The 144,179-nt window shown below is 44.9% G+C and overlaps 7 protein-coding genes, 1 long non-coding RNA gene and 2 pseudogenes across 9 annotated transcripts; 5 read left to right on the forward strand and 5 right to left on the reverse strand.

Moving 5' to 3' along the window:
- Positions 1 to 22,129: 22,129 nt before the first annotated feature.
- LOC136468479 (uncharacterized) lies at positions 22,130 to 23,875 on the reverse strand. Its single transcript, XM_066467041.1, has one exon. It carries the CDS (start codon positions 23,873 to 23,875, stop codon positions 22,130 to 22,132), a length of 1,746 nt encoding a protein of 581 aa, XP_066323138.1.
- Positions 23,876 to 31,415: 7,540 nt separating this feature from the next.
- Positions 31,416 to 33,836, reverse strand: LOC136470984 (uncharacterized). Of its 2 annotated transcripts, none has more exons than XR_010761890.1 (7): positions 33,462 to 33,836; positions 33,181 to 33,373; positions 32,891 to 33,091; positions 32,624 to 32,797; positions 32,149 to 32,541; positions 31,813 to 32,061; positions 31,416 to 31,731 (listed from the first exon to the last, which is right to left on the reverse strand). It is a non-coding gene; the product is annotated as an uncharacterized lncRNA (long non-coding RNA). The 2 variants fall into 2 exon arrangements; XR_010761889.1 differs by having other exon boundaries at positions 31,416 to 31,737.
- Positions 33,837 to 35,836: 2,000 nt separating this feature from the next.
- Positions 35,837 to 37,678, reverse strand: LOC136468480 (secreted RxLR effector protein 161-like). Its single transcript, XM_066467042.1, has 2 exons — positions 37,341 to 37,678; positions 35,837 to 35,861 (listed from the first exon to the last, which is right to left on the reverse strand). The coding sequence occupies exons 1-2, from the start codon at positions 37,676 to 37,678 to the stop codon at positions 35,837 to 35,839; spliced, it is 363 nt and encodes a 120-aa protein (XP_066323139.1).
- Positions 37,679 to 60,688: 23,010 nt separating this feature from the next.
- On the forward strand, positions 60,689 to 61,392 carry LOC136468482 (receptor like protein 26-like). Its single transcript, XM_066467043.1, has 2 exons — positions 60,689 to 60,692; positions 60,761 to 61,392. Exons 1-2 carry the CDS (start codon positions 60,689 to 60,691, stop codon positions 61,390 to 61,392), a joined length of 636 nt encoding a protein of 211 aa, XP_066323140.1.
- A 262-nt stretch (positions 61,393 to 61,654) lies between these two features.
- On the forward strand, positions 61,655 to 66,946 carry LOC136475574 (receptor like protein 22-like; annotated as a pseudogene).
- A 177-nt stretch (positions 66,947 to 67,123) lies between these two features.
- On the reverse strand, positions 67,124 to 92,415 carry LOC136475576 (3-isopropylmalate dehydratase large subunit, chloroplastic-like; annotated as a pseudogene).
- Positions 92,416 to 92,663: 248 nt separating this feature from the next.
- Positions 92,664 to 93,342, forward strand: LOC136470985 (probable calcium-binding protein CML11). The gene has a single exon (XM_066468714.1). The coding sequence runs from the start codon at positions 92,664 to 92,666 to the stop codon at positions 93,081 to 93,083; it is 420 nt and encodes a 139-aa protein (XP_066324811.1). The 3' UTR covers positions 93,084 to 93,342.
- Positions 93,343 to 103,010: 9,668 nt separating this feature from the next.
- On the reverse strand, positions 103,011 to 107,210 carry LOC136470986 (uncharacterized). The gene is made up of 12 exons (XM_066468715.1): positions 107,189 to 107,210; positions 106,286 to 106,707; positions 106,111 to 106,191; positions 105,899 to 106,021; positions 105,547 to 105,791; positions 105,252 to 105,458; positions 105,048 to 105,140; positions 104,569 to 104,670; positions 104,070 to 104,471; positions 103,886 to 103,993; positions 103,605 to 103,790; positions 103,011 to 103,267 (listed from the first exon to the last, which is right to left on the reverse strand). Exons 2-12 carry the CDS (start codon positions 106,593 to 106,595, stop codon positions 103,256 to 103,258), a joined length of 1,869 nt encoding a protein of 622 aa, XP_066324812.1. The 5' UTR covers positions 106,596 to 106,707; positions 107,189 to 107,210; the 3' UTR covers positions 103,011 to 103,255.
- Positions 107,211 to 110,823: 3,613 nt separating this feature from the next.
- Positions 110,824 to 113,202, forward strand: LOC136470987 (uncharacterized). The gene is made up of 3 exons (XM_066468716.1): positions 110,824 to 112,061; positions 112,146 to 112,233; positions 112,330 to 113,202. The coding sequence occupies exons 1-3, from the start codon at positions 110,881 to 110,883 to the stop codon at positions 113,089 to 113,091; spliced, it is 2,031 nt and encodes a 676-aa protein (XP_066324813.1). The 5' UTR covers positions 110,824 to 110,880; the 3' UTR covers positions 113,092 to 113,202.
- Positions 113,203 to 138,181: 24,979 nt separating this feature from the next.
- LOC136468483 (uncharacterized) lies at positions 138,182 to 138,667 on the forward strand. Its single transcript, XM_066467044.1, has one exon. The coding sequence runs from the start codon at positions 138,182 to 138,184 to the stop codon at positions 138,665 to 138,667; it is 486 nt and encodes a 161-aa protein (XP_066323141.1).
- Positions 138,668 to 144,179: the final 5,512 nt, after the last annotated feature.

Genomic DNA, 144,179 nt, shown 5'->3' on the forward strand with positions numbered 1-144,179 from the left:
TAAATATCCTTCTTCCTCCTCGCGACAGTGCTGTTGAGCACCATTGTTGAGCTCACTTGGAGGCGAGAAATAGCAAAAATAGAGGGGGGAGGTTTTGCCCTTTGAACCTTTGAAGGAGTTGGGTTTGAGAGGTGAGCTTGTGGCATCCCTAATCTCTTTTCAAACTTTACCTATACATTTCTTTCACTAATTTTTTATTCTCATGTAGATCTAGAGATACATGCATGATGTTTGATTTTTTTTAATTTTTCCTAGCAATTTAGACTCATTTTTGCCCAACTTACTTGGCTCGCATGAACTCTAGTTAATTTGTATATTTACTTTGTCATTTTTGGTACATAGCTTTTTTATATCATTTTTTAAGCTCTAGGTCTAGAATAATATAACATTTGTAAAAAAAATAGACAATTCCTTCAACATTTATATGCGAATAATATCTTGATGCAAATATACCTTTTTCTTTTCAAAGACCAGATATGGGCAGGTCATGGATGTACACAAAACAAATACATGAAGCTTCCTACATACAAGATGTGAATGGTTTTATTGAAGACGCTAAAAGGCACGCCTTGATTAAGCAGACAAAGGATATATATTGTCCATGTTGTGACTATCGGAACCGTACAGTATGCCATGATCCAAATACGATAAAATCACACTTAGTAGAAGGGGTTTCATAGAGAACTACACAATTTGGGACCATCATGGTGAGAGATGTACAAAAGCAAGCAACCGGGAAGCTACAAATGCACCAGAATTAAGGGAAAATGACGATGCCATCTTGTCATGATGCATGATGGTACGAGGAGATGACGTTGTAGAAGGTGGTGGTGGCGAAGGCTGTGGTGGGGAAGATGATTGTGAAGATGACGAAGAGGAAGAAGACTTCATGGAGATGATGTTTGAAAATGCGATTTCAAATATGGTGGGAAATTTCAAATTCCAAAAGTTTGAAACTGATTTTTAGAGCCAGAATACCATTTTCAGGGGCGGATATCCTAACAGAACCACCCCTAGAATTGCTTTTCCAGGGACGGTTAAATGCCTGATGCTGCAAACGTTCTATCTTTATAATCGGTGGCATTGTAGCGATTTTTCAAACCGCCCATGAAAACCCATTTTAACCGCCTCTAGAAATCTTTTCTGTAGTAGTGGTCTAATCATCTCTATTTTAAAATTTGAATTGAACTGGATTATTTATTCTGCAATTTGTAGACTTCTTCTAGAATTACATATATAATGAAAAGGGCCAAGACATTGAAATCCATTTATTCAGCATGTTCGCTGGTTGGTTTCTGGGCTGATAAGCCCGGCTGGTGCTGGTTTGTTATGAGAGGAAAATATTGTACCATGGCTGATAAGCCATGGCTGAAACCAACACGCGAATAGGCTGATTATCCATTTATCCAGTATGTTGTGGTCCCTATTATCGAATTATTTTGTTCATTGGTTAATTGTATTTTTATGTTGCACTCTCTATTAATTCAAAATGTTCAAACATTCATGTATAGATTCCAGTTCACTTGCTAATGTAGATGATATATATGATAGGTAGGGATGAACCAAATAGTCATCTATAATTAGCTACTTATTTTGTATCACATCATGTTTTTATCATGTTTGTTGTACAATTAATACGTGTGGAATTAAAATATGTTTTAAATTGTACACTGTGTCCGTTGTTTGTTGGTCCCATATAAATTGCTTAGGCACTTGGACAGTAGCCCTAGGCGTGGAGTTTCGCCAGCTCCGCCACTGCAGGCAGTGATGGGTCAGTCAGCAAAGGATCATGTGCTCTGTAGTAGTGTTTATCTCTCTTACTTCTAATTAAATCAGTCGGTCCTTCAGCCGAAACCTAAAGATCATAGTAATGTTGATTTGCTTACAATGCCCTCGTGCAGTGCTACTTCATAAGTGTAGCAACTAGCAATACCTTTATCTATCATCACTGGGAGGTCTGTCATCTGTGTATTGGCGGGAATTAATATCTGCTTTTTTGGCGACGTCGATCGTCTGTACGTAAGTCCTTACGTAAGCCACCGATCAACTGTGGACTTGCAGCTAGTGGCCGCCGGAATTATTCATTTTTCTAAAAAGAAAAAAAAACTAGTGACCGACGGGTAGCTATCGAAAAAACAATGGAGCGTCGAGGTCGCAATGACCTACAGCCCACGGCACACGAAAATAAATACTGGGAATGTTCAATTTGCAGCGTTCCTTGCCAACTGACCAAACTTTTACTTGCAGCCAAGGTACCGCAAGTCCGCAACCTGAAAGGTTACAGTTCGATAAACGCCGTCTCAAATGGAAATCAGTAGTGCATAAGATCCAAGTAGACAAGGTTTGTGAGGTTGCTAATGCCAATATAGGTACGTCACCGCTGATTCCTGAACTGGAGAGGTTGAGGTATGTAAGCAAATTGAGTCTCTCGAAACCAAGTGAGGAGATGTCATAGTTCCTAAAGTTGTTCATGTTCAGATCTAGGACCCTAAGGGAGGTGAGATTAAACAGCCCTGGGTGAATCCCATTACTGTTCAATCCAAACCCACCGAGGTCGAGGGCAGTGACGACATGGCCCGAGCAGGAGTTGCGGCAGCTGATGCCCTCCCAGAGACAACAGTCCGTGCCTGCTTGCCAAGACGGAAGAGTGGTGGTGGATTCCAGGTCGTCTGGGAACCTGGCGTTTGGGTGGAAGCTGAAAGACTGCTTGAGTTTAAGCTGATCGTTAGCCTGATCTGGATGGCATAGGGAAGGAGCAGAGTGGTGGATTGGTGGGTGAGGTTGCCATCATCAGGATGGACGCCGTAGGCGGCGAGTGGGTGGAGCTGTACTATAGCTAGTAGAGAGAGCACCAATAGTGCCCAACCAATGGAAGCCATATGCTACTATGCTGGTAACAGTAGGATATAGAAGAAAGATGATCTTTGTTCGGGGCTCCAATGACGTGCATGCACTTATATATTCGCAGTGCATGCATGCCGTGATGATGGATCTTCATTGAGAGTTCATGTCAATTATATATATTTCCAAAGTCTCCCTGGAAGTCAATCAGAGATTCGGAGATGAAGTTGATAGTCTTTTCCAAGTTGTCGTCGTCGGTTGTCGTCACACATATAATAGTATCTGACTGCACACGGCATGTTGCAGTTGCACGCATTCATGTGTGATGGAGGTTTATTTGGACAATGCTATACATTTAGCTTTGAAAGCGCGTGAAATGGTCAGCACAAACGCCGTCTAAATTATTTCAGTAGCGAAAGTGTTCTGTATATGGAACTAGGTTAACTGTCCTCGGAAGGCATAAAAAACCTGAGAAGCTTGAGCATCGAAGACTCTGACCTCTCCATGACAATACCTTCTTCCATTGGAAATCTCAAAAACTTGACAAAGCTAGCAATTTCCAATAGCAACCTCACAACGCAAGCATTAAAAGCAGTTGCCAGTATTAGCAATTTGAAGTTTTTCACTATTGAAGGTTGTGACTTACTTGGGAAACTACCATCCGCAATTGGGAATATGAGCAACCTGGAAATATTATCCATTGTGGATTGTCAACTTTCTGGGCCAATACCACATGAAGTTGGTGCAATGAAGAAGCTGAAATCACTGGTACTACCTCTTATTGGTCTTTTCGGCAGAATGCCAAGTACAATTGCTAATTTGACTCAGTTGACTGAGCTGCGACTTGAAGGAAATTATCTTAGTGGTACGGTTCACTTGCTCGCTCATAAATTTACACCTAGTTTCTGTAGAAGCTCCTACAAAAGCTCACTCCATACTATTTGTAACTCCTAAAATTTCACTGTTTTTTTTTTGTATTTTATGTTTTCTATACTAATTCTTGTAATCTTGTCTTGTAATGAACAACAGTAATGGAGCCAGCGCATTGATTTAGAAATTCGGTTCTTTAAAACCTTATGAAAATATGTATTGAATAAGTTTGAGCGTGAAAGGATAAACTAGGACTAAATTTCCATTTGCATCATTCATTGTTTTGTGAAGAATGTAATTGCTGATGCAAGCATAGTATCTCCTGGTAGGGGCAGTGCACTATGTGCTGTGGCGGTTGCAAATTCGGTTCTTTATCACTTGCTAATGTTTGTTGTACATTGTGTCCGTTGTTTGTTGGTCCCATATAAATTGCTTAGGCACTTGGACAGTAGCCCTAGGCGTGGAGTTTCGCCAGCCCCGCCACTGCAGGCAGTGATGGGTCAGTCAGCAAAGGATCGTGTGCTCTGTAGTAGTGTTTATCTCTCTTACTTCTAATTAAATCAGTCGGTCCTTCAGCCGAAACCTAAAGATCATAGTAATGTTGATTTGCTTACAATGCCCTCGTGCAGTGCTACTTCATAAGTGTAGCAACTAGCAATACCTTTATCTATCAGCGCCGGGAGGTCTGTCATCTGTGTATTGGCGGGAATTAATATCTGCTTTTTTGGCGACGTCGATCGTCTGTACGTAAGTCCTTACGTAAGCCACCGATCAACTGTGGACTTGCAGCTAGTGGCCGCCGGAATTATTCATTTTTCTAAAAAGAAAAAAAAGCTAGTGACCGACGGGTAGCTATCGAAAAAACAATGGAGCGTCGAGGTCGCAATGACCTACAGCCCACGGCACACGAAAATAAATACTGGGAATGTTCAATTTGCAGCGTTCCTTGCCAACTGACCAAACTTTTACTTGCAACCAAGGTACCGCCGCTACGGGAGAGGTAAAATTCCCCGAGTGTCGCAGGCTTTCCCGAGTGCCAAAAATCGGGTACTTGACAAAGCCAATCTTCCCCGAGTGTTGCACTCGGGGAAGAATAGCACTCGGAAAAGAGAGGCTTTGCCGAGTGCCGCAGAGTGCCTAGCACTCGGTAAAGAGCGACACTCGGCAAAGGCCCTGGGGAAGAGCGGCACTCGGCAAAGAAAAATGTTACTTGACGGCTTAGCCCGCCCACGCCGTTAAAACTTAAAAATTGCTTTGCCGAGTGTCGCGCCCTGGCACTCGGCAAAGAGGCTGGCTTCCCCGAGTGCCCTGTCATGGCACTCGGCAAAGGGCCTCTTTGCCGAATGCCAGGGAAGGCACTCGGGGAAGAATTTTTTTTGTTTTTTTTGCCCCATTTTTTTTTGTGAGGCCTTCTCACATTATTTAAAACTCTTTGTTCAAATTTGGGACAATTTTGACTTTTTTGGTATATTTCGTTAATTTTTTTTATTTCGTTGAATTTTTTTGCATACTTCAAATTTGAACTGCAGGTGCATGAAATAATGGAATTTGGTGATTCAAAAAATGATATTCATGATATTTGGTGTATGTTGAGGCCGTATCCAGGAACTCACATGAAATGTCGAGCATCTTGTTGACGTAACATGATGAGGTACTTGCGGGAAAAGTGTATTTAAATCATATAAAATCCGAACAAAGTCCGAAAATCACGAAACTTGTCGGGGCGTCATGTTATCGCATGTAGATGCTATGATAAAAAATTGAGAAGGTTTCGAGCAAGTTGTGACGTCGGATGCCTAAAACCCAGACATGTACCTGACCTTTTCTTGCTTTTGATAATAACCTGACCGGCCATATCTATATTATTTGGCCCTTTCAGAAACTGAAGCTCAGCTCAAAAAAAACTCACTCTGTTTCCCTCTCATTGATCTTGAAAGTGGCGAGAAATGGATCGTGATGATGTGGCTGGCTTTTATTAGTGGAGGTTAATTGCAAACATATATTCCTGACCTCGATCTGAGACTTCTAATTAACCCAGTACAGTACGCAGCGGGATCTGTTCTTTTCATCTTTGGTATTAATATGTTTCTTGATTCGAATGGGCAGGGCCTACCTAAACCTTCACTAGTAGAGAACAGACCTTTGATCCTCGGCCAAAATGAGCTCTAGTCCCAGAATTTTTTGCGCCCGGGACTAGAGATACCTTTAGTCTCGGTTGGTGGCTCCAACCGGGACTAAAGGTCCCTGCCCAACGGCTACTGCGCCAGACAGAGGTGGCAGGGACCTTAAGTCCCGGTTGGAGCCACCAACCGGGACTAAAGGTATACTTTTACTCCCAGTTGGTGGCTCCAACCGGGAGTAAAGGTCTACTCCCGGGCCGTGGTTGCGCCCGGGGTTGGAAAGTTACCTTTAGTCCCGGTTGGAGCCACCAACCGGGACTAAAGGTCCCTCCTTTATATATCGGCCGTCTCCTTCTTCCTCCCCGAGCCCGAGCTCAGCACATTTTGAAGCTCACTGCACTAGTGTTCTTACTTCCTCCCTCCCTCCATTGTTCCTCCATCCATTCTTCGATTCCTCCGTCGATTTCTTCGATTCCTCCGTCGATTCTTCAGTGGTAAAGGTTACCAATCTCATACTCTCATTTTTCACCATTGTCTTATGTCATTTTGTTCACTATATATATATGGTTCTTTATTGTGGTTTTTTTCATTTGTAAGCAATTTGAGCTCAAAATCACTTCAAACTTGCATATTTACATGAAAGAAGGTTAAAGTATATATAAATATAAACTTAGAAAATAGTTAGAAAATTATAGAAAATCCGTACTAGTTGAACTTGCGGACCGTGTTCATCTCGGCGAGCATGTTCTCTGCCGAGCGGTAACGGACGTCAAGGAGGAGCTTTGATTCTACGAGGGAGAACGGCAACGGTCATGGAAGACCGTGTTCCCTTCCTCGTAGAATCGGAGCTCTTTCGTGGCCAAGTACGGTGCCGTCCGGTGGAGAAATGCTCGCCGAGATGATCACGTAAGCAAGTTCAACTAGTACGGATGGTTATTTATTCACATTTCTCGATATCGTCGCAGTAGTCTGTCAATCACCGTACCCAAACGTAGTATATATATAAATATAAACTTAGAAAATAGTTAGAAAATTATAGAAAATCCGTACTAGTTGAACTTGCGGACCGTGTTCATCTCGGCGAGCATGTTCTCTGCCGAGCAGTAATGGACGTCAAGGAGGAGCTTTGATTCTATGAGGGAGAGCGGCAACGGTCATGGAAGACCGTGTTCCCTTCCTCGTAGAATCGGAGCTCTTCCGTGGCCAAGTACGGTGCCGTCCGGTGGAGAAATGCTCGCCGAGATGATCACGTAAGCAAGTTCAACTAGTACGGATGGTTATTTATTCACATGTCCCGATATCGTCGCAGTAGTCTGTCAATCACCGTACCCAAACATAGTATATATATAAATATAAACTTAGAAAATAGTTAGAAAATTATAGAAAATCCGTACTAGTTGAACTTGCGGACCGTATTCATTTCGGCGAGCATGTTCTCTGCCGAGCGGTAACGGACGTCAAGGAGGAGCTTTGATTCTACGAGGGAGAGCGGCAACAGTCGTGGAAGACCGTGTTCCCTTCCTCGTAGAATCGGAGCTCTTCCTTGACCAAGTACGGTGCCGTCCGGTGGAGAAATGCTCGCCGAGATGATCACGTAAGCAAGTTCAACTAGTACGGATGGTTATTTATTCACATGTCCCGATATCGTCGCAGTAGTCTGTCAATCACCGTACCCAAACGTAGTATATATAAATATAAACTTAGAAAATAGTTAGAAAATTATAGAAAATTCGTACTAGTTGAACTTGCGGACCGTGTTCAGCTCGGCGAGCATGTTCTCTGCCGAGCAGTAACGGACGTCAAGGAGGAGCTTTGATTCTACGAGGGAGAGCGACAACGGTCGTGGAAGACCGTGTTCCCTTCCTCGTAGAATCGGAGCTCTTCCTTGACCAAGTACGGTGCCGTCCGGTGGAGAAATGCTTGTCGAGATGATCACGTAAGCAAGTTCAACTAGTACGGATGGTTATTTATTCACATGTCCCGATATCGTCGCAGTAGTCTGTCAATCACCGTACCCAAACGTAGTATATATAAATATAAACTTAGAAAATAGTTAGAAATTATAGAAAATCCGTACTAGTTGAACTTGCGGACCGTGTTCAGCTCGGCGAGCATGTTCTCTGCCGAGCAGTAACGGATATCAAAGAGGAGCTTTGATTCTACGAGGGAGAGCGACAACGGTCGTGGAAGACCATGTTCCCTTCCTCGTAGAATCGGAGCTCTTCCTTGACCAAGTACGGTGCCGTCCGGTGGAGAAATGCTCGCCGAGATGATCACGTAAGCAAGGTCAACTAGTACGGATGGTTATTTATTAAAACATGTTTTTGAGCTATAATGTATTAAAAATGAGTATGGAGATATAGATAATTTTATAGTTTCTTAATTTTATTTGTTTATAAAATGAGAAATTTATAGTGTATTAAAAAATGAGTATAGAAAGTAGATGGCAACTGCTTCATTGTTTAGAGATATAGATAATTTTATAGTTTCTTAATTTTATTTGTTTATAAAATGAGAAATTTATAGTGTATTAAAAAATGAGTATAGAGAGTAGATGGCAACTGCTTTCGGGTCCTCGGCCTCTCATGGGTTTCCAAAGCGACTTAGGCCGGGCATCCCTCTCATTCCATGCGGCAAGTGTCGTGATGAGACGAAGATTGTGATGGAGTACCGAGTGAAGAAGGAGGGTCCCAACAAGGATCGTATCTTCTACAAGTGTCCGGATCACAATGTGAGTTATTTTATCGTATTTAATGATTATGGTTAGTTTATACCTATTTTCATGATGGTTGTGATTAAAGTTCTAATTTTTTGTTTTAATTTCAGTGGGATGGCAGTGGACGATGTTCAGGCTTCTACTGGGAGGAAGAGTATGTTGAACTCGTGTAAAAATATCTTGCACAACAGGCAGATACGGCGGCTAATGAGGCAGTGATCCAGCCGAAGAAGCCCAAAGATGTTGCACAATCGGGGGATCTGTCTGTTTTAGTTGAGATTGGTCGCGAAATCCTTGTGCTCCTGAAATGTATTTTAGCTTTAGTTCTTTTAGTGGTAGTTGGGATTGTCTACATTGTAGCGATGCTTTCATAAATTTATATCTTTTGTGGTGGCACGCATGTTGTATAAATAATTAATTATGATCTAGGTTTTAATATGGTATTTATGTCATGTAATGCAGATGAGCCGGCATTGGATGTACAATGCTGATCGCCGCTCCCAAGAGTTTATTGATGGCGTGCATTCTTTGTTACGTGCGGCCGAGGTAAACAAACGCGATGGTTTCATGTGCTGTCCATGTGCCATATGTAAGAATACGGTGGAATATCCTTGCTCAAGGACTCTTCATTCACACTTGTTCAAGTTGGGTTTCATGCCAAACTATATTTGTTGGACGAAGCACGGAGAAACCGGTGTTGTAATGGAAGAAGGTGAAGAAGAACAATGGGACGACAATGATATTATTCCCGATGGTGCGTGCTTCAATGATACTGCAATGGGAGAAGCTGAAGAAGAGGTAGCCGCAGAAGATGAGCCGGCTGATGATCTTTCTCAGGTCATTCGTGACGCACAAAGAGAATGTGAAAGTGAAAAGGAGAAGATCAAGTTCGAGCGGATGCTAGAAGATCACAAGAAATTGTTGTACCCAACTTGTGATGCAGGGCAGAAAAAGTTGGGAACCACACTAGAATTGCTGCAATGGAAGGCAAAGAATGGTGTATCTGACAAGGGATTTGGAGAGTTACTAAAAATCCAAAAGAAGATGCTTCCGAAGGACAATGAATTGCCCGCCACTACCTACGAAGCAAAACAAGTTGTCTGTCCTATGGGGCTAGAAATCGAGAAGATACATGCATGTCCTAATGACTGCATCCTGTACCGTGGCAAAGAGTACGAGAAATTAGATGCATGCCCAGTATGCCATGCATCGTGGTATAAGATCAGGCGAGATGACCCTGGTGATGTTGAGGGTGAGCGTCCGCGGAAGAAAATCCCTGCCAAGGTTATGTGGTATGCTCCTATAATACCACGCTTGAAACGTCTGTTTAGAAATAAAGAACATGCAAAATTGTTGCGATGGCACAAAGAAGACCGTAAGGTAGACAATATGTTGAGACACCCTGCTGATGGGTCCCAGTGGAGAGCAATCGACAGAGAATTCCCGGAGTTTACAAATGACGCAAGAAACTTAAGGTTTGCTTTAAGTACAGATGGTATCAATCCTTTTGGAGAGCAGAACAGTAGTCATAGCACTTGGCCTGTTACTCTAAGTATCTACAACATTCCTCCTTGGTTATGCATGAAGCGGAAGTTCATTATGATGCCTGTGCTCATCCAAGGCCTGAAGCAACCTAGCAATGACATCGATGTGTACCTGAGACCACTTATTGACGAACTTCTCATTTTGTGGAATAAAGAAGGTGTACATGTGTGGGATGAGTACAAACAGGAACACTTTGATCTGCGAGCATTGTTGTTCGTAACAATCAATGATTGGCCTGCTCTAAGTAATCTTTCAGGACAGTCAAACAAGGGATATAATGCATGCACACACTGCTTCGGTGATATTAGAGGTGTATTCTTGAAAAAATGTCAAAAGGTCGTGTACCTTGGCCATCGTCGATTTCTTCCTGCAAATCACCCCTTAAGAAAGAAAGGCAAGCATTTTAAAGAGAAGGCAGACCACCTGACCAAGCCTCGCAACCGAACCGGTGAGGATGTACTCGATATGGTCAATGATGTGAAAGTCGTCTTTGGAAAAGGACATGGAAGTCAACCTGTTCCGAACGACGCTAACGGTCATGCACCCATGTGGAAGAAGAAGTCCATATTTTGGGACCTACCCTATTGGCAAGTCCTAGAGGTCCGCAGCTCGATCGACGTGATGCACCTGATGAAGAATCTTTGTGTGAACCTGCTGGGCTTCATGGGTGTGTATGGAAAGCCTAAGGACACATTTGAAGCACGACAGGACCTGCGTTGTTTGAGAGAAAGAGACAACCTACATCTAGAGAAGACAGATGATGGACGCCATTACTTACGTCCTGCCAGCTACACTCTAAGCAAAGAGGAGAAGGAAATCATGTTTGAATGCTTAAACAACATCAATGTACCATCTGGATTCTCCTCGAATATAAAGGGTATTATAAATGTGCCAGAGAAGAAATTCTGTAACTTAAAGTCCCATGACTGTCACGTTCTCATGACGTAATTACTTCCAGTTGTATTAAGAGAAATTCTACCTCCAAATGTACGTCTAGCCACCGTGAAGCTATGTGCATTCCTCAATGCAATTTCTCAGAAGGCAATTGATCCAACTGATCTAGCTAAACTACAGAATGATGTGGTTCAATGTCTCGTCAGCTTTGAGTTGGTGTTCCCTCCTTCCTTCTTTGATATCATGACACACCTCCTAGTTCACCTAGTCAAGGAGATTTTCATTCTCGGTCCTGTGTTCCTACACAACATATTCCCCTTAGAGAGATTCATGGGAGTCCTGAAGAAATATGTTCACAACCATGCTCTCCCAGAAGGAAGCATCGCCAAGGGCTATGGAACAGAAGAGGTCATTGAGTTCTGTGTTGACTTTATTCCTGACCTTGACTCGATTGGTGTTCCTAAATCGAGACATGAGGGGAGACTAAGCGGAAAGGGGACACTAGGGAGGAAAACATATATTGGTACGGATGATGATTATTTCAATAAAGCGCACTACACAGTTCTACAGAACTCCTCTTTGGTAGATCCGTATATTGAGACACAAGGATCTCTTACGATCCGAGTTTCCAGGGAAGACTGAAGCTTGGATTACGCGTAAGCACATGGAAACTTTCGGCGGTTGGTTGTGAAAAAATGTCAAGGTGATGAGAGCATCCATGAGCAACTGTATTTATTGGCTATGCAACCATCATGGCATATCGTCACATACAAAGGGTACGAGATAAATGGGAACATATTCTACACAGTAGCCCAAGATAAAAGGAGTACCAACCAAAACAGTGGTGTCCGCATAGATGCCACAGACCCAAATGGGAATAAGCAGACATATTATGGATGCATAGATGAAATATGGGAACTAGAATATACACCTACTTTGAAGATCCCATTGTTCAAGTGCCAATGGGTCAAGGTGACCGGAGGCAGGGTAACAGTAGACAATGAGTATGGAATGACAACAGTAGACCTTAGTAATATTAGGTACAAAGACGAACCATTCATCCTTGCCAAGGATGTGAATCAGGTGTTCTATGTCAATGATATGTCTACCAAACCAAAAAGAGGGAAAAACGATAATGACTCAACCAAAGAGCCAAAGCGCCACATAGTTCTTTCAGGGAAAAGAGTCATCGTGGGAATTGAGGACAAGTCGGACATGTCAGAAGATTATGAAAAAGATGACCGAATTCCGCCCTTCAAAGTGAACAAAGACCCTAGCATCTTGGTAAATGATGAGGACACTCCATGGTTACGACGTGATCATAACCAAGGGACATACGTAAAGAAGAAGTTCACTGCTGTGCCCACTTGATGATATAGTGATTTAATGTAGTGTGTGTTTGAGATATTATGTAATAATTGTGAATTCAGATGTTTATTATGTCATGTTTCAAATTAAATCAATGTTTGATTTGGTGGGATTTCTCTCTCAAAAAGGTAAATTAGGATATTGAGTGATGAAAAATTAAAATATTAACGTTAAATTGATATGAAAACAAATTTCCTGTCCAAAACCAATAGCTTTAAAAATTTTAATTAAACACTACATTTTTGCATTAACGAAATAATAAATATTAGTTACATTATGTTTTATAATTGTAACAAAAAATAAAAAAAAAGTTAGGTTATAGATTTTTCCTATGTGCAATAAAGAAAAAGAAAATGCATATTTTTAACAAAATAATTTTATGCCTTTTATTTAATTTACTATGTATTTAACAAGACTATTGCATTTAAAAAGAAAAATTTGCTTAAAACTCGCGGGAAACGAAACTGCAGCCCACCTTTACTCCCGGGTTGGAAGCCCACCCGGGAGTAAAGGTGGGCTGCAGTTTCGTGGCACGCCAAAAAAACCTTACTCCCGGTGCGTGTTACCAACCGGGCCTTTACTCCTGGTGCGTGTTACCAACCGGGAGTAAGGGTATACCTTTACTCCCACCTTTACTCCCGGTTGGTAACACACACCGGGAGTAAAGGACCTTTACTCCCAGTGGGGGGATGGCACCGGGAGTAAAGGGGCGTGGCATATATATACCACTGCCATCTTCTTCCTTGCGTTCTTCGCCGATTCCTCTCCCCTTGCGCCCACGCCACTCGACCTGCCACACCGAGGACGTCGCCGCCACCCTGCCCGACGTCGGTCGTCGCCACCACCTCGCGCGCGTCCGCGGTCCCCACGCCACCCCGCGCGCCGACGACCTCGCGGCGCCAGCTGCTGCCCGGCCGCCCCGGCCAGATGCGCGGCCACACCGGGTACCGTACCCTCGCGGCTTCCTCTCCTCCATCTCCCAAGGTACGCTGCTTGCTCCATTCCATCTCCAGGCTACACCGTGACCAACAGATCAATGATGAGGAGCACGCTGTGCTTGCTCCGATCCTATTCTATCTCCATGCATGAAACACATGTTTTAGGCAAGTTCACTCATGGTAACCGTACGTACTATTGTTCACGTTTTCTTTTCCTACGTGCATGCTCCTCTATTGATACAGTAGCTACTGAAACTTTGGTTGTCACTTTGGTTTGCATACGTACGTACGTCAACAAATGTGCGTATCGGTCACAAACCGCAAACGTATACTTAACTAATTTTCATGGCACGTCGCACACGGCGTTCAGACAGGCATTATTCTCTGTCGCGCTAACTATTATAAGAAAGAAAGCACCAAAGGAACAGAAAAAAATTCCAGTGTATACGCGCCATCTATAAGCGCCATGCGTTTCTATGTATATGGCGGAGCACCGCCGCCCTCGTTCGCCCTAGGGTTTATATGGCGGAGCACCACCGCCCTCGTTTGCCCTAGGGTTTAGGGTTTATACGGCGGAGCACCGCCGCCCTCGTTCGCCCTAGGATTTAGGGTTCTGCCGCCCTCGTTCGATCATTTTTGGTGGGTGAAGGTTGGTTTGCAGGTGGTTGTGGATGATATAGCTGAGTCTATGAAGGGTGTAGCAGATGAAGTGGTTGAGAGTGTGCTTGAAAATACAGTTATGGAGATGGCGAGGGATATGGCATGCGAGGTGTGTTTTGAAGAGGATGCTCCCGATGTTTGGGAGTTCCAACACCAAGGGTCGACTTGATGTCTATTTTTTATCGATGTAACATGTGTTGTTGTATTTGTTGTAAATTTGGTGTGTTGTGGTGAACCTCTTTGAGGGTTCCAATCATTGTAAACATTATTTGGAGCTGTTTACTCGACGAGTCAGGATGCAGTGCGATTTTGTTGTCACTTTGGTTTGCAGCAACGCCCCCCTTTTCTTTTAGGCGAGGCTCATCGTTTATTGTTCTCAGAAACTTGACGCGCAATGATGCCCCCTTTCTTTCAGGCGAGGCTCGCTATTTTCCGTTTAATAAAACCTAATGCGTAGCGATGCCCCCCTTTTGTTTCAGGCGGGACCGCCGCCAAAACCTACTCGCTTCCTGATTCTTCTTATCATACAAACCAACCTTCACCCGTTAAAACCTACTCGTTTAGGGTTTAGGGTTTATACGGCGGAGCACCGCCGCCCTAGAATTGCGTCCGTGACCGAGGGGCAAGATTTAATAATGCATATTGTTCATAGATTTTACGCATGTAAGCAAAGATTTGACATACTATATATTGGTTTTGTTTTTTGAAGCTAGATGGCCGACCCGAGAAACATGGATGAGGAAGAGTTGATGATGAATTTGATCAACACTGGCACTCAAGTTGCCGGCGATGATGGTGCTAAAAATAACGTGCAAGAGGATGCAGATGATGGGAGTCAGTACTTAGCTCTTGAACAAAATGAGCAACAACATATTGGCCAAGTATATATTTTTTATTATTAGCTATATATATTATCATATGTCTTATGTGTGCTCATGACATTAAAAATAATATTTATGTTTTGTAGCCCTCTGGATCGACATCAACAACTACAACGAAGAGTAAAAATGTTCGAGGTCCCAAAAAGCCATTGGAGGGCCGCTTCATCATCTCGGAGTTCAATGTGGATACAGGCGAACCGGGGGGGGGGGGGGGGGCAAATAAAATGAAATTCGTGCACCACTGTGGTTACCTTGTACGAGATTGGCTCCCGATCAGTACCCGTGAATGGAAGAAGAAGACCAATGCTCCTCATATCAGTTTTGTCTCCGATCATGAGAAGACGTTAATTTGGAAAGATGTCTTGGTACATTTCACGCTCCAAACAGATGGTTATGATGATATAATAGATGGTGATGAATTGAAGGAGCGAGTTAGGGATTGGGCAATGAAGAAGATGGCCACCCAGTTTTAGACTTGGAAGAAACACCTATACACGACGTATGTCAAGAAGAACATAGCAGATGGTTATGATGATATAATAGATGGTGATGAATTGAAGGAGCGAGTTAGGGATTGGGCAATGAAGAAGATGGCCACCCAGTTTTAGACTTGGAAGAAACACCTATACACGACGTATGTCAAGAAGAACATAGCACCATATTTTACTGTCCCAGGCCCGATCTCAAAGCAGAGGCCCTATTGGGATGAGTTTGTACAATACAAGACATCGAAAGAGGGTGTGAGTCGGGTGATAAAGAACCAACGTAATGCCCAACAGAAGACATACCACCATAACTTGGGATCAGGTGGCTACCCGACTGCCATTAAGAAGTGGAACAAAATGGAAGCAGACCTTCTTGCCAAGGGTATCACACTAGAATCACTCGAGTGGGGAGAGCGTGCAAAGAATTGGTTTTTCGCTCATGGGGGAACACTGGACCAGGAGACAGGGAAGTGCGTTTATGGTGCAAGACTACAAGAAATAGCAGAAAGATTGTTTTATGCTCAGAGAGCTACTGCTAGTGGCGCGTTCAGGCCCAACAGAGAGAAGGATGAGCTGACATACGCCATCGAGACTATTGAACATGGTGGCCGAACTAGAGGCAAAGGAAGTGTCTCGTGGGAGCATGGATTCCCTCAGGACAGACCTTCCTACAGAAGCCGCCAGAGAAAGAAGGAAGAAGAGGCACAGCGGCTCCAGAGGTTGGAGGAAGCGGTGCGTGAAGCACAGGAGCGGAAAAAAAACCTTGAAGCGAGAATGCAGGAGGAAATCAGAAGGCAAGTGAAAATAGCAGTGAGTGCAAGCAAGTAGGCATCAGAGCCAGGAATCAACATTAGCCAATCTGTTCAGTTGAAAAGCAGCTGCGCTTCCACAGAGATACCAAATCAAGGGGACACAGGACTGCACTTCCCTGTGGATGACGTCACTGAACCTTGTACATCGTATGAGCTACACATTTCGAAGGGGAATTCCACAATCAAGGTGGCTATCGGTCTTGTTAATCTTATCGACCGAACCAAGACACCAAGGATTCATGGGAATATAATCCAAGAAGGATATGCTACCATCTCGGTAGATAAAGCTGAAAAAAGTTTTAGTGATTTGCCTCTTGACATTCCTGGAGGTGATGGCGAGAAGACTCTAGGAGAAGCTGAGAAGACATTCATTCTATGGTGCAAGCGCTACATCATCATTCCCAGGATGTCTGCTCCACCTCCTCCTGAACTACCTCACCATAGGTGCGGATGAAAACACTACATCATTAATTTATATTGGCTTAAATAATTAACAATCTGCTCATAATAATATGTCATTTCTTTTTTTTGTAGAAGATCCTCCCCCAACCTAAATCCAATTGTTCAATCGCCAGATCATCATAGTGCTCTGTACGATGACATTGTGTTGGAATGCGAGGCTACACCCACACCATCTCCAAGGAGGTCTCCAACGCCGCAGCCGCCACCTCCAAGGAGGTCTCCAACGCCGCTGCCACCACCTCCAAGGAGGTCTCCAACACCTCCCCTGCCCCCGCCTACCAAGAAGCCAAGTGCTAGCAAGAGGCCAGCCCCACAAACGAAGAACCAGTCCCCGCCGGCAAAGAAAGCCACCGTGAAACCAAGGGCTATTCCTAAAATAATATCTAAAGAGAAGGAAGAAGGAACTGATGCATATAAAAAAGATATGTCCAGATTCTATGACAAACTTAAAAAGAATCAAGAAGCAAGGAGAAACCCGGAGAAACCGTACTTCTTCGTAGCTCCAGATATTCTAGGAAAAAGGTGGCTTCTTACCAGCAACAACAGCGGAAATCTCGTAAGCCGTCCAAATCAACGTTAACGGACTATGACCGCACTCTCACCAAGTCAATTGAGGCGACACAGAAAAAGAAGTGGGCAGGGAAAGGAGTTGCCCAACTCGGACAACAATTGCACCAATCAGTCCCCCCGCTAGTTCTTGGTAATGAATATGGTTCGAATTTAGGATTAATGCATCAGGCAAACATACCTCCGGATGTCGATTTGGATCACCTTGGTGAATTTATTGATGAGACTGGTCTCGACCTTTACCAGATGTTTGGTGATGGAAACATTGAGAGTGCGGCGGAGGTTGATATTTGGAAGAAAAAATTTGTACTAGGCCAGAGTCTATACAACCCTCAAGCCTTATCTGATCTAGGGACGCAAATGTACCTGCTAAACAAGTGGTACATGCAGGCGTCTACCGGTGGAGACTTCTGCGTTGGTGTCAGAATTAGAGACGGATATTGGTTCCGCGGCGATGCTGTTATGTATGTTGACTTTGCAGAATTTCATCAACTATGCCACCTGACCTCTCTGGACAAAGTTATCATTAGCTGCTATTGCCTGTAAGTAATAATTCTTTCGATCTATTATTAAACTCATCATATGTGTGTATATGCATATAAATTATCCTAACAAGTACTATATATATGCAGATTTACAATGACAGAGCTCAGAAAGGAAGGCTGCAATGAAATTGGTTTTGTTGATCCCCATATAGTATTCAAAGACCCAGTTACTCCAAAGACTAATTGGAAGTCTGAGTCAGAGAGTAACCTCATGAACTTCTTAGTGAACCAACGCCACAAGAAGGATATACTCTTTCCCTACAACTTCAAGTGAGTGTTAATAATGTCGATCATCCTTAATGGCTCATATGTTGATTCTAGTTAATTAATGAGTGTTATGCGTTATATCCTATAAACACATGCAGCAATCACTGGATATTGATGGACATCGATCTGGTGAAAAGTCACTTGATAATCTATGACTCGATGAGAAAACCACAACAAGACTACCAAGATATGATAGATATTATCCAGAGGTAATTTTGGTATCTCTAGCAACTATATATACACACAAATATGATGATTAACTATATCTGATGACGTGGCAAATTTTTTATTGGCCAGTGTTTGGAAAACCTTTATTGAGAAGCAACACATAGGAAAATGCAAAGCGCCACTGAATGTAATCCCTTTGAAAGTAAGTCCCCTAAATCGCATCATCTTTATTAATTAAACATATAGCTTTCACCGGATCACCAGATTGGATGACAAATCTTTTTCTCGTAAAGTGGTGTCTGAGGCAGGAACAGGGGAACAACTACTATGGTTACTATGTTTGCAAGTTTATCAAGGTGGTCTCCCAAAGAACTCCTACAGAGAGACTCAAAGTACGTTAAAAATACACTATATATTCATTTAATTATTATTATTGATTGTGTTACTATGTCTTTATATATATATATGTACATATATTAATTTATTTTCCTTTAATTCAAACCGGTAGGCTCGATGGTTGGAGGAAAATGTCATACGGCAAGACCAAATCAAAGCAATTCAAGAGTCTATAGCTGGATTTTTTAATGAGCAGGTCATCGATTCCAAGGGCGAGTTCTACTTCGACCCAACACTGCCATGGAAGCCAAGCTAGAGGATGAGAGGAAACTTGTTATATCACAACAACTGTAATGCAATCTTTTGTAATATATGCACATGAAATACTATAATGTAAAATACACATATGCATGCATGCATGTATATATATATATATATATATATATATATATATATATATATATATATATATATATATATATATATATATATATATATATATATATATATATATATATATTTCTATGCTTGAATTATGTGATTTAATACGTTCATTGTGCTTGAACCGAAACATACTATACGCGCGTATAAATGTATAATTAGCAGCGTACAATACAACTTCGAAAACCTATTTTGAAAAGAAAACAAAAAAATGAAAAGAAAAGAAAAAAGAAAAAAAAACCTTTAGTCCCGGTTCGTATTACCAACCGGGACTAAAGGTGCCGACCATCGTGGCATGTCAGGAGGCACCTTTAGTCTCGGTTGGTGTTACCCACCGGGACTAAAGGTCCTCCTTTAGTTCCGGTTCCTGACCCGGGACTAAAGGACCCCCCTTTAGTCTCGGATGCTTGCTCCCGGGTGGGGAACCGGGACCAGAGGGGGTTCCCCACCGGGAGTAAAGCTCTATTCTCTACCAGTGCTTGGATCTGGTGGTATTAATATTAACTCATTGAACGATCCTTGACATTGGAGCATGTACAGATCAGCGAGCAGTAGAGTATAAAGGTACTTTCATTGGCACACTACTACCACATGTCATGCATGTTGTGCATGCTCTCTATTAATTTATCAAGTTAGCACGACATATAGCTTGTATAGACAGCGAATCGATCGATGTTTACTTGCAGGTGTCCGAACTCCTGAGCTGACCCGGCCCGGTTGATGAATGGCAGGTGATTCAGCTAATTAATTCATTATGATATGTGAAGAAAATAAAGCCAAATCAACTCTTTCGCTGAGGGTGGAGCTGAGGCCACCGAGTGGCCAAATCTGGTCCGCTTCAGCTCAGCTCTACTCTCGATCCCGGGGCTTCCTTTCTTGGCATACGGTCCGTCCACCGACAACAACCACATAGGCGTCGGTCCTGCCTGGGGCGTGTGCTCAGCTCAGCTCGATAGATAAGGTAGCAGCGACCAAATTTGCTAATAATAGCATTGTAATTAATTTTTGGGATTGTGTGACCATGATCAAATTACAACTGCGTGATGGAATCCGTGTGCTTAATTCTATCTCGGTCTATGCAACAAGGTGTGTGCTCATGCTTAATTACTCGATCTAGCTTCTATTTGTACTCGCAAGTCAGGTTTTCCAAGTCTTCTATGTGCGTGACACTAGAAACAAGAGACGACGAGTGGTTCTCCCTGGGAAGAAGCGGGTTGTCGGAGTTGAAAATCAAGTGGAGGAGGAAGAGTTCAATTATCAATCTAATGAAATCCCTCCTTTCGATACTTCCATCCTCCCTAAGATTTCGGCGAGCGAACTAACACCACACCTAAGAGATGGTCATAAGGAGGATGGCCCCATGGCAAAAAGACGCCGAAAACGGCAAGTACACACAAAATAATGCTAATGTGAGTTTTGAATATGCCATGTGATTTTTTAGAATAAGGTGATTTAGCAAACTGCTTAACTTGTTGTTTATTTGTGCAGGTGAGCTCCTCAACTGCTTAATTTGCTGGTGCTGAAATTCGAGCAAATGGAATCTGATATATATGATATATATACTTGGTAGAGATAGGAGCTAGCATGTTGATGTATATGTTTAACTCTTGCAGTTGGTTGCTTTCTGGTGTAAAATTCTAGAACTGAGTAATTAATAACTATATATATGTGGAATAAATTATTGGTGTTGGAGTTGGCATAAACATACTGTATGTTCATTAGCTATATATTCTGTAACTGAGTAGATATACTCGCAGAGATAATGCCACGAACTCTATTAAAATGCCGTTGAACTAGTTCGGTCGTTACCACGCAACAGTGTTTTTCATCATAAATAAACACAGAGAGGATAAAATTAAGCAGGAGCAGCTAGCTAGCAACAGAGGCTCTGTAGCAGCACGGCAATGGTAAAGGAGGCCGTAGCATGACGCTTGTCAAGTGAGAAGGCTGGGAAGAAGGGCATTGCCAAAATGAATATAAGACAGCGAACCAGGAAGACTACCTAACTGGAATTTTCTGCTTGGAGGGATAAAATTCCAATTAATTTGCGGTCTTCAACAGAGAGGGGTTCTCTAGAAATTTAAGTAGGCTCAGCAAGAAATTTCAAAGAAGTAGGCTTTCAAAAATTCTTGTTGAATTTCTTGCTTGGGAGGGATAAAATTCCAGTTAATTTACGGTCTTCAACAGAGAGGGGTGCTCTGGAAATTTAAGGAGGCTAAGCAAGAAATTTCAAAGGAGTAGGCTTTCGAAAATTCTTGTTGAAGGAAAAGGAATTTTCGGCTGAGAAGAATTTTTAAGCTAGCTTGGACCAGAAAATATAAGTCAAGGATGATTTTAGGAAGGTGTCTAGAGAAAATAGAATTGATCTTTTGAGCACTTAGGACACCTGCAAGTGATATAATTTCGATCCCGGCCTCTGTATAGTACGACATCCTATCACTGATCAAGAGAAGTTAAAATAAAATAAAATAATCTCAAGTTGAAGCATGACTTACTAGCTTTGAAGTAATAATTGAGGGTTCCCATTTCTCATTTGGACTTTTCACATCGATGATTAAATGAAAATCTCACGAAACATTCTTAGCTCTTTATTGCTTTGTCATTATATTCACCAAAACTCACAAATAGGATTTTTTGCACTTACAAACTCCCTCTTTTTGGTGATTGATAACAACACATATAAAGCTCACAATTTGGCACTTTGGATATGACAAGCTCCCCCTAAATATATGCATATATGTTTTGAATCTACAATTTGGCATAAAAGGCCACATATATATGCACAATTTTAGTGAAAGTGCTAGGAAACAAATCATATACATGCATGCTTTCCTAGGTGTGCAAAGGTGTCACAAAAATAATCGTGATGCATATGACATGAATATCACACAACAAATAAATGAAGGCATACACCATCACAAGTGATATGATATTAGATAAGCAAACTAACATTAACATGACCTTACAACCATTAAGTACCAACTAAAAATCACACATAGTTCATCACAATATATAGTCATACAAGCCCAAAATATAGATAGAAGTCAACAAGAGATATAGATCATGATACAAGTCCAAGGTCCATACATAAATAGCATATAGATAAATGAGGCAAACATATATTTTCTCCCCCTCTGGCGTCAAGCACCAAAAAGAAAGATGTCATTGAAGAACACGTGCGCCTCACTCATCGTGGTTGACACCGTCATCCTCCTAGGTCTCAGCGGGTTGCTGTCCACCGGAAGTAGAAGGGTTGACACCGTCATCCACCTGGGTCTCACCGGGCTGCTCTCCACCGGAAGTAGAAGGGTTGACACCGTCATCCTCCTGGGTCTCACCTGGCTGCTGTCCACCGGAAGTAGAAGGATAGGAGGCGGAGTAGAGAACGTCGAAGGCAGGGCCGAAGAAGTGACCAGCTATACCATAGGTGGCGGAAGCCCATCTAGAGGACGAGATGCCACCAACACCCTGCTGAACATGGGACAAGGCCTGTGGCTGCTCATTGGTGTCAAACTGTGTCTGCTGTGGCTGCACAAAAGACTGCTGAAACAACGAATTCCACCATTCGGGCTGCTGAGGTGCTGGAGGTAGAGGACGAACTGGGGACAAAGTCACACCTTCGTGCTCAGCAATCATCTTGCGCTGGACCTCAGCGCGGTGAAGCTCCTCCTGGACAAACCTGTGGTGCTCTCTGTTGGCCTCATAGATGGCCATGGACATCCCAAACACAGAGCGCATACCCTGCAAGAGAAGACCTTGGACGTCTTCAGGATAAGCTGCAGCTGTGGCACAGGAGGAAGGCAAAGGCACAGACTGAGGCCGAGGTTGACTGGGCTTGTGGCCTCTCCTCTTTGCTGTCTCACTAATTCTCACAGGTCGATAAGGCTCATGGCTTACTTCTTTGATGAACTCCTTCTGAGTGACTACCTCAATCATCTTCATGATATAGGGAGCATGAGTACAAGACTTCTTAGGATCCCAAGATGTCAACTGAATCTGCCTATAAATGAAGCCAAAAGCACTGAAATCCTCCTCATTACCCTCCTGAAAAGCTTTCAAGAAGGGACCCATAGAAGATAAAATCACTGAAGCACCACCAATCTTGGGAACCAAAGTTTGCCGGACCAACAAATTAAAATAGCGATAAACCTTTCTCATGTTGTTGACAGTGTAGAAGTCATCGGCAGTAGCATCCTCATTGTAAGCAAAAGAGAGATCAATGTCACGGTGAGGGTTGCAATTAAGCCGATGTTTGTCTATGTCATCAAACTCAAATCCAAGAATTTTGCCAAAGCGAGCATAAGAGACATAATAGGGCTGACCTTCAATGGAGAAATGCATATAACCATAATGATCAGCTGTGGCCTTCTCATACCAAACAGTAGCAAAGAACTGTGCAATGACCTCATTGCTCCATGGATACTGCATGGTCATGAGATTCTTGAAATTACGCCTTTCCAACATTTCAAGAGCTCTAGTCATCTCAGGATCACCCAATTTGACACAATGATCCCAATCAATGTACTTCTGTAAAACCACTGGCCAACTCTTGGAAAGGATCACTGAATCATAGTAGTCCAGCTGAAAGATAGTCCCAAAGCGAGGATCACGAAAATCAGCATCTCGAGATTTAGATGGACATTCAAACCTTTTGCCAAAGACCTCTCCTTGGTTGCTAAAATAGTCCTTAGGGCGAGGCAGATGAACGTCATCCATAAAACGCCGATCGCCCGGATGGGTGAACAATTGCTCAGTCACAGGAACCAACTCGACATCCACATTGGGCAAGTACAAGTCATCCGCTGCTTTGCGGAAGGAGTTCTTGCCACGTCCTGCTGACACCTTGCGCTTGTTGCGTGGAGGCTTAGTAGTGGGCTGCTTCGCTCTCTTGGGGCGAGGCAGAGAAGCATCTCCATTACCCGACTCATCTTCAGGGCGAACCACCTTCTTGCGACTCATCCTGCAGTAGATAAAGCAAGAACAAGTATGAGATATGGCGCAAGATAAAGCTATTAATGGAGGACATGGACCAGTGGCGGAGGAAGGAAAAAAATTTAGGTGTGGCGAAATTGATAACATTGATATCAAAGATTATTTCTCAGTATATTGGTTTATACACATATCAGAAATCATGATCGTCATCTACTATATAAGTAAAAATATTTCGAATAATTAGAAAGATACAAGTAAAGTCAATATACTAATCAAGCATCCCAAGTAATGAAATATTGTGCAAATCCGAGTAACTGAACTCTGAATTCTAAAACTCACCAAGACACTGATGCTAAACTTTCAGATGCATGTTCCTGATTAATATCTGTCGTTCCTAATAATTTTCCTTCTTTTATTTGTATGTAAAAAGAAGGGCTCCCTATGTGTGGGATGTGAGATACTACTGAGTCAATCGAATGGACTATGACCAGTCCTAGGTTCATTCAAGGAGTTAGCAGTTTACTTAGGAGCCCAAATATTACTGATCTGCTAGGACATAAAGTCAAAATTAAAGCAAATAAATCCTCCAAAGCTAGACCTCGTCAGGCACCAAAACCAAATGCTGGCAAGTAATCATTTATATCTTCATTTTGACTTGAGGATTTTCGGATAACACCAATTACCTCATGAAATAGTGCCAGTCAGTTACAATCGGTGCTCACAGATTCTTTGATTCCAAACCAAATCACACAGGAATGCACTATAGATCAGCCAAGCCAGCAAGACATAGATCATATACATACAGATCAGATAATACTGACATGGAATCAGTGGCGGACCCAGAAATTGAGAGCAGGGTATGCCCATGGCAAGAAAATATTTGGATGAACAATACAAAACATTCAGATGAGCTTAGATAGCAACCGATGATGTCATGATCTTTGACTTGCAAAATTACAAAGGGAGGGATTTGATTTCTAATCACCTCTGCTCTGAGTTGAAGCAAAGAACTCCAATCAGCCAATTGGGTGGGGCACTGGGGCGGCGTGGCCGCGCGGGGAATGGGGCGCGGCTTGGCCTGGCCGCGACGCCACGTGGGGCACGCCGGCGACGCGAGTGTCCGCGCGGGCGGCAGGGGAGGCCTGGGCGGGGTGGCGGGCGGCCTGGCGCCGCGCGTGGGCGGCGGACGAGGGAAGCCCCGGCGGCGCGCGGCGAACCCTAGCGGCGCGCAGGTGGGCGGGAGGGAGCGAGCGAGCGAAAAGAACCCCCCGCGCGGAGGAAATTATAAGGGAAAAGAACCCTAACTGCGATTGGAGAATTTTTGCAAAGAGACTTCATGGTGGTGACACATTCATGGTTATTATTCTTTCTTTATAGCTTATAATCAAATATTCATTGTACAATGATACATTTTTTGCAAGTTGTAGCTTATAATCAAATATTCGTTGTACAATGATACTTTTTTTGCAAGCTGTAGCTTATAATCAAATTTATTTGCAGGTGGTCAAACTCTCAAAATTGGATGATCACACTTGTCCTAGTTCAGAAACGGTGAAAGGCCATCAAGCTTCTACAGCCTGGATATCTCAAAGAGCAAAACAAATTATTGAAGAAGATCCCACTCTTAGCGCAAAGAAGTTATAGAGAAGATTGGAAAAGCATTACAATATTGAGTTGCCATATTTTAAAGTGTGGTCTGGGAAAAATCAGCAATGGATGATATTCATGGCACTTGGGAGGAGAGTTTCATAATGTTATGGAGATTCAAAGCAGCTCTAGAAGAAACATGCCCGGGTAGCATTGTTGAGATTGATTGCAAGAAAATCAAAGGCAAAATACATTTCTCAAGGATGTTTGTGTGCATTAGAGCATGTGTTGATGGTTTTTTGTCAGGGTGTCGGCCATATCTTGGTGTCGATTCTACTCACTTGACTGGAAAATATAATGGACAATTGGCTGCAGCAACTGCAATTGATGGACACAACTGGATGTATCTAGTTGCGTATGGGATTTTTGATAAGGAAACAAATGCCAACTGGGCATCGTTCATGGCAAACCTGAAGAAAGCAATTGGTACTCCACCTGGGTTGATAATCCATATTGATGCGTGCAAAGCCATTTTCCCCTTTCCATTTATTTTTGTAAGAATAAATCCATGCAGAGATGCGGTGAATCCATCTGGTTCTTGCTAGTTAGTGCTTCCTTTCTTTAGTATACATGGACAAATCATTGCAGGTGCTTCGTTTCTTTAATCTAGGCAAGATTGCTATCGAATAGACAATTTTTTGTTAACTAATATATAGGAAATCTTTAGATTTGGCATGTGGTGTTAGAATTTTTTTGTTGTTGACAAAATTAGCTCATACGGTATATTTGTATTCCAAGCTATTTTAGTTTATTATATTACTAATTTCATCTTTCTTTTGAACATTTGCATGTGTTATTTTGACTATCTGATCACGAAGAATGGAAGGCAAGGACTGTCTCGTCATAAAGAATGGAAGGTCGGCTGTTGATTTTGTAGTGGCTGGCTGTTCATTTTGTAAAAACTAGAAGCTGATAGTATATTGCTCTAGTACTACTATTTTAGTAAACATTATTAAGCTTCTCGTGTGCTTGTGATGATTATTCAAACATTTCCTAGTGAGAATGTATACGGGGCACTTTGACTAACATGCGGCTGCAATCCAAACAGCTACCGTAACTTTTTATCTAACATTTATAACAATAAACCAAACAACAGCCATATTATAACAAAAAAAATCAAACAACAGCTACCATATTATAACATTTATAACAAAAAAGAAAACCTTTAGTCCCGGTTGGTAATACCAACCGGGGCTAAAGAGGCCTCCCGGCCTGGCCACATGGGCCGGCCCTTTAGTCCCGGGCGAGAAACCGGGACTAAAGGAGGGGCCCTTTAGTCCCGGATTCGTGCTCCCGGTTGGGAAACCGAGACTAAAGGGGTTTCCCAACCGGGAGTACAACTTGTTTCTGTACTAGTGTTTGAGAGGTGAGCTTGTGGCATCCCTAATCTCTTTTCAAACTTTACCTATACATTTCTTTCACTAATTTTTTGTTCTCATGTAGATCCAGAGATACATGCATGATGTTTGATTTTTTTTATTTTTTCCTAGCAATTTAGACTCATTTTTGCCCAACTTACTTGGCTCACATGAGCTCTAGTTAATTTGTATATTTACTTTGTCATTATTGGTACATAGCTTTTTTATATCATTTTTAAGCTCTAGGTCTAGAATAATATAACATTTGTAAAAAAAAGAGACAATTCCTTCAACATTTATATGCGAATAATATCTTGATGCAAATATACCTTTTTCTTTTCAAAGACCAGATATGGGCAGGTCATGGATGTACACAAAACGAATACATGAAGCTTCCTACATACAAGATGTGAATGGTTTTATTGAAGATGCTAAAAGGCACGCCTTGATTAAGCAGACAAAGGATATATATTGTCCATGTTGTGACTATCGGAACCGTACAGTATGCCATGATCCAAATACGATAAAATCACACTTAGTAGAAGGGGTTTCATAGAGAACTACACAATTTGGGATCATCATGGTGAGAGATGTACAGAAGCAAGCAACCGGGAAGCTACAAATGCACCAGAATTAAGGGAAAATGACGATGCCATCTTGTCATGATGCATGATGGTACGGGGAGATGACGTTGCAGAAGGTGGTGGTGGCGAAGGCTGTGGTGGGGAAGATGATTGTGAAGATGACGAAGAGGAAGAAGACTTCATGGAGATGATGTTTGAAAATGCGATTTCAAATATGGTGGGAAATTTCAAATTCCAAAAGTTTGAAACTGATTTTTAGAGCCGGAATATCATTTTCAGGGGCGGATATCCTAACAGAACCACCCCTAGAATTGCTTTTCCAGGGATGGTTAAATGCCTGATGCTGTAAACGTTCTATCTTTATAATCGATGGCATTGTAGCGATTTTTCAAACCACCCATGAAAACCCATTTTAACCGCCTCTAGAAATCTTTTCTGTACTAGTGGTCTAATCATCTCTATTTTAAAATTTGAATTGAACTGGATTATTTATTCTGCAATTTGTAGACTTCTTCTAGAATTACATAATGAAAAGGGCCAAGACATTGAAATCCATTTATTATCCATTTATCCAGTATGTTGTGTTCCCTATTATCAAATTATTTTGTTCATTGGTTAATTGTATTTTTATGTTGCACTCTCTATTAATTCAAAATGATCAATCATTCATGTATAGATTCCAGTTCACTTGCTAATGTAGATGATATATATGATAGGTAGGGATGAACCAAATAGTCATCTATAATTAGCTACTTATTTTGTATCACATCATGTTTTTATCATGTTTGTTGTGTACAATTAATACGTGTGGAATTAAAATATGTTTTAAATTGTACATTGTGTCCGTTGTTTGTTGGTCCCATATAAATTGCTTAGGCACTTGGACAGTAGCCCTAGGCGTGGAGTTTCGCCAGCTCCGCCACTGCAGGCAGTGATGGGTCAGTCAGCAAAGGATCGTGTGCTCTGTAGTAGTGTTTATCTCAATTACTTCTAATTAAATCAGTCGGTCCTTCAACCGAAACCTAAAGATCATAGTAATGTTGATTTGCTTACAATGCCCTCGTGCAGTGCTACTTCATAAGTGTAGCAACTAGCAATACCTTTATCTATCAGCGCTGGGAGGTCTGTCATCTGTGTATTGGCGGGAATTAATATCTGCTTTTTTGGCGACGTCGATCGTCTGTACGTAAGTCCTTACGTAAGCCACCGATCAACTGTGGACTTGCAGCTAGTGGCCGCCGGAATTATTCATTTTTCTAAAAAGAAAAAAAAGCTAGTGACCGACGGGTAGCTATCGAAAAAACAATGGAGCGTCGAGGTCGCAATGACCTACAGCCCACGGCACACGAAAATAAATACTGGGAATGTTCAATTTGCAGCGTTCCTTGCCAACTGACCAAACTTTTACTTGCAGCCAAGGTACCGCAAGTCCGCAACCTGAAAGGTTACAGTTCGATAAACGCCGTCTCAAATGGAAATCAGTAGTGCATAAGATCCAAGTAGACAAGGTTTGTGAGGTTGCTAATGCCAATAGGTACGTCACCGCTGATTCCTGAACTGGAGAGGTTGAGGTATGTAAGCAAATTGAGTCTCTCGAAACCAAGTGAGGAGATGTCATAGTTCCTAAGGTTGTTCATGTTCAGATCTAGGACCCTAAGGGAGGTGAGATTAAACAGCCCTGGGTGAATCCCATTACTGTTCAATCCAAACCCACCGAGGTCGAGGGCAGTGACGACATGTCCCGAGCAGGAGTTGCGGCAGCTGATGCCCTCCCAGAGACAACAGTCCGTGCCTGCTTGCCAAGACGGAAGAGTGGTGGTGGATTCCAGGTCGTCTGGGAACCTGGCGTTTGGGTGGAAGCTGAAAGACTGCTTGAGTTTAAGCTGATCGTTAGCCTGATCTGGATGGCATAGGGAAGGAGCAGAGTGGTGGACTGGTGGGTGAGGTTGCCATCATCAGGATGGACGCCGTAGGCGGCGAGTGGGTGGAGCTGTACTATAGCTAGTAGAGAGAGCACCAATAGTGCCCAACCAATGGAAGCCATATGCTACTATGCTGGTAACAGTAGGATATAGAAGAAAGATGATCTTTGTTCGGGGCTCCAATGACGTGCATGCACTTATATATTCGCAGTGCATGCATGCCGTGACGATGGATCTTCATTGAGAGTTCATGTCAATTATATATATTTCCAAGTCTCCCTGGAAGTCAATCAGAGATTCGGAGATGAAGTTGATAGTCTTTTCCAAGTCGTCGTCACACATATAATAGTATCTGACTGCACACGGCATGTTGCAGTTGCACGCATTCATGTGTGATGGAGGTTTATTTGGACAATGCTATACATTTAGCTTTGAAAGCGCGTGAAATGGTCAGCACAAACGCCGTCTAAATTATTTCAGTAGCGAAAGTGTTCTGTATATGGAACTAGGTTAACTGTCCTCGGAAGGCATAAAAAACCTGAGAAGCTTGAGCATCGAAGACTCTGACCTCTCCATGACAATACCTTCTTCCATTGGAAATCTCAAAAACTTGACAAAGCTAGCAATTTCCAATAGCGACCTCACAACGCAAGCATTAAAAGCAGTTGCCAGTATTAGCAATTTGAAGTTTTTCACTATTGAAGGTTGTGACTTACTTGGGAAACTACCATCCGCAATTGGGAATATGAGCAACCTGGAAATATTATCCATTGTGGATTGTCAACTTTCTGGGCCAATACCACATGAAGTTGGTGCAATGAAGAAGCTGAAATCACTGGTACTACCTCTTATTGGTCTTTTCGGCAGAATGCCAAGTACAATTGCTAATTTGACTCAGTTGACTGAGCTGCGACTTGAAGGAAATTATCTTAGTGGTACGGTTCACTTGCTCGCTCATAAATTTACACCTAGTTTCTGTAGAAGCTCCTACAAAAGCTCACTCCATACTATTTGTAACTCCTAAAATTTCACTGTTTTTTTTTGTATTTTATGTTTTCTATACTAATTCTTGTGATCTTGTCTTGTAATGAACAACAGTAATGGAGCCAGCGCATTGATTTAGAAATTCGGTTCTTTAAAACCTTATGAAAATATGTATTGAATAAGTTTGAGCGTGAAAGGATAAACTAGGACTAAATTTCCATTTGCATCATTCATTGTTTTGTGAAGAATGTAATTGCTGATGCAAGCATAGTATCTCCTGGTAGGGGCAGTGCACTATGTGCTGTGGCGGTTGCAAATTCGGTTCTTTATCACTTGCTAATGTTTGTTGTACATTGTGTCCGTTGTTTGTTGGTCCCATATAAATTGCTTAGGCACTTGGACAGTAGCCCTAGGCGTGGAGTTTCGCCAGCCCCGCCACTGCAGGCAGTGATGCACCACTGCAGACGCCCTCTTTGCCGAGTGTTGGGGGCACTCGGCAAAGCCAGCCAAGCACTCGGCAAAGGCTTTGCCGAGTGCCGCACTCGGCAAAGGTCTATCGGCAAAGATTTTATCGGCAAAAATTTCTTTGCGGAGTGCCAAAAATCGACACTCGGCAAAGTCTTTGCCGAGTGCCAAGCCCGCACTCGGCAAAAAAATAACTGCCGTCAACATTTGACGCCGGCTTTGCCGAGTGCCTAGGGACTGGCACTCGGCAAAATTTGAATTTTTGCCGAGAGCCAGGGCTCAGCACTCGGCAAAGAAACCATTTTTTTTTAAAAAAAATCTTTTTAAAAATAGTCTTTGCCGAGTGGTACCACCTGGCACTCGGCAAAATTGACCTCTTTGCCGAGTGCCAGGCTGTGGCACTCGGCAAAACTGGGGAAGTGGCTGTTTTTACAGCATTTTTTTCCAGCTTTGCCGAGTGCCACACCCCTGGCACTCGGCAAAGACTTCTTTGCCCAGTGTTGACACTCGGCAAAGCTGGGAAATTTGCTATTTTTTTGTTTGTTGCTTTCCTTCGAAAGCAAACACGCAAAACTCATATATAATACATGAGACAGCACACAGGCATTTAGCATCACACAAAACGCATACATAATCCATCACATACATCCATAATACATCACAAGCACATCCAACATCCATCACAAGCACATCCTCCTGCATAATCCATCACACGCACATCCAATGTGCAAATCCATGACAACATCTAAGAAGTCTTCATCCAACACAAGTCCTAGATCAAGAAAAGTCAATAAAACATGAAGGGGCACCACCTACTGCCACTGATCCCAATGGGAGCCTGAAGGGGCACCTCCGTGCGGTGGTGGACCTGTCCAGCCGAGGTGTGTGTGCTGAGGCGAAGGAGTCGGGTTCGAACCCGACGACTGTTGCTGCACAAAGGAGAATTGAATTCATTAGTATCTACACAAGCTAAAGGACTTGATCAACCACATATATATACTCACCGGAGTGCCTAGAGCCAGAGGAGTAGGAGGCACAACTGGAGCGAGCAGCGACTGGGGCACCACCACACCCGGGAGAGTGGTGCCGAGGCTCGACATGAATGAGAACATGTCCTGCATCCTCTGCGCCTCGGCCGCCCTCTGGGCCCTCAGGACCTCCCACTCGGCCCTCTCGGCCTCCCTCTGGGCCCTCTCCCTCTCCCTCTCGACCCTCTCGGCCTCCCTCTCGGCCTCCATCCTCTCCACAGTGGCCTGCAATATTCAATCACCAACGTTTAAACAATGCAAATGCAAGGTACATGTGTAAAAGTAATGAACGGCGAATGAAATAGAACTAACCTAGAGTGCCGCCATCTGCTGCAGTGTGCTCGCCTGCTGAGGTCGAATGGGGACGGAGGAGCTCGTGCTCTGTGCTCGGATCTGGGCGAGGTTGGGCACAGAGGTCGAGTCGACCATGTTGGAGGCCATCCAGTACCGGCCATGCTGCTTCCCTCCTCCGAGCCTCATCACGAGGTCGGTATCAAGGGGCTGGGTGGCGGGGTCGAAGTCCTCCCCATGCCGCTCGCGGGCCGCCGAGGCATAGTCGTTGAGCTTGCTGTGGACGCTCGTGTTGATGTACGCCTCGGGCCCGTCCTCCGGGTTGTAGACGGTGTCCGAGGCTGTCGCCTTGCCCTTGTGTGCCATGGCGTACGCCATGAACTCGTTGCATTCCTGGCCATCATGCGACTGGGACTGCGAGGAAAACACAAAGACGATTAGAAGTAATGAGAATTGAGCGTTAGAACAAATAAATAAATAAGTGCATAGCGTGTACCTAGGCCTGGGCGTACGAACTGAGGGGCCGGTTGCCTTGGTGGTGCGTCGGCCCACCCATCTGCAGGCGGCACTCCCGACGGAGGGCGTGCCTCTCCCTCCACTCATCGGAGACCCACTTGTCCATGATGGCCGCCCAACAGTCTCTGTGGGTGGCGCACCAAGAAGGACACATCTGCATGCCATCAAGTATTAGAAATGTTAGAATATAAAATGAAGGCTACCTATTCTTCATGGAATGAGTCAGTAACAATGTTTTATAACTTACTGCGAGGTACTGCTCCCTGGTGAGTGTCATGGTCCTGGCCTCGCTCTTCCCCGGGTACCGACCAAGGACGTCGCACGAGTGGTTGATGTGGCACTGCAGCCTCGCCTCGTAGTACAGGTCCGTGACTCAGCCCCTGCATGCCCTGTCCTGCACCTTCGTCACCCAGGCGGGGTCATGCCCCTCCTCCAACGTGAAGAAGTCCTGCATACAGACATCATGTGTCCTTTCATTATTTCAAGAACGTCTAATGAATTCATAGTATTGAGCAATGTAGTGTGATGTAGACTCACCCAGAACTCACGCCTGATCCGCTCCTGTACGGTGCCGTACACGGCGTCCACGGCGGAGTTGAAGTGGTTCCACGTCCAGGGAGGCAACTCAACCTGGGCGTGGGTGACCAAACCAGGGTAGTGCAGGCGGATCAGGCCGCCGAGGATCCCATTGCACTGCCGATGATCGCCCCCGGACATAAGTTCCCAGTTCCTACAGGAGTCAGTAAGAAGAATTGTTAGTCCGCAGTTCGGTTTTCAGCATATGAACAAGAAGAGATGCAAAATGAACGGATACTTACTTGTCGCCCTTGGGACGAATCACCGGCCTCCTCTGAAACGGGATCGGCCGCGCCGGGAGCTGCGATGACCCGCGCAAGTACGGTACCGATGAGGTGCTCGAAGTGGAACCCCCCGCCACCCCCCAGAGGAAGTGTCACCCCCTCCTGTCTGGGGGGCCAGCTGCTGGTCCTCGTCGTCAGTGGTCGTCGTCCGGTCCTCCTCGGGCGGGGGGACGGCAGACGACTGCACCGCCCTCCTCGGATGGCCGCGGGGGCGGCGGGCCGGACGGCTCCTCGCCTCCGCCTCCGCCTCCGCCTCCTGAGTCATCCTCGCGTAGAGCGAGTTGCAGGTCCGGGTCCGCCTTCCGCCCGGCATTTTGTCGAGTGCCTGCAAATACAAAGAGTAAACCAGTTAGCACAATATAGACAAATATAGAGATGCAAAATGAACGAAACATAACTAGAAAATAATAATAATATAGTATTACATGAATTAGAAATAATCTTCAGGATCGGCAGCGGCCGGATCATAAGTGTCGTCATCACTATCAATATTGTCTAACATTTCCGCCTCATCTCCATCGCTGTCATCAATGGCAACGCCAAACCGTAATCGCTCAAGCAGTGCTAAGTGTTTGGCAGTTTGCACCTCTTCTCCATCGTCCTCATCTCCATCGTCCTCATCAATGTCATTGTCTACTTCCATGCCCATTAGCGAAAACATGTCTATGTCAAACGTGCCATCTAGCCCCTCGGGTTGATAGAACTCCCCTGTATATGTGTTTGGGTCAAAGTTGTAATCCTCATCGTTTGGGACAGGCACTTTGCCATGCGGTGATACCAACTGCGCAAGGTACCAACCCTCAAGAGTGGGATCTTTTTGGCACGCCCATGGAAGATAATAAACTTGCGTGGCCTGTTGAGCCACAATATAGACATCGTCTCCTTGATAGAGGGAATCTTGTCGAATTTCAACTTGTCCAATCTCAGGGGCTCTTCTCGTGACATTGGGATCGAACCAATGGCATTTGAATACGACTGGCTTATGACCTCCGCGAAGCTCAAAGTTGAGCTCGTATATCAGATATCACATGTGATGATGTCCTGGTTTGTGAACACCATACGTGATGACGTCCTCCAAACGTTTTCAAATTTTTACCACCGCATATGCATGTGATATCACGACATCTCGCCAAGTTTCATGATTTTCGGGATTCGTTTGAATTTTATAGAATTAAATAACCACTCGCACGCAAGTTCGCGACGTTGCCCCGTGAGCACGTTGATCGAAATTTGGAGACAGTTCCTAGATTTAGCATAAAGTGACACTAACAAACAAGAATAACATTTTTGGAATGGATCAAAACTATTATTCGATGCACCTGCAGTTCAAACCTACATTTTCCGGAAAAATTGCAAGAAAACAAAATAAAGTGAAGAAATATAGCAAACAGTAATGAAATTGTGCCAAATTTGAACATGTTGTTCATGGTACAAATACAAATCTAAGAAAAAAAGTTGGTGGCAAAAAACCAAAAAAAAAAATTATTTTGCCGAGTGCTAATCCTAGGCACTCGGCAAATCCAATATTTTGCCGAATGCCAAACAGAAGGCACTCGGCAAAGAGGACGGCGTTGGGTACCGTTATCCTCGGGCGCCTCTTTGCCGAGTGCCCAACTTTGCCGAGTGTCTGGCACTGGGCAAAGTTTGGCTTTGCCGAGTGCCTTATTTTGCCGAGTGCTAGACACTCGGCAAAGCCCTATTTGCCAAGTGCCAAGTTTCGCCGAGTGCCCGATATTTGGCACTCGGCAAAGATTTGAGCACTGGGCAAAGTCCCGGTTTCCTGTAGTGATGGGTCAGTCAGCAAAGGATCGTGTGCTCTGTAGTAGTGTTTATCTCTCTTACTTCTAATTAAATCAGTCGGTCCTTCAGCCGAAACCTAAAGATCATAGTAATGTTGATTTGCTTACAATGCCCTCGTGCAGTGCTACTTCATAAGTGTAGCAACTAGCAATACCTTTATCTATCAGCGCTGGGAGGTCTGTCATCTGTGTATTGGCGGGAATTAATATCTGCTTTTTTGGCGACGTCGATCGTCTGTACGTAAGTCCTTACGTAAGCCACCGATCAACTGTGGACTTGCAGCTAGTGGCCGCCGGAATTATTCATTTTTCTAAAAAGAAAAAAAAGCTAGTGACCGACGGGTAGCTATCGAAAAAACAATGGAGCGTCGAGGTCGCAATGACCTACAGCCCACGGCACACGAAAATAAATACTGGGAATGTTCAATTTGCAGCGTTCCTTTCCAACTGACCAAACTTTTACTTGCAGCCAAGGTACCGCAAGTCCGCAACCCTGAAAGGTTACAGTTCGATAAACGCCGTCTCAAATGGAAATCAGTAGTGCATCAGGACAGTTAACCTAGTTCCATATACAGAACACTTTCGCTACTGAAATAATTTAGACGGCGTTTGTGCTGACCATTTCACGCGCTTTCAAAGCTAAATATATAGCATTGTCCAAATAAACCTCCATCACACATGAATGCGTGCAACTGCAACATGCCGTGTGCAGTCAGATACTATTATATGTGTGACGACGACTTGGAAAAGACTATCAACTTCATCTCCGAATCTCTGATTAACTTCCAGGGAGACTTGGAAATATATATAATTGACATGAACTCTCAATGAAGATCCATCATCACGGCATGCATGCACTGCAAATTATATATAAGTGCATGCACGTCTTTGGAGCCCTCCAAGCATCACATCTTTCTCCTATCCTTCTGTTACCAGGCACTAGCTTAGTAGCGTACATATGGCTTCGATTGGTTGGGCATTATTAGTGCTCTCTGTAGTACAGCTCCACCCACTCGCCGCTTACGGCGTCCATCCTAATGGCAACCTCACTCACCACTCTGGTCCTTCGCTATGCCGTCCAGATCAGGCTAACACTCTTCTTAAGCTCAAGCAGTCTTTCAGCTTCCACCAATACGCTTACAAGGACATAGAACCCACCACAAGTCTCCCGTCTTGGCAAGCTGGCACGGACTGTTGTCTCTGGGAGGGCATCAGCTCCCATAGGATCACCGACACGGGTGAGTCGACCACTCACCAGCGTTGCCGACCATGACTACCGTTGTCCGACCACACACTATGGCTACAGGTAGAAGAAGGGAGGAAGAACAGAGCACACACACAACACAAGCACCAGCGTTGGCCGGAGCTCTGCAGAGGAGATGAGAAAACTGAACTCGCTCTCTTTACTGAGTTGCAGTGGCAAACTATATATACAACTCTATCCATCTAGTCCTAGTACAGCTGCCATGCTGCTACAGTGACTAGATGTGACAGCAGGGCTAACTTCGGCGCCTGTCCCTGCTATGGCTACGGTGCGGCAGGAGAGCCATTCGACGCCTGCCCCTGCTGTGGCTACAGTACCACAGCAGGGAGCCTTTTCGGCGTCGCCTTCCCCTGCCGTGTGTTCATATAGGGATGCAACAGATTATCTAACAATTCTTTCCCTAATCCTGCTGCTAACCCAAGAACCTCCTCCATGCTGATCATCTTCTTCAGCTCCGTGAGTCGAAGACGGCCGAGCGGCTTGGTGAGGACGTCCGCGAGTTGCCGACCAGTTTCGACGAACTCGATGATGATCTGCCCTCCATCGACACAGTCCCTGAGGAAGTGGAACTTGACTTTGATGTGCTTGCTCCGGTCGTGGAGAACCGAATTCTTCGCGAGGGCGATGGCGGGCTGGTTGTCTACCATCAGTACTGGTGGATGACCTTCCACACCGGTCAGCTCGCCCAGCAGCCGGCGTAGCCACACAGCTTGGCACGCCACTGTGGCCGCCGCCACCTTCTGTTTCAGCGTCTTCCATGAGATTGGAGCCGACCTGAGGAAAACGAGCACGCCAGAGGTGCTCCGCCGTCCGTCGATGTCCTCCGTCATGTCTGCATCGTTGAACACAGTCAGCTGCAGCCTACTTCCACCGGTCTTGGGGAAGACGATCCCCTGATCCACCGTCCCCTTGATGTAGCGCAGTAGCCGCTTCACTGCAGCCCAGTGATCCTCTCTAGGATCCTCCATGAAGCGGCTGACATAGTCCACGGCAAACGCAATGTCTGGCCTCGTGTGGACTAGGTAGCACAGACCGCCGATGATGCTCCGGTAGAGTGTTGCATCTACCTTCACTGCGGTACTGGCCTTTGTCAGCTTCAGTCGCTCCTCCATCAGAGTCACGCACGACTTGCACTCAGCTATGCCGCTCCGCTCCAATAGCTTCGAGGCGTACGCACTCTGACCGAGCGTGAGCGCCTCCTTCCCCTGTCTCACCTTGATGCCGAGGTAGTAGGAGAGTGCGCCGAGATCGCTCATTCGAAAACGAGCCACCATCTCGCACTTGAAGCTGTCGATGTCCTCTGCACGCGCACCGGTGATGATCAAGTCATCCACATACACGCCGACGACGAGCTCCTCCTTCCCCCGTCGCCGCGTGTAGAGCGCGTGCTCGGTTCCTCACCTCATGAACCCAAGCTCGCCCAGCGTGGCATCAAGCTTGGCGTTCCACGCTCGTGGGGCCTGCCGCAGCCCGTAGAGCGCCTTGCGTAGTCGGAGCAACCTATGCTCTGCTCCATTGACGACGAAACTCGGAGGTTGTCTAACGAAGACTGTCTCCACCAGCTCACCATTGAGGAAGGCCGATTTTACGTCCAAGTGATGGACGCGCCAGTCATTCGCCGCTACCAAGGCCAATAGCAGTCGGACGGACTCCATGCGCGCTACCGGCGCAAAGACTTCCTCGAAGTCGATGCCCTCACGCTGGACAAAGCCTCAGGCGACGAGTTACGCCTTGTGCTTGACAATGGCGCCATGCTCGTCCCGCTTGACCTTGTACACCCATTTTAGGCCGATCGGACGGCATCCTGGAGGTGGATCGATGAGCTCCCAAGTCTCATTTTCCTCGATCGCCTTCATCTCCTCCAGCATCGCCCATCGCCAGTGTGTATTGCGCTCAGCCAGTGCAAACGTGGGTGGTTCCTCTGCACTGACGAGAAGCAGCTCTGGGTCATTGAGCAGCATACCCGCCAGGCTTGAGGGCCCTGTGCCACCGATGATGTTGTCCAGCCTGCGGAACCGCACCTCCTCACCTTCGTAGAAGGCATCCACGAACTCAATGATGTCACTTGGAGGTGAGGCGAACTCGATCGGTGTCGATGGAGTTCCCTATTCCGCCGGAGTGATCGACACAACACCTGGAGTGCTCGCCATCCCTCCCAGAGTGCTCGGCATCCTTCCCGGAGTGTTCGGCATCCCTCCTGGAGTACTCGGCATCCCTCCCGGAGTGCTCGTCTCTGTCACTGGAGTGTTCGGCACCTCCTCTCTAGCATCTCCACTCCTGTGGATGACCAAATGCTCGACGTTGAAGGTGCTGGTGAAGCCGTCAGCTATCCCTGTGCTCGGACTGTTCCAGTCCTAGGCCACCTTCTCGTCGAACACGATGTCGTGCGAGACAACCACCTTGCCTCCGCGTGGGTCGTAGAGCCGGTATGCCTTGGTACCCTCCGCGTAGCCCAGGAACACCATCAGTGTGCTCCTGTCCTCTAGCTTGGTGAGGACCGGTTTCGTCTTCCCGATGCAGCCGAATGTCCGGAGGAAAGACACGCTCGGCTTGCGCCCAAACCAAGCTTCGAATGGTGTCTTGCCCTTCAGGGCCTTGGTGGGTGCGCGGTTGAGGATGAACACTACCGTGGTCACCGCCTCACCCTAGAACCTTGCCGGTATGCTCTTGGCCTTCATCATGGATCGAGCCATGCCAACCACCGTCTGGTTCCACCGCTCCACCACGCCATTCTGTTGTGGCGAATACGGCGCGGTGTGGTGTCGCACCACACCTTGATCCGCGCAGTACGCAGCGAACTCCACCAAAGTGAATTCGCCGCCGCGATCAGTCCTCAGCACGTGTAGCTTCTTGCCACTTTCCGCCTCCGCGCGCGTCTTGAACTTCTTGATCGCCACCGCCGCTTCGTCCTTGCTCGTTAGGAGTTGTAGCCACATGTAGCGACTATAATCATCCACGAGCAGGAGGAAGTACCGCCGACCACCATTTGTGGCTGCCATGATTGGCCTGTAGAGATCATCGTGGACGAGCTCAAGGGCGTCCACCGCACGATACTTGGCCGCCTTTGGGAACGGCAGCCTCCTCTGCTTCCTGGTCAGGCAGCTGCCACACAGCTCGCCTCCATGCTCGATGTGAGGCAGCCCTCGGACCATCTTCTCCAGCCAACCGAGCGCGTCGAAGCTGACATGGCCGAACCAGGCATGCCACAACCATGACTCCTCAGTGTGCCTCGCCGCCAGGCACACCGGCTGCTCTACCTTTAAGTCAAGCAGGTACAACCGGTTCCAGAACCTCTTCACCTTGGCAAGAAGTCACTACTCCCAGTCCCTGATCCTAAGGACTCCGCACTACTAGAAATCCTTTCATCTATGACGTTTTGGGTATGACGATCCCAAATTTGGTCACTGAACAAGGTTCATCAATGACGAAATTTTGTTATTCGTCATGGATGACCGGTTTGGGCGTCAACCCCTTTGTTCAACTGTGACAAAGTAGAAGAAATTGTCATAGAAATATTGTGAACTTCGTCATAGAAGTGAAGCTCGGTAGTTTCACCGTTGAGGTCCCACCTATCAGCCGGAATTTTCGTCATAAAAGTGAAATTAAAAAAATGTGCGATGCCTAGGAATCGAACCCAGGACCTGCACTTCCCAAGCAAGATGGCTTACCATCACAATACGAATTCAGACGTGTTACAGAGTGGGAACATTAATTTATTATCTGTTTGAATAATTCATATATTAAAAAAATGTGCGGTGTTTGGGAATCGAACCCAGCACCCTTCACTCAGAGTCAAGCTGCCTTACCATCAGAACACGACTTTGGTCATGCTCAGAGATGAATTTTTTTCTTATTCGTTTATTGAATCAGTTCTATGACTCAAACCCAATCCAATCGTGCTGCCCCCAGATCCAAACCCAACCCAAATCCGGCAGAGGGCGGGAGTAGGTTCTCCGCTGGCGACGAGCCTCTCCGACGGCCAGTTCCGACGAACCGCTCTAGCAGCCTAGCTGGTACGGGATGCGCTGGTGGGCAACTGCTCTGGCGGTGTAGCGGGCTGCCACTACGTAGAAAAAGGTTTTTAGGGGCGGCTGGTATTGATTTGTAGGGGCGGTTTTGCCAGCCGCCCCTATGAAAGGGTGGCTAAAAATCACTGATTTGTAGGGGCGGTTCCCAGGCCGCCCCTACAAATCGATTTGTAGGGGCGGCTGGTGTTATCAGCCGCTCCTACAAATCGATTTGTAGGGGCGGCTGGTGTTATCAGCCGCCCCTACAAATCCGATTTGTAGGGGCGGCTGGATATTGAGCCGCCCCTACAAATCAATTTCCAGAAACGAAAAAAGGGGCAAAAAAATAGCAAAAAATTTTTTTAACCGAGGAGGGCCCCACCAGCAGCCACACACACCCTCACTCTATGGTTGCAGCATTTTTTCACGATTTTTGCAAACTTTGCATCGGCCGGGATTCGAACCGGCGACCTCTCTCTCGCACACCATCTCCTCTACCACTACACCTCACATCAACTTGTGTCCACAATCCATTTTGATTCCCCATGTATTATACAAAACTAAGCATAAATTGATTGTTTGCGGCCCTAAACTAATTCAAATGAAAAAGTTGTCAACTACAAAGTTTTATAACTTTTTGAGATCTACAACTTTCATTTTGGTAGTTTCTCCATCCGAGGTCACTTATAAAATTTGAATTTCAAATAATAGAAATTCGAACGTAGTTTTGCATGACAAGATGGTTTCAAATGAGAAAGTTATCAACTACAAAGTTTCATAACTTATCGAGATCTACAACTTTCATTTTTACTGTTTGTCCATCCGAGGTCGTTTAAAAAATTCAAATTTTAAATTTTTAGAAATTCAAACGTAGTTTTTCTTGACAAGATGATTTCAAATTAAAAAGTTGTCAACTACAAAGTTTCATAACTTTTCGAGATCTACAACTTTTATTTTGGTTGTTTCTCCATCCGAGGTCGTTTACAAAATTTAAATTTTAAATTTTAGAAATTCAAATGTAATTTTCCTTACAAGATGATTTCAAATTAAAAAGTTATCAACTATAGAGTTTCATAACTTTCCGAGATCTACAACTTCTATTTTGATCATTTATTCATCCGATATAGTGGTAGTAACATTGTTCATAAATGTTACATATCCCTCTTATTGTTTATGAAACTATAAGAGAGATATGTAAATTTTGTGAAAAAAAATTACCACTTTATCGGATGAAGAAATGACCAAAATAAAACTTGTAGATCTTGATAAGTTCTGCAACTTCTATGTTCATGATTTTTTCATCTGAAATCAATTAGTGTTCGAAAATAACGTTTGGCCTTCTCTATGTGCTCCTCTAGATATTGTTCCTCTTTTGCCCCTCTCTCTTTTTCTATTTTTTTTTGCTGTCGTTGTTTTTTTGGGAAATTTTGACCTTTTCTTTTTTATTATTTTGATATTTTTCCTTCACTTAGGAGCACAAAAGAAGTAACCACAGAAAATATGAGCTCAAACAAGTGAAAGACGTGGCCTGTGGAAATTTCAGAAGACATGCTCAAAATCGACAAAAAGCTTGTGACCACGAAAAGATGATCTTGTGATCACTTTTTGACCAATCTAAAATTTTCGAACCCCGATAAATGGGGGATGGACGGATCCGAAATTTTTTTCTGATCAATTTGCATATATGGAACGTCGAAAACGGAGTTCGTATGCGAAAACTAGACCAGTTTTAAGAATTGGCTCCGAATTAGAGGACAAAATAGGAACAATAATTTCAAATAGTATTTTCAAGTAGTAAATGATCTCACCTGAAAAAGTTGTCAACTACAAAGTTTTATAACTTTTCGAGATCTACAACTTTCATTTTGATTGTTTCTTCATCCAAGGTCGTTTAAAAAATTTGAATTTTAGTGCTTACTTTTTAATATTCGGCGTCCATTTGTAGAGGCACTTCATTTTTTAGCCGCCCCTATAAATCGATTTGTAGGGGCGGCTGGATATTGAGCCGCCCCTACAAATCAATTTATAGGGGCGGCTGGATATTGAGCCGCCCCTACAAATCGGGTCATTTGTAGGGGCGGCTGATAACACCGTCCGCCCCTACAAATTGATTTGTAAGGGCGGCTCATTTGGGAACCATTTGTAGGGGCGGCTCTATCACCAGCCGCCCCTACAAAAAAATCGTCCCGTTGCTAAAAAACGTTTTTTACGTAGTGTGCTCCGACGGGCACCTGCTGTAGAGTAGGTTCTCCGCCGGCGGCGTGCCTCTCGGGCATCTACGGCGAGCCTCTCCGACGGACAGCTCCGGCGAACAGCTCTAGCAGCCTAGCTGGTACGGAATGCGCTGGCGGGCAGCTCCTCTGGTGGCGTAGCGGGCTGCTCCGGCGGGCACCTGCTACAGCGTAGCCGCTTCGGTGTGCACTGGCGGCGTGCTAGGGTGGCTACTTCAGCTACTTAGAGGTATTGTCCCCTCCCATTGCTTGCAATTTGTAGAGCAGTAGATGTTTAGACAAGGATTGGTAGAGCAGTTCATGGCTTTTGTTCAGCTACTTAGGCCTAATTTTTTTTGCATTCAGAAGATGGACAGAACATGGATTCGTGCTACTCGGTTCAGCGATGAGTTCACTGCAGGTGTTGATCAGTTTATGTCTTTTGTTCGAGATAGATTTAGTCCGAATGATGCTATACGTTGCCCATGTCACAATTGTCTGAATCAGTCTTCACGGAGTCTGAAAGATGTGCATGACCATGTTTATCTCCATGGATGGTCAGCTACATATACTCGGTGGGTACACCATGGAGAAGATTTTGATGTTGACATTGTGGAATTTGGAGAGGATGAGAATGTACCTGCCTATCTAGGTGATGTGGTAGATGTGGAGGAGCCCAACAATGAAGATGATCATGATTCGGTAGAGATGATTGCAGACTTGTACACAGCTGTACAACAAGATGGAGAACAACCTATGTTTGTGAAAGTTCTTGAAGATGCAAAACATGCTCTTTGCCCGGGTTCAGTTCAGTCTAGGTTCTCTTTTCTAGTAAGATTGCTACATATCAAGTCATACTACAGGGTCAGTTTAACCTTCGTGCTGCAGTACTATGGTGCATCCATGATTATCCAGCTTTGGGTGTATTGTCAGGGCGAATCACTAAAGGTTACTATGCATGTATCTATTGCAACAAAGATCCATTATCAAGGAGTCTTAGGAAGAAGATATGTTACATTGGACACCGTCGCTATCTTGATAAAACCCACAAGTGGAGAAGAAGCTTGGCCTTTGATGGACACCGAAAGAACCGGGGTGAGCCAGGAAAGTTGAGTATGCATGAGACATCGGAGTGTCTAGAGAAATTAAAAGATGTTACTCCTGGTAAGGCTGATGGTACCAAGAAAAGGAAGCGAGGACAGAAGGACAAGGAGCCAAAATTGTTTAGCCGAAGGTCCGCTCTATGGGACCTTCCTTATTGGAAATACTTGAAGCTGCCACATAATCTTGATGTGATGCATATAGAGAGGAATATATGTGATGCCCTTCTAGGCATAATACTCTGTCTTGAGAAGAATAAGGATACAGTTAATGCGAGACTTGATTTGCAGGATATGGGCATACGTCCTGATTTGCATTTAGAAGAAGATGAAGACAATTCAGTTTCCATGCCAGCAGCATGGTATTCCATGGAAAAAGAAGAAAGGGTTGCATTTTATGTATTTCTAAAAAGTATTCGGTTTCCATATGGATATGCTTCCAACCTGACAAGATGCATTAGTTCAGATGGTTCCAAGGTCCAGGGCCTCAAAACCCATGATTGCCACATCCTTCTTCAAAGAATTTTAGCTATTGGTCTCCGGGGACTAGTGCACAAGGACATATATGTAGCAGTTGTAGAGTTGGGTAAATTTTTCTAGGAGCTTTGCAGTAGGAAACTAAAGGTTGATAGATTGAAACGTCTAAAAGCAGAAATCCCTGTGATACTTTGCAAGTTAGAGAAAATATTTCCTCCTGCTTTTTTTGATGTGATGGTCCACTTAGCTGTCCACCTTCCTGATGAAGCACTCCTAAGAGGTCCTGTCCAATATGGATGGATGTACCCAATCGAACGACAAATGGGCACTTTGAAGGGGTATGTGAGGAACAGGGCTAGACCTGAAGGGTCCATCGCTGAGGCGTACATAGCTAAGGAGGCCTTGACCTTTTGTTCAAGTTACATGGAAGATGTTGTCACTAGATTTAATCGAGATGATGAAAAATGGCATCATGGAGCAACTGATGGTGACCTCCCTATATTCCAGCATGGTGTTAAACTCTTAGGGGCCAACAGGCAGACATATCTTGATGATAAAGAATTTCACAAGATTTGTTGGTATGTGCTAAACAATAGTGAGGAGGTAGAGCCATATTTGAGGTGAGTTTTGTTTCTAAATTATGTAAGTGTGCAGCAAACTGTGTGTGCACCTGACAAAGAAAGTTTAGGAGTGCAACAAACTGTTTCTCAAGACATATTGTAAACTGTGTGTGCAGCAAGTTTAGAGGAGAGTTAGACAAAGAAGGTGGCCATGATGTTGAGAAGAGGTTGGAAAAGGAATTCCCTGCTTGGTTTAGGAGTTATGTAAGTGGTTCCAGATTTATTTTTGACTTGCTTGGTTTAAGATTCATACTTGATTTGACTTATTTTGCAGCAAGATTCATATTGCAGCAAGATGCATATTAGATTCATACTTGATTTGACTTATTTTGCAGCAAGTTTCACTCAATTATGTGTGCTGGTAATCATAGTTGCTTTGACTTATTTTGTACCAAATGCTAAGAGCTAACTCCGCTGGGTGATTGACTTTTGCAGGTTAGGTTGGTAGTTGATGACAAGGATGAGCCAACAGTTCAAGCCTACAGCAATATACTCTAAGGTGCTGTACGCCAGAGGAGATATTTATTGAAGAACAAGTACTTCAATGGTATACCGGCTAATGAAGTCCCCACTACTTCCCTTGTTCCTAGTATTTCTGACGATGAGTGGAAGGCACTCGTGGCGATGTGGTCTACTCCAAAAGCAAAGGTATCATGATGTTGTAAAGAAAGTTTTATGTTCTCTCCATGTTGTCTTCCATTTACATATATGTCTTATAGGAAACTGCTCGGAAGAACAAGATAAACCGTGAGAAGGTTAGACACCATCAAGCGATGAGATCTCGAAGCTACATCTCACACTTGTACGCATTTGTAAGTGCTAAAACACTGGGACAATACATTGTATCTGATTTAAACATACATATCTATTTCCTATAAAGTTGTCTACAAACAAAAGCTAATTTTGCTGCATTTCCCGCTATAATTATGTAAAGAAGGAGAAAAACAAGGACAGAGAGGTGGATGCAGTTGAGATCTTCAAGGAATTGCATACCAGCAAGAAGAAGGGTATGACTGATGTGGTCAAAGAAACAGTTGTAAGTGCCTACATATCATTGCTTGTTGGGATTGAGTATATGTATGAATTTATGCTAATTACAGTTGCTGGATGGGATTAGTACATGGAAAGTATGTTCATATGCTGAGATGTTGTGTGTCAATGGTTCTATCAGTTCTTTATGAAATGGAAGGTTGTTCTACATGCTTGCTGGAGGGGATGAGTACATAGAAAGTTGTTCACGTGTTTATGCCTATATATGGAATCATATGTTGTGTGCATTGTTCTGAAATGTTAAGTTGTGTTCCTATATGCTTGTGAGATGCTAAGTTGGGTTCCTACACCCTTGCTGGAAGGTTGTGCATGGTTGAGAAATGCTAAGTTGGGTTCCTACATGCTTTCTAGAAGGTAGTGCATGGTTTGTCTGTACATGACTGTGAAATGCTATGTTGATGTTCCTATATGCTTGCTGGGTGAGATTAGTACATAGAAAAGATGTTCCTATATGATTGCTGGTTGTTACTTTTCCTATATGCTAGCAGGATGGTCCTATCTATGCTTAGGAAATAAATAGTTGTCCCTATATGCTTGCTGGATGGCATTATTACATGGATAGGATATTCATATCTTTGATGTTCATGTACTTTAAAATGTATGCAGCAATATGTTTTGTGATGGTTTTCATAACTTGGCTTGTGAAATAGATTCTGCATAATGAACTTACTAATGTTGCACCTGTTTGCTGTAGAGTACCATGGAAGATATGTTGGCCTAGCCTGCTCAAGACTTGGAGACACCAAGATCTAGTACTAAGATAGTTTCGAAGGTTCTCTCACAAACCAGTGCAGCTTGTACATTCCTCAAGAATGCTGGTATTGAAACACCAGTAAGCAAGTCTACTGCATCAGCTGCAAGAGAGGCACAACTTCAGGAACAGCTACCGACGGAGAAGGAACAGGCTGATAATCTTGAAGAACAACTGATCCATCTAAAGAAGAAAGCTGCAGAAACAGAAGAATCCATGGCCAGGACCCAATAAGTTGTGCTCAAGAACCAGCAAGAGCTGGAGGAGTTCAAGAAGAAACAAGAAGCTAATGATATGATCCTTCAGCGCATCTTGGGCCTCAACTCAGGTAATCGAGCTACTTAGCTTGTTCCTGTCCTGCCTAGGTTCCTCTGCAGTCCATGGTTGTGCTGGGCTATGTCGCTACTGCTGGTACTCATAATAAGTTGTTGAACTTGGTCTGTCAGTTGTCGCTTATGAACTTATTCTATGATTGCCTGGTCTGTGGAACTTGTTTGTGAACTTGTGGTTCAAGTGATGTGAACCTATGGAACTTGTGGTTCCCCTGTGTTTGTGGTTCCCCTGTGTTTGGGAACTTTGGTTGTGAGAACATTTAAACATGTGATGTATAAACTGTGTATGATGTATGAATTGTTGTATGTGGTAAATTATGTTCTATTTCTGGAATGAGTGATCAGGCACGGCTGCAGCCTGTATTTTATCCAATCAAAGAATTTATGATGAAAAAACATCATCGTTCACGCACTGCCACATCATCGCCAGCGTTAAGATAATGCCACGTGTCAACCTCTCAGAAATACACGTGTCAACCTCTCAGAAATACACGTGTCGACCTCACAAAACATACACGTGTCGACCTCATATTGAAACACGTGTCATCCTTATTTTAGGACACGTGCCGTACTCATAGTCACACACGTGTAAACCTTAGCTTAAGACACGTGTCGTCCTGAGCGAATGAAACGCGTCAACATTACCGTCATACACGTGTCCACTACAACGCCTGCTGAAATAGTTCAGTGACGGTGCTCAAATCGTCACGGATGTAAACTTATCTGTGATGAAACACGACAAATCATCACAGTGCAACATTTGTGACGCTACAAAGATGACGAACAAAATTTTGTCATAACTTCATCACAGATATCTTTCCATGACGCTTTTAGCGTTTACTATGACATTATTAGATCGTCTCAGATGTGCACTTTTTTAGTAGTGGTCCTTGATCAGTACCGCACTACCGCGCTCATCTAGCTGGCTAATGCTGATGATGCTTGAATGCAGCTGCGGGATATAATATACATCCATTAGCACGTGGTGCTTGCCGTTCTAGCACCTGAAGATGATGGTGCCACGCCCTCGGATAGCCACCCTTGAGCCGTCACCGAACTTCACCGTGCCGGTCATGTTGGCATCGAGCTCGGAGAAGGCTGCCTTGGAGCCCATCATGTCGTTGCTGGCACCGGAGTCCAGATACCACCACTGCTCCTGCTCGCCGCCCACATGTCCGAGGTGGACTTGGGCACGCGGTTCATCGAGGTTGACAGCCTTCAGGGCCTTCCTAGGTCCTTCCACCACCGTCACCTCTCCCTTCTCCTCGCTCCTCGGCCTCAATGTCGTGCAATGCACAGAACGTCGCCATCAGGATAGTGGCATCATCCTCATCATCAGCCTGCGCCAGATGAGCCTTAGCCTTCTTCTCCTGCTTACGATTTGGGCACTCCCTTGCCCAATGGCCCATCTTCCCATAGCGTCGACAGGCGTTGGGGTCGACCTTCTTCTTCTTCTCCAAAGAAGCCTTGCCGCGGCGCTTGCCATCGCCACCGCGACTGGAGGAGGCTACCCTGGAGTTCCTCCGGGCAGCCCACTCCTCCTCTGTCAGCAGCAGCTTGTCGCTGTCCTTCGACGATGTAGCCTGCTCTATGCGCTCGTTCACCGCCCGCAGATGGCCTGTCACATCCTCAATGGTGAGGGTGGACAAGTCCAACATCGTCTCTATGGAGAGAGCGATCTGGATGTACTTCGTCGGCACGGAGTGGAGGTACTTGGAGACCGCCTCCTCTTCGTCGATGGTGACGCCGTGGCTCCTCAGCTTGCTGATGAGCATCTGCAGATGGAGGGAGAAGTCCTCCACTGATTCACCATACTTGAACTTGATGTTGGCGTACTCCTGCTTCAGAAGCTGGGCTGTCGCCTTCTTTGCGCTGTTGGAACCGACGCGCATCGCCGCAATGGCCTCCCATGCCTCCTTAGCAGAGCTCTTCGCCCCCAACGGCTCCCTGTACTCTGCCGGTACAGCAGCGAGGATAACCTCCAACGCTGACATGTCGTCTTCTTCGTTGTCGGTGCCCTTGTCAACAGTATTCTAGAGCCGTCGGGCTCTGAGCTTGACCTTCATGGTCACCGTCCACTCTCCATAGTTGGTGCGAGTCAACATCGGCCAACTGGTGCCACTGATCTCCCACACCGTGCGCACAACGACCTCCTGTCGTGGCTGGGCAGCCCCATCTCCAAACCGTCCGTTATCGCCAGTGGTTAGTCCGACGACGGCGCTTGTACGGCTCCGATACCACTTGTTGGCCCACATGATCACCGGCACAGGTGAGTCGACCACTCACCAGCGTTGCCGACTACGACTATCGTTGTCCGACCACACACTATGGCTAGAGGTAGAAGAAGGGAGGGAGAACATAGCACACACACAGCACAAGCACCAGTGTTGGCCGGAGCTCTGCAGAGGAGATGGCAAAACTAAACTCGCTCTCTTTACTGAGTTGCAGTGGCAAACTATATATACAACTCTATCCATCTAATCCTAGTACAGCTGCCATGCTGCTACAGTAACTAGATGTGACAGCAGGGCTGACTTCGACGCCTGCCCCTGCTGTGGCTACAGTGCGGCAGGAGAGCTGTTCGGCGTCTGCCCCTGTTATGGCTACAGTACCACAGCAGGAGCCTTTTCGACGCTGCCTTCCCCTACGTGTGTTCACACAGGGATGCAGCAGATTATCTAACATCAGCTGCAGCAACTCCACGGGCCATGCCACCGCCCTCGACCTCAGTTGAATTGGATTGAACAGTAATGGAATTCATCCAGTGCTGTTTAATCTCACCTCCCTCGGGCTGCTTGACCTCAGCATGAACAATTTTCGGCAATATGACATCTCTTCACTTGGTTTCGAGAGACTCAGTTTGCTTAGCGACCTCAACCTCTCCTATTCAGGAATCAGCGGTCAGGTACCTATTGGCATTAGCAAACTCACAAACCTTGTCTCCTTGGATCTTTCCGGTCGTTCTTTTTTTATTGATAACTCAGACTCCATCAGTGACACACCTGAGTCTAATGTCTCGTTGCCCTATTTCGACAACCTAGTGGCGAATCTCAGCAATTTGAGACAGCTTTACCTTGATGTTTCTGTGAATATATCTTCGTCTGCAGAAGATTGCTTCAAAGCTCTAGCTAAATCTGTGCCACATCTGCGGGTTCTTAGCTTAGACTTCTGTAGCCTCCAAGGTCATATTGACATCTCTCTCTCAAGGTTGAAGTCTCTGGCCGTGATCAACCTCAGCGACAATGATATCACCCCCGGTCCATTTCCTGAGTTTCTCATGAATTTTCCAAATTTAAGAGTGCTCCAACTTTCTGGTATTAATCTTCAAGGGTGGTTTCCTAGAGGAATGTTTGTATCAAAGCATCTAAGGGTGCTTGACTTGTCTGAGAATCCAAATCTCTCAGGCCACTTGCCAAGCTTTTCTAATGCTGCCTCTTTAGAAACACTATGGATATATACGACAAACTTTACCTATGTCAGTAAATCAAGCTATTTTAGTGATTTCAAGGCATTGACAGAATTCGGTATTGATGGACAAATTATTTCCATGGATTTCCACCCTTTGTTTGGTATGCTTGCATCCTTGCACGAATTGTTTGTGATGCAACTAGATTCACCAAGACAATTGGAGTCACTTTTTTCTTGGTTGGAAGGCATCAAGAACCTGAGAACTTTGTATTTCATCGATTGCGACTTATCCATGGCAACACCTTCCTCCATTGGAAATCTCAAAAACTTGACAACGCTAAAAATTTATTTTGGCAAGTTCACAACGCAAACATTAAAAGCAGTTGCCAATATTAGCAATTTGAAAATTTTCACTATTGTGGCAAGTGATGGCTGCTTATCTGGGCAACTGCCATCTGCAATTGGGAATATGAGCAATTTGGAAAGATTGTTCATTGCGGGTTGTCAATTTTCTGGGCCAATACCACATGAAGTTGGCGCACTGAAGAAGCTGAAATCACTGGTATTACCTTCTATCGGTCTTTCCGGCAGAATACCAAGTACAATTACTAATTTGACTCAGTTGACTGAGCTGGGGCTTGAAAGAAATTATCTCAGCGGTACGGTTAGCTCACTCACTCATAAATTTAAGCTCCTACAAAAGCTCACTCCATACTATTTGTAACTCCTAAAATTGCACTATTTCTTTGTATTTTGTGTTTTCTGTACTGATTCTTGTGATCTTGTCTTGTAATGAACTATAGTAATGGAGCCAGTGCATTGATGTAGAAATTTGGTTCTTTAAAACCTTAAAATTTATATTGAATAAGTTTGAGTGTGAAAGGATAAGCTGGGATAACTAAATTTCCATTTGCATCATTCATTGTTATGTGAAGAATGTAATTGCTTATGCAAGCATAGTATCTCCTGGTAGGGCCAGTGCAGTATGCGCTGTGGTGGTTGTAAAGTAGGAGGGATTCAAGGGGTTAGGGTATAGCTCTATATTGCATTAACTTTTATTGGGTTGGTCCAAAATGATTCCTTCTGTGATGCATAAAGCAATGCATAATTTATTAGGCTAAGTTCAGTTTTTCATCCTGAAAACCAAATTACAAACGTATTTCAGTACCGTTTTAGAAATCAAATAAAAAACTGAATAAACGACAATAATAGATTAGTATTGTTTAGTTTCTATTTTTGTTTATTTCGGTTTAATTTCCCACCACTCTTTACTGCAGTAGGAAGTGAGGCTAGCTAATGTTGTGTTTGGATAGATGAGTCAGTTTCTCGTTTCTCACCTAAATCGGTTCTAAACAGTGCATGGACATGGGATTCGGAGCCAAAAGATTCTCTTTTCCTTTGTTGATCCTCCAAAGTCCAAACTGCAACATCGTGGTTTCCACTGATTCCGTTTCTATCTATCCTCATCGGTCATTGTTTTTTTTTTCATTTAATCCTTTTTAAGTGCAACAAATTAAAATAAATTGTATTTAAGTTGTTATTTGTCCACAGAAAGTTTGGAATTTTTATGAAGCATATTTTCATTAATATGATTTTTTTGAAAAAAAGATTTTGTAGGAATTAATTCTGTGCTAGTTTTTCTAAAAAAAATATATGAATACTCCTAGTTTGCTTAAAATCTTGGATAGCATATTATATAAAGAAAAAGAAAGGGGTCAGAGCGTAACGATTGCCGTGAAGTAGTCATTCACCTGTTACCATTTAAAGAAGAAAAAATATATTATCTTTTGTATAAAAGTAATAAACCAGGAGCACGGCTACTTGTCGTCCAAAAAACTCATCGAAACTAACTGGCTCTGGGTTTAATTACCACACACTGCCCTAATATAAGGTCAATTCTTCCTTGATTATTAACCCAAAAAAAAACCTGCTCTGCAATGAAAGCAGACTTTTACCGTTACAGCTCTTGTGTCGTGTGTGGGACGTCGACGCTTCATAGTTCACAGACAACTCTTGTGTCGTGTCTGGGACATCGACGCTTCATAGTTCAGAGACAACGGAGCTTTCATCGGTTACATTTGGGTTTGGATTTGAGTTGCTTGTGGCATGGAGACAACGGAGCTTTCATCAGTTACATTTGGGTTTGAATTTGAGTTGCTTGTTGCGATGCCATTGGGTAAATTCTGGGCACGCCCATGCTTTCCCCAATCCGTACCCTCTTCACGAACAGGTACACCCATCCCATACCCGCTTCAAATGGGTACACCCATACCCTATCTATTGGTGTAAGAGGCGTGCTGGGGGGAGGGGCTGGCGGCACTGTGGAGGTGGCGACTAGGGTTGGGAGGCAGCGCAGGGAGAGGGGAAGCGGCAGGCGCAGGAAGAGGAGAGGAGGAGATAGGAAGGAGCAATCGCTCTTCTATTGCTTAGTTTGATTGATTACATCCCTAAGTATTTATAGTTCCTATAGGACTTGGACTCCAAGCAACCTACGGGAGATCCTTATAGGATTGGATTCTCCCTTCCATACTAACAAACTCTAATTCCATAACTAATCAAACTCTATCCAAACTCTAATAGACTCGATATGTTAACTTAGGTAACGACGGCGGGAGTGACAGGAGCGACGGCGCCCTCCCTCCTGGGCGCGATGGTGGGAGCGCCTGGCGCCCCCACCTTGGGCCCTTCTCGGCCCGTTTGCTCCAGGTTGGGGGGCCTCCATTGGGCGTATGACACCACCACCACCCCTTCTCCACTCGGCGCGTCCTCGTGCCGAAGTAGGGTAAAGTCATCGACGCCAGCTGGTGGAAAAGCTTCACCGGGAAGAATGGCCTGGATGCGGCCAAGCATGCGGCCGTAGACAGGGTTGACGAGAATGATGTTCTCCCGCGTGCGTGTTGGCGAAAACTCGAAGCAGTAGAGGAGATTGCCGATGTAGCCGTAGAAGAAGTAGAGGTGCGCGCCAGTGTTTGCGCCATCTCCCGTCGTCTGGCGAGCTGCGACAAGTAGAGGTCACGGTATGGCTGCCCCGAATATGAAGTGCACCATCTCTCTTGGTGGAGCAACCAAGTCGTTGATGCGGTTGTCAGCGTCGGGCGTGAGGTAGGCAGGGACAAGGCACCAAATCGTGGTGCTTGATCGCGTTGATGGCGACGTCATCAAATCAAGCATGGTGCCGAACATGAAAGAGCCCAAGTCGAACTCGCCTGGCGAGAGACGGTGTGCGATGGAGTCAGGTCGAAGAGCGATGTGGAAGCTGTTGACGCGAACAAGTAGACGGCTTAGGTTGTCGAGGAAGACCACCGTTGCCGACGTGATGGGGTGCCCTAGCTGCCATGGGCGTCCAAGTAGGATGCTTGTCGGCACCCCATTGTGTTGGCCCCTCGTCGGTGGGGGGTGGGCGCCGAGGGCCAGGAGCTTCATGTTGGCTGAGCCGCCTCGGCGCAGAACCTACAAAAGATCAGGGAGGAGCGATGATGCCGCTGGGAGGTAGAGCCGACCATCGAAGAAGATGAGGCCTTGATCAAGTGACCAAGCCTGGGCGGCCACGCCGTCGAATATGGCCATGGCGATGGTGCGGAGCTCGCGTTGCCAAAGTGTAGCTTGACGCATATGCTCGAAGATGACATCAGTCGTGTCGATGTAGTCGAGGGCGTTCGGGTGGCGTGCTTGGCTTGCCCTGCTCAGGATGTTGCGGGGTGGAGGTAGCTTCGCTGCCCGTGTCACCCGCTCGATCAGTGGAGGTGCCGATAAGGTGAGAACAGTAGCTGGAGTATGTGGTCGCTGCGTGGTGGTGAAGGTGAATAGGCGCCCATTGCGGACGTATTGGAGCTGCATGGTGGTGAAGTCCCAAGTCAGTCGGCCAAGGCTAGCCAACCAAGGTGTGCCGAGGATGATGTCGACGTCATTGCCAATGTCTAGGAGATAGGAGTCGATGCAAAGGGGTACACTGAAGGCTGCAGCATGATAGGGAACCTCGTTCCCGCTCCCGACGAGTATGGTGGTGTTGATGCGCTGTTCCTGTAGACCGATGAGGCGGGCTACGTTGATGTCGATGATGTTGTGCGTAACGCCCGTGTCGACGAGGATGTGGACGTCGGTGCCTGTAACACCCCGGTGTTATGCTAGCATTTAGGCACTGCAGATCATATATATCATGCATCATCAAGCATCCAAATCATACATGCCTAATTATGTAAATAACAACTGAAACACTGCTTCGAAACATATGAAACATGTTGTGAAACCTGAATGTTGCATACATTTGTTAGAGTTGTTTTGCCATGATTTTGTTTGCTAGGCTAGTAAAACATGTTTGGCTACTATTGTAAATCATCTAGGATTATTTAGTTCAATTTTTGGAGCAAGGTTTGTATTCAAATTAATTCAAAATTTTGCTTCAAAAATAATTCCCCAAAAATTAGGGTTTTGAGTTAAACATTGACTTTGATTTTATAATTCAAAATCTAGATAGAATTGGACTTTGGTCATAAAAGCAAAGTTGTAGAGAATTAAATTCTAATCAACTTTCATTTTTGGTACATTTTCAAAAGATGCCATTTTCTTGCTCAAAATGATATTTGAATGCTGGCATTTAAAATTTTCTTGAAAATATAAATGGAAAAAGGGCTTTTCTCATTCGCGGGCCGCCGCCTCGTTTCCGGCCCACGGCCGAAGCCGGCCTGGCCTGCAGCCGCGAGCCTCCCGCGCCAGCGCCGCGCGCCTCGCCAGCCCAGCCCAGCCCAGCGCCACGCCTGGCCTGTCTCCGTGCTCGCCCGCCCGCTGACGCGCCGCATCGCGTCCCGACCGCGGCAGAGCTCGCCAGCCGCGTGGCGGCCATACGCCATCGCCGTCGACGCCGCCGCGCGTCGCAGCCAGCCTACGCCCGTGCCCACACGCCCGCCTACTTCTGCTGAAGCCGGTGCGCTCGCTTGCTCTCTCCCGCGCTGCCTCTCCTCTCCGCAAGCGCCGAGCTCCCCCACTCTCCCCCTCGCCGCGCCACCGCACCCGCCGGCCAAATTCACCGCGCCTTCTCCACCTCGGCCCGCAATCGCGCGCCAGCAGTTCCGCCTCGCTCTTCGGCACGTGGTGCTCGCGCTTGTGCCGATCGATCGAGCTCAGGTAGTGCTTTCTAGCGCCTCGCCACCGTCGGCCATGGCGCCGCCGTGCTCGGCCGCCGTGGAAGTCGCCCTTCCTGCTCTTCTCCACCCTGCCTAGCTACCTTCCTACCTTCGCCAGCCTCTCACGAACCGCATGCTCCCTCTAGCTTGCCCTGGCACGGCCGGCAATGGCCGCCGGCCTCGTTGGCCGAGCCGTGCCGCTGCGGCGTCACAGCGCCGGCGTGGCCTTCGCCTCGGCCGAGCCAGGCCGAGAGGCCATGGGCCGATGCCCTGCCGGGCCGCCTCCCCCTTCCCTTCGCTCGGGCCGCGCAGGCCAAATGTGGCAGTGGGCCGATTGATTCCCGCGGGCTGGCCCAGTAGCAATAGGATGATTTGTTTTCAATTTTTCTTTATTATTTGAAAATAGAAATGGTTTGGAAAATGTTTGGGTACTCAAATTTGCTCCAAAACTGTTGAAATAAATTTTTCTAGGTTCCTTATCATCAGATCTACTTGGGAAAATTATTGCATGTCATTTTTGATATATTTTTCTGTAGAATTTTATTTAATCATGTATATTGCTGATAACTTGAAAAATATGTAGAAAAATCTATAGGCTTCAGAAAAATATGATTCCAAGTTTGTTAATCTTCTTATGTAATGTACTTCCTAGGAAAAATATGTTTCATGCATGTGCTGTGGGAAAATTTTGAGGTGTAGTTCAAGTACCTTTAATGGCTGATTTTTGTTATTTTAGCTAGGGAGCAAACTTTGTATAAAACATGCATGTGATAATTTTTGTACAGTCATTGTATGCTATGAAGAACATAGGAAAAATACTAACTCTGTTGTTTAACACTTTTCACAGTACAAAGTATTTTTATGTTCATAATTATACCATAGCTTGTTATTTTTGTGTAGGCTAATCTACTCATTCAAATACCATGAAAATCTGATAGTAGACTACTTAGGGTAGTATTGTGCTAGGGTAATTTTCTCAGATTTTTCTAAGCAAGAAAAATAGAGGTTGCTATTCAAACCTATTATTAATTAAGGTTTAATTAAGTGTTGCTTTTTGTGTGATTAAGAAATTAGTAAAGCTTTGGTGTATCTTTGAAGCAATTAATAAGATGTGTTGATTTAGCATATTAGGAGTAGAAGAGAATGCAGTAGATGACATGTGCTTGTAGTATATGTTCTTGGATGATGTTGACTACCTTGCATTCAAACATATCCATTGTATTCATCTCATTCGATGCACCGTTTGCATACGTGCTTACGCACATTGCATCATATAGGATCGCAAATCGAGAACCCAGTCGTCATACCCGAGGAGGCCGAGGAGCAGCTTGAGGTGCAGCCGCAAGAAGTGCCCGAAGCCGACGAGGAGGACGTTGAGGAACTTCCGGAGTGCCCCGATCACTGCCCGAGCTCCTTCGAGAGAGGCAAGCCCCAGAGCATTTTCTCCTGGTTTGCAATTATTAATTCAATGTTTTACTTTAATTGATGCATTACGTTCAGGAGTTGCTTGCAACCGTTGCTGCATTATACCTTGTTTACCTTTGTTATACTATATCCTTGTTACCCTGGTATCCGTAGTCGAGTCAATGCTTAGCTGGCTTAGACCGGTAGAAGTCGGGTGATTTCCTGTCACCTGCGAGCTATAGGTGGTTACCTGGATCTGCTTGGATGACTATGAAGTCATGGTATAACTAAGTGTTAAATGAAATTGAGACCGGACGGAGACTTGCAGAGTTTTGGACTGTAGTGCTTTCCGTCTGTGTCGATTAAGGACCGACCGTTGTTGGGCCTCGAGTCATGTTGAACGCATGCCTTACATTTAGCTGGCCGGATAAAGTACCTTCCGACCATGAAGCTGGGAGATTATTTGGGCCAAGTAGATTGCCCGCAACGCACTGTGCCGGAGCAGGTGTGGTAGGACACGGGGGGCGAGATGATAAGACCAAAGTGCAGTCGGTTGGCCATCGGGTACATGTGGTTCCTGGCAAACTCGAGATTCCTGGATAGTTGACTCGGTGATCAATATCTCACTTTAGCGGGTGAGTGAGGTTTGTGTAAGGAATAAATCACCAGCTGGTTAGTAATCAATTCAAATCGCCATCGCTCCTGGACAGTGAGCACTTGACTTGAGTTACTTCATCGTAGTAAATGTTTATGGAACACTTGGACAGTTATAGTGAATATGACAGTATGGAAGTTGTTTAATGATCATTGGTTATCATTATCTGCTTAATCACATGTTTGCTCTAGTATAGGTACAAATCTAGTCGACAGGTTAATAACAATTAACTTGACAATAATGCTTTTGAAAAGGGTCTTGAAATGCTAAAAATGCTTCTTTTCGCAAATGAGTCAGCTACCCTACTATAAAGCCCTTCATAATCCTTGGTGTCACTTATTTTTGGTTATGTCGGGTAAGTCTAGCTGAGTACCTTCTCGTACTCAGGGTTTTATTCCCACTTGTTGCAGATGGGCAGATGTATTACGGCTACTGTATCAACTGCCTTTATCCTGCGATGGGTGATGCTTAGGACCATGGGCATGGTCATTCCTTACGTCTCGTCTGATGCTTTTGTTGGAAATGATCATTTGCTGGCACTATATTTGAACTTCGCGTGAGTGTGTGTGTGGTTTGACAAATGACTTCCGCTACTTTTATTCGAACTTGTTTTGTAATAACTATGTTGAAACTCTGATGTATCTGAGATTGCGAACTTTTATGTAATCTATGATGGTGACCGCTAAACTTATTACGATCTTGGCTGGAATGGAAGTTGGTTTGAAATCCTTCGTGATTTCACGGACTACCGGGTTATACGGGCTTAAGTTTGCTAAATCGTCTGCTCTGGCGGATGATTTTCTTACTTAATTTCGTATAATTGGTCGGTTCTGTTACAGTGCCCAACATGACCCCATCAGGTACATGGGCGGGCGTCCCTGGACCGGGGACTAGCCAGTCCCGATCATCATGAGGAGGCTGTTGTCGACGTTAGCGTCATCGTTGTTGTTGTCGTAGTCGTTGACGGTCATGATGTCGAACAGGTGCTTGCACTTGTGGCCGCGTGTGAATGGCTCGTCGCAGTTGAAGCAGATCCTGAAGCGTCGTTGTTCCGCCATCTCCTCAGCGGTGAGGCGCTTGAACAAACGCTGAGGAGCGGGTGGTGTAGACAATGTCGTGGTCGTCGAGGTTGGAGTTGACGGAGGCGCCTTTAGGGGCAGCACCCGTGGCGCTGCCTTGGTCGATGGCGCCTTGTTGGAGTCGGCGAGCACTATGAGCCGGCGTTCATATGCCCGAGCCAAGGACATGGCCATCTCCATGTCGGGGGGTTCTGGAGCTCGATGTTGGTCTTCAGGGGTTCGAGGAGGCCGGCAGTGTAGATGTTCACTTGTTGTTGTTCGTCGAGGGGTCCGGCATGAGTCACGTGTGCCAGGAAGTGTTCGGTGTAGTCGTCGACCGTTCCCGTCTTGCGAAGGGAGGCGAGCTCGCCGAGGGGGGTTGCGCCGTGTAGGGGGGCCAAAGTGCTCGTTCACACACCGAGCGAAATACGCCCAGTCCATCACCATCTTGTCTTGCGTCAGGCGCATGTACCACTGCTGCACGCCACCTGTCAGGTGGTAAGATGCATACCAGACTTGCTCTGTTTCAGGAGTCTTCAGACCTCTGAACAACTGCTCGCAGCGGTTAATCCACAGCAATGGATCTTCCTTGCTGTCGTACGTGGGGAAGTTGAGCTTGTGGAGGCATGGCGTGAGGACGGGAAAGGAGCCTGGTAGTGTCCCCTGGTACGGGAACAGCGGAGGTAGATTGGTCTTGGGACCCTCCTTCATGTCGTTAAAGAGCATGGACTCTAGATCATCCGCAATCTTAGGGATTGTAGATGATGGCGATGCCTCCTTTTGCTGCTTGAGGAAGGTGTGTCCTGCGTCCTCCATGGCTTTCTTGGTGTCGACCTCGAGCTTGGTGGCGATCGCCTTGCGCTCATGTTCGGCGCGAGCAGCAACCGCGGCAGTCTCCGCTGGGCCTTCATGTTGCTCGATCTTGTCAGACGATTGTTGATGGAGGTAAACTCGCCCTTGATGTCGTTGAACTGCTGGTGAAGGTCGACGACGAGCTTGTCGAAGGCAGACTTGAAGTCACCATTGTTGGCACCCATGGCAGCGGCGTGGGATCGAACCGGTCTCCGATACCAGGTGTAAGAGGCGTGCTAGGGGGAGGGGCTGGCGGCGCTATGGAGGTGGCAGCTAGGGTTGGGAGGCGGCGTGGGAGAGAAGGCGGCGCAGGGAGCGGGGAAGCGGCAGGCGCAGGGAGAGGAGAGGAGGAGATAGGAAGGAGCAATCGCTCTTCTATTGCTTAGTTTGATTGATTACATCCCCTAGTATTTATAGTCTGTATAGAACTTGGACTCCAAGCAACCTACGGAAGATCCTTATAGGATTGCATTCTCCCTTCCATACTAACAAACTCCAATTGCATAACTAACCAAATTCTATCCAAACTCTAATAGACTCGATATGGTAACTTAGGTAACGATGGCGGGAGCGACGGCGCCCTCCCTCCTGGGCGCGCTGGTGGGAGCACCTGGCGCCCCACCTTGGGCGCTTCTCGGCCCATTTGCTCCAGGTTTGGGGCCTCCATTGGGCGTATGACAGTTGGGTTGGATTGCGAACTAAATGGTTGTGTGAAAACAACATCATACTAGTGCATAACACTATTAATTTATCTTATCACCCTCACTCTAGTTTTTATAAATAAAAAAACTAAGATATGCAGCATCAGAGTTTTATTAGTTTGGTAGCATCTACAACAGCTCTAATATTTTCTCTTATTTTTGCAGGGAAAATCCCAACATCTATATTCACTCTTCCAGCGCTACAGCAATTGGATCTTTCAGAAAACCAACTTTGTGGTACTATACATGAATTCAATGGGGCATCTTCACACTTGAAGTGGGTATACTTACGAAGTAATGAATTAATCGGGCAGATTCCCCAGTCATTGCTGGTACTCCCAAATTTGACAGATCTCGATATTTCTAGGAACAATTTGATGGGCTTAGTGGATCTTGACTTATTATGGAGGTTAGAGAACCTCACTTCTTTATTTCTTTCACACAATAAGCTGCTGTCTATCCCTCTTGGCTTGTGGAGCTAGGACTTGCTAGCTGCGGTATAACAAAAATACCAAACTTATTGATACGTCTTAACCACGTGGAGTATCTGGACCTTTCATGTAATAAAATAAGTGGAGATATACCAAAATGGATATGGGAGAGATGGACCAATGACCTCGGAGTATTAAACATTTCAGGTAATATGTTCACTGGCATGGAACTCAACTCATCTGTTATCCCAATCAGTACCTTGTCTCTTTTGGATGTTAGCTCCAACAGACTTCAGGGACAGGTTCCTATGCCAGAGTCATCAGCTGAAATCTTGGACTACTCAAATAATGCATTCTCTTCACTTCTTCCAAACTTCACATTATACCTTAGGCAAACTACTTACCTTAGGTTGTCAAACAATAATATAAGTGGTCATTTACCGCATTCAATTTGTAATTCACCCTTGGAAATCCTTGATCTGTCATATAACAATTTTACTGGATTGGTACCACCGTGCCTGATGGACAATGGAGGTTTTCAAGTAATAAATTTGAGGGAGAATCAATTCATAGGGATGCTACCTTCCAATATTTCAAGTGCATGTTCTGTCCAGACAATAGATTTGCAGGCTGAAGCTGTTTTGTTGTGAGAGAAAAATATTGTAGATTCTGGCTAATAAGCCGGCTGATAAGTTCAAGCGAACAGGCCCTTTGCCTCGGTGCCCGAAACTAAACCTTGTCGATTGAAGTGATTTCTTTTAAAAATTGTAATACTCACAGCCAAAAACATAACAATTGAAAATCACATTCAAATTCGGATATAGTGATTCTATTTTCTATCACCAAATAAAATGTACCTAAATATTGAGTGAATAGCCGCCGATTAGGACCTTATGAAGAAAAGGAAAGGGGCCGTGCATGGAGTGATGATTAATGTTAATGTGGTCATTCAACTGTTTCCACTGAGTGAAATTAAACAAAGAGAAAGTAATACACTAGTGGAGTGCTTTCAGTTCACGATCCACCACGCACATGAATGTGCAGCATGCCATTGTGGGTGTAATGCGCGTGCGATGACCGACGATGACTTGGAAACTTGAACAAGACTATCAACTTCAATTACAAATGCAAATATGCCATCCTTGTGTTACCAGCCAGACAGTAGCCTAGCATGCAAAAATGGCTTCCAGTTGCATTGGTTGGACGCCATTGCTGCTCTGTCTCGTACAGCTCCTCCACTTCCACACACATGCCGCCTCCGCCTCTGGTGTCCATCCTCACGGGCATGCCAACCTCACTCGCCACCACTCTGCTCCTTGGCTATGCCGTCCAGATCAGGCAAACACTCTGCTTACACTCAAGCAGTCTTTCAGCTTCCACCCAAACGGAAGGTTCCCACGCGACTTGGAGTCCACCACCACTCTTCCGTCGTGGAAACCTGGCACGGACTGCTGTCTCTGGGAGGGCGTCGGCTGCAGCAACTCCTCCTCAGGCCATCATGTCGTCACAGCTCTCGACCTCAGTGGGTTTCGATTGAACAGTGATGGAATTCACCCCGTGCTGTTTAATCTCACCTCCCTCAGGATGCTCGACCTGAGCATGAACAATTTTAGGGGCTACGACGACATCCCATCAGTTGGTTTCGAGAGACTCAGTTCGCTTACCCACCTCAACCTCTCCACTTCAGCAATCAGCGGTCAGGTACATATTGGCATTAGCAAACTCACAAACCTTGTCTCCTTGGATATTTCCGATCATTCTGTTGATATTATTGAAGACGCGGAAGATGATGACTACGATATCGATGCCATCTCCGTCGCACATGATGGGTGGTATGGCCTCTCAGTACCCTATTTCCACAACATAGCGGCGAATCTAAGCAATTTGAGAGAGCTTTACCTTGATCGTGTGAGTATATCTTCATCTGTACAAGATTGCTTCAAAGCTCTAGCTAAATCTGTGCCACATCTGCGGGTTCTTAGCTTGGGGTACTGTGACCTCCAAGGTGATATCAGCTCTCTCTCAAGGTTGAACTCTCTAGCCGTGATCAACCTCAGAGGCAATTCTCATATCACCCCCGGTCCATTTCCTGAGTTTCTCATGAATTTTCCCAATTTAAGAGTGCTCCAACTATCTGGTATTAATCTTCAAGGGTGGTTTCCTCGAGGAACGTTTCTATCAAAAAATCTAAGGGTACTCGACTTGTCCCAGAATCCAGATCTCTCAGGCCACCTACCAAACTTTTCTAATGCAGCTTCTTTAGAAACACTATGGATAGACTGGACCAACTTTACCTATGTTAAATCAAGCTATTGTGGTTTCAAGGCATTAACAGAATTGTCTATTGATGGAAAAATTATTTCCACGGATTTCCTCTTTTCATTTGGTATGCTTGCATCCTTGCGCAGATTGTTCGTGACACAACTAGATTCACCAAGACAATTGGAGTCACTCTTTTCTTGGTTTGGAGGCATCAAGAACCTGAGAAGCTTGGAGTTCGACTGCTGCGACTTGTCCATGACAATACCTTCATCCATTGGAAATCTCAAAAACTTAACAAGTTTAGTCATTTCTGCGAGCAAGCTCACAACACAAACATTATCATCAATTACCAATATTATAAACCTGAAATTTCTCAAAATCGAGTGCTTTGATGAGTCCGATGGCAACTTATTTGCTATTCCATCTGCTATTGGGAATATGACTAACTTGGAAAGATTGCACATCCTGAATCTTTGGAGGTATCGGCCAATAGGCCCAATACCACATGAAGTTGGCGCACTGAAGAAGCTGAAATCACTAGTACTACCTTATATGGGTCTTTCTGGCAGAATACCAAGTACAATTGCTAATTTGACTCAGCTGATTGGGCTGCATCTTAACGGAAATTATCTCAGTGGTATGGTTACCTCACTCGCTCATTAATTTACACCTAATTTCTTTAAAAACTCACTCCATACTATTTGGAACTCCTAAAATTGCACTGTTTTTTTTTGTATTTTTTGTGTTTTCTAAACTGATCCTTGTGATCTTGTCTTGTAATGAACTACAGTAGTGGAACCAATGCATTAATGTTGAAATTTGGTTGTTTAAAACCTTATGGAATTTATATTGAGTAAGTTTGAGTGTGAAAGGATAAAGTAGGACTAAATTTCAATGTGCATCATTCATTGTTTTCCGAAGAATGTAATTCCTTATGCAAGCATAGTATCTCCTTGGAGGGGCAGTGCATATGTGCTACGGTGGTTGCAAAGTGGAAGGGATTCAAGGGGTTATGGTATACCTATTGCATTATTTTTATTGGGTTGGATCAAATTGATTCCTTATGTGATGCATATAACAATGCAGTTAGGCCAGTCTAGTTTTTCAACCTAAAAACTGAATTAGAAACAATGGTCGAGAACCGTTTTAGAAATCAAATAAAAAATTAAACTGAAAAAACCACAAAAATATATTATGGTTTTGTTTCTAGTTTTGTCTATTTCAGTTTAGTTCTCCACCACTCTTTACTTTAGTAGGATAGGAAGTGAGGCTAGCTAAGTTTCCACACAGTTTCAACATGTGTACATAAAACTAAGTTCTGTAGCATTGAAATTCTATTAGTCTAGTAGCATCCACAACTGAACTAAATTTATTTTCTTTGTGCAGGAGAAATCCCAGCATCTCTTTTCATTCTTCCAAAGCTTGGCTACTTAGATCTTTCACAAAACCAACTTTCTGGTCCCATACATGAATTCGATGGAGCATGTTCATGCTTGAGGATTGTATACTTGGAAATGAATAATTTGACAGGGCAGATTCCCCAATCATTGTTGGTACTCCCAAATTTGACGGAACTCGATATTGAGGGCAACAACTTAATGGGCTCAGTGGATCTTGCATCACTATGGGGAGAGAAGCTCACTTCTTTATCTCTTTCATACAATAAGCTGACTGTAATAGAAGGGGAGGATACTAACAATTCTTCATCTACCTATCCCCATCAGCTTATGGAGATAGGACTTGCTAGTTGCAATATGACAAAAATACCAAAGTTATTAATGCATGCCAAATATGTGACTTATCTAGACCTTTCAAGTAATAAAATCAGCGGGGATATACCAAGTTGGATATGGGGTAGATGGAATTATAGCCTCGAGTGGATAAGTCTTTCAGACAACATGTTCACTGGTATGGAACTCAATTCATATGTTATCCCATTCAGCAATACCTTGTATAGTTTCAATCTTAGCTTCAACAGGCTTCAAGGATCAATTCCTATGCCATACCCAACGGCTGAAATATTGGATTATTCAAATAACAGTTTCTCTTCCCTTCTTCCAAACTTCACGTTATACCTTAGCTCCACTGCGTATCTTATGTTGTCACACAATAATATAAGTGGTTATTTGCCACGTTCAATTTGCCATTCACCTTTGGAAGTCCTTGACTTATCGTATAACAACTTTAGTGGACTATTACCACGATGCTTGATGGAAAATAGTCTGAGAATAATAAATTTGAGGGAGAATCAATTCAAAGGGATGCTACCTTCCAATATTTCTATTGGATGTCATGTCCGAAACAATAAATTTGAATGGAAATAAGATTGAAGGCTCAGCTTCCAAGGACACTCTATAATTGCACTAAGTTAGAGGTTCTTGACCTCGGAAGGAATCAAATTGCAGACACTTTTCCATCCTGGCTAGGGGGGCTTTTGAATCTTCGTGTACTTGTCTTGAGATCCAACAAGTTCCATGGTTCAATAGGTCATCTTGAAGATGAAAAATACAGAGGACACTTCTCAAGCTTGCAAATCATTGATCTGGCCTCAAACAATTTCTCTGGAAAATTGCATCCACAATGGTTTGAAAATTTGAAATCAATGAAGCAATATGACAATAGAGGACAGATAATACATCATCCAGACATACCGAGACTTTACCAAGACTCTATCACAATATCATTCAAAGGGCTTTCCATGACCTTTGAAAGGATCTTAACTACCTTAACTGCAATAGACATATCAGAGAATGCACTGGAAGGAAGCATTCCTACTTCGATTGGAAATCTGCATTCACTACGTCTACTAAACATGTCTCATAATGTCTTCACTGGACAAATTCCACCCCAACTTGGTAGCATAACTGCTCTGGAGTCCCTGGACCTGTCTTCCAACATGCTATCAGGTGAGATTCCGCAAGAGTTAACTGATCTCACCTTCCTTAGCACCTTGAATTTGAGCGATAACCAATTGGATGGAAGAATACCACAATCACATCAATTCGACACGTTCCAGGAGAGCTCATTTGATGGCAATGCAGGACTCTGTGGACCCCCTCTATCCAAAAAATGTGGCCCTTCGGATATTCCAAGTGAAACACATCTGAAAAACTCCTCTCATGGTGTCGATGTTGTTTTGTTTCTCTTTGCTGGTGTGGGCTTTGGAGTGGGATTTGCAGCAGCTATTGTATTGAAACTGGATTATTGGATCAGCAGGTGGTTCCATATTTTCAGGATTCTATGTTGACTTGAAGGTGCCTGATTGCTATATAGGAGGTGTAATATGTCATGCACAAACAACTTGGTGGTACTGCATATTCTACGGTAGCTAATTATACAGTATGGTTTATGCTATCCTTAGCACATCAAAATAAGTGTTAGCTGTTTTGTGTATGTAATCGTGTGGAACCTAGGTTTGTTTAATTTGTCACCTTGGCTTACTAGTATTTGTTGGTCTTGTTACTATATGTCATCAGTGATCATTGTTCATCAAAGTGGTGTCACAGATGATAAGTACACATTTTCTCAATGTCCAAGAAACTGCTACTTCATCTGTGACTTATGCTCTAAATCAAACCTATTATGAACTAAGTGCATGTGTTTCCTTTCCCATATTCCTTTACAATGATGGCAGATTGGGTCTGCATATACCACTCACCAGATACTGTAACATGAGGTATATATAATTTGGATTGGTGACGGAAAAAGTATCCCGGGTGTGTCATTATGCTTGTGGCTACACCCAGAAGAGAGTACGCTGTATCATCTGTGAATGCCCGTCAAGACTATGCATTTATGCTACTAGTTATTTTAGAGTATGCTACTAGTAGAATTGCAACGGCTAGCAAGATAAAAGTGGGTACCGTGGAAGACATAACATACTGCAAAACCACAGCAGGATGTAATATGAAGTGTATATTAACCTTTCCGACAAGGCTATAGATTTTGTCATTTACATGGGTTGATTGTTTAATAGTCACAAAATGCCATAAACTCCTAGTACAGAGCATTGGCGTGCAGTAGAGTATTCAGAATAAGAAAGATCAGCTGAGTTTCTTTCTCATATTCATTGTAAGAAAAAGCGTTCAGTGTATGAACCACAAGATCTCTCAACAGGCCTTTTGTAAGAACACCGAAGAATGTATTTCCCTTGTAACACTCAAGTATGTTCTTGGTAGTACACTGTAATAATGCAAAACCATACATGCCAAGCTCCCGACATGCAGTTTATTCCTCAACGAAAGACACGCCTAAACTAAGGTTCAACACGAAAAACAGCAATCTGTTACATCATGAACTCTGTTGTTTCAAGATCGTTACATGAGGAAGTCTCTGGGGTCCGTAACGTACCCCGTCAGGGCTGAGGCAGCTGCAGTGTAGGGAGACGCCAGGTAGATCTGCCCTTCCTTGTGTCCCATCCTGCCCGGGAAGTTCCTGTTCGTAGTGGACACGCAGACCTGCATCCAGGTTACCAGATCCATATGTTAAATTCATCACTCATCAAAGCCGCCCATGTCAACAAACTAGAATTTCAGAGCACTTGCTGTTTTCCTTCACAGACTCAAGGACTTCAATCAATGGCAAAAAGCTCTACAATACATGTAGTTTCAACTGCCACTGATAGCATCTATACATAGAGAGAAAAAAAAGAAAGGAAAAAGAATATGCATCCCCCAACAGGAGGGGCGAGGGGTCTAGTAGTAATGTCTTATAAGAAGGTGCTAGTGCTAAAATCTGCACAGGGCGCATTTTTGTTTAGTGATTCCAGCCATAGCTATTCAGTAACAACATTAAAACAGCCACCTAGCACATAACTGAGACAGAGGTACAATTATGTACCCAAGTAAGCATAATTTGCGCATCAGCTAGCCCGTCAGAGTGTGAAATTTGTATGTGCACAACATATATTTTATCATTCGATAGTTCTTGGCTTTATCATTCAATAGTTAAGATAACATAGTAACATACTAATTTGTGCACTAGAACCATAGTTACCCACCCTTAGGTATATACTAAGTACCATTCCTATAGAAATGCTTCTAGATTTGCATGTGATACTCACCATAGGTTCATTCATCCGTGCATATGTATCACGAGGGCCACCCAAACAAGCACCACAGCTAGGACTTGCTGGTGTATCACAACCAGCCTCCTCAAATATCTGGGAGCAAGTTTTGACACCAGAGCCTGGTACAGGGAGGCTATATATGTCCATCCACACCTGCAAAGATTTCACAATATTTCCAAATTATGAACAAGTCTACAGTCTGCACGGTGATCACATTGGAATATTTTTATTCTAAATATCACCTTTTGTGTAGCAGGGACAAGAAATGTGGGAACTTTAACCTTCTTTCCCTGGATTAAGAAAAAAAAAGTTTCCAGTAACACTACCCCAGATCTGGACATCACTGCCGGTTCAAAAACCCACTTCACTGCCGGATTTTGAACCGATAGTGGCATACCGGCAGTGATGTTGGGTTGACATCACTGTCGGTCCTTAAAAACCGACACTGATCTACAGGAAACAGTGTCGGTTGCTGGATCCACCCGGCAGTGTCTTGTTGAACAACACTGCCGGTTTGTAGTTCCAACCGACAGTGACGGTTGCTTCAAGAGTGTCGGTTCTTGGCTCAAGCCAGCAATGTTGAGCAAGCCTACACTGTCGGTTCATGGATCAAACCGGCAGTGTTGTCGTAAATATCAGTGTCGGTTGGTGGATTGAACCGGCACTGTCGTTGTAAATATCAGTGTCGGTTCATGGATCAAACCGGCAGTTGTAACACCTCGGGTGTTAGCCTTGCATAACTTGACTTGCATAACATGAGCATGAGCATCAAGCATTCATAAACCATCATTTACAATTGAAACATTTGACCGAAACATATGAAACATTGCTTGTTATCTCGTGTTTCTTAAAACATATGCATATGATCATGTGCAAATGAAGGCAAGTGGGTAATGTTGGTCACTAAAACACTTTAGCTACACTTAGGTTAACAAAAGAAACCTTGTTCATGAAGGTCACCTTTCATGTTCAAGCACTTAAGTAATATCACATGTGTTGACCTGGATAGCTACATGAGTGACTACTACATGAAATGCTTAAATGACCTTGCAAATTGTTTAAACATGCTTAGGATATCATTAGGAACAACTTTGGTATTTAGTGCTAAGGCTAGTTTGGTCATTTAGCCATGGTTTGAATGGGTATCATGATTTCAAAGTGACATGTTTGACTAAAGTTGAACTAGGTGTTAGAGACCTTGCATGGAGGAGTTCACTAAAGCAAAGTTGGAGTGTTTGACATAAGGAACAACTTTTATTTTTGGGTCATGGACTGATTCAGCTTCTAACATGCTTGAATGGGTCCCACAAAAACCAGCAAAATCCAGCTTTCAACACTTAACAAATTTTCTAAGTGGTTGATCGACTAACCGACTGACAGCCGATGTTGAGCACGATATTACTCAGTCTCTGTTGCGAATTAGAACGAGGTGCTTGAACCAAAGTTGTAGCTGGTACTTCAGGCTACAAAAACCATGTAGATCGTTTTCGCTTAGGAGCTACGGATTAGCAGATATGTCGACTTGAAAACTCGCTGTCAGGCTCGACTTCGGGTTAACTGACGAACTGAATCGGCTGATTCAGTGGCCGACCACCGTCAGGCCGTGGCCGCCGCGTGGCGCGGGAAACGGCCGCGCGTCGCCGCCGGTCTGTCTGCACAGGCCACGACGCGCCTAGGCGCGGCCTTAACCCCGCCAGCGTTCGCCCGACCCCTTCCGCGCTCCCATTTCGCTTCTGGCTCCCTTTCTTCCTCGCTGCAGCAGCCGCCGAGCGCCCACAGCTCCGCCGTCACCATAGCCGTGCACAGCTCGCGACGAGCCGTCCATTCTTCACCACAGTAGCACCACTAGCTCCCCAGCAACCTACTACCTCCTCCCGTGTCCGCTGTTCCAGCTTGGTAAGCCATCGCCGCGCGTTTAAGCTCGCCGGAGTTCCGCCGTGAGCTCCGTCTCCGTGGCCACGTTGCCACCGTCCATCCCAGGCCGCGTTAGGGCACTAGATAGCTCCGCCGCAGCTCGGTGATGCTCGGCGCAGCGTCCGTTCGAGCCACCGTAGCCCACACCGGCGTACCGCCGTGGTCCAGCTCCGCCGTTCCGCCATGGCCGCCGCCGTCGTCGTGGGTGTCGACGATAGGGCCGGCCAAGTATACCAATCAACGCGCTAGGTCATGTAGGTCGTATGGTGATGATGTCACCGCCGGCGAACTCACCGCCATCGAGTTCTCGCCGCGTCAGCCGAGCAGCGCCGCCAGCTCTGTTTTGGTCTCGCTGACCGGTGGGTCCATCTGACGAGTGGGTCCCTGCTGTCAGCGACAGTAAGAGATAGGATAGGTCATTTGATTCCAGTTTTTGATTTGTTTTGTGAATTTTGTATCTTCAGTTTGGTAGCTCCTAAAATGTTGAAATAAATATGATTGTGTTGCTTAGGAAGTGTAGTATTTAAGAAAAATATGTTCTTGGGTTCAACAGTAGAAATTTCTGGAGATTTAAATAGAGATTTGAAATGTGCTTTTGAATGCATTCAAATTTGTTTATTTTATATCTAGAGTTCCTGTGCTCCAAAAATTATGAAATTTTTGTGGTGAGCTAGTCTTAGCATATATGAGCTTGGATAAAAATTTGAAGACCAGTGCGTGTGTAGATCTATAGTTATAGATTTTTCTTTTATAAATAGTTAATCCTTGCATGAATTTTTATAAATTAATTATAAGTCCAAAATTCATGAAATTTATTGGAGGTGATACTAGTACCATATGGATGTTAGGAAAAATAAGAAATATGTTGCTTGACACTTTTCAATAGGATTTTCCATTTATGCTATTTCAAGCCTTGCTTCCTTATCATTTTTGTATAGAATGTTCTACTTAGTAAAATGACATGAAATTTTTATAGTAGTCCTTTGATAGCATTAGTAAGACTCTGTAAATTTTTGAGAATTTATTAAGCACATCTGATATATATTTATTATTTAACCTAGATATCTAAATAAAATAATAAAGGCAATTTAATAAATAGTTTGGGCTTCACCATTATGTCATCTTAACTGTATTTGGTATGCTTAAACTGTTGGTAGGTTCTAGTTTGTCAAATTTTGAATGATTACATAAAGTAGAAGTATTCTTACTTTATATTGCATGTTAAATCATTTCCGGACTAATTCTAGAGTGTGAGTAGTTACATGTTGAAACTGATGTGTACTGTAAAAATGGTTAATAACAAAGTCGTAGAGAATTTGATAAGCTTTCCAGAAAGTCTAGGATCACTGCTTTTGGATTTGTAGAACTCCTGTTATGAGTGAAACAAGTAGCTACTATTTGTGGCCTAGTCGATGCATTGTAGAAGTAGTTAAGTAGTAATCGAGAAGAGATATGCACCTACTCAAACAACATGATGCACTTGTTAACATATATGCATTCATAATACTTATACCATACTCATGCATCTAGGATCGGAGGAAGAGATCACGTTGCTGGAATTCGAAGAAGCAGAGGAAGGGAACCCGCAGGAGGATCCGCAAGCCGCAGCTCCCGAAGGCGTGGAGCAGAACCCTGAAGAGCTTCCGGAGTGTCCTGACCATCGCCCTACTTCTTTTCTACGAGGCAAGCCCCGGAGCATTATAAGTCTCCCAGTAATTTACAAATGTTTACTTACGTATTTATGATTGATGCATTAGGTTATAAGAGTTGAATGAAACCACTTGATGCATGTACATTCCTTGTCCAGATATTACACCTTTAACCGGTATAGGTCCAGGATCGAATATATATGCTTAGCCATGCTTAGACCGGTAGAAGTCGGGTGATGTCCTGTCACCTGCGAGATATAGGTGGATACCGGAGCACGGTTGGCTATATCTGCTATCGTGGAACAGAACCATGAGGTAAAAGTAAATTGAGACCGGACGGGAGGTCGATAGGGAAGCAACAAGGCATGGAGGTCTTGGGTGTGGACTTATCCCCGTCTGTGTCGATTAAGGACCGTACCGTTGTTGGCGCTTCTGACAAGATTGAACGCATGCCTCTCACTTAGCTGGCCGGATAACTCGTTCCGACCGCGAAGCCGAGTAATTCAACTCAGGCCGGGAATCGTTCTGTTGTGCGCTCCTTCCGGGGAACGATCAGACTGAGCCCAAGGGCAGGTTTGGCCTGAGCATCCTAGCATCTGGTGTTCCAGATTGTGCGGCGTAGTACGAACCCGCGAAATGTGTACCGGAGTTGTACCAAAGGTGACCTAAGACTATCATGGCTGGTAGATCTGGGTTTGTGTTAGGAATAAATTCCCAGCTAGTGAAAATCGATTCGAATCGCCGTCTCTCCCGGATAGTGAGAAACTTGGCTAGTCCCAACATCGTAGCAGCTATATTATGAAACATGATGGTTCAGATGAATATGGAATTACAATACCTGCTATGGTTACTATTGTATGCATCTAAATGATATACCACATGTTTGGCACAGGATAGTTGCTAATCTAGAAATGGATAGTTATAATTAACTTGATAAAGGATTCATAATTGTACAACGGGTAATTGCCTTTTTCGCAAAATGTTGTCAAGTTACGTCCACTTATACAGCCTTGCATGATCCTTGGAGTCATTTTATTTCTGGTTCATGACGGGTAAGTCTAGCTGAGTACCTTCTCGTACTCAGGGTTTATTTTCCCATTGTTGCAGATGGCACTGTGTATCATGGTTATTGCAAGAGTTGCTTCTATCCCGCTGTGGATGAGGAGTAAGCCTTGGGTAGGCTTCTTTAGTAATTCCTATCTTTGCTTTTGTGGACCGTGATCTGGTTTGGCACTGTATCAAACTATGTTGGAAACTTTATCTTCAAACTTATTTGCTTCCGCTTTAATTATCAAACTCGGTTTGTAATAACTTTATATTCGTACTCTGATGATGAAAAGTATCTGTGAACTTTATGTAATATGTGGCATGTATGTTGAATCATGTACGATCTTGGTTGTTGTAAATCGTTTATCGAGACCCGTCGTGATACTCGACGGACTACCGGGTTTATATGGGTTCAAGTATGACAGTGCGACCGCTTACGGATTGCCATTATACTTGTATTCTTATAAATTGGTCGGTTCTACGACAGCAGTGTTGTAGTAAATATCAGTGTCGGTTCTTGGCGCAAGCCAGCAGTGTTAAGGAAGCCTACACTGTCGGTTGATCGATCAAACCGGCAGTGTTGTCCTAATCATCAGTGTCGGTTCATGGTTCAATCCGGTAGTGTTGGGCAAGCCAACACTGTTGGTTTGTTTCTAACCGGCAGTGATGGTTACGACAACACTGCCGGTTTGTCGCTAACCGGCGGTGATGGCCCGTTCGTATATTATTGTTTTCTAATTTATTTTAATTTATATTTTTTTCGTGGGATCGGGTTTCACTTTATATACGCTACGTAGACGACAGGTCCATCAATATTAAACATTACAAATGTTACGGTTATAATTCAAATGTTCTTATCCAGATCTCGATCCCTCAAAATAAAAAAGAAATGTTCTCGGACTTCTTACAATAATCTGGCGAGCCGCTCTAGGCCATACTGGTCCTTGTACTTCACGGGTTGTGCAATGGAAAATACTCCATCTTTTTCCAATACCTCGGCTAAGATGAATTTTGTTAGCTCCGATTGTAGTGCGATGATCTCCATCTCTAGCAGCCTTTCATGCTTAAATTTCTTGCGCTGTCGTTCAAAAAAGATGATATCCAAAGAGGAACAGTAAATCATTTTGTTGAATTATTAACAGACATAAATGAAATGGGGATTATACACACCAACTTATCGGCTTCTTCCGATTTTCCGCCGATGTAGCGAAGCATTGCCCATATTACATAAAACCCGCATTCATTATTTCCCGCCGGCTGTGATAGGTACTTCCCCTCCATTTCGACAACCTTGAATGGGACCGGCTTCCCACCGATGTGACTTCTTCGGACACTGAGCAACATTAAAAGGAGAAACATTAGAAAGCGGGTATGTGTGATTAGAAAATAATATGTTATTAGGATCGCTTACTAATTCAGCACCGACACCAGTGCATCCAGATGATGAAATGGTTTTTTCTTCGAGTCCCACACCTCGAGCAGATTTTTGGCAAGATTAACACAAATGAAGACGAAATGGTTGCTGTAATCACAGAATCCTAATTATCGAATAATCTTAACGAAAAAAGAAGCATAAAATTAAAAGCCGAGAACATATACTCGCAGTTGTAGGCTAGAAGTATGTGGGTTTTCTTCTTCATCGTGAATTCGTCGAAAACAGCAATCAATCTCTGTTTCAGGTCTTCCACATCACATACATAGATGCCTAGACATGTCCTCTCATTGACTCGCATGGGGTCCAAGAAGCCTATGTAATCCCATTTGCTTTTTAGAATGCAAAATTTTGCTATACACCTACATAAAATCATGGGAAGTGCTCAAAAGTTAACAATTTGTGTCTCGAGAGAGTAGTTAATTGTAATATCGTGCGTGTAGGGTACTTACATAGTCCACAGTGTCAATAGTTGAACATCGAGATCACGTTTCTGGTATAGCTGGAACAAGCACTCCCACTCGACATCGAACTTCTCTTCTTCAGGATAATTGAAAACATGTGGCGAACGGATAATAACCTCAAAACCAAAGATGTCCGTCTCTGTTGCTTGAGCCATGTAATATTCATGTAAATGGCGCATATATGTTGTCAGATTTTTAAACTCATGATCGGGAACCAAAAAATTGTCCCTTACATACTTCATTGCTGGTGTTGCCGTCCCTTGTACATCATAATAGATGGTCACGGCCTCTTCCATGGTTAATCCTGGGTTGTCTTCGACGTACTTCTGTATGTTCCTTAAATCTTTATTGTGTATTTCTTCGTCTCTTGTTGTAGCGTATTTATTCTGTGTTTGCCTTTCGAATTCAGACTTCAACATAAACGAAGGCAGTGAGGCACATAGATTGAAGAAACTAATACAATCTTCCTTCTTGATGTGTGCTATAAATTTTTCTTCCATCAAGGAGGTAACGCTGCCACTGAACGGCCTTTTTCTTTTCTGTTGGTCCACTTTGGGAGCATTAATTAGCGACCGAATCCAAGGACCTTTTCTGCGACTGCGAGGATGTCCTTGATCTTGTTATGGGCTGAGGTGGAGGAGGAGGATGACGATGAGAATTCTGTTTTCCCGGCGCTGATGAAGATGGAGTCGGACGAGGAGGAGGAGGAGGAGGAGTCTCTTTTCTTAGGGCTGATGAAGATGGAGTCGAATGAGGAGGAATAGAAGGAGACCTCTGTCTTCTCGGGGGTGATGGCTCCGGATGAGGAGGGGAGTGATCTCTGTTGGGAGATGGTGAGTTATCATCGCGGGTGGGCGAAGACTCGCAGTCGTCCTCATCATCAGAGGACAATTGATGGTCAAGCTTAATGAAGCGCTTGCACCAGGCCACTTGAGAGCCCTTGTTATGACCAAGTTTCGGCCTGTCTTTCGCTACGGGGTACTCAATGGGTATCTTGTTATACTTCTTATCAAGTATTCTATCAATGGTGACGCGAGTGTACCCTAGTGAAATTGGACGGCCATTAATTGTCCCGTCTCCCACAGGCCAGGCCTGGCTGAGCGCCACCTTGTCCTTTGTCCATTCCTGACAGATGTACAACCTAACATTGACGGGTTTAGTGATGTCGTCCACCGGATGAGGCACATTCGCCTCTTCTTCGTCGAGTGGGGTCGATCCACAGCTGCTGCGACCCCTAAACTGTGGGCTAAAGGCAGTAGGAGTAGGGTTTTGTGGTACTACTGACCCCTTGGACAGCAAAATTTGCTCGACTCATGCTTCAACGGTCGCCTCAATCCGTGCTTCCATTCTGTCTTCCATCTCTTTTAGTCTCCTCAAATACTCTGCCTCATGTTCCTCTCTACCCCTCGAGCGGCTCCGGTAAGTGTTAGATTCTTGGGGGAATGCTAGTTTCTAAAGAACAACACTGGTTCCTCTAGTGCGACCAGGGTGCTCCTTGGTTCCAAGTGCTTGGGTGAGCACTCGAAACCCTATTAGAAGTGCGAGTCCCGTGCCTCACCTCCTCAGTTACCTAGGAGATCCTCTGGATGAGTTCGCTCATAGGTAGATTTGAGGAGCTAAAGCTCCCATCCTCGGCGTGCCATACATTCCTCCCCATACAGTATATTACCGATCTGGGCTCCTAATCGGCGGTCTCAACCTGAACGCCTTCCTCAGCAAGGCGATCCATCTTTTGAAGTTCTACTTCAAATTCTGGCATCTTTTTAGCGTAGCCACGAGAGCCGAGATGATGAGGATTCGTCGCTTTATGTGAATTCTCCTTATTCTTCCTGCTCAGTTCTAAGTACTCCTCAGATAACCTGTATTCCTTGAAAGCCTGCCAGAAGTCCTTCTGCTTGCTAAACTATCCACCATCGAAATCTGGCTCTTTATTTTGGAGGACAAAATTCTTGTACAATGTCCCCTTGAAATTCTTGAAGCATGTTCCTATGATTTCTTTTGCTTTTTTCTTGACTAACTCCCTGTCATACTCGGCTGGGAAAGTGAAATACTCTAGGATCTTGACATCCCATATGTAATCCTTCTCGCTTTCGGCAACCCTCCACCGGTCATCATCTTTCCCAATCCACTTCCTGTACTTAATCGGGATGAAGTCCCTAACAAGTAACCCGAGGATAGTCTTGTATTTGGTCAAAGCTATAGGCGGTGAGAGTGGATCCCCGAATTCATCGAACTCAGTAATGTGCTAGTGTGCATTCCTACCAACAGGAATCTTTGACATGCCTCGCTTGGATCTGGCCTTCCTGCTACCCAAACCATCTGGCTCCTCAGCCGGAGGAGGCTCCTGCTAGAGACACCAAGTAAGGTATGACCCTCTCAATTAATTAGCGTGTGTGGCTACATAGTGACATGATACCAAAGTTACCTGGCCATCTTGGTCATTTTGACCCAAATCGAGCAGGCCGGACGGGGTCCATGGCTGCTCGTTCTCACCAACCTGATTGACACCGTCACCGTTTGTCGGATCATGCGGCTCTCCCATCCTAGCGATATCAGCCGCTTCTTGTTGCCGATCAGTTCTTCGGCGATGGGGTAACAGGCGACGATGAGTCATGGCTGTGACACGATCGTGGTTAGTTTTGGCCATGAACAACTACTAATAGCATATGTTCATATATATATATATATATATATAATATGTTTAATGCAAAGTCTAATAATAAGTCCACATACAACAAAGTCAAATAAAAGCATATGTTCACCTAGAACAAATTCATTGTTTGATTGACCACATACAACAAAGTCCACCTACTCTTCTACGAAACTAAGCCTACATCAACTTCCAAATAAGAAAAACGATGACCATAGCCATAAATAAAAGCATGACATCTTTCCAAGACCAAGGAGCAATTCTCCTAATCTTCACATCTCCAGCGGGTGGCTTCTCTTCAATCTCTAGTGCCAGCGGATGGCCATGGTTTGCATTCATTGGACCATAGTAGGCCGATTGCCCATGGTTTGTAAGGTAGGCCAGATGACTATAGTAGGCCCTCAAAGCTTTATCTTCTGTGTTGTATTTTTTGTGCAAATTACCAGGGTAGCGATTGACTTGAGCATAGCAATCTTCCTAGGTTCGATAAATCTCAGGCATGTGACCAACATGCACTACATACCATGCCATGGTAGCCTATACATTTAAGTAAATTAGGTTGTCATTAAAACATGATTCTTATACAATTTAATATATTTACGAATAACACACGACCATTGCATAGATAGGAGTGTTTGGAAAATAGCTATTCACGTGCCTTAGTAATAGTTGTTAGATGTAGGAAAGATATAAAGAATATTTTTTATTCGTTAAAAACCAAATGATGATTTAGAGAGCCAGTTTAATACTTTTGGATATACTCCTAGAGATGTCTAAGAGTCTTCAGTCTCACTATAAATGCCCCAACCATCGGCGCGAGGTTCTTTCACAAGTATCAGTGCAGGTAAGCATCTTTCCAAATTAGTGATACTTTGATCTGAAACTTACATGGTTGGTAGGGGCAAATATGCATCTCATACTATCCCAGGAAAGTGACATGCAAAAACTCATAATAAGATAGGATTGTTGGAAAATATTCCCAGTTTAATGCACAAAGCTACATAACTATGTATTACTTGTAATCTTGCATAAGTTAATAATTATGCATCTTTATGCTGATAGCATGGAGAATATAGTTTCACAGAGAAAACGTAAGTTTGTTTCACAGAGAAAATGCAAGTACTCTAAAAACAAACTACCATTAACGTTCAAAGAGCAATTTCTGTCAAGTATAACGAGTCCCTGCTATGTTTATCCTGGTAACCAAAAATAAAATTATGCTTTTGTTCTTATTAGTATACTGATGAATAGAGCTGAGCAACGTGCTACTAAGTAACAATGTACTACTTATTAGCAATGCGTCCAGAAACACAAAGAAACAGATAGCACACACTGTGTGGCAAACCTAGGTTCTAGCATTCACAGATGCATGATCAAACCGTATGACAGCACACACTGCATGATCAAACTGATTCAAGTAAGCAGTGTGGGACATTTCATCAGACACGTAGCGGGCAGTGAGCCACGCACTCACCATGGGGGTGGGAAAGCAGCTGTCTGCACGCTCCTGAAGGCCTCGGCGGTGCTCCAGACGGTGTGGTGCTCCGGCTTGGCACGGACGGCGTGGTGCTCCGGCGTGGGGCGGTGGATGGCGTGGGGTGGTGCTCCGGCGGTGTGGGGGGAGGGGTTGGCGTGGGGTTGAAATGAATTGGGATAATTTCAACTAGCACCACTTTTATAGCAGTAGCTCATCACTGCCGGTTCTTCTTGTAAACCGACAGTGATGGGAACATCACTGCCGGGTCACTCCCCAAATCGGCAGTGATGTTCTGTAGCAGTTAGGTGTTAAGTTAGGTGTTAAGTAGGATAAGTTTTCGTTTTCTTTCGAACTCCTCCTACTGGCGCAATGGTTAAGACCCCTCAACTTAGCCCTCGAGACCCTTGTTCGAGTCCCAGGCGGGTCAAATTTTTTTGTTCTATTTTATAAATTATTAATTTATTTCGGGAAATAGCTCATCACTGCCGGTTTTGCTTGTAAACCGACAGTGATTGTGTACATCACTGCCGAGTCATCCCCCAAACTGGCAGTGATGTTGTGTAGCGGTTAGGTTTAACTTAGGTGCTAAGTAGGATAAGTTTCCGTTATCTTTCGAACTCCTCCTACTGACGCAACGGTTAAGACCCCTCAACTTAGCCCCCGAGACCCGAGTTCGAGTCCCAGGCAGCCCAATTTTTTTGGTTTAATTTTATAATTTATTAAGTGGTCTAAAGGTCAAAAATATAAAATAAATGTCTTGCATCCCTGAATTGAACCAAAGCCTACAAGTTCCAGAGCAACAGACAAACCATTGAGCTATCGCCTGATTTCTGAATGTTTGAAGGAATTTATTCCTTTGAGTGATTATCTGTCCCTGCTTTGCACGTAGGCCCCTTCAACTCCCCGGCCACGCTGGTCGCGTGGTTCCCATGAAGAGCCGCTGTTTTAATTACCAAACGCTGGTCCATTGGTTGCTCGCGCCGGTTCCCAAACGCAGGCGCGCTCCCAACGTAGGCGCAATGGCGTCTCCCAACGCAGGCGCGCTCTGTTTCTAAGGGGAGAGCCCTTCAGTTCCCCATGAAGAGACGATGCATTTACACGTCCATTGGCTACTCGCGTCGGTTCCCAAACGCAGGCGCGCTCAACGCAGGCGCAATGGCGGTTCAATGCCGTTTCCAAACGCAGGCGCGCGCTCCGTTTTCGAGGGGGTGCGAGTTATTACATCGTGATCAGTTCCACACCGACACGCCTATATAAGTCAGGCCCCCATGCACACAGTCGGCCGACACACCACCGCGCGTCAAGAAAGCCAAGCACCGCCCTTCCCACGCACACCTCGCCCCGGCCCTCGACGTACCTACCGCCACGCACAATGCCTCGCCGCTTGAAGACAACATGGGCGAAGCTCAACCCGCCGTCCTCACGTCACCCCCCGACTCCACCGACGCCGTCGTCCGAATCGGACCTCAAGGTGAACCTCGAGGACAATCCAGACCGGGAGACCGCATCGGAGGAGGAACCGAAACCTCTTCCGGTGGAGGAGGTCGTCTTCAATTCGTTGGAGACGGATCGGAAGGAGGAGGAGGACCGGCACCTCCGCGCCATCGCACAGAAGGAGACCAACGACTGCATCCTGAAGCGCATTGTCGAGATCTCCAAGGAGGATGAGTGCCGCCGCAAGGAGGAGGAGCGCCGCCGCGAGGAGGAGACCGAGCGGCGTCTCGCGATGGACGCGGAACGGCGGCGCCGGCGCAGGGCTGAGCGAAAGAAGCGCGAAGAGGAGCACCGCCGCCGGCAGCCGAGGGACGACGCATGCGGCAGCACCGGTAGTAATTAGTAGCACTAGTGATTAATCAATGCCTTTATATAGGGCGATGTAATGATTTACTGGTGCTGAAAAAAACCATGTCGTCGAATCCTTTGTTTGATCATCATCACCTGAATTGGGTTGATACTTTGCATTGCATGACCTCTCGTTTTATTTGCTTACATATTGGATGTTGCATTTTGTATGATCTCGTTTTGCTTACCTCGTTTTGCTCTTCTAGATAATACCGTGTTGCAGCATGTCTGTCATCTGTCAAATCACTATCGGGCCATTCTTTAAACCGGCAGTGATTTCCGTGTAGTGGTTACAGAATAAGTAACTTATCTTTTCCACTTATTTCGAATACCTCCTACTGGCTCAACGGTTAAGACCCCGCAACTTAGCCCCCGATACCTGTGTTTGAATCCAGGGCGGCCCAATTTTTTTTGTTTAATTTTATAATTTATTAAGGGGTCTAAAGGTCAAAAAGATAAAATAAATAAACCATGGCACACATCCTATACTAGCGTAGCAGTTAAGTGTCTGAACTCTGTGGACCGAGACCCGAGCTCAAACCCGAGGGCTGGCACAATTTTTTTTAATTTTTTATATATCACTACCGGTTTTAAAAATAAACAGACAGTGATAACAGGCATCACTGTCGGTTTCCTCTCATCACTGTCGTTTCTTGAAACCGACAGTGATGTTTATATATATTAAAAAAAATTCTTTCATATACTGAATAAATAGAAGCATATGTATTCCTATGTCGAAATAGCTTGAATTTTTTTTGGCAAGCGTGTACACCCAAATTAAGATCCCACATAGGATCTTAGGTTTTTCTAATCATTTTTTTATTAATTATATTTTTCTGTGTGCTGAATGAGACAAAAGAGGGTGAATTTCATCTTGGACCCAATAGATTTTTTCATCCACCTCTACAAAATTCTTATCTCTAGGGCACATTAGAGCCTGTGTAAAAATTTGGCACCATTCTGGATTTTTTCGTGGGTGGACTCAGTTCAACCTATAATTAAACGGTCTCGTCGCACGAAAATTCAATTAAACCTCAGAAAGTAGCAAACCTTCTCCGAAAAATCCCAAACTTGGTGTTTCCTTCACACATGACACGTGCAAGCCTAAGAAAAAGTTTGAGACCAATACAACACCGGAATGCCTATGAACCACAGAAACCTTGATAACTTATGTGTATAGTCATGGTTCGATGAAAGGGCACATGTACCTCTGTAAAGCATGTATACTCCACCTATGTCGAAATGGCTTGAAATTTTTTTGGCAAGCATGTACACCCAAATTAAGACCCCACACAGGATCTTAGGTTTTTCTGTTCATTTTTTTATTTATTATATTTTTCTCTGTGCCAAATGATACAAAAGAGGGTGAATTTCATCTTGGACCCAATAGATTTTTTCATCCACCTCCATAAAATTCTTATCCCTAGGGCACATTAGAGCCTGTGTAAAAGTTTGGCACCATTTCGGATCTTTTAGTGGGTTGACTCAGTTCAACCTGTAATTAAACAGTGTCGTCGCGCGGAAATTCAATTAAACCTCAGAAAGTAGCAAACCATCTCCGGAAAATCCCAAACTTTGTGTTTCCTTCACACGTGGCACGTGCAAGCCTGAGAATAAGTTTGAGACAAATACGACACCGGAATGTTACACGAATTACTTGCATGACAATAATTAAACACACAAAGCCGTACATATTAAAATTAGAACCCAATTAAACTACGACCTTGAAAACCTAGCTAAATAAACATTAATTACTATCGGAATCATTGTCGGGATCGATCGGGCCACGCACACTAACATGCCTCTGTAGCCATATATGGTAATTGATGTCACGGATTATGTATCCGCTTGTATCGATGAAGTCCAATGCCCGTATGAGTGCACTCTCTCGTGCCTCACAATACCGAAAGAATGGTCGGCCATAGATGTAACCTATTGAACGACCACTGCCCCTGTTAGTAATCCTTATGCAGTACTGGCATCCATCTATAGTGAGCTGGCCGAGGTTTCCATTGCAGAAGTCCCAATCATACCCGAGTTGCTCCGTAACTTGGTCTAGAATGGCCCACAAGCCACATGCAGCATAGGTAAGGTCCTGTAGCGCAATCTGCATGTGGAGAAAAAGAAAAAATTAGAGAATGTTATTACAATAATAAACAACAAATAACCACGACTCAGGTATAAGTGACCATTTTACCACATCCGTATGGTTGTAGCTCGCAAACCATTCGCTTGCTTGCGGGACGGGGATATCACCAGCATTCAAAGCAAATGCCTTGAAGTGCGAGAAATCAGGCACATCATAGCAAATACGTCGAAGTACCTCTAAACAGATGCGCACGGCAGTTAATTGGGTGCTTATCACGTCCGGACTCTGTATTCTGGTCCCGTGGATATGGTTCCGATGATTTAAACCCCTCACAGGGATGAAAAAATTGAGTTCACACGTCCATAGCCGACCACTTGCATTAGATGCCGTGTTCTCGACGATGTCCGAGATAAAGAACCAGCTAAGTGTTGTTCGCAGCCAATCTATTGGGGATATAGTCTGCGACATATATGCATGCAACAATGATATTAAACTAATTACAGTTATTTGTTAGCATCAAAAAACAAAAGATGTTGAAAAATATTTCATACAATAGTTGGAACAGGGAACCGTGGAATGGCCATATTAGGAGCGAATGGCTCATCGCCAGGATGGAAACCTGGTTCTTGTGGTGGGGGGGTCCGTTGTTCATACCACCTGATCGATAAAATGCAAAAAAAATATAAACATAAAATATATGCACAAAAAAATTTCCAAGTAAAATGTGGCAACATAATTAAATATAGATCGAATGCAAGGAATAAGAATATATATAAATGTAGAATGCAAAGAAACATGAATATAAATATAGATCAAATGAATATAGATAGAATATTGGAGAAGACAACATATCAATACCATTGAAAAATGCAGGAGCCATGACCAAATCACGTAGAGAGAGAGTGGATGTCTTGAGAAGTGAGAGTGAAAAGTGAGAAATGAGACTGAGAGAGTTCGTAGGTGGGTGGGATCGATGTATGTGGTTGGCAGTTTGTTTTATATAGGGGGGTATAGACATCACTGCTGGTTTTTAAATAGAACCGACAGTGAAGGTGGATATCACTGCCGGTTTTTAAATAGAACCGACAGTGAAGGTGGCTATCACTACCGGTTTCTACATAGAACCGACAGTGAAGGTGCATATATGTAAAGGATATATTTATTTAGATACTACAGTGGGAAAGTTTTAACAACAACGATATATTTATTTAGATAGTAATGAAATACATCAAAAAATTACAAAAAAAATAGAAATAAGTTGCATATATATAACAAAGACCTTACACTAAAATTCCATATACGATAACAAAGACCTATCTGCGTACAGGTCAATGTTACCATCAATGTGTATCAACACATTATAATTTAACCACCTCAGTAGCATTCTTCTAGCACCAACTAGGGTCAAACAACAGCACCGAGGTGGTCTACGAGCTATACCGGTTGGAGATGACAAGGTGGCATCGATGAATCCATGCCTTTGCTGTACATGGCCTTTTTCTCGGTACAGTCCAGAGCACATCGGATTCAGCTCGGCACCGCATCGATGAACCAATGCCGCTCTAGGACGGGAAATTGGGCCTCACATGCCGGCACTGTTTGAGGTGCATCTGTGATAGAAGAATGCAGGGCCCTACGGTGGACCTTTTGTAGCCTGCCATCGTAGCCTTTTGAAAAAAATATAAAAAAGTTTGGCCCGTTTGGGATTCGAGCGTGGATCTCAGAGTACAGAGTGCGTGGCCTTAACCGCTGAGCTAGAACAGGGAGTTCACTTAGTTTGCTTTTCTTTATTTATTTATTAATAGAAATAATGCAGGTGGTTTATATTTTAAAATAACACAAAATTTTGTGTCTTGATTATTTAATTCTATGATAATGAATTAATGGTCTATAATTATCAAATAATAATGTTTGTGAACATCATCTTAATATTTGATTACATAGTCAATAATTAAATTGTAGAGATGCGCACAAAATATAAATTAAATATTCAGTGCGAATTACTGATACAACGTCTGCATAATGATTACATAGTTAACAATAATTTAACTATCTTTAGGTGCATCAACAATGAGGGCCTCATTGTGATCAATTCGTACGTAAGCAGATTCGTCACCCTCTTGAAGGATAGGTAGGGGTACGTTCGCCCCGAATGGAGGCATTTCCTCATAGCCCCTGTAGTCTTCTTCGTCCGTCACTCCATCGACACCGACAATCTTCCTTTTCCCTTCTAGGACTACTTTTAGCCTTCCTTTTGTCTTGTTGTCCCTTGCATAGAAGACTTGCATAACATCTCTTGCAAGGACGAAGGGGTCGTCTCTGTATGCGGTCTTAGTGAGATCAGCGGTAGTAAAACCTTCGCTGTCAGTGTTGATTTCCTCGAGCCGGACCCACTAGCAGCGAAAAAGAGCTGCCTTCAATGGACCGTAGGCTAGCTCCCATATCTCCTCTATGAAACCATAGTATGTCGTCTACACGTTGCCGTTTTCATCGTGAGCATCAAAACGAACACCACAATTTTGGTATGTGCTCTTTCCATCTTGCTTTTTTGTGTAAAATATGAATCCATTGATCTTATACCCTTGGTACTTAAGATATGTACTCGAAGGTCCCTTGGCTAAGGCATCCAGTTGATTACCCAACTTTATTCCAAGCAAGCGACGTCGCAACCAGCTGACAAATTCCTCCTTATGTTTTTTATCCAGCCAAGCCCGTGACTTGCTCGGATACAGAGTTTGCAGTGATTGCCTGTGCTCGTCAATGTATGGCATCACACCCTCGGCTTGCTGGAGAATAGCGAACTGTGCCTGTCTAAAAGAAACAAGGTCATCTACTGTAACAGATTTCTCCCCGACCGTTCCTTTGCCACGTAGTCTTCCCTCGTGACGAGATTCTAGAACTCCGACCCTTTTGATGTCTAGATAATATGTGCAGAACTCAATGGCCTCCTCCGTTGACCATCCTTCAACCATGCCCCCTTCTGGCCTGAATCTGTTCCTAACATACCTCCTAAAAACTTTCATCAATCTTTTGAAAGGAAACATCTCTGATGCAGGTACATTGGGCCAAGGGCTCTAATTTGGTCAACAAGATGAATGAGCAGATGCAATGAGATATCAAAGTAAGTCGGCAGGAAATGCATCTCAAGCCTAACGAGAGTTTCGGCTATGTCCCGCTTGAAAGGTCCTTGTTTGGTTTTGGTAATTGAGTGACAACTTAGGTGAACTAATTGTGTTTATGTGAGATACACAGGTGATTAGTCCACAGGTACATGTGTGTGAGCAACATATGCCATGAAGGTGAAAATAGCTTGGAGATGTTGCAAAGCTCACACATGTGATGATGAAGGAGCTTAATGCACATGAGACATGACATTGAGTCATGTGATCAAGGTGGAGAAGATCAAGACAAGACTTGGCTTGATGGACCAGTTGCAAGCGTGAAGGGCAAGTCGAAGGCTTTGGAGTGATGGACCGCGTGGCGGTGAAGCTTGAGCAAGACTTGGTGCCGATGGACGATGGCAATGGTGAAGAGCAAGTAAAGTCAAGATCGATGAACCAATATGATCATGTGATGATATGAAGTGGATCATATCATTGTTGATCGTGTTGGTGCATGTGTTGCATCGACATTGGAGGAGATGGAATGGAATGCGCAAGGCAAAGGTATAACCTAGGGCATTTCATTTCACCGGTCATAGGTGTGTAGAGAAGTTTATGACCGGGTTTAGGATAGATGGCCGTACTATCAAGAGGAGCAAACTCGTTTGCATATCGGTCATCTAGTGCCACTCGAGTGATCTAACTTTGCATCGTCGCTAGGATCGAGTGGCGTGGCAAGTTGAGTGGCTAATATCCTTTGGGAAATGATTGTGAAAATGCTAACACACATACACATGATGGTGTACACTTGGTGGTGTTGGCACATTTACAAAGGAGGTGGTGTTTGCAGGGTTGAGATGGGTTTCGGCGCTTTCGGGAAAATGGAATGCCTATTTTCTTTTGCGCCGGATGCAAATTCTTGGGGTTGGCACATTGGAGCAAGGGTGAAGAAGTTAGAAGTGAAAACGAGTTGATCGCGAAGACGCTGGCGTCGGTCAACTGACCGGACGCTAGGTCTAAAAGCACCGGACCCTGGCAGCGTGCGTCCGGTCAAACTGACGGGTCTGCACAGTACCGAGGGTATTGCACCGGACGCTGGTCTGTGTCTGATCAAGGTGGACCGGACGCGTCCGGTCGAAGAAATATGCCTCGGGGAGCTTACTGGAAACGACCGGACGCTGAGGCTTCTGCGTCCGGTCAGTTGAAGCTGCTACGTCCGGTCAGGTTAAGTGACCGTTGGAATCGGGACACGTGGCCGTCTGCGGGCGACCGGACGCTGAGGTCCAGCGTCCGGTCAACACGACCGGAGCGTCCGGTCGGCCCGATTTTTACCCAGTGAAGGGGTAACGGCTAGTTTAGCCCTTGTGGCTATAAATAGAAGTGGCCTTCGGCCATGGCTGGAGTTGAGCACCTTAGGGGACTTTGTGTCCATGCTTGAGAGTGCTTAGGAGCCCTCCATCTCACACATACTTGATAGCGATCATCCGATTGTGTGAGAGAGCGATTCTAGTGCGATTGCATCATGAGGTTGCATCGAGTGGCACTAGGTGATCGAGTTGCAAGCCGGTGGTGCTTGTTACTCTTGGAGGTTGCCACCTCCTAGACGGCTTGGTGGTGGTCTCCGTTGAAGTGCGCAAGAAGCTTGTGCGGCGCTCTGGAGAAGTGCTTGTGAGGGGTACTTGTGCTCACCCCGCGGGAGTCGCGAAGAGCAACTTTAGTAAAGCGTGTCATTGAGCTACCCTCACTATCGGGGTGGGTTCTTGCGGCGCCCGACATGCGGGCTTAGCGGGTGATGCTAATTAGCCGCCGAACCACCAAGTGAGCGGTCGACACAACGGGGACTAGCGTGTTGGCAAACACGTGAACCTCGAGAGAAAAATCATCGTGTCAACCTTTTCTTCCCATTGGTTTGCTTCCCTTTACACAAGCTTGCAATTACTTTTACATATAGTAAGCTTGTGTAGTTGCTCTTATAATTAGATAGCTTGTGTAGCTTGCTAATTACCTTCTTGCTTGTGTAGCATAGAAGTAGCTCCCTTGCGTGGCTAATTTGGTTTTAGTAACCTTGTTAGTCACATTGCTTAGTTTGTGTAGCTAAGTATTTGCGCTCTCTAATTAGGCATTGGTTGCCTTGTTATTGAGCATTGCTAGTAAGCTTTGTTTGCTTTGTGATTTTGCTTACTAGCATGTGTAGGAGCTCCCTCATTGCTTAAAGTACTAGTGGCATAGGTTTGTGTGACCTTGCTCCTAGAATTGATTAAGAGAGCTCTAGCTAGCCTGGCACCTTTGTTGCATAATTGTTATCTTTGCAAGGTGCTAGTGAACATATATAGTGGGGTATAGTCTTGGCTAGACCGATAGTTTTAATTCCGCATTTGTATCGGTTAGCCAACATGATTAAGTTTTAGAAAAGACTATTCACCCCCCCTCTAGTCCGCCATCTCGACCTTTCACCGCTATAGCTGCTCTAGCATGGACACATCAATGACCTTTTTTGAGATCGCGTTGAAGAACGAGCAAAGCTTTATGATTGGGGCGCGGACCTTTGGGGGGAGGATACCACGCAGGGCAACAGGGAGCAGCTGAGTCATAATGACATGACAGTCATGGGCCTTCATAGGGCCATAGTTGAACTTGAGTTCTCTCATGTTCACTAGCCTCTTCGGGTTTGCACAGTAGCCCATCGGGACTTTGAGTTCATTGAAGAAAGAAATAAGCGCACGCTTTTCTTTCTTCTTCAATGTCCATGACGCAACCGGAAGTTCGAACTGGCCATTCTCTAGCTCCATGGGATGCAGCTCCTTCCTGATTCCCAAGTGTTGCATGTCTAGGCGTGTGGCTAGTGAATCCTTCGATGTCCCCCCGGTGTCCATCAAGGTGTTAAGAGTGTTAGCGCACACGTTTTTAGTGATGTGCATGGGATCAAGACAGTGGCGTACACTCAGAAATGGCCAGTAAGGTAGTTTCCAGAAAACTGATTTTTTTCTTCCAAACGCTCCCATCAGGCGCTGCTACTGTATTGTCCCCCTTCCTAAGGACAACCTCTAGTTTATTGAGTTCTCGAAGTATCGCATGCCCGTCTCGATATTTTGGAGCTAAGCGTTTCTCAATAGTACCATTGAAATCTTTTCTGTTCCTGCGGTAAGGGTGATCCTTAGGTAGGAACCTACGGTGTCCCATATAAACTATCTTTGAGTTATTTGGCAGATTTACCGCATCGGTGTCGTCCAAGCACTCGACACATCCAGTATAGCGTTTTGTTTTCTCTTCGGACAACGAACCTCGACCTGGTAGGTCGGTGATTGTAGCGATAAGTACTCCCTTGATCGTGACATGTTCCTTTTTGTACTCGTCCCAAACATCCGGCACACCCTTTTCAAACATCTCCACTAGTTCATCGATCACTGGTTCCAGAAACACATCGATGTCATTCCCAGGCTGTCTTGGCCCTTAGATCAGTAGTGGCATCTGGATGTACGACCGCTTCATACAGACCCAAGGTGGAAGGTTGTATATACAGAGCGTTACTGGCCAGGTGCTATGATTGCTTCTAACCTGGTCGAAAGGATTCATCCCATCTGTGCTCAAAGCAAACCAAAGGTGCCTTACCTCTCCACCGATGTCCTTATAGAACATAGTATTGACAGTCCTCTAATCATGCCCATCGGCAGGGTGCCTCATCATTGTATCTTTCTTACGCTCTTCGCCATGCCAGCGCAACAGCTTGGCTGACTTTGCACATGCAAACAGCCTATGCACCCGGCGAGCTATAGGGAAATACCAAACGACTTTTACGGGACCTCCTCTGGTCTTGGTACCCTCATCTAACGGTCCTTCCTTATACCGTGGAGTTTCACACTTGGGGCACTTGTCCAAATCTTTGTATTTTTCTTCACGGTACAATATGTAATCATTGGAACACGCGTGGATTTTTTCAACCTCGAGGCCGATGGGGCAGATCATTTGCTTGGCCAAGTATGTCTTTTCTAGCAACTCGTTTTTTTCTGGGAGCATTTTTCTTATTATAGCTAACAACTGATCGAAGCCTTTATCGCTCAATCCGTTTGTCGATTTGAACTCTAACAGCATGATGTCGGCTTCTAGTTTACTCATTGGACAATTCCTATATAATGGTGTTTTGCCATCTTGTCTCATTTTCTCTAGCTTTCTCAGCTGTCTTTCACTAAGACATCCGGTCTCTACATTATATAGTAGCTGAGAAATGCCATCGTTATCCTCGGTGTCGTCAGCTAGCGTGTTTCTAAACATATTATTAACTGTGGCCATAGGTTCCATGTTGACACCGGGTTCTTCGTCAGCATCGTGGATGGCTACGTCAGGCATGTCCACATCATCATCGTTTTCTCGCAGAACATTCACACCAACCTCGCTATGCATAGTCCATATCGTATAGTTTGGCATGAACCCCCTGGTAATCAAGTGTGATCGTATAGACTCAATTTGACGAAAGTTCCTATGATTCTTGCAATCTTTGCATGGGCAGAAGACAGGGTTCCCATTCCCAGCATGCGCTTTGGCATCGGTGATAAACTGGCTGACGACATGCATGTACCGCTTGTCCGTTCGGGACAGATGCATCCACTCTCGATCTATCTCTGCACAAAAAAATACTAAGACAGTAATTACAAAGAATTAATAAGAAATCGAGCTTTATGAACAACAATTGTAGCTCGAAAGTACCATTTTTGGAAAACATTATTGTACACTAATTATTGAAAAATTGAAATTGGTAGCCTCGGCCCTGTAAATTGAAAATCATAGTAAAAAACAATTATTGCACAATATTGAAGAACAACTATTCTACTCTACTTCTAAGAACTAAATATAGCATCACATACTAACAATGATGATCTTGACCACCATGGAATAATTAGCTAGGAATTTAAATGTCTTCATAGACACCAACCTTTTGGATGATGGATTCACCACAATTTGAGCCTTGCACAAATGTCCAATTGGAAAAGTGCTCTCTAGAATGGAGAAAGAACTAGAATGAGAATCAAGCAATGTAGCCATCAAAATGAAACTAATTAAGCAACAAAATCAAAAGAACATGTTTGTTACTAACCTTAAAGCATAAAGATCAAGCCATTCTTCAAAATCCAAGCACCAGCTTCATGGTGAAGAGTAGCCGCAACAATGGAGGGAAGGGCCCAAAAGCGCGCCTCTGTTCTCGGGATGGAAGAGCGGAGGAAGAAGAGGACGGCTGCAGCCTTTTTATGCAGTAGGCTTATCACCATCGGCTCTTAGCTAGAACCGACAGTGATAGAGCACAATCACAGCCGGTTTGTGGCTTGAACTGGCAGTGATGAGTGCCTGCCAAAAAACTGCCGGTTCAAACCACAAACCGGCAGTGATGTGGTCCTTCACTGCCGGTTTTAGCCCAGCCCCAATCATTTTTTCATTTTCAAGCTCATAACCGACAGTGAAAGTACATCACTGCCGGTTCTCACAAATCCGGCAGTGATGATGCCGACAGTGATGTGCAAATCTGGCGTAGTGTAAGTCAAGTAGCCATGGGATAGGAGGTCTGAAAGATAACAAGCGCGTGACCATGATAGGATTCAAGCTTCTTACCGAGGCTAAGAACACCTTTGCAGCAGCAAGGAAGTCCTCAGTCTTACCACCAGTGCAAGAACCAATATAGACTCGGTCGATCTTACATCTTTGCATTCTCTTGCTAGAGCACGGTTGTCAGGCGAATGTGGCTGCAGATTCAAGACAGTTATTGCTTCGCTTTTATAGGAAAATCAACAAAAGATGAAGATTGCAAAATACTACATCAACAAACCTTGGCAACTACTGTCTCCAGTTCTGATACATCAAAACGGTAGTCACTAAAAAATCTGGGGAAAAAAGGCAATCAAATAAAATAAGCAATAAATCATGCGCATGCTATATCAGATGGTCACACAGAGACTACAGAGTCAAATGTCTGGAAGGAAAGAATTAGACAACAAATTATATTTCTTGTATGTGCATAACATAATCAACTTTTAAAGACAAGAGATAAGAGAACATGGAAAAACTAGTGGTGTATCTTTTATCCATTTACTTTCAAAGTTCGATTTTGTCTAACAAGGACTCGTGATCTGTAAGGCAAATATTTTTAAAACTGAAAACATGCACATAGATGCATACATAACATGAGCTAAAGGTCAAGAAAAGCAAGGACAGCCTATAGTCACCTGGCCTGAGGATCACTGTAGACAGGTTCATAATCAACCGATGTCTTACCCTGCAGTATACCAGCACAACAACAATGAGGTCAGAACCATCCTACAAACTAAACAGTAGAAGCTCATTTTTGCAAATTGTTCTGAGCACTCTCTATCTCAAAGTTATTGGAATGTTATGAAAGAAAAGCATATTGGTCCAACGTTATTATGAGCATTTCAAGTTGACTAGTTTTGTACCTCAAGGTATTTAAATGTAGTTTCATCAGCAGGCACAACACCGTTCTTTTCCACCAGCTTCAATAACCATGTTGCATAGTGTCATACGCTCTTCCATCTAGCAATTGTGTGAAAAGGACTAAGTTCAATGTTGTGCAGTGTGGCAATTAATTAAGATAATCTTGAGCAGGAAACACATAGTTAGACTTTCTACAGTTGATCCAACAAACTCCATTGATTTGTAGGTTGCACCAGATACTGAAATCTCACCAATAATCTGTAAGTAGCAATTAACAAGAATAAGAAGCCCCGATTACAGGTAGATCCTAAGAAAGGAACAAATTTAGCACAGCTTGTAAGCTTACTTGCAAAATCAGATCATTCGCAAGTAAATAAGGTTGGCATGCCGACTTTCCAGGGAGGTGAGGGAATATCCGTCTTCTCCGGCCGCTCCAACCAATTCGTCGATCGTCCTCCCCGCCTCCCTCCTCACGCTCCCGAGATATTTGCATGAGCGACGCGACCACGGCCCCCACCGCCGACGCTTCTGCCGTGCACAAGCAGGCGCCGTCCGCCGCCGTGTCGCTGGAGACGACGATGGCAAGCATCCGACGGGGCGGCGGCAGCTCCGTGGCCGCCACCATCAGCCAGGCGTCGCAGCAGCAGCAGCAGCCGCGGCTGGACGACGACCAGCTGGCGGAGCTGCGGGAGATCTTCTGGTCCTTCGACCGCAAGGCCAACGGCAGCCTGACGCCCAGCGCCGACCAGCTGGACGCGCTCATCACCCGCGCCGACACCAACTCCAACGGCCTCGTCGAGTTCTCCGAGTTCGTCGCGCTCGTCGCCCCCGACCTCCTCGCCGACCGGTCCCCTTACTCCGAGGACCAGCTCCGCAAGCTCTTTGCCATCTTCGATGGCTTCATTGATTAAACAGCGTTATTACAATCAAATTGCAGACAAGGCTGCAAGAAGCTAGGGGACTCAGCCCAAACAAAGGAAGTTAGAAAAGAAGAAGCATGTTGGGCGCAGAGGTGTACTGCAAAATTCGCCGTTCTTTTGGTATGGACAACTTGGAACACGGTAAGGTTGGAGATCATCCCCTCAACATCATCAAGTATTGCCTTGATCTCCGACCAGTCGGTTTCCAATACAATATGATTAGTTGTTCCTTCTGGTATAATTCGGACGCCATCCCGAAAAGCTTCAGCCTCTGCCAAAAGCGCCGAGCCGGTGGAATCTAACCAACGTGCTGATGCCCTCAACAAAGAACCTGTGTTGTTGCGCATTACTATACCCCGGTCGCGCCAGAGTTGGACTCAGGAGAAAACGCCCCGTCAACGTTGATCTTGTAGTGCCCATCTTCCGGCAGCCGCCAGCGCATTACTTGCGTCGCCTCTCCTCCAGTGGCCACCTTGAAGCCATTGGCAAGCTCACTGCAAGTATCGATAGCCCATTCTAGAGCTTTGCCCGGGTCTATAGGAACCTTGCCATGGTGGCGGTCGTTTCTACTTATCCACAAGGACCACATACCGCATATAATTACCCCTCTATCTCCCTCACTGCATAGAGAGTTGTCCAACAAATCTCATGTCCATGTACTAGGGCATAGCTTAGGGACTTTGATGCCAGTGAGGGTTCTAAGCTTGTCCCAGAACTTCACTACAAACTTGCACTGGGTGAGTGCATGATAAGTCGTCTCATCCTCCATTCCACAAACTTTACAGGTCGGCAATGGATCTATATGCTTTCGATGAAGGTTAGCACGGCATGGCATGTAGTCATGTGCTACTCTCCACCAAAAAACTCTGACCTTTGGAGGAACTTTACATTTCCACAATTCTTGCCAAAAAGGGTCATCGGCAGCCACCGAATGTGATGCCCGGCCTTCTCTATGGTCTCGCTCACGGCATTCTTGCTCCGCTAGCAGGCGATATGCCGACCGAACTGAGTATAAGCCATGGCACTTGGCGGACCAAGCCCAGAAGTCCCTTTGACACCGACCCAGCGGAATCCTCTTCACCGCTTGTGCATCCATGGACAGCAAGTACTCAGTGAGAGCTTGTGAGTTCTAGGTAACGCCATCAGCTGTTAGCAGCTCACAAAACCGCAGAGCCGTAGCCTCAGGTCGCGGACAAATAGGTTTACTGCCAATGGCACCCGGTATCCAGCGATCTCTCCAAATATTTGTTGTTTCCCCATCCCCAATTCTGCGAATGAGGCCGCACTCCAAGGCCTTACGACAAGCCAAGATTGCTCGCCATGTGTGCGACGAATTCCTCTTATTATGGTATTCAAAAAATCATCGTAGGGAAATATTTGCCCTTCAAAACCCGCGCACATAGCGTATTTGGGGCAGTCATCAAACGCCACCCTTGTTTTCCCAGCATAGCTATGTTAAAATGTTTGACATCCCGGAACCCCATGCCACCATTGCGCTTTGGTATTGTGAGTTCCTGCCAACGTCTCCAATTTATACACTACTACACAAAATCTTTTGCGCAGCGTTTCCAAAATAGCCTCAGAGGCGGGCGGCAATTTCAACCGCCTCGGTTAATGCCTAGGATTAACCGAGGTAGGCAATTTTATTAACCGAGGCGGTCATAATCAACCGCCTCGCAAAATTGATTTACGGAGGCTGTCAAACCTAAAATCTATTAACCGAGGCAGGCCTTATCCAAAAATACCCCCCATTTTCGGAGGTGGGCCTCGGTTAATATTGTCGAGGCCCCAAAAAAAGTCCAAATTGGATTCTTCCCGGGCTCATATAAATGTAAGACTTAGGGTTTCACTTAGACACTAGCTCTCTCTCTCTCTCTCTCTCTCTCTCTCTCTCTCTCTCTCTCTCTCTCTCTCTCTCTCTCTCTCTCTCTCTCCTCTCTCTCTCTCTCTCGGTCTCTCCCCGCGCAGCGCCCCTCTCTCGGTCTCTCATCACGCGGCGCGCTTCTCTTCCCGACACACTCCCCTCCCACTCCCTCTCCCAGCCCGATGCTCCCACTCTCTTCCTCTCCCCTCCCCTTTCCTCCCCTCCCACTCCCTCTCCCAGCCAGGGCCCCCTCCCGGCCAGGGCTCCCTCCCGACGGGCGCAGGCGCAGGAAGAGAAGCGAGGAGGGCCAAGGTGAGCTCCAGGCCGGCGGATCCACGGCGGGTGGTCCTCGCGACGGCGGCCGGCATTGGATCCGGCGAGGAGGGCCAAGGGGAGCTCCACGGCGGCGGATCCACGGCAGGTGGGCCTCGCGACGGCGGCATGCGTCAGATCCGGCTGCTAAGGCTCAGATCCGACGACGATGGGGTTGCGGCGGCTGGTGTGGGTCCAAGGTAGGTCAGCTCTCCCCATCTCCCTCTCTTTTCCTCTCTTCATCTCCCTCACTCTCTCCCTCGCCGGTGATCAGATCCACGGCGGTGGCGGGCGGATCCGGCGGGGAGCAGCGGCGTGGAGGCGGTGGATCTGGTGGGGAGGTGCCCATTGATGGCGGATCCGGTAGGGAGGAGCGCGCCGGCGGCAGATCCGACAGGGGGGAGGGTGGATCCGGCATGGAGAAGTGCACCAGCGGTGGATCCGGCGGCGTGGCTCTAGATCCGGCGTCGGGTAGCGGCGGCGGCTCGAGGCCCAGATCTAGGCCCGGTTAGGGCTGGATACGGTTTTTTTTTTTGTTTTTTTATTTGATTTACCGAGGCGGTCATTTAGGCCGCCTCAGTTAAGGTTTCATTTATCGTGACCTTTGCACCGAGGCGGTTGCGAAACCGCCTTGGTTAATCGATTTTGCCCGCCACGGTAAAGATATCTGTAGTAGTGATAGCTCGGCTATCCGCAGCACCACCCCACCAGTAGTTCGAGATAGCTAACATAATTTTCTTTCTTGTAGTCGGCGATAGTAAGAAACAGTTCATCAGATATGTAGCGATGGACTGCGCAACTGACTTGACCAGGACTTCTTTAGCGACACCACTAAGCGACTTCTCGCTCCAGCCTCCGACCAAACCCCGGATTTTCGCCGGGATCGATTCAAAGGCTTCAGTGGTGCTCTGCCCTACAGCTGTAGGTAACCCCAGATACTTCTCACTTAACGCCTCTGTGATGATACATGTGGCTTGCTTCATTTCCTCCTTCATACCATGGTCACAATTAGCACTGAAAAAAATGGCAGATTTTGCCACATTCACCATTTGGCCAGACCCTCTCTGGTAGGAGCGTAGGATATCTGCTAAGCGTGTCCCCCATCTTTCGCTAGCCTGCGTGAAACCATGCAGTCATCGGCGAATAGCAAGTGGGACACCCAGGGAGCATGAATACCCACTCTGACTCCTTTGGCTAAGAAATTAGGCCCTGAGAATTTCAGCATACTCGAAAAGCCTTCGGCACATAGGAGAAATAAATAGGGAGACATGGGGTCACCTTGTCTGATTCCACGTGAGGGAGAGAAAGCATTTGACAAATGCCCGTTCACCCTAACAGAGAACATGACAGTCTCCACGCAATTCATGATCAAGTTCACTAGACATTCTCGGAAGCCTAGCTTAATCATGATGCTGCGGAGGTAAGCCCATATCAAGTTTCACTGCACAAGCTCCAGTCTTGCCTTTTTTTCTTTTTTAGATAGTGAATGTGCTCATAAGCCACCAGCACATTATCAGTGATAAGCCGGCCTGGAACGAATGCTTATAAGAAGGTGCTAGTGCTAAAATCTGCACTGAGTGCATTTTTGTTTAGTGATTCCAGCCATAACTATTCAGTAACAACATTAGAACAGCAACGTAGCACATAGACGGAGGTACAATTATGTACCCAAGTAAGCATAATTTGTACATCAGCTAGCCAGTCAAGACTCAAGAGTGAAATTTGTATGTGCACAAGATATATCTTATTTACCATTTGACAGTTCTTTTTTTTTTTTGAGGTAACCGGTGGTCCTCCTGATTTCCCAATCAAGTTGTCCCTATGTCCAAGTCTGCTAGTACAAAAAAGATTTTTACAGACGCCTTTTCTAACAGAGGCGGTTGACTTAGGACGCCGCCTCCAACCTTGGCTGGAGGCACTATAGCTTCATAACCGTTGCTGGAAATCAATTTCAGGGGTGGTTCCCTTAAGAAAACCGCCCCTAGAAATGTATCCATATCTAGGGGCGCGGTTCAATTAAGACAACCGCCCCTGAAAATACGATTTTTTTGGGACGTTCGTCTTTACAAAACCGTCTCTAGAAGAGACAGATTGTCAAGGATGGTTCTCTTAAGAGAACCGCGTCTCGACAGGGGCGGTGTTCTTAGTCAACCGCTCCTAAAAATAATCCCTGTAAATATCCTTCTTCCTCCTCGCGACAGTGCTGTTGAGCACCATTGTTGAGCTCACTCGGAGGCAAGAAATAGCAAAAATAGAGGGGGGAGGTTTTGCCCTTTGAACCTTTGAAGGAGTTGGGTTTGAGAGGTGAGCTTGTGGCATCCCTAATCTCTTTTCAAACTTTACCTATACATTTCTTTCACAAATTTTTTGTTCTCATGTAGATCTAGAGATACATGCATGATGTTTGATTTTTTTTAGTCGCTCACTTGGAGGTGAGAAATAGCAAAAATAGAGGGGGGAGGTTTTGCCCTTTGAACCTTTGAAGGAGTTGGGTTTGAGAGGTGAGCTTGTGGCATCCCTAATCTCTTTTCAAACTTTACCTATACATTTCTTTCACTAATTTTTTGTTCTCATGTAGATCTAGAGATACATGCATGATATTTGATTTTTTTTTTAATCTTTCCTAGCAATTTAGACTCATTTTTGCCCAACTTACTTGGCTCACATGAACTCTAGTTAATTTGTATATTTACTTTGTCATTATTGGTACATAGCTTTTTTATATCATTTTTTTAAGCTCTAGGTCTAGTTGTTTACACCATAATTTGGAAGAAGGGTCTCAGAAGCTCGAGAGCTCCCAAAATCATGTCAGCAAGGGACCAATTGCGTGCAGATCGAAACCAGCTGATTCGGATGCAGCACAAGAATCGGCTTTCTTCGTATAGCGCCAGCAGATAACGACAGAGGCTATGATCGGCACTGGGACAAAAAGGGACAAAAAGGGAAAGATTAGAGTCTAAGTTATCTTAAATTAGGAATGTTTTCATTTTTATGCCAAAGATTGTAGAAAATCGTGCTCGAGTAGGATTCATGTTTAGACTCCAGGTATAAATACCAAACCCCGGCTATTGTGAAGACACAATCAATCAAATACAAGTCAATTACTTTTTTCGACTCCGGCCACCCCTTAGCAGTAGGAGTAGAGTAGATCTCGGCGAGTTCTTCAGCGAGTACGGCTGCATCGATCCGGTCGACCTCCACTGCTTGTCTATAAGTACCGTCATGGTTTATACCTCTATTCGTGTGGCTGCATCGATCCGGTCGACCCCCACTGCGACTCTGGTATAAGCTAGTTATCGACTCTTGCCTAGTTCAAGTATGGCCTATGTGATTCTGCCTCACACCCCACTGCTTAAACTAGATCAAGGTCAAGTTATCGGCTCTACCTTAGTATGACAGTCTTTAGTAGATTCATTAAGTTACCGATATTGCTTATTGCTTTCATTGTTTATCTAATTACGGCAATATCACTCTGCCCGATTAAGATTGATCTAGATTGGCCATATATCTTACCTAACTCATCATTTGCTAATCTAAAATTGATCTAATCTACATCTTAAGCGATGGGTTATGCTTTTATCAGCTATTTTGCATCAATCTTAATCACGCATAGCGTGCGGTTAAGGCATGTTCGATCTTGAGTAGATCTATTGGTTAGCGAGAACCGTTTCACGGCCCGTTATCACGGCCTGTGGGATTCTACCTCTCACCCCACTGTTAGCACCGTGGAGTGGGGATCGTTAGTTGGTAGGTCCGTTCCTAAGAAGGCATGACCTTAACTGTGCGTTATGCCTGAATCGGTTGTTTAGCCGATATCGAGCGTTTTCATGAACAGTTCACATTACGAGATCATTGAAGTAGAGATAAGTCGAAAGATATGTTAGCCCCATGATCTTATTATTGTATTATGGCCTGCATGATTCTGCCTCATGCCCCACTGATATTAGTCATGAGTTAGGGTCATCGAGTCTATTGTTGTTTCTATGGCCTGCATGATTCTGCCTCATGCCCCACTGGTCATGGCGATAGATGAGATCTAACATGTTCATTAGATTTATCTTTATTAAATGGTTAAGTGGTGTTGAATTGTTTCTTTATATAAGAAGGAGTTTGGTTACTTGTAATCATTGGCTCAGTATACACCGATCATCATTGATATCTTATTGCCATTGATTAATATTTACTTAAATAATATTTATCCTAAATGATAACCGATTCTTCTTATACAACCTCATGAGCTTTAATCGATTTATTCTTATGAATATGTTGGAATCGACTATTTAGTCGATCTCTTCTCATATCGGCTCTCAGAGCCGCATATTTGGGACTGTCTGGCAACACCGGCACGTTCCGCCCTTAATTACTAATAAGCTTTCTCTCCTTGTCAATTGTAGGATCAAATTGACTGGCATATCTCGAGAGGATTGCGCAGGATCGACCACCCTTACGCTGAAGCTAGGCGGATCTGCTTCATCGAGCGGACCCTTCCGGCTTGCTGCGTGTGTCCTCGGCACGGAGATGAAAATTCTGTGTCGACACACGTTTCTGGCATGCCCGGTGGGACCCTACAATCGTCATGACGGTTCATAACAACGACAACATCCTTGTGGTACATTATGAAGACCTACCTGATGAAGATTAGGATACCATCAACAAAGCTACAGAAGAATTTCAGAAGAAGTGCTTGTTGTCCTACACCAAAACACGTGACAACACCATTATTCAGAAATTTCCACTACCAAGAGTTCTACTACATGGGCAAACAGATACGGTCGAAGCTGAAGACAGGCGTTTCTTTATGAAAGCCATAGACAAATCTGTTTGTGATGCCATATCAAGCCGCAATGAAGCTTTCGTTGACGCATTTCACAACGCCATGAAAGAGGTGATTCATGGAATTCCAATTGGTCAGGTTGGATCGACTTTTTACAACATTCTAGATCCGTCGACCCAAGGGACTCATCAAGTCGGTACCAGCCATCAAGAAGCAGCACCAGCTGGTAATGGTGACGTCCAGGCACTTCAAGGTTCGTCTGAACAAACTCTAGGTACTACTACGAATCAAATACAGTACAATCCTGGACCGTCAGTACAGCATGTGCTGCAGCCGGTGGGGCAAAGTTAGAACCAGATGATCAATTTTGGCACATCAGGCCACATACCGTCGTCGGCTCAAAAGATAGCACCATCAATTCAAAAGATCCGTAGAGATATAGATCCTTGTGTCTATAATCAGAGACTTCAAGCGGAAAGCCAGCAAAGGACCCAATAGATTGAAATTCCACAAGGCTATCACTATGGCATGGATTATAACACCCTCCACATGATACCAAATCTAGGATATCAAGGCACGCGGGATTTCAATCCACAGATGAGTCAGCAAGTACCGAGAAATCCAAATCCGCAAGCTGATGAGTTGCTGCTGAAGGTGACCGAGATGATGAAGAATCAGTTCGGTCTAAAGACAAAAGGGCTGACCTTTTCGTACAAACGCCCATATCCAGAGTGGTATGATTTGGTCGCTCTTACTACAAATTACTAGCTCCCAGAGTTCGCCAAGTTCACTGATCAAGATAGTACAAGCACCATAGAACATGTCAGTCGGTACCTTACATAATTGGGCGAAGCGTCAGTTGAGGATACCCATCGAGTTTGTTTCTTCTCCTTATCCCTGTCAGGGCCAGCCTTCACTTGGTTCTCGTCACTACCAGTCAACTCCATTGCCAATTGGATTGACCTAGAGAAGAAGTTTCATACATATTTCTACACTGGGACTAGAGAAAAGAAGATAACCAATTTGACAACCATGAGACAAAGGACTAATGAATCGGGCACTGAGTTTCTTTAGAGATTCCGAGAGACTAGGAACTTGTGCTTCTCATTGAGCTTGGCCGATGATCAGCTAGCCGCTTTAGCTGTCTAAGGAATGCTGCCGATGTGGAAAGAAAAGCTGCTAGGACAAGAATTTGACAACTTGGGTCAATTGGCTCAACGAGTGACAGCGCTCAATAGCCAATTCCAGAGTATGCGCAGAGATACCCGATTCCAGAAGAGTACCACAGTAGCCGAAGCTTATAATCCATATTCGATTGATGATGGCTATGAAGATGAAGAGGAACAAGTTGCTGCAGCTGAATGGAATTGGGGCAAGAAGACGATGATGGTACCCAATCCTTAGGAAAGAGGAGTCGAGGAGAGCTATGACTTTGACGTCACAAAATCAGACAAGCTCTTTGACTTCTTACTCGAGAAGGGCCAGATCAAATTGTCGGACAATCATGTTATGTTACCCCCTGAACAGTTGAAGAATAAGAAGTTCTGCAAGTTCCATAATGCTACTTCTTATTCCACCAATGAATGCTGAATTTTTCAGCAGCACATACAGAAGGCTATTCAGCAAGGGAGGCTCAAGTTCGATACGCCTCGAAAAATGAAAGTCGATGATAATCCTTTCCCAGGAGATCAAAATATGGTTGATATTGGGCTATTCAAATGAAAGACTAAGGTCCTAACATCGGCCAGATCAAGAGAAGCTAGAACAGTTGATCCCAAGATGCAAATATCGGCTGATGAATACAGAGAGAATAGAAAATGCCATGCTCAGCAGAAGAGCCGATATGAGCAGGAGGAAACATCAAAGGATGGAGCGATGAAGCCACGAGTTACATCTTAGATCCTATTGAATAAGTGGCAGCGGCAGAAGGAAAAGGATTATCAGTGGTGGCTAGAAGATCAGGAATACCAGCGTCAACTAGAAGAAGAGAGGTATAAAAGAAAGCAAGCCGAATCGCACTGGAATTGTCCTTTCTTCAGATACTGCTGGAACGAAGGTTTGAAATTGCCTACCAGACATAACTGTCCAGAATGCAGCAATCAATGTTGGGAGTTTAGGCAATCTCAAATCAACCACCGGTCTATCCATGCCTAGGATCACTACAAGATTTTCGGTCTACTGCAACACCAAAAAAGTGTAGCAAAAGACCCAAAAATGGTAGCCATAGTAATTTTGCTACCAATTTTTTTTGGTTAAATGTCGTTGCACTTGTAAGGGTAGCAATAGCATAATGCAATGGGTTACATTTTAGTTGCGACACACATCCCCTCTATTGCAACACTTTTGACGCTTTTGCAACACCTGGTGAGTGTTGTAACAAAAGCAATTGCAACCACTATGGGTGTGGTAATAGTATCAATTGCAACGAACTAGGCGTTGCTAGCGATACGTATTGCGACACGCTGGTCGTGTAGCAACACAATGCAAGCGCAACGCAACACAGGTGTTGCAATCGTGGTTGTTGCTACGCAGAGAAAGCATTGCAATAGAGGTTCTCTATTGCCACGTCGCCTAAATGGTTGCTATAGGTGGCTTAGGTTATTGCAACATCTCTTCAGGTTGGTTGCTACAGAGAGGTCATATATTGCCACGTTTCTGAATGGTTGCTATAGATGGCATAGGCTATTGCCATGTTACTTAGGTTGGTTGCTACAGACAGGTCATCTATTGCCACGTTACTAACTATCTGGTTGCTATAGGTAGATTCCTCTATTGCCACCGTCATCTTTTTGTAGTTGCAAGAGATAGTTTCTCTATTGCCACGATTATCGTACCTATTGCCACGACTAAATGTGATTGTTATATGTGCCATCATATATTGCAACGCCAGATTAATATATTAATAATTCATGTTGCGACACTTTGTTTGGTAGCTTAAATTAATAATCGCAAAACGACAAATACATAATGAAGGAAGCATCGACATCCATTAAAACGAAATATAATTTGTTCATACAAAATCTTTAACAAAACACACCGAGTGTCAAACTAAATGAGAACACAAGTAGATAGCTTAACACATAATAATGTGTTAAGCACAGACAACTGTTTGAACTCATTCGAATCAAAAGACTAATGTCTACTGTAGCAGCGAAGGTTCCCTTGATATGTATGTTGGCCATCGTCCCACCATTCGCATGCTCCTTCTCAAACTCAAGATTCCTCCTGAAAAAATCATTGACATGCATTAGTTAAACTGAGACTAGTGGTGGCAAAGCTAATTGAACACTGAAGCAAAACACGAGCTGCAGTACTAGAGTTCTGTGAGCTGCAGTACTATCAACCATGAACTTTGAAGCGTAAAGCAAATATAAACATACATGCAGCTGCCTCCCAAGACATTTTATGAGCACAAACACATCCATATATATTTCTAATCAGCAAGAGGAAACTAAGCCTGGACCATATTTAGGAGCAGAACAAAAGAATAGCTATGTACTTCTCCAAAAGGACTATATGTTCCTTTTTAATGCAAAGAGAGATAAAAGGTTTCACATAGTACCTGTGTATTCTTTTTGGACAATGCAGATCTTTTCCTAGCCGCAGTTTCCTTCAGTTGCTTTGCTGTAGTATAAACAGCACCCGAATTCGCTGCCAAATTACTTCTAGTCATGCGCCCTCTAGTGAGACGTTCTTCAGCTACGGAAGAAGGGGGTTGTTGTTCTGGCTGGCTGGTTTCTTGGGTAACCTGAAAATAAATGGTTGGTGGTAAAAATTACACCCCTTGACAAGAATATGACATGCATGTTACAATTAAACATTCTTCAATTATCATCAAACTACCTGCTGACTATGCATCATGTGTTCTCCCATTGTAGTTGTTACATTTTGTGTCCCCTCAATTGTTGCAGCAGCAGCAACATTTTCAGTTGGCTCCACAATTGTGCTAGCCTGCATTTTGAATTGGGTTCAAGATCATGATTTTCAGTTCAATAAACTATGAGAACATAGATGTTGTTAATATTACCTTTTGTACTGAAGCTTGCTGTTGGGCTGCTTGCAACATTAACATAGCTTGCCTAAGTGCTTCTCTATCAGCCTCCCTTTCCTTGTTCATCTGTTCAAGCTGACGCCTATGTTCTTGCCTCTCGGCTTCCCTTTCAACTTCTTGAGCTTCTAGTCTATCTTGCAGCCGTCCAAACGATTCAATGAGGGCTTCCTCCTGTTGCAGTTTGCGCTGGTAGTCCTCCGATAGTAGCTCCTTTCTAGTTGGGTACCTTGCAAGGTAACCATTAGCATGCATCTTGTTTGATTTGATTTTTCTCGTTTCCTTGTAGGTTGATTGGAAAATCTGGTTCTGCTCCAAGTCTGAGACGACATTTGCGTCAGGCCTTGACTCCAGCTCCATAATCTTCCTGGTTGCATTGTCCTAACAAAGCAAAGACATTTAGTTAATTAAAACTTTAATTCTAAGCGAGGACAGTTGCATCACTTAATAAGGGTTGTAAAAACTGTTTAATACTCACATAGACTTCCCTAGATTCCTCGCTTGTCCATTGTCCATTTTGTTGGTGGGTCATCATAAAAAGCTCCATATCATTTGGCTCTTCACCAGTTAGTTGGTCCCTCTAATTAGGCAAGAATGTAAAAAAATTAGCCATATTTCATAATCTAGTGAAATGTAGAAGCTTTTATAAACTGTAAAGATAAGGAAGATATCCACCACGAATTTAAAAACAGAAGATAACAGAAATATTTATTGCTATTGAAAAAGAACAGGAATCCAAGTTCTTCTTTTTGTTGGCACACATTAGTTTTAGTACTTTTCAGCTTTCTGTATACAAGGATGCAAAATATATTTTTTTGTAGTGGGCAGTGGGCTAAATATCTCTATCAAATACAAAGACTATATAGGTTATAACAATATCATGTCATTGTCATTCGGGGGCACAAGCACAAACCATAAAAAATGCCTGAAGGAAAACCTTGTGACAGAATTTTTTACCTTCTCATAGCTCAATTGAGAAAAACCCTTTGATCCTGTAACATGGTGTATCTGTCGATTGTGCCGATTCTGAGAATTCTTATTGCTAATCCTCTGCACAGAACCAGCAATGATTTGATTTTTATAAAATCAGCAGTGCGCAAAACATAAACCTTGACGTCAGAAGTGGAATTGGCAAGTTTTTTTTAAAAATTGGGAACAAACCTGGAATTCTTCGGTGCCAAAATACGACACCAGATAGTGCCACTCAACAATGTCTAATTCTTCTGGCCTATGTCTCATTCTCTCTTCATAGGTGGTGTACGCCTTGTAGGTAGCACTAAATGTAGATCGCCATCCTTTGTAACGGTCATTAGCCACCGTCCATATCTTGATTCTGTTCGCCTCGTTATCCTCAAGGTCCCACTTAGCCTGCTCAAGGTAAAGCCTAAATAAATTACTTCTTAAACAATAATTTGGTATTGAAATTTTGACATCCACATGGATAACAGAAGCTTACCAGCACATCGTTTGCTATTGCAATTTTGACATCCACATGGATATCTCTCCATGTTCTTACTCCGATGAGAGGTGCTCTTTTCCTCGTGAACAGTGTTATTTCATCAACAAATATTCGTTTGTTTGAACCTACAGGTCCTCCAAGCCTAGAGAACTGGATGCTAAGATTCTGAGACGCCTCCCTAGTTCTCTTGTTTGTTGCTGTCCATCCTTTCAAGTTACCTCTTGGCTTCCTCTTTTTGGAGTCTTGTCCATGAAAAACAATTATATACAAAGCAAAACACTTAAAAAACTATTGACATAGTTTAAAATTAACTGAACCTCACAATAAATTGAAAATATTCATTACTTACTAGTTCCCTCTCCCTGTGGAATGAAACGCCGAGCATGAGATGGTCTGTTTACTGGCGGTGTGGGGTTGCTATCTTCACTTGAAAGTACTACATCTGTATGATGATTACTGTCCACATATGCCACTGCAGAAAATATTGGTCACTTGTGTAAGATATGATATGTTTGTGAAGGAATATTAACAATAGACATGTAGGGACAGATGTTATATTACTAATATCATTCAGTTGTCCTTGCACCCTTAACCATTCTTTGTAAGTTTTGGTGGTGTCATCCCTGTCGATATCTTTCAAATCTGGGTCAGCCAAGCTAATATTAGTACAAAGGCTTCTCCAATATAAAATAATACAACAATTTTGAAATATATAGGAGTCCAACATAACACTTACCCATGAATCGGTTTTCCTTATGCATGACGTGCAACCATTCCTTGTAAGCATCAATTGACTCCTCATCTTCATCTATATTCTCTTCCCTAATGGGTCTCCTTCCAAGTACTTTCAAGGGTGTTATGTTCACATTCTGGTCTATTTTTTGTTCCTTGGACAGCAATAGTCTGACCTGTCTTTCCTCCTCATTACATGCTATCATAGCATCTGCATTGACTTCTTCTTCGATTTCGTGTAATGTTGCTGCATTACCACATCTCCTCTTGTAGTACAAATAGTCCCTTACCCTATACCCCAATTGTAATTTCATTGCAAGCAAGTTACTCAGGGTGAGATCAGCCCTAGTGATTCTAATAGTAGAAGACTCTTGCCCCCCCGGCAATCCCTCGCAAGTGAAATAGAGAGTCCATGTTTGATCCGAGCTGCCAAATATTACAATAGTATCAAACTTAAGCACTAGTGATGATACAACAATATACTTAAAAGGAAACCAGTGTACATATAGTATGTGTACAGACAGAGAAAGTAATTAAAACTTAGTGCCACTTATTTGAACTATATGTGCACCCCCATGACTGAAATTAAAGTAAACCAAAAAAATATTTATACTAGGAAACACTAAATATTGCACACTTGTTCTTCTTAGCTTAATTGATAGGAAATGCCTACAGTCCCATTCTAAATTAGAAATATGTATACTATGTGTATGGACAGAGACCAAACTCATTAATCCCTACATATCATTAATCCCAGGCATTCGATCTACATTATCCCCATGGCGCACTGCTTCCTGCATGTCCCTGCAGCGTCGATGCTCTTAGGCTACATTTTTCCCAGAACATTTTCAAGATTATATATCTAAAACTCTAAACCCGAGATGTTGAATCCAAAAATATGTGTTACCTATCATTGGTCTCATTGATTGGCAGGGAGCTCTCTTGTTGATCACCATGTGCTGCTGTCGACCTGGATGAACGTGTTGCCCCAAAAAGGGACATGGTGGCGTTGGGTCTGTATGAACTTGCCGGCGCCGCTGCCGGAGTTGTTGGCATCCCGGACGAACGTGTTGCCCCAAAAAGGGACATGGTGGCGTTGGGTCTGGATGAACTTGTCGGCGTCGCCGCCGCCGCCGCCGCCGCTGGAGTTGTTGGCATCCCCGCTCCTGCAGGTGTGCGCATCGACGTCGAGGACGGAGGTGTTCCACTCGTTGGAGTTGTCGTCATGTTCGACTTCTCTTTGGTGGAATCCAAAAACCCTAACCGTGTGGAGGCGGCGACGTGGTAGATGAGGAAGTCGCGAAATAAAAGGGGGCGGCGTGGGGGGAGGAAACGGGAAGTCGCGAAATAAAAGGCGGCGACGTGGTAGATGAGGAAGTCGCGAAATAAAAGGGCGCGAGAGTTTTTCGTCACGGACCGTCCGCCAAGAGTAGACACCCAAACTTCTATGAAACACTGCTGGACTCAATCAAATTTTGCTAGGGCCAACTTTCAGAGTACTTATCCAACTTATCCCACTAGTTTATTTACTTTTAAGAGACCTCATAGGAGTTGGTCAAGCCCAAACCTATGAAAAGATAGCAACAACCAACTCGCACCCACTCAGACATGTCCCACCAGGCCACCATAACCCATCATGTGTAGTTTTTCCTAGTCATCTAAGAGTTACATGTAGAGTACAGAGTACTTTCTCCTCTAATACTACTAGTTTTTTTTACTAGGGCCAACTTTCAGAGTACTTATCCAACTTATCCCACTAGTTTATTTACTTTTAAGAGACCTCATAGGAGTTGGTCAAGCCCAAACCTATGAAAAGATAGCAACAACCAACTCGCACCCACTCAGACATGTCCCACCAGGCCACCATAACCCATCATGTGTAGTTTTTCCTAGTCATCTAAGAGTTACATGTAGAGTACAGAGTACTTTCTCCTCTAATACTACTAGTTTTTTTTACTAGGGCCAACTTTCAGAGTACTTATCCAACTTATCCCACTAGTTTATTTACTTTTAAGAGACCTCATAGGAGTTGGTCAAGCCCAAACCTATGATAGTTGAGGGGGTCAGGTAGACTTTTTCCTTTTTTATCCTAAGTATTTCTATGTTGTTTTAAGTGCTCAAATATCAAGTCAGTGTAAAACTCTAGAGTTAGCCACATTTCTCAATATCCAAGTCATGGTAAAATTTTAAATTTGTCAATGCCCAAGTCATGGTAAAATTCTAGTCTCTAAGTCATAGCAAAAATTCAGACTTAGCCATTTTTGCATATGTCTGTCCCATGGTAAAAATCAAATTTGACAATGTCCAAGTCATGGTAAAAATTTCAGCATGTCCATCTCATGGTAAATTTAGGGACTTAGCCAAAATTTTATATATCCATCTTATGCCGATCGAGCTGCATGCATGCTTCTCCGATCTCATGAATCGTGATGCGTGTGGTGGACTTAGCCAAAATTTTCTGATGCGCTGCCTACCAACCCACCGGATGGTCCGCCAAATGATCTGGACGGTCCGCCACTTGTAGCGGACGGTCCTCTGAACTCCACGGACGGTCTGCAGTACATAGGAGAATACTTCAGGTATACGTGCGGCTCGGACGCAGGGCATGGCCGCTTGCCCACAGCCCACCCCGTCCGTCCCTGCCTGACTCGCTTCTTCAGGGGATCCTCAGGGGGCGCTGCGCACGAGGGTGATTCAGGGGGCGCTGCGAACGAGGGTGGAGTCGCGATCCTCAGGGGGCGCTGCACACGGGGGTGAGGGCGACCGCCGCCACTGCTCGGCATCTGGACTCCTCCGACCTCCGCTCCACTGCCCTTCGGACCTCCATAGAGGTGCAACCCGTGGATCATAGAATCAGTTTTGAAGGTATGAGAATCAAAAGCTCCCAGCCTCTGATGTCTAATTTGTATTACCATATAGCTCGCTAATTGTGCTGTAATGTGATTAATTTAGGTAGAGTATAGCTGATTTCTGCCCTGATTTCCACGTCGATCGATCAATCAGACAAGCCGTCCTCGCGGCGAAAGGTACGAGATCACTATGGGCTGCACATATATAGTTCAATTATGTATGTAAATACACTGGCTAAATTGGTGATCATCGTTCATCTTCATCACGCAGATGTCAGGCGATGATAGGAGTTGGATGCGCTTGCCTCGTTCTTCAACCGAGTGGCAGAACAAATTCATGCAGTTTTTGGACAGGACATATAGTGGCACTTCGAGGGGTGGAACTGCAGCATGTCCGTGCCGTAAATGTCTATGCATGTCACACAGAACACGGGCTGTGCTTTAGATTCATGTCCTTTCAACAGGGTTTGCTGAAAGTTTTATAATGGAAGGGGAAGGTTCAGCTGATGTGGTTTTTCACAATGAAGATGCAGGACCTAGTGATGTACAAGTACACAATGACGACCCAGCAGCAGCAGATGTACAAGTACAGAATGATGATGAAGGTGCACCACATGATTCTGGAGTAGACAATGAAGAAGGCGGCGCACCGAGTGAAGATGATGAGGCCAGTAATTTGATTAAATCCCTAATTAGAGGTGAAATACGAGGAGAGATCGGTGATGAAGACGAGCCGAACGAGCAAGCCAAGGTCTTCTTCAAGTTACTACAGGAGGCAAAAAAGGAATTATATCCAGGTTGCGAAGATGGTACAAAGATATCTTTTATTGTGGAACTTTTCCAGGTTAAGTGCATGTATGGGATAAGTAACAAAGCATTGGAGGGGGTACTCTTTCTGATCTCAAAGTTTCTCCCTAAAGGTCATTGTGTCCCAAACACAATGGAGAAAGTGCAAAGGGTGGTTCGCGATCTAGGCTTGGACTATATCAAGATAGATGCATGTGAGAATCATTGTGTGTTATTTTGGAAGGAATATGAGAAGTTGGATATATGCCCCAAATGTAAAGCATCTAGGTGGAAAACAGATGACCGTGGTGATGGCCATGTGAACGATGGTCATGATAAGAAACGTCGTCGTGTCCCAGTCAAAATCCTTCGGTACTTCCCTCTCACACCTCGGCTACGCAGATTGTACATGTCAGAGAGCACGTCATCAGAAATGCGTTGGCATGAGGAAGGAAGAATAGATGATGGCAAACTACGTCATCCTGCTGACTCCAGGGCATGGAAGCACGTGGACAATATGTTTCCACGATTTAAAGAAGCTCGTAACGTTCGACTGGGTCTTGCTTCTGATGGCTTCAACCCATTTGGTATGCAAAATGTTACTTACAGTTGTTGGCCTGTTATCCTAATACCTTACAATTTGCCTCCTTGGTTGTATGAGAAACAATCTTATTGGATCATGTCGATGTTGATACCTGGCAAGAAAACTCCTGGAATGAATATTGATGTTTACTTGAGGCCCCTCATTGATGAGTTGAAGGCGCTGTGGAATACTGGTGTTAATTGTAGGGATGTAAAGGCAAAGGAAAACTTTACACTCCGTGCTATGATACTTTGGACAATCAATGACTTCCCTGCATATGCGATGCTTTCTGGTTGGAGCACAAAAGGAAAATTTGCATGTCCTTACTGTCACAAGGATACAGATTATTTGTGGTTGAAACATGGGAAGAAGTTCTGCTACATGGGACATCGTCGGTTTTTGCCCTTAGACCATCCATGGCGCATGAACAAGATGAGCTTCAACAATGAAGAGGAAACCAGAGAGGCTCCAGTTCCACTGTCTGGTCAAGATGTATTAGACCAATATGCAACTTTTCATCCAACGGGATTTGGAAAGGACATATCAAAAAAGAGGAAGCGTGATGAAGACGCAAGATGGCACAATTGGAGGAAGAAGAGTATTTTTTTTGAGCTCCCCTACTGGTCTTCTTTGATCATAAGGCATAATTTGGACGTGATGCATATTGAGAAAAACATATGCGAGAGCATATTAGGGACTTTGCTTGAAATTGAAGGGAAATGTAAGGACAGCGAGAATGCCCGCCTTGACATGGAACATCTTGGGATCAGGCAAGATCAGCATCCTGTGATTGATGATGACACGTACACCTTGCCAGCAGCGTTGTACTCTCTAGACAAGGATGACAAGAGGATTTTATGCCAATTTCTTCAAGGAGTGAAGATGCCTGATGGGTTCTGCTCCAATTTAAAGAGATGTGTTGACGATAAAACATGTAAGGTGTCTGGACTCAAAACTCATGACTACCATATTATTCTACAAAAACTATTGCCCTTAGTCATTAGAAGGATTTTGCCAGAAGATGTTGCCAGGCCATTGATTGAGCTCAGTAGGTTCTTCAGTGCACTTTGTTCAAATGAGTTGGTGCCAGCAGATCTTGACAAACTAGACAGTTCAATTAAAGAGACTCTTTGTCAGCTTGAGATGGTTTTCCCGCCTGCATTTTTTGACATAATGATTCATTTACCGGTCCATCTAGTTGAAGAGGCTAAACTAGGAGGGCCCGTGTGTTACAGATGGATGTATCCAGTAGAGAGGTATCTACGTACTGCTAAAGGATATGTCAGGAACAAGGCACAACCAGAAGGATCAATAGCCGAGGCATACATAGCTGAGGAGTGTCTTACATTTTGCTCTCGATTCTTCGACGTCGACACCAAGCTGAGTCGAGCTGATCGTCATGAAAATACAGTTGTGAATGAGCCTCCAAGTGGTCTAAGCATATTTAGTGAAATTGATTACAAGAGGAGAGGAAATAAGCTTAAGAATTTGGAGAAAGTTGAACTTCAAAAGATGAGGCACTACATAATTACTAATTGTGATGAAGCCAGGAAATGGGTAGAGTAAGTCGCAATTTTTACCACTAAATTTATCTTTTATCTGCTTGTTTGTGGCATCAACTAATAATTTGGTGCACTCTGATGTAGGGAGCATAAGACACAACTAACAAGGGATAGTTCAATTAACATTAAAAAACGACACAAGGAGCATTTTGTAAGATGGTTTGAAATCGAGGTATGTAGTATTATTTTATATTTTTAAATTCAACTTTATGGTCAGACCAACGTAGTAATTAACCGGTAGATGTCTAACTTGATTTTTAAATTGCAGATAGCAAAACTATATGAGAAAGGGGAAGCAAGTAAACTGATGCATGCCCTTTCTCAAGGACCTGACCCTCGAGCTCGTGTGTTGAATAGAGTGCACATCAATAATTGGCTATTTCGGACAGCTGCCATAGAGAAAAGTCTCGTGACACAAAATTCTGGTGTCCTTGTGAAGGGTGACGATAGTATAGGCAACATGACCTGGTATGGAGTCATTAGAAATATAATCTCACTGGAATTCCCACAAGAAAAAGAAGTTATATTATTTCAGTGTGATTGGTATGATGTGCCGGCTACCAGTACCAGCAGAAGCAGAGGGTACACTAGGGACAAATTTGGTATTATCGACATTGCTACTTCCATGTTTAGATATTCAGATGAACCTTACATTCTTGCTTCAAACGCTGAACCGGTGTTTTATGTCCCTATCGTGAACAAGCCGAGATGGTCTACTGTTGTTTTGGTGAGACCAAGAAATTTGTTTTCCATGCCAGACACAGGAAATGACGCCGATGCACTTGATGTGGGAATCCAAGAAATGAATGAATCAGGCCAAGGTCAGGAATTCTTAAACTGGTCAAGACAAGATAGGGCAGGCACAACTGGTTCTGCCGCCATTATTAATCAAGTGCGTAGCGAAGCAATTCCCGAACCTGTTGATGACTATATTGGTGATGATGATTCTGACGACGATGACACCTACATTGATGATGGGGTTATTGCACCAGTCATGGAAGAAAATATAGAAGATGATTTCTTTGCTTGAAGACAATTTTTTTTGTTGCACTGTTTGGTGGGAAGGGTCAATTGTCCTTCATATGCATATGTCGCACTTTATTATTTTTTTCTTTTGAACTGATGACATGGTTAAGTTTGAACCGTTGCATGGAACCTTAATGTTCGTTATGCTAATGAATACCTCTTGAGATAAATGTTTTAAGTATTTGAAATAAAGAGGTAAGTGGAAAGTTTTGAAATAAAAATCACGATTGCCCAAGAGTAATCACCGGTCGGCAAATGTTTGGACAAGGAAAGGTTCATTAGTGTGGTCACCATGTGACTGATGGTGCACGGTCAGGCATTTACTATCGCTAACAAAGTGACCAACCACCCCGGTACAACTTCAAGTACTAATTAACATCCACGCATACTTAACATCAAGTACTTAACAGCAACTACTACTTAACAGAAAGTTTCAGACACCAGGCATAAGGACGGAGATGCCGAGATGGGGCCAGGGTTGGGGCGTTTTATAACTCATAAGGTCTTCAATCATATCAAATAAATTAAAACCTGAGTTACAACGAACACACCTACATAGCGCAGTGGTGTAGAAGGTTTTATCTGAACCAGAGCTCCATGGTTCGAATCCTGTGGGGAGCACTTTTTAATTTTAATATATGCGTCCCCAATTCTTTTCTTTCCATACTTTTTTTAAGTTTTAAATTCGTTGCAATTATCAAAGTATATTGCAACCAAAAATAAGCGTTGCACTTGAACACAATTTTCGCTTCGACCCCATAGATTTCGTTGCAATAAAATTTAGCACTTGCAACAATATCAAAGTATATTGCAACTGCCAAAAAAGGTTGCAATTGACCCCCACTTTTGCTTCGCCTCCAAGAGTTCTCGTTGCATTAAGTATCTAGCATTTGCAACGCTTGTCAAATTTTATGCAACACAAAAAAACCGTAGCAATAGTCAAAACCAAATGCAACTAACGTAAATGTAGTTGCAGTACTACCACACAATTGCAACCAAAATCAAGTCTATTGCAACCATTTTTCACCATTGCAATATCGTCCACCAAATGCAACAGAGCTTTGCAACATCTTGAAAACCGTTGTATTAAAGGCATGTATCGCTACCATTTTTTAGAATGGTTGTAATACAACAATCTCTGGCAACCAATTTTTCTACGTTGCAATTCTTCGGCGTTGCAGTAGACCAAAAATCTTGTAGTGGATGCATATCATCATAATAACATGGATCAGCGCTTAAAAAATAAAAGTGTTCATGATCGGCTGGGAAAAAGAGTTGTTGACCAAGACTAGGTTGATCATGAAGAGGGAAGCGACCAGAGGGAACATGTTTGGCAAGAAGGCCAATGGTGCCCCGGAGGTTTAACAAGAAGCCAGAGGAGGAGGGTGCAGTGCCTAAGGAACAAAGAGATGGAACAGGCTCAGACATCTAGTAAAACTCAAGTATGGCATGCCAAGCAAATAGCCAATAGAAAGCAACCATCGGCTGATATCCAAATGGTTTTTCTGTTGCCATCAGAATTCAGAGCTCCAGCAGATCAGAAAGTTTATTCAGACTTCGATGAATCAGAGTATGAAGAGATGGTTGCCAAGTTAATGGTTGTGCAGCAAGCAATATTTGATAAGCCAGTCAAGCATCGGCACTTAAAGGCTTTATATATGAAAGGTTTTGTTGATGGAAAGCCGATGAACAAGATGTTGGTGGATGGAGGTGCTTCTGTCAATCTTATGCCTTACACCACTTTCTGTAAACTTGGCAAGGGACTAGGAGATTTGCTTGAAACCGACATGATGCTTAGAGACTTCGGAGGTAATACATCTAAGACCCAGGGGGCAATGAACGTCGAACTGACAATCGGGAGTAAAACTCTGCTCACCACGTTCTTTGTCATCGATGGAAAAGGATCATACAGTTTACTCCTCGGTCATGACTGGATTCACGCAAACTATTGTGTGCCATCAACCATGCATTAGTATTTCATTCAATGGCACGGAGATGATGTCGAGGTGGTTCGCGTTGATGAGTCTATGAGTATTACGACAGCTGATCCAGTGTTCTGGGAGCTAGGTGACTTCGAATGCGTTTCTGGCAAAACATGGGAAGGATGCTTTATCTGGATTAATAATGAAGGCCAACAGCCGGTTTAAGCAATTGGCTCTGAAAGCTTGTTTTGATCAATAATCGTGGCGTCGCGTCGGCCATTGGGTTAAGGAAAGATAAGCATTAAGTCTTGAAGATGAGTTTAGACCAACGTATGTGAATGCTGAATTAAAGTGTAAATGCGATTCAGAGTTAATGGATTTCTTGAGAGAAGTTCTGTTTCGCTTAATAGGATGCTTGACCCAGATTGATCGATCGTTTGATCTTTGGAATGAAAAATGCTTGAAGAGATGTTATCCTACATCTGAATTTGATAGTCGATTCATTCTCGGCTCCAATAGCCGATACCAGGAGGATATTGCCTCTAGTTCAAAGAGTAAAAGTCCTCAAAGATAATAAAAGGCGATACGATATGTATCACCTATAGAGCAAAAAACAAAAAGAGCAAGAAACATTCATAGTCATACACGAAGGCATTACATTGAGACATAATCACAAAAGAACTGGAATCTTCACTCATCGGTTTGTCCTAAATACAAACTAATCGGAGACCTTGTTCATCACATCCTAAGCAGGTGTAATGTCTATGATGGCTTCTGCCGCTGCGGTAAAATCTTCTATCAGATCTTCATGCCCCTTAGGGCCATCGTCAGTCGGGAAGCCAACCTCCTTGGTGTGGAGATCATGCCCGGTCTGGACCTGTGCCGCAGTTAGCGCCACCGACGCGCCGTGATGAACACCGTGAAGGGCAATCTCCTGGACACGGATCGGGATGTCTTGGAGATGAGCATCAATAAGGGAACCCCTGGCATTGACGGCGTCTGCGGCCTTGTTCGCCGCCAATTGAAGAGACTCCAATTGCACCGTTTGAGCTAGCGATTGCAGAAGAATATCAAGATAAAGGCAATGGAAACCTGAATAGAAATATTCATGGACCTCGTCTTACCTGCTACTGCGGCGTTAGACTCAGCTAGTCGTGCCCTAACGGTGATGGCCTCCTCTTCAGTCACATTAAGGGCCGCTTGGAAGACCCCTAGACGGGTCTCAAGCTGGCTGTTATTCTGAATCGCTTCAGAATAGCGGTCCTCGGCCGCTCACCATTCTCGGAAGAAGTTCCGGGCATCATCGCCGTCATATGAATTGGAAGAACCTGATGATGAGGCCGGCATAGAAGACGTAGCATCAGTAGGTTTGCCCATCCTAGAGAAAAGGATGTAAACTATCAGTCGCAATGAACCTATGGGCAAATCAGAATGGGTCATCATCATGAACAGGGATTGCCAATCTCACTTCATGTGTCGGGGACGCTGGTTCCTCGGCATGTCTTCTGTCAGGATCTCCTCTGCAGCGCGTTTACCTTGGTTATCTTCGCCGGCCATGACAAATGATTGGATCTACAGGAGAAAGGAAGAAAACCGCTACAGGGTTTTGGCAGGCGGAAGAGAGCGAAGGAACAGTTGCAAATAGAGATGCGTTTGAGGCCAAAAGCCCTCGGTTGGTATTTGAAGACATGAAGCGAAGAGGCGGATGCCTTGGGACGCGCAAAAGGCAACCACAATGAATAGAAGGCGGAACGCTACTCCATAAATGTCGAAGAGAATACGGCGCCATATAACTAAGGATAGGAGGTCGAAGGGCTCTCTAGACAAAATTCGTGTTTTTAGACCTAAGTGGGATTGAGATCGGAAGTCTGGAATCGGTTATTTACGAAAGAATCAGCTCTTTAGCCAAAGCGGATGTGATCAGTCGACTGTAGTGGTTCTTTAAACATCCCGCCTATTCGAATGCCCCTTGACCAAAAGGGTTTCGCGATCAAACAAACTCCTCTGAGCCTGCTTCACCTTCAGGACCTGATCTTCAAAAATATGAAAGGGAGACAAAACTCTGGGAAAGGCTGAGAATAAGTTGCCCTTGATGACCAAGAGCAAAGGAGCTAATGTGATCACCTTATGAACTTATGCATAGACACAATGCAGTCTTTCCTTAGAAAGTTCAAACTAGATCAAGGCATGTTACGTTGCAAAATGATTTATCAAGTCAAAGTCTACTAGAATTTTGTAATGGATGAGACTTGAGTTGCCTTTGGCTGCATGCTCTTAAAAAACATTGAAGCCAATAAACTGAGGATTGGGAGATATTACGGTTAAAAGGTCAAGATCAAGCAATTTTCTGAAGGAGACTTAGCCTGAAAATGAAATCGCCGATTGGGGCAGGGAACAGCAAGTTCGGTGGAAGGTCACCCAACTGGGAAGGGCCTTATCGGATCAAATGTTATGCGCATGGTAATACTTGTATTTTGGGGATACTGAGAGGAGAAAGAAAATTCGACAGAGCAATCAAATGGGAAATATTTGAAGGGATATTACCCTAGCATTTGGATTGATACTTAACAACCGATTTGCTTGGTCGTCAGTTTTAGTAGTCGATACCGGAAGAGTATTGTTGCTTGCGAGAAAGTAAACCCGAAGGGGTGAAAGCCAGTACAATGCGTATCGATCGTGCCGACAGAGTGATGCGTATAATATGGAGTACAAAACAAAGGAGAAATCACTCAAGACAAAGAAATTGTTTGCTAAAATACCGCCTATTACAAGTTATGGGCCAGGAAACACTTTGCCTACTATATCATCGGTCAGGGTGTTGATGGCCACGGAGTTGGCAGCGCCAAGGAAATCCTCAATCAAGCGCTCATGATCCCCGGGGTGTACGTCATCAGGAAAGCCATGAGGAAGAAGCCAGAGATTGTGGCCAGAACGAGCCTACGCAGCAGCCAGCGCCGTGGCAGCACCATGACAGACGCCATGAAGGGCGACCTCCCTGACACGGTTCGGGATGTCATACAGGCGAACTATCGGGACGGCACCTCTGGCGTTGACAAATCCTGTTGCGTACTCCGTAGCTAGTTGAAGGCTCTCTACTTGGGCAGACAAATCTGAAGAGTTCAAAGGGGAGATGATCAGAATCCTAAAGGTAAAATTAAAAGGAAACACAGGTTATGATATCTCACCCATGATTCTGGCCTCGGCTTTGGCCAATTTATCATCCACTGAGTCAACCATGGGAAGCAATCAACATCGAGCCATGGCCAGGGTTGATTCTGCGAGAGAGAGACATTCGACAAGACTCTGGCCATGACTGTCAATGGTGGCGAGTAGGTCATCATTGCCGATCCGCCGCCTTGGGTAGCAAGGAAGCTAGCGGTAAGCTGTCAACAAGGAAGACCCCAGAGGCCAAACGGAGTCGGCCCTGTGACCTAAGGCAGTAGGCGTATCACGGGCTGCACTCTCTCGATGATGAAGGTGCTGGCACGATGATGCAGATCCTTCGAGAGCCCCCTCAGCAGTCCTCTTGCTGTTCTCCATAATCTCAAGCTTACGGAAAAAACAGAGACTATACTGAGGATGCAGAGGGATTGAGACATAGCGGGTTGTTGCTCGACCCTCGGCCGTGGCCCATATATATAGCCCGGGAAGGCAAAATCAGTTTTGCCGGGGGTATGAAATTAAAATCAGAGATGGAAATGGATCGACACTCTAGGGATTCAGGGGACAGATAACGGAGAGGTAACAGATTCAAACTTATCGCTTCCCCAATTACGAAGCATCGTGGGATGGATACAAAAGATTTACATGGACCAAAGATCAACCCACCAAGGCTTCTTTTGGATTGAAGGGAGTCCGGATCCCTACAAGGCCGAGGATCATCATAAACCAAGTCACATCGGCCAATTAATAAGATTATGCCAAAGAAAGGGAAAAGCCGCCTAACTAGCAGGCACCCAGCTGATTTCTCTGTGACTGGGAAATCGCTGGAAAGAAGCTCGTGGTTTTCCCGATAGGCATTTGATGGAACAAACAAGGGAAAAGTGTCCACACATTCTGGCCCTTGCAAACACTAGAACAGCTCTGCGAGCATGGTGAGAAGACGCATGCGATGTCACAAGACTTCTTCTAGCCACAGCAGCTGATTCTCTTGCTCGACAAGGTGCTAGAATGATTGACACAATCACCTTATGCACAAGAATTCTTCTAACCGCTCAAGATCTTTATCGCAAAGAGATAGGCCATGGAGGGTCCAGCGGAGTTGGGAGCACTTGAAAAGACGGATGGAAGAGAAACATGGCCGAAGTGTTGAGTTGCTCTCGCCAGAGTTGAATAAGTGTTTTATAGCCGGCCCGGGAAGATGGATCCAAATGCCCGTGAAACAATGATGTTCTTGTAAAAAGTTTTGAGGCATAGGCTCGTGAATGGACGCAAGCGGCGACAAACAGTGGGCCCCAGATCAAGGTTCTCTACCCGTGACTGTGGACCAATCAGGGATGCAGACATGATAATTTTGGAATAAAATTACTTTTATCCCAAAATTGGGGGGCATGTGTTTACACCAGAATTTGGAAGAAGGATCTCAGAAGCTCGAGAGCTCCCAAAATCATGTCTGCAAGGGATCAATTGCATGCAGATCGAAACCAGCTGATTCGGATGTAGCACAAGAATCGGCTTTCTTCAGATAGCGCCAGCAGATAACGACAGAGGCTATGATCGGCGCTGGGATGAGACATGCTGGACTCTACAAAAAGGTAAAGATTAGAGTCCAAGTTATCTTAAATTAGGAATGTTTTCATTTTTATATCAAAGATTGTAGCAAATCGTGCTCGAGTAGGATTCATGTTTAGACACCGGGTATAAATACCAAACCCCGGCTAATGTGAAGACACAATCAATCAAATACAAGTCAATTACTTTTTTTGGCTCCGGCCACCCCATAGGAGTAGGAGTAGAGTAGATCTCGGCGAGTTCTTCAGCGAGTACGGCTGCATCGATCCGGTCGACCTCCACTGCTTGTCTGTAACTACCGTCATGGTTTATACCTCTATTCGTATGGCTGCATCGATCCGGTTGACCCCCACTGCGACTCTGGTATAAGCTAGTTATCGACTCTTGCCTAGTTCAAGTATGGCCTGTGTGATTCTGCCTCACACCCCACTGCTTGAACTGGATCAAGGTCAAGTTATCGGCTCTACCTTAGTATGGCAGTCTTTGGTAGATTCATTAAGTTACCGATATTGCTTATTGCTTTCATTGTTTATCTAATTACAGCAATATCACTCTGCCCGATTGAGATTGATCTGGATCGGCCTTATATCTTACCTAACTCATCGTTTGCTAATCTAAAATTGATCTAATCTACATCTTAAGCGATGGGTTATGTTTTTATCGGCTATTTTGCATCAATCTTAATCACGCATAGCGTGCGGTTAAGACATGTTCGATCTTGAGTAGATCTATTGGTTAGCGAGAACCGTTTCACGGCCTGTTATCATGGCCTATGGGATTCTGCCTCTCACCCCACTGTTAGCACCGTAGAGTGGGGATCGTTAGTTGGTAGGTCCGTTCCTGAGAAGGCATGACCTTAACTGTGCGTTATGCCTGAATCGGTTGTTTAGCCGATATCGAGCGTTTTCACGAACAGTTCACATTACGAGATCATTGAAGTAGAGATAAGTCGAAAGATATGTTAGCCCCATGATCTTATTATTGTATTACGGCCTGCATGATTCTGCCTCATGCCCCACTGATATTAGTAATGAGTTAGGGTCGTCGAGTCTATTGTTGTTTCTACGGCCTGCATGATTCTGCCTCATGCCCCACTGGTCATGGCGATAGATGAGATCTAACGTGTTCATTAGATTTATCTTTATTAAATGGTTAAGTGGTGTTGAATTGTTTCTTTATATAAGAAGGAGTTCGGTTACTTGTAATCATTGGCTCAGTATACACCGATCATCATTGATATCTTATTGACATTGATTAATATTTGCTTAAATAATATTTATCCTAAATGATAACCGATTCTTCTCATACAACCCCATGAGCTTTAATCGATTTATTCTTATGAATATGCTGGAATCGACTATTTAGTCGATCTCTTCTCATATCGGCTCTCAGAACCGCACATTCGGGACTGTCTGGCAACACCGGCACGTTCCGCCCTTAATTACTGATAAGCTTTCTCTCCTTGTCAATTACAGGGTCAAATTGACTGGCACGTCTCGGGAGGATTGCGCAGGATCGACCACCCTTGCGCTGAAGCTAGGCGGATTTGCTCCATCGAGCGGACCCTTCCGGCTTGCTGCGTGTGTCCTCGGCACGGAGACGAAAATTCTGTGTCGACACTAGTATAATATAACATTTGTAAAAAAATAGACAATTCTTTCAACATTTATATGCGAATAATATCTTGATGCAAATATACCTTTTTCTTTTCAAAGACCAGATATGGGCAGGTCATGGATGTACACAAAACGAATACATGAAGCTTCCTACATACAATATGTGAATGGTTTTATTGAAGACGCTAAAAGGCACGCCTTGATTAAGCAGACAAAGGATATATATTGTCCATCCTGTGACTATCGGAACCATACAGTATGCCATGATCCAAATACGATAAAATCACACTTAGTAGAAGGGGTTTCATAGAGAACTACACAATTTGGGATCATCATGGTGAGAGATGTACAGAAGCAAGCAACCGGGAAGCTACAAATGCACCAGAATTAAGGGAAAATGACGATGCCATCTTGTCATGATGCATGATGGTACGGGGACATGACGTTGCAGAAGGTGTTGGTGGCGACGGCTGTGGTGGGGAAGATGATTGTGAAGATGACGAAGAGGAAGAAGACTTCATGGAGATGATGTTTGAAAATGCGATTTCAAATATGGTGGGAAATTTCAAATTCCAAAAGTTTGAAACTGATTTTTAGAGCCGGAATACCATTTTCAGGGGCGGATATCCTAACAGAACGACCCCTAGAATTGCTTTTCCAGGGATGGTTAAATGCCTGATGCTGTAAATGTTCTATCTTTATAATCGGTGGCATTGTAGCGATTTTTCAAACCGCCCATGAAAACCCATTTTAACCGCCTCTGGAAATCTTTTCTGTACTAGTGGTCTAATCATCTCTATTTTAAAATTTGAATTGAACTGGATTATTTATTCTGCAATTTGTAGACTTCTTCTAGAATTACATAATGAAAAGGGCCAAGACATTGAAATCCATTTATTAATTATCCATTTATCCAGTATGTTGTGTTCCCTATTATCAAATTATTTTGTTCATTGGTTAATTGTATTTTTATGTTGCACTCTCTATTAATTCAAAATGTTCAAACATTCATGTATAGATTCCAGTTCACTTGCTAATGTAGATGATATATATGATAGGTAGGGATGAACCAAATAGTCATCTATAATTAGCTACTTATTTTGTATCACATCATGTTTTTATCATGTTTGTTGTACAATTAATACGTGTGGAATTAAAATATGTTTTAAATTGTACATTGTGTCCGTTGTTTGTTGGTCCCATATAAATTGCTTAGGCACTTGGACAGTAGCCCTAGGCGTGGAGTTTCGCCAGCTCCGCCACTGCAGGCAGTGATGGGTCAGTCAGCAAAGGATCGTGTGCTCTGTAGTAGCGTTTATTTCTCTTACTTCTAAATCAGTCGGTCCTTCAGCCGAAACCTAAAGATCATAGTAACGTTGATTTGCTTACAATGCCCTCGTGCAGTGCTACTTCATAAGTGTAGCAACTAGCAATACCTTTTTCGATCAGCGCTGGGAGGTCTGTCATCTGTGTATTGGCGGGAATTAATATCTGCTTTTTTGGCGACGTCGATCGTCTGTACGTAAGTCCTTACGTAAGCCACCGATCAACTGTGGACTTGCAGCTAGTGGCCGCCGGAATTATTCATTTTTCTAAAAAGAAAAAAAAAGCTAGTGACCGACGGGTAGCTATCGAAAAAACAATGGAGCGTCGAGGTCGCAATGACCTACAGCCCACGGCACACGAAAATAAATACTGGGAATGTTCAATTTGCAGCGTTCCTTTCCAACTGACCAAACTTTTACTTGCAGCCAAGGTACCGCAAGTCCGCAACCCTGAAAGGTTACAGTTCGATAAACGCCGTCTCAAATGGAAATCAGTAGTGCATCAGGACAGTTAACCTAGTTCCATATACAGAACACTTTCGCTACTGAAATAATTTAGACGGCGTTTGTGCTGACCATTTCACGCGCTTTCAAAGCTAAATATATAGCATTGTCCAAATAAACCTCCATCACACATGAATGCGTGCAACTGCAACATGCCGTGTGCAGTCAGATACTATTATATGTGTGACGACAACCGACGACGACGACTAAAGACTATCTACTTCATCTCCGAATCTCTGATTGACTTCCAGGGAGACTTGGAAATATATATAATTGACATGAACTCTCAATGAAGATCCATCATCACGGCATGCATGAACTTCAAATTATATATAAGTGCATGCACGTCTTTGGAGCCCTCAAAGCATCACATCTTTCTCCTATCCTTCTGTTACCAGGCACTAGCTTAGTAGCGTACATATGGCTTCGATTGGTTGGGCATTATTAGTGCTCTCTCTAGTACAGCTCCACCCACTCGCCGCTTACGGCGTCCATCCTAATGGCAACCTCACTCACCACTCTGCTCCTTCATTCGCTATGCCGTCCAGATCAGGCTAACACTCTTCTTAAGCTCAAGCAGTCTTTCAGCTTCCACCAATACGCCTACAAGGACATAGAACCCACCACAAGTCTCCCGTCTTGGCAAGCTGGCACGGACTGTTGTCTCTGGGAGGGCATCAGCTGTTGGCCCACAGGATCATCGGCACGGGTGAATCGACCACTCACCAGCGTTGCCGACCACGACTATCATTGTCCGACCACACACTATGGCTAGAGGTAGAAGAAATAAGGCAGAACAGAGCACACACACAGCACAAGCAGCAGCGTTGGCCGGAGCTCTGCAGAGGAGATGGCAAAACTGAACCCGCTCTCTTTACTGAGTTGCAGTGGCAAACTATATATACAACTCTATCCATCTAGTCCTAGTACAGCTGACATGCTGCTATAGTGACTAATGTGACAGCAGGGCTGACTTCGGCGCTTGCCCCTGCTGTGGCTACAGTGCGGCAGGAGAGCCATTCGACGCTTGCCCCTGCTGTGGCTACAGTACCACAGCAGGGAGCCTTTTCGATGTAGCCTTCCCCTGCCATGTGTTCACACAGGGATACAACAGATTATCTAATAATTCTTCCCTTAATCCTGCTGCTAACCCTAGAACTCCCTCCATGCCGATCATCTTCTTCAGCTCCGTGAGTCGAAGACGGCCGAGCGGCTTGGTGAGGACGTCCGCGAGTTGTCGACCAGTTTCAACGAACTCGATAACGATCTGCCCTCCATCGACACAGTCCCTGAGGAAGTGGAACTTAACGTCGATGTGCTTGCTCCGGTCATGGAGAACCGGATTCTTCGCGAGGGCGATGGCGGGCTGGTTGTCTACCGTCAGTGCTGGTGGGCGAGCTTCCACACCGATCAGCTCGCCACTGTGGCCGCCGCCACGTACTCTGCCTCGCATGTAGACAGCGCCACCACCTTCTGTTTCAGCGACATCCATGAGATTGGAGCCGACCCGAGGAAAACAAGTGCCGTCCGTCGATGTCCCCCGCCATGTCTGCATCGCTGAACACAGTGAGCTGCAGCCTACTTCCGCCGGTCTTGGGGAAGACGATCCCCTGATCCACCATCCCCTTGATGTAGCGCAGTAGCCGCTTCACTACAGCCCAGTGATCCTCTCTGGGATCCTCCATGAAGCGGCTGACGTAGCCCACGGCGAACGCAATGTCCGGCCTCGTGTGGACTAGGTAGCGCAGACCGCCGACGATGCTTCGGTAGAGTGTTGCATCTACCTTCGCCATGGTACTGGCCTTTGTCAGCTTCAGTCGCTCCTCCATCGGAGTCACGCACGGCTTGCACTCAGCCATGTCGCTCCGCTCTAATAGCTTTGAGGCGTACGCCGCTCGACCGAGCGTGAGCGCCTCCTTCCTCTGTCTCACCTCGATGCCGAGGTAGTAAGAGAGTGCGCCGAGATCGCTCATTCGAAAATAAGCCACCATCTCGCGCTTGAAGCTGTCGATGTCCTCCACACGCGCACCGGTGATGATCAAGTCGTCCACATACACGCCGACGATGAGCTCCACCTTCCCCCATCACCGCGTGTAGAGCGCGTGCTTGGTTGCGCACCTCGTGAACCCAAGCTCGCCCAGCGTGGCGTCAAGCTTGCTGTTCCACGCTCGTGGGGCCTGCCGTAGCCCGTAGAGTGCCTTACGCAGTCGGAGCATCCTGTGCTCCGCTCCCTGGACGGCAAAACCCAGAGGTTGTCTGACGAAGACCGTCTCCGCTAGCTCGCCGTTGAGGAAGGCCGATTTTACATCCAGGTGATGGACGCGCCAGTCCTTCACTGCTGCCAAGGCCAGTAGCAGTCGGACGGACTCCATGCGCGCTACTGGCGCAAAGACTTCCTCGAAGTCGATGCTCTCGTGCTGGACAGCCTCGGGCGACGAGTCCCGCCTTGTGCTTGACAATGGCGCCGTGCTCGTCCCGCTTGATCTTGTACACCCACTTCAGGCCGATCGGATGGCATCCTGGAGGTGGATCGACGAGCTCACAAGTCTCATTTTCCTCGATCGCCTTCATCTCCTCCAGCATCGCCCGTCGCCAGTGAAAGGATCAAGATGCCTAAGAGGGGGGTGAATTGGGCTAATTCTAAAATTCTTTGCAATAATTAAATCCTACACTTAGCCCACTTCACCCCTTGTGCCTAGAATGTGATTCTAATGATCTACCGCACAAAAGTTTAGCACCCTAAGTTCCAATCCTACTCTAGCATGGCAATTCTAATAATGTAAAGACAAGAATTGAATTGCTCAAAAGTAAACGTTCAAAGTAAAGAGAGAAGGAACGTGGCGATGTTTTACCGAGGTATCGGAGAGTCGCCACTCCCCACTAGTCCTCGTTGGAGCACCCGCGCAAGGGTGTAGCTCCCCCTTGATCCGCGTAAGGATCAAGTGCTCTCTACAGGTTGATTCTTCGACACTCCGTCGCGGTGAATCACCCACAACTGCTCACAACTTGAGTTGGGTCATCCACAAGCTCCGCCGGATGATCACCAAACTCCCAATCACCACCAAGCCATCTAGGTGATGGCGATCACCAAGAGTAACAAGCACGAACTCTCACTTGACCACAAAAAGCCTAATGAGAAGGGTGGATGCACACTTGCTACTCTCTTTGCAATAATGAGGCCTTAATCTTGGATTCTCAAATCTCAATCACCTCACTAGGCTCTTGCTCTCCTAAGCACTCTCAAGTATTTATACCCCCTCATTCAAAACGAACCGTTAGGAGGTTGCCTCAGCGTTCTGCGGGGTGACCGGACGCTCCGGTCAGTTCTCCTCGCCATAGAGCCGTTAAGTTGTGACAGGACCCTGACCTACGTCCGGTCAACACTGACCGGACGCATTCGGTCATGAAAACTGCTCTCTAGATGACTTCACCTTGATCAAATAAACTGACCAGACTCTACTGCCAGCGTCTGGTCTCAACCGGTCCAGCGTTCGGTCAACATTTGACCCTCTATTCACTTCCAACTCGAAATCATATGTGAATGAAGTTCGCTCCAATTGATCTTAGGGCTACTCCTGAGCTACCTAGTGCAAGATTTGACAAGTGTGCACCACACCTAACCCACTATACTCACCTAGGTCAAGCTACTAGTCCATACGCCCCTTAATAGTATGGCCAAAGGAAAAACAAAGTCCTAAACTACTCTAAGTGTCTCTTCAACACCAAACGACACTTAGAACTAGTCCATCCTTAACCTTGTCGTCCATCCTTTGAAAACCGAAATGATTTCCATCATAGGGGCATGACAACCATGATTGCCCAATCAATTGCCATTACCATGACCTAACTTAATTGCCTCTACAAAACATATGTTAGTCATAGTAATCACGTATTGTCATTAATCACCGAAACCCAACTAGGGGCCTAGATGCTTTCAATCTCCCCCTTTTTGGTGATTGATGACAATACAACCTCGAGTATGTGAAAGAGATGAGGTTTTCAACATGCTTGGTTCATATAAGCTTTTGACAATAAGAGCAAAGGAGTTAGACAAGCTTATATGACCCAAGCCAACATAGTGTACTCAATAGATATGAAATAAGCATGAGTACAAGAAATAAAGCTCATTTGAATCGGAGTAAAGCGTGGAAGCAAGGCAAATGAGCATAACCAAGTGACATGACATATAAATAATTCAAAGTAGAGAGCACACATGTCATATGTCACATAAATATCACATATCACATTAATATCACACCCATACGTATATAGTTCAATGCATGAAATTAAACATGAATGCATAATAGTGTATCACACATAAAAAGTGAATAGTAATAAATAAGCTCCCCCTAGATATATCGCTCCCCCTAGTTCTAATCATACTCGATCCCTCTCCCCCTTTGGCGTCAAGCACCAAAACCTAAGGGTCGGTCGGTGGGGCTGGAGTAGACGAGTCGGGTGATGAGGTGCGATGAGCGATCTGAAACTGGGTAGCATCATCCTCTGATCCAGAGCTCTGAGCTGTCTGACCCTCTGTTGCTGGAAGTGATGCTGAAGCGGTCTAGGTCTGCTATGGAACTGGTGCGACCTGTGACTCTGCAGGTACCACTGTAGCAGCTGGCTTTGATGATGCAACAGGTGAAGGGAGCGTCTCTGTAGCGCCAGTAACTAGAGCAACTGTAGTGGGAGCAGGGACATGTAGCTCTAGCAGTGTAGGCTGCCCTATCAACTCACTAAATGTAGCACCAAGGCTCCTAGAAACTGGGGTGTCTGACATAAGCACTGAGGAGCTCTGAGCCAAAGTGAAGCTCGTAACAAGCGGTGCGAACTACGGACCATGGGCTGTCACTGGCGAAGCAAACCACTGGGACACCTGCTCTGTAGGTGAAGCGAACTATGTAGCTGGCTATCCCTGACTCTAAAGCCCACTAGGCTATAAAGCTGGAGTCACTGTAGTGGTAACTAGCTGCCCGATCTGAGGTGCAAACTAAGGCGGTGCAGATCCAATAGCAGTAACGACATGCTGCATGAACCCTAGTAACTGTTGTTGGACAAGGAGCTGCTACTGCTGCATAGCCTGCTGCTGCTGTATGGCCTGCTGCTGTCGCTGGAACTCGTCATGTTTGGCCTGAACCTGTGCAAGGGCAGCTACGATCTCCTAGGCCTGACGTGCCTGATCCTGCCTCATCCGCTCAAGAATAGCAAGGAGAGCGGGGTCTGTTTGTGGTGGCTGTGGTGGAGCTGAGCTGGAGCCACCAGCCTCATTGTCATGTCGTCGAGGAGGCATCTAAGGGATGTCCTGATAGTCATCATCTGAACTATCGCTAGGTCGCTCTCGACCATACCCTCCTGCTGAGCATCTAGCTGCTCCTCCTCTGTTGATGCAACGCCCTTGATGATCTCATCCTGCTGGGCTACAGTCTCTGGCACCTCTGGGCAACGACGCGGTTGACTAGGTGTCCTTACTACATAGTGGTGGAGCATCTGAGTCATGTTATATGGTGGAAACTCTATAGTAGCTCCTATGTACTCAGCCATAGTCTCTAGGGACTTCACTATAACTGCCTTGCGAATAAAAAAAGTAATCCAGTGAGCATAAGGCAGTTGATGATGGCCTCTGAACCCCTCTGCAAGAGTGTCCTCCATCTCTGGTAGAATAACATCCCAGATATCAAAGATTGTCTGCTGAATCAGAGAGTTCACCAACCATAACTGAATGCGAGTCAATCCCTCGCGATAGCCCATCCTCGGGAGCAGGGTCCTCCTCATGATAGCATCAAGCAGTCTAGCTGTAGGAGTGAGGTCTCTAGGTGTCCTGCTTGACCCCTCACCAAAAGGCTCTGTGAAGCAGGGTCGGACCAAATCTGTGGGAGGCACAAGACCGCCGTGAGGGTGTCTAGGAGGCTCTGTCTGACCGTAGCACACCTCGTGAAGGCGGATGGGAGCCTCTAGTATCCTAAGAATCTCTCTGACCCTAAAGCTCATTAGCCTGTAGTCACAACCTCTGAATGCAAAATGTATGAACCTATGGGCTAGGTCAATCCAAATGTAGCATAGAACTCGCGGACCCATGATGGTACATATCAGCCAGTCCATCGAAGTAAGTCTATCAGCCCTAGTAGATAAGATAGGTGATGGCAAATCTGCTCTCCTGCTACTGCAACAACTGACTCAATGGAGCAAACCCTCTGAGATCTGAATGTAACCCCACTGTTAAGATATGCATTGTAGAAGTCCTCCTACAATGGTGTATAGAATCCCTCTGAAGCACGCTCATCCTGCCTCAGCGAAAACCAGTCCTCGAACTGGATGAACCTGAGCTGCTACACCTACTTTGCTATAGCTGCCCTCAGATCAAGGTGAGTCATTAGAGGCTGACCCTGTGGTCTGGGAGGCAGATGAGAACCCCTCCGCTGTGTCTCTGGCCTCGGTGTCACCTGAGCATGAGTACGACTGGAGCGTCATAACTGTGGCTGAGGTGCCTGCTCTATCTCCTCGGCCTGCTCTGCTTCCTGAGTCTGCTCTACTGGCTGTGCCTGCTGCTATTGCTCTCTCTGAGGCTGACTCTCCTCTAAAGCGACCCGCTGTCCTTCAAGCATGACAGTCCCAGCTGGACTACCATGATGACGCTCAACCTGCTCGACAGCGGCCCTCTGAGCTGGTGAAAGCTGGTCTACAATCCAAACACCACTCCGAGCTCCTCCTCTCTCTACACGCTCTATGACGGCTGCAACTACTGCTGCTCTCTCAGTATCAGCATCTGTAAACTTATGCTTCTTCGTTGTCAGCTTCTTCGCCTTGCCTTTCGCCTTAGCAAACAAGCAAGGCGGAGGCCTCAGATCCTCATCACCTGGACCACCTCCAGCATTCTTGACACGTGCCATTACTGGAGCTAAAAAGAACAACTGCCACTGACAAGAATCAACTGCCAACTGTCACTTTTGAGGCTTGGCCTCGATCCGTACTCGCGAGCTTGGCCCTGAGTTGACTGGCACTACCAAAGTAACCTCAAAAACACTAACTCGCTGCACGATAGAATAGATTGGATATATGAATAATTACAATATACATCTAGAGATACGAAACCCTAAGAAGCAAGCAGTAGATACAAAATTAGAATCGAGAGCTTGCTACCTGATGAACCGATGAACCGAAGAGAAGAGGAATGAATCGCGGGGAACCACCGGGTCGGTGATCGAACGTCTAGGGTTAGGGTTCAAAGTAGTGCGGTGGCCGAGCAAGGCGGTGAAGGGGTGATCGCAGGCGAGGCTAGGGCATGGATGCGGTGGCTCTGTTGCTGGCAGCGCTAACGGCAACGCTGTTGCGGGCACGGTGGCCTAGAGCAGAGGTGCGGGCGCGGCGGCGCTAGGGCACAGGCACGGTGCTGCTGCGTGGTGTGGCGGATGGCGTGGGCAGGCGGCATGGGAGGCGGCGCGGTAGCTTGGAAGCGGCGTGGGGTGGGAGCTTGAGGCGTCGCACGGGCGCGGGGAGGCGTAGTGCAGTGTGGGACAGCGACGCTGCAGGCGGCGGCTAGAGCATGGGAGCATGGCGCGGGTGAGGACGACGAAGTCGGCGCGGGTGGCTACGGTGGATGCGGGATAGGTCAAACACTGGCGCAGTTATATGGTGGCCCCCACGTGAAGGATAAGGAAAGGAGAAAGAGTTGGAGACCAACATGTTTTCTACTAACTGGACGCTCCGGTGGCAATGACCGGACGTTGCCACTTGGAGTTCGGTCGACAACAGAGAGGTCCAAAACCTCCCAAGTCACGACCGTACACGTCCGGTTAACCCTGACCAGACGTAGCCAGAGTCTGGTCCATCCTGTGATCATCTTCTTCGCTTGACCGGACACAGAGACACCATCTGACCGGACGCAGGAAAGGTACTGTTTCAGCATCCAATCACTGCTTTGCGCTTCTATTCACGTCCTGTGAACTGACCGAATGCTGGACTCTAGAGTCCAATGCAGCGTCCGGTCACCCTTTTTTTAGCAAATCTTCAAAGTTTCTTTCGCGCTGCCTGTTCCCAATCAAGTCCCAACTTCAATAAGATCCAAATAAACACCAATTGGGACTGATGTGAGTGACCTCTCTCAAACCCTCAAAATTTTCAAAGTATTTTACCTTAGGCTATAATTCTTTTTAAGAAAATAGGCAAGAAAAGGGTAATCAAAAGGAAACGACAAAATAACACACATGCATATGCAATGCAATACTTGAAATTAATTCTAGTTGCTTGTCAAGTTTGATCCAAGGTTAAGCTTCTTCACATGCTTTTCGGCGGTTATCTTAACCATGTTAGATAAGCCCTAAATGCATTACCAAAAATTAAACATGTTGTATATTATAATGCAATGCAAGGGACAACACAAGCTCATTTTCTAGTGAAGTTGCTAAAATCAAGCACATTGAGCTCATTCCTCAACCGACAAAATGTCGCCTCATCTAGTGGTTTAGTGAAGATATCCACCAATTGATCCTCAGTCCTTACACCTTCTAATGATATATTATTCTTAGCAATATGATCTCTAAGAAAGTGATGGCGGATATATATGTGCTTGGTGCGAGAGTATTGAACTAGATTATTAGCAAGCTTTACCGCACTCTCATTGTCACACAAAAGAGGTACCTTTTCTAGAACTACACCATAGTCTAGCAAAGTTTGCTTCATGTAAAGTATTTGTGCACAACAAACACCTGCGGTAATGTATTCCGCTTCGGTGGTGGACAAAGCCACACTATTTTGCTTCTTGGAGGACAAAGACACAAGTGATCTACCAAGCAAATGGCACCCTCCGGATGTGCTTTTCCTATCAACTTTGCAACTAGCATAATCCGAATCAGAATAGCCAACTAATTCAAATCTAGCTCCTTTGGAATACCAAAGGCCAATGCTTAGTGTGTGCTTAAGGTACCTAAGGATTCTTTTAACGACGATCAAATGAGCTTCCTTAGGATTAGCTTGAAATCTAGCACACATACACACACTAAACATGATGTTGGGCCTAGATGCGGTTAAATATAACAAGCTACCAATCATAGAGCGGTAGAGAGTTTGATCAACCGTTTTACCTCCCTCATCTAGGTCGAGATGTCCATTAGATGGCATTGGTGTCTTGATTGGCTTACATTCATCCATATTGAACCTCTTGAGAAGATCCTTGGTATACTTTTCTTGAGAGATGAAAATCCCTTCTCTCATTTACTTGACTTGAAAACCAAGAAAGAATGTAAGATCTTCAATCATTGACATCTCGAACTCCTTCGACATGAATTCACCAAACTCTTTGCAATAATCTTCATTTGATGATCCAAATATGATATCATCAACATATACTTGACAAATAAAGATTTCTCCATCAAGCTTCTTGGTGAATAGTGTGGTGTCGACCTTCCCAATGGTGAAGCCCTTCTCAATGAGGAAATCCTGAAGACGCTCATACCAAGCTCTTGGGGCTTGTTAAGCCCATATAGCATCTTGGACAACCTATAAACATGATTAGGATATCTAGGGTCTTCAAACCCTGGAGGTTGATCAACATAGACTAGTTCATTTATGAAGCCATTTAAAAATGCACTTTTAACATCCATTTGATATAATTTCATTTCATGATGCGATGCATATGCAAGGAGGATACGTATGGCTTCAGGTCTTGCAACCGGTGCAAAGGTCTCTCCAAAATCCAACCCTTTAACTTGAGAGAATCCCTTTGCATCTAGTCTTGCCTTGTTCCTCACTACAACGCCTTGATCATCTTGCTTGTTGTGGAACACCCACTTTGTTCCAATGACTCTTGCACCTTGTGGTCGCTCTTCAAGAGTCCAAACTTCATTACGAGTGAAGTTGTTCAACTCTTCATGCATGGCATTGATCCAATCCGAATCTTGAAGAGCTTCTTCTACATTCTTAGGTTCAACACAAGAGACAAAAGAGTGATGTTCAATAAATGAAGTAAGTTTTTTAGATCGAGTCATTACACCCTTTGAAGGACTCCCTATGATGAGATCTTGTGGATGAGCTTGTAGTAGAGGTGAATTTCTTCTATCAACCACTTGAGGGGGAGGTTGTGGAGCATCAACATCTTGTGCTTGTGCCACCATTTGATCATGAGAGACATGAATATCTTCATTTTCTACTCTCCCATCTTTATCATCATCTTGTGGCATATTTGATGAAGAAGGTGGATCAATCACTTGTACATCATCTTCATCATCTTTAGGCTTGATGTATCCAACCAGAATGTTCTTCATAGCTTCCCTCAATGGTTCATCACCTACATCATCAAGATTCTCGTGTGCTCCTTGGGAGCCATTAGATTCATCAAATTCCACATCATATGTTTCTTCAACTAAGCCGGTGGCATGATTAAATACTCTATATGCTTTAGACTTTGATGAGTAACTAACAAGAAAGTCAATATCACAACGTCTTTGAAACTTTCCTAGGTGTTGCCGCTTCTTGTAGATGTAGCATTTGCAACCAAACACCCAGAAGAATGTGACGTCTGGCTTCTTTCCATTGAGCAACTCATAAGATGTTTTGCCAAGAAACTTTTGAAGGAATAGGCGGTTGGATGCATAACATGCGGTGCTGATAGCTTTCGCCCATAGAGCTTCGAGTGTGTTGTACTCATCAAGCATTGTTCTTGCAAGAGTGATAAGTGTCTGGTTCTTTCTCTCAACTACACCATTTTATTGAGGAGTATATGTTGCGGAGACCTCATGCTTGATTCTAACTTCATCATAATAAGCTTCAATATTTGTGTTGTCAAACTCTTTACCATTATCACTTCTAATCTTCTTGAGCTTCACTTTAAACTCATTTTATGCTCTCTTGGCAAACTTCTTGAAGCATGATGCAACCATGGTCTTGTCATGAAGGAAGAACACCCATATATATCTTGAGTAGTCATCAATAATCACAAGACAATAAAGATTTTCTTCCAAACTCTTGTAAGTTGTTGGTCCAAATAAGTCCATGTGAAGGAGCTCTAGCACTCTTGTTGTTGACATGAAAGCATTTGTAGGATGAGTGTTTGCAACTTGCTTGTCAGCTTGACATGCACTACAAAGCTTGTCCTTCTCAAATTTCACATCCTTCAACCCTCTCACCAATTCATTCTTCATAAGCTTCTTGAGTGAACTCATCCCAACATGAGCAAGTCTTCTATACCATAGCCACCCAAGTGATGTTTTGGTGAATAGGCATGTCTTCAAGTTAGCATCTTCGGAGGTGAAATCCACTAGATATAGGTTGTTGTATCTAAATCCCTTGAATATAACTTGATCATCATCTTTCTTAGATACAACCACTTTCTTCTCGGTAAACAAGCATTGGAAGCCAAGATCATACAATTGTCCAACAGATAGCAAGTTGAAACTCAAGGAAGCAACATATAGCATATTTGAGATTGAATGATCATTTGATATTGCCACTTTGCCCAATCCTTTGACTTTGCCCTTTGAATTGTCACCAAATGTAATTCTTTCTTGGCCATCTACTTCTTCATCTAGTGAGGTGAACATACGAGGATCGCCAGTCATATGTTGAGTGTAACCACTATCAATTACCCAATGACTTCCACCGGTCTTGTAGTTCACCTACACACAAGAGATCAAGTTTGTTTAGGGACCCAAACTTGTTGAGGACCCTTGACTTTCTCAACAAGTGACTTTGCAACCCAAATTTTCTTAGGCCTATTCTTGTTGGGAGGTCCTAAGAACATAACTTTCATTTTTCCATTTGAGTCCTTTCTAAGCATGTAATAAGCATTGAAAGCAAAGGGTCTAGCATGCTTGGGCAAGGATTGTGGTGGTGGAGTTTGACACTCACGGGCAAAGTGACCTTCTTGTCCACACTCAAAACACCTCTTTGGCTTTGGCTTTAACTTGTGTTGTTGGTGTTGAGCTTTAGCCTTCTTCTCTTGATGTGCCAAGTATCCAATTCCACTTCTATCCATCTTCATGATGGTGTTCATTAGTAGCTCACTTTGAAGATGTTGACCTCTTGTGAATTTGCTCAACCCAGTCTTGAGATGTTCTTTTTCTAACTTGAGCTTCTTGTTCTCTTCTTTTAGCTCATCATGATTTTTCTCCTTCTTGAGCCTCTTGTTCTCTTCTTTAAGCTTCTTATTCTCAAGAAGTAGATCACTATCATGGTCAAGGTTCTCTATCACAATGGTGTTGGTGGTTAAAAGCTTCTTAAGATCTTTCTTTAGCTTCTCATTCTCATTCTTGATCTTGACATACTCATCATAGTTATCGGATTCAATCACTTGCTTGCCTTTGCTACTAGAACCTTACTCAATGCTCTCAATAATCAAATCATCACATGATGTAGCTATATCAATCTTAACAACATGGTTAGTAGCATCATGTGGCTCATTGGATAAAAACTCATGAGAGATAACAAGATTATCATGATTGATCTTGAGATTTGTATATTCTTCTTTTAACATTTTGTAGCTAGTGATGAGCTCATTATGTATCCCCTCAAGTTTATCTTGTTTATCTTTAAGCTCTTTCTTAGAAGATTTGAGCTCCTTGAGTTTGGATGACATAGCATCATTTGCTTTTCTAAGCTCAACACTAGCCTTTTCCGCTATGTCACATTTAGCTAAAAGAGAATCATTCTTAAGTTCTAGCTTTTCATTCTTAGCTCTTAACTTTCTAATGATCATAGTGTGTTGATTTAGCAATTTAACAAGATCATCATATGAAGGTGATTCAAATTCATCATCATCACTCTCACTATCATCATTGCAAGCATGTTCATCACCACTACTTTCATCATCATTTGATACCTTTCACTCACCCTTGGCCATAAGGCATAGGTGTGTAGATGATGATGGCGGTGGTGTTGGTGAAGATGATGAAGAATCAATCACAATAGCGGCCACCTTCTCATTTTCACTATCATCATCGGATGAGCAACTTGATGAATCAATATCCGTGAGCCAATCACCGATGATGTATGCCTTGCCATTCTTCTTCTTCTTGTGGAATTCCTTCTTCTTGCCATCCTTCTTCTTGTATGGCTTGTTTTTCTTCTTCTCATCATTATCTTCATCACTTGAGTCATCTTTCTTGCCCTTGTACTTCTTCTTGTACTTCTCTTTCTTGGGCTTGAAGCATTGATGAGCTAGATGACCAAGTTCTCCACAATTGTAGCAATCCATCTCCGAGATTGGCTTCCTTCTATTACTAGTGAAGAACTTCTTTTTCTTGCCATCAAACTTGACACCATTCTTGATGAGCTTCTTTAGCATCTTGGCGGTTCTTCTCACCATGAGAGCAAGACTTGCATCATCAATTTCATCATCACTTGAGCTCTCATACTCAACTCTTGCTTTGCCCTTCTCTTGGCTAGCCTTGAATGCCAAGTCTTTGTCTTTCTTCTTGGTAGAGAAAGAGCCATCTTGTGGTGTGATGTGCATATACATCTCATGAGAGTTGATCTTTCCTAAGATTTGAGTTGGTGTAGCGGTGGAAAGATCACCTTGATGAAGCACGGTCACAATATGCCCATATTTGTCAATAGGGAGGACACTCAAGATCTTTCTTACAACATCGGATGGTTGCATTTGTGTGAGTCCAAGCCCATTGACTTCCTCTACAAGAACATTTAAGCATGAGTACATTTCATTTGCACTTTCTTTAGGAAGCATTTCGAAAGAATTAAGCTTTTTCATAACAAGATAATAGCGTTCCTCATGCTCGCTCTTTGTTCCCTCATGGAGCGCACAAATGTCCGACTATAGTGTATGGGCGTCCTTGTGGTTCCTCACACGGTTAAACACATCTTTGCAAAGGCCTCTAAAGATAGTATTTCTAGCCTTTGCATTCCATTTTTCGTAATTCACTTCATCCCCTTGAAGATGTGCGGGATCCCTAGGTTTTGGGAAACCTTGAGAGGCGGCACTAAGAATTCCAACATCTAGAGCTTCTAAATACGCCTCCATGTGGATTTTCCAATAAGGAAAATCATCTCCCTCAAAGATAGGAAGACGTCCATCCCCGTGGGACATCTTTCTTTAGGTGGTTAAGCCTAAATTCGTGAGCACGAGGCTCTGATACCAATTAAAAGGGTCAAGATGCCTAAGAGGAGAGGTGAATTGGGCTAATTCTAAAATTTTTTGCAATAATTAAACCCTACACTTAGCCAACTTCACCCCTTGTGCCTAGAATATGATTCTAATGATCTACCGCACAAAAGTTTAGCACCCTAAGTTCCAATCCTACTCTAGCATGGTAATTCTAATAATGTAAAGACAAGAATTGAATTGCTCAAAAGTAAACGCTCAAAGTAAAGAGAGGAGAAGGAACGCGGTGATATTTTGCCGAGGTATCAGAGAGTCGTCACTCCCCACTAGTCCTCGTTGGAGCACCTGCGCAAGGGTGTAGCTCCCCCTTGATCCGCGCAAGGATTAAGTGCTCTCTACGGGTTAATTCTTCGACACTCCATCACGGTGAATCACACACAACCGCTTACAACTTGAGTTGGGTCATCCACAAGCTCCGCCGGATGATTACCAAACTCCCAATCACCACCAAGCCGTCTAGGTGATGGCGATCACCAAGAGTAACAAGCACAAACTCTCACTTGACCACAACAAGGCTAATGAGAAGGGTGGATGCACACTTGCTACTCTCCTTGCACTAATGATGCCTTAATCTTGGATTCTCAAATCTCAATCACCTCATTAGGCTCTTGCTCACCTAAGCACTCTCAAGGGTGTTTCTCACTACTACAGAAAACACTTCCGCGGTAGGCGTTTTTAGTTTACCGCGGCGGGCAAAGCCATCCGCCACCGTGCAAAGGTCACGGTAAATCGTGGCCTTCCCACGGCGGGCAGCTTCCCGCCGCGGTTAATGATTTCAAAAAAACAAAAAAAGAAAAGAAAACCCTGGACAGGCCCGACGAACCCATCCACGGGCCCACCGAGCCCATCTAGGGCTACAGCGCCGCCACCACAGGATCTGGATCGCGCCGCCATGGTGGAGGCCGCCGCCACCGCCGCCACCAGATCCACGGATCTAGCCTCGCCGCGGACAGATGCAGCCTCCATGAGCTCGCCGCCGACGGATCCGTCCACCTCCGGGGACGCCTCGATCCACACAGGCGGCCTCCGGGGATGCCTCAATCCGTTGCATCCACGCGTGCCGCCACTCGATCATCCATGCGTCGCCGCCGCCGATGGCGCCTGGTGTAGCACCGCCGTGACGGGCGCCGCCGGGTGGAGCACCGTCGGGAGGCACCGCTGGATCCAGCCTTCCCCCACCGCTGGCGAGCCGGCCACGCCCTTGCCGCTCTCCGCCCCGGGTCTCCGCACCTCTGGGCCATGCCGAGAGGCCGGCCATGCCCGTGAGGCTGCGCCTCCTCTCCGGAACGCCGCGCCTCCGGCCGACGAGGCTGAGCCGCCGCACCTTCTCGCCGAGAGGCCACCACGGCGAGCTCCACCACCCTGCCAAGAGGAGTGAGGGAGGGAAGAGAGAGTGAGAGGTGAGGAGGAGGGGAGACGGGAGTGGAAGGAGAGGGGTACGGTGAGATGGGAGGGAGAGGAGTGAGGGGAGGGCGAGCTCCACCACCGCGTGAGAGTCCTTCGGCTTCGCGGCCGTCTCGCGGCGAGTGGGAGGGAGAGGGGTGCGGTGGCTGAAGCTGGGTGAAACCCTAACACCTCCCTTTTATATGAAGCCCAGTAGATCGGCTGATTTGGGCTCAAAATTGGGCCAGCATTTTACGTGACGGGCCTTATAGGATGCCCGCCATGGTAAATCGATTTACCGTGGCGAGCATCTTAAGACGCCCGCCACGGTAAATGCCCTATTTACCGTAGCGGGCATCTTAAGACGCCCGCCACGGTAAATCGATTTACCATGGTGGGCTAAAGTGCCCGCCACGGTAAATAAAAAATGCCCGCCGCGGTAAATCGTGGCATCTACCGTAGCGGGCAAAAATAGGTGACCGCCACGGAGTGTAAAAATGCAACGCTGCGCATAATTGTTTGTGTAGTAGTGTCTCAGCTGTTGAAATGGGCAAGAGACCTCCCTTGGATGAATAGAGGAATTATTTATACCCCCTCATTCAAAACAAACCGTTAGAAGGTTGCGTCAGCGTTCTGTGGGGTGACCGGACGCTCCGGTCAGTTCTCCCCGCCATAGAGCCGTTAAGTTGTGACCGGACTCTGACCTGTGTTCGGTCAACACTGACTGAATACGTCCGGTCATGAAAACTGCTCTCTGGACCCTTACTGATGTCAATCGGACATTGGCACCCGGAGTCTGGTCACTTTACTGTTCAACGTCCGGTCAGTAACCGGAACCTGACCAGCTTCCGGTCAGCACTGACCGGACGCGTTCGATCAGGATTCTCCCTCTCTAGAACCTTACTGGAGTTGACCGGACTCTGGCACCCAGCGTTCGGTCACTTTTCACTCAGCATCCGGTCATAGCTAGACGACTTCACTTTGATCAAATGAACTAACCGGACTCTACTGCCAGCGTCTGGTCTCAACCGATCCAGCGTCTGGTCAACATTTAACCCTCCATTCACTTCCAACTCGAAATCATATGTAAATGAAGTTCACTCCAATTGATCTTAGGGCTACTCCTGAGCTACCCAGTGCTAGCTTGGTGAGGACCAGCTTTGTCTTCCCGATGCAGCCGAATGTCCGAAGGAAAGACACGCTCGGCTTGCGCCCAAACCAAGCTTCGAACGACGTCTTGCCCTTTAGGGCCTTGGTGGGCGCGCGGTTGAGGATGAACACTGTCGTGGTCACCGCCTCACCCTAGAACCTTGCCGGCATGCTCTTGGCCTTCATCATGGATCGAGCCATGCAGACCACCGTCTGGTTCCTTCGCTCCACCATGCCATTCTGTTGTGGTGAATATGGTGCAGTGTGGTGTCGCACCACACCCTGATCCACGCAGTACGCAGCGAACTCCACCGAAGTGAATTCGCCGCCATGATCAATCCTCAGCATGCACAGCTTCTTGCCGCTTTCCGCCTCCGCGCGCGTCTTGAACTTCTTGATCACCACCGCCGCTTCGTCCTTGCTCGTCAGGAGTTGCAGCCACATGTAGCGACTGCAATCATCTACGAGCAGGAGGAAGTACCGCTGACCACCATTTGTGGCTGGCATGATTGGCCCACAGAGATTGCCGTGGACGAGCTCGAGGGCATCCACCGCGCGATACTTGGCCGCCTTTGGGAACAACAACCTCCTCTGCTTCCTGGCCAGGCAGCTGTCACACAGCTCACCTCCGTGCTCGATGTGAGGCAGCCCTCGGACCATCTTCTCCAGCCGACCGAGCGCGTCGAAGCTGAGATGGCCAAACCAGGCATGCCACAGCCACGGCTCCTCGGTGTGCCTTGCCGCCAGTCACACTGGCTGCTCCACCTTTAAGTCGAGCAAGTACAACAGGTTCTGAGACCTCTTCACTTTGGCAAGAAGTTGTTGCTCCCAGTCCCTAATCCTAAGGACTCCATCCTTGATCAGTACCTCACTACCGCGCTCATCCAGCTAGTCAATGCTGATGATGCTTGAACGCAGCTGCAGGATGTAATATACATCCGTTAGCGCGCGGTGCTCGCCGTTCTGGCACCTAAAGATGATGGTGTCGCTCCCTCGGATAGCCACCCTTGAGACGTCACCAAACTTCACCATGTCGGTCACGTCGTCATTGAGCTCGGACAAGGCTGCCTTGGAGCCCGTCATGTCATTGCTGGTGCCGGAGTCCAGATACCACCGCTGCTCCTACTCGCTGCCCACACATCCGAGGTAGACTTGGGCGCATGGTTCGTCGAGGTTGACAGCCTTCAGGGCCTTCCTAGGTCCTTTCACCGCCGTCACCTCTCCCTTCTCCTCGGCCTCAACGTCGTGCAGTGCATAGAATGTCACCGTCAGGATAGTGGCCTCATCCTCATCATCAGCCTATGCCAGATGAGCCTCAGCCTTCTTTTTCTGCTTGTGATTGGGCACTCCCTTGCCCAATGGCCTGTCTTCCCACAGCGTCGGCAGGCATTGGGGTCGACCTTCTTCTTCTTCTCCGAAGAAGCCTTGCCGCAGTGCTTGCCATCGCCACCGCGGCTGGAGGAGGCTACCTCGGAGTTCCTTCGGGCAGCCCACTCCTCCTCTGTCAGCAGCAGCTTGCCGCTGTCCTTCGACACTGTAGCCTGCTCCATGCGCTCGTCCATCACCCACATATGGCCTGTCACATCCTCAATGGTGAGGGTGGACAAGTCCAGCATCGTCTCTATGGAGAGAGCGATCTGGATGTACTTCGTCGGCACGGAGTGGAGGTACTTGGAGACCACCTCCTCTTCGTCGATGGTGATGCCGCCCCTCCTCAGCTTGCTAATGAGTGTCTGCAGGCGGAGGGAGAAGTCTTCCACCGATTCACCATCCTTGAACTTGAGGTCGGCGTACTCCTGCTTCAGAAGCTGGGCCGTCGCCTTCTTTGGGCGGTCGGAACCGACGCACATTGCCGCAATGGCCTCCCATGCTTCCATAGCAGAGTTCTTCGCCCCCAACGGCTCCCTGTACTCCGTTGGTACAGCAGCGAGGATAGCCTCCAACACTGACATGTCGTCTTCTTCGTTGTCGGTGCCCTTGTCAACAGCATTCTAGAGCCGTCGGGCTCTGAGCTTGACCTTCTTGGTCACCATCCACTCTCCATAGTTGATGCGAGTCAGTGTCGGCCAACTGGTGCCACTGACCTCCCGCACCATGTGCACAATGACCTCCTATCATGGCTGGGCAGCCACAGTAGCTCCGCTGCTGTCGCCCATCTCCAAACCGTCCGTCATCGCCAGCGGTTAGTCCGGCGACGGCGCTTGTACGGCTCCGATACCACTTGTTGGCTCATAGGATCACCGGCACGAGTGAGTCGACCACTCACCAGCGTTGCCGACCACGACTATCGTTGTCCGACCACACACTATGACTAGAGGTAGAAGAAGGGATGGAGAACAGAGCACACACACAGCACAAGCACCAGCGTTGGCCGGAGCTCTGCAGAGGAGATGGCAAAACTAAACTCGCGCTCTTTACTGAGTTGCAGTGGCAAACTATATATACAACTCTATTCATCTAGTCCTAGTACAACTGCCATGCTGCTACAGTGACTAGATGTGACAGCAGGGCTGACTTCGGCGTCTGCCCCTGCTGTGGCTGCAGTGCGGCAGGAGAGCCGTTCGGAGCCTACCCCTGCTATGGCTACAGTACCACAGCAGGGAGCCTTTTCGACGCAGTCTTCCCCTACCGTGTGTTCACACAAGGATGCAGCAAATTATCTAACATCAGCTACAACAACTCCACGGGCCATGTCACCGCCCTCGACCTCAGTGGAATTGGATCGAACAGTAATGGAATTCATCCAGTGCTGTTTAATCTCACCTCCCTCAGGCTGCTTGACCTCAGCATGAACAATTTTCGGCAATATGACATCTCTTCACTTGGTTTCGAGAGACTCAGTTTGCTTAGCCACCTCAACCTCTCCTGTTCAGGAATCAGCGGTCAGGTACCTATTGGCATTAGCAAACTCACAAACCTTGTCTCCTTTGATCTTTCCGGTCGTTCTTTTTTTATTGATAACTCAGACTCCATCAGTGACACACCTGAGTCTAATCTGTCGTTGCCGTATTTCGACACCCTAGTGGCGAATCTCAGCAATTTGAGAGAGCTTTACCTTGATGTTGCTGTGAATATATCTTCGTCTGCAGAAGATTGCTTCAAAGCTCTAGCTAAATCTGTGCCACATCTGTGGGTTCTTAGCTTAGAATTCTGTAGCCTCCAAGGTCATATTGACAGCTCTCTCTCAAGGTTGAAATCTCTGGCCGTGATCAACCTCAGCGACAATGATATCACCCCCGGTCCATTTCTTGAGTTTCTCATGAATTTTCCAAATTTAAGAGTGCTCCAACTTTCTGGTATTAATCTTCAAGGGTGGTTTCCTAGAGGAATGTTTGTATCAAAGCATCTAAGGGTGCTTGACTTGTCCGAGAATCCAAATCTCTCAGGCCACTTGCCAAGCTTTTCTAATGCTGCCTCTTTAGAAACACTATGGATATATACGACAAACTTTACCTATGTCAGTAAATCAAGCTATTTTAGTGATTTCAAGGCATTGACAGAATTCGGTATTGATGGACAAATTATTTCCATGGATTTCCACCCTTTGTTTGGTATGCTTGCATCCTTGCACGAATTGTTTGTGATGCAACTAGATTCACCGAGACAATTGGAGTCACTTTTTCTTGGTTGGAAGGCATCAAGAACCTGAGAACTTTGTATTTCGTCGATTTGCGACTTATCCATGGCAACACCTTCCTCCATTGGAAATCTCAAAAACTTGACAACGCTAAAAAATTATTTTGGCAAGTTCACAACGCAAACATTAAAAGCAGTTGCCAATATTAGCAATTTGAAAATTTTCACTATTATGGCAAGTGATGGCTGCTTATCTGGGCAACTGCCATGTGCAATTGGGAATATGAGCAATTTGGAAAGATTGTTCATTGCGGGTTGTCAATTTCCTGGGCCAATACCACATGAAGTTGGCGCACTGAAGAAGCTGAAATCACTGGTATTACCTTCTATCGGTCTTTCCGGCAGAATACCAAGTACAATTACTAATTTGACTCAGTTGACTGAGCTGGGGCTTGAAAGAAATTATCTCAGCGGTACGGTTAGCTCACTCACTCATAAATTTAAGCTCCTACAAAAGCTCACTCCATACTATTTGTAACTCCTAAAATTGCACTATTTTTTTGTATTTTGTGTTTTCTGTACTGATTCTTGTGATCTTGTCTTGTAATGAACTATAGTAATGGAGCCAGTGCATTGATGTAGAAATTTGGTTCTTTAAAACCTTAAAATTTATATTGAATAAGTTTGAGTGTGAAAGGATAAGCTGGGATAACTAAATTTCCATTTGCATCATTCATTGTTATGTGAAGAATGTAATTGCTTATGCAAGCATAGAATCTCCT

Source organism: Miscanthus floridulus, chromosome 8, assembly GCF_019320115.1.
Source record: "Miscanthus floridulus cultivar M001 chromosome 8, ASM1932011v1, whole genome shotgun sequence".
NCBI lineage: Eukaryota > Viridiplantae > Streptophyta > Magnoliopsida > Poales > Poaceae > Miscanthus > Miscanthus floridulus.

What these genes read in the sequence shown, in the direction of transcription:
- LOC136468479 (XM_066467041.1), bottom strand. Translation starts at nt 23,875, where the DNA reads ATGAGTCGCAAGAAGGTGGTTCGCCCTGAAGATGAGTCGGGTAATGGA.
- LOC136470986 (XM_066468715.1), bottom strand. Translation starts at nt 106,595, where the DNA reads ATGAAATTACAATTGGGGTATAGGGTAAGGGACTATTTGTACTACAAG. An exon ending in AGGAATCTAGGGAAGTCTAT is followed by an intron (nt 104,472 to 104,568) that starts GTGAGTATTAAA and finishes TTGCTTTGTTAG; the next exon opens with GACAATGCAACCAGGAAGAT. An exon ending in AGCAAGCTTCAGTACAAAAG is followed by an intron (nt 103,994 to 104,069) that starts GTAATATTAACA and finishes TTCAAAATGCAG; the next exon opens with GCTAGCACAATTGTGGAGCC.
- LOC136468480 (XM_066467042.1), bottom strand. Translation starts at nt 37,678, where the DNA reads ATGGAGGAGCGACTGAAGCTGACAAAGGCCAGTACCGCAGTGAAGGTA. An exon ending in GGCGTGCTCGTTTTCCTCAG is followed by an intron (nt 35,862 to 37,340) that starts GTCGGCTCCAAT and finishes ATATGGAACTAG; the next exon opens with GTTAACTGTCCTGATGCACT.
- LOC136470985 (XM_066468714.1), top strand. Translation starts at nt 92,664, where the DNA reads ATGAGCGACGCGACCACGGCCCCCACCGCCGACGCTTCTGCCGTGCAC.
- LOC136468483 (XM_066467044.1), top strand. Translation starts at nt 138,182, where the DNA reads ATGGTGGAGGCCGCCGCCACCGCCGCCACCAGATCCACGGATCTAGCC.
- LOC136470987 (XM_066468716.1), top strand. Translation starts at nt 110,881, where the DNA reads ATGGGACATCGTCGGTTTTTGCCCTTAGACCATCCATGGCGCATGAAC. An exon ending in GAAGCCAGGAAATGGGTAGA is followed by an intron (nt 112,062 to 112,145) that starts GTAAGTCGCAAT and finishes ACTCTGATGTAG; the next exon opens with GGAGCATAAGACACAACTAA. An exon ending in TAAGATGGTTTGAAATCGAG is followed by an intron (nt 112,234 to 112,329) that starts GTATGTAGTATT and finishes TTTAAATTGCAG; the next exon opens with ATAGCAAAACTATATGAGAA.